This window comes from Stegodyphus dumicola, chromosome 6, assembly GCF_044657685.1.
Source record: "Stegodyphus dumicola isolate Sdum_Otavi_A_Nest chromosome 6, ASM4465768v1".
In the NCBI taxonomy this organism is placed as follows: domain Eukaryota; kingdom Metazoa; phylum Arthropoda; class Arachnida; order Araneae; family Eresidae; genus Stegodyphus; species Stegodyphus dumicola.
In genome coordinates, this window is record NC_140773.1 from 209,488,659 (window position 1) to 209,597,327 (window position 108,669).

Sequence of the window (108,669 nt, forward strand, 5' to 3'; positions counted from 1 at the left end):
AAACTTCCTTCCAGAACTGTTTCCAACAATGGCAGCACCGAATGCATTGTGTGTATGCTGAAGGTGATAATGTCACGGAGAATGGTGATAATGTCCGTGATGCTGAGATAATGTCCGTGATGTCCAATGCTGAAGGTGATAATGTCCGAGACATTATCACTTATTTTGAAGGTGATAATGTGACGAATTCTGTAAGTACAATGATTTATTGGACCAGTCTCGTTTTTTGTGTGTCACACGTTGTATTTGGTTCTGTTGAATTGTCGGTGACTTTTCAAAGCCAGAAGCTTCAAAATGAAATGTTCCGCAAATACAATTATACAAGAATAGATAAAAACAAATTACAAATGAATAGACACAAATATTGACAGCATTTACAACAATTTATATATAATTAAAGATACAAACACAATTTGAGTGCACAGTAAAAGCTTTATTAGGATAAAAGTATAAAAAGAGACAATCTGAATGTAAAAGGTATTAAAAGCGCTATTAAACTCATGATAAATGTAGAAATCAACTTATTCACTTAGCTATTCTTTGGTCCAAGTAGCTATATGAAGAATCAGAACTGTCCTCAGAGTCAAAACACACGTTAGTTCCAACACTCCGATGCAAAGGCTTTAGTTGTCCTTGTAGAATTGGATCTGTGTAGGCTTTCTTAAATGTCTGACATCTCCCATAATTTCCAGCTTTTTCAATGTACCTATGATCCTCTGCTTTCAATGGAGTCTTCCGGTTTACTCGATTTATCGCGTAGTTTCCATTTTTCTCCAGTTTATCATCCTCTCCTCTTAGTGGAATTTTTCGCTCATCTTTTAATAATTTACGTCTATCACCAATAAATTCTTTCTGTGCTGAAGAAAAATCTGAATGCAGGCGTTTGTTACTTGCATGAAAATCTTTTTCATAAAGTAATCTTTTAGGATCTATTAAAAATAGAATAGTCAGTAAATAATATTTTTAGTTTGAGTTAGAAGAGAAAGACTAGAATAGTCTAAGTGTTTTGTCTAAATCTCCTCCAGATACAAACTTATCTAATCTACGTCAGATCTTTACTTTCTCTTAATTTTAAGTAAGTAAAGAGTTAAGAGAAAAATTATTTTAAAGATTAAGTACAAAAAATATTTAAAAATAAAAATGAAAATAAACGCCCAAAAGAATCAGGTTGGTTTTAGGAATAAACTTACCTGCGTAAGTTTATAACACGCAAAGCGTTCCTTTCAAATCTGTTAAAAATTCGTGTAATTAATGCGTAGCTATCCCAATGAGCATGAGCTTATTTATGCGAGATGTTAAAAAATTTCTGCTAAAAATTTAAAAGCAGCTAGAGGTAAACGAAATAAGCAAACTTTACAGTAGAATCTGTGGGCGGAAACAGTACGTTGAAATTGAACACAGGGCTGTTGAGAGGTAGGTAAAAGTGTTTTGCTGGCGTAAATCTCAATTTCCCAGTTCGCATTTTGAGCGGCATGAACGAATGCGAACCTTGCACGAATTTAGAGTCTTTTGATATGCTTTCCATCTATGGGACGCAGACCAAACGAATCAGCGTGTGAGACTGTGTATCGGAAATTCTAAATATATGCTGATTTTAAATATTGCATGATATTGCTCTTGAATTAAATTTTATGTGGTTTAAGTGCGAAGAACATGATATTTAATAAATAAAGGTAACACACAAAACGTTAAAAAACGCCCTTTTGGGCGTAGTATAAAACCTGAAAGTTTCGAGATTTTTTTTTCCGATGGTGGTCACAAATTCTCCACAGACGTTGGCCACTACTAATGTCAGAAGCGGTAGTCACGTTATTACGGAAGCACCAAGTAGATGGGCCACCTTTGCATTCAATGAGGAGACGTACAAATACAATCATGCATTCTCCGGGATTCGAACCCGTGCCTATTATTATCGCAGTCGGCTTCCCTAACCACTGTACCTTCTGGACGGCTGATTAAAGGGGAAAGTTCGGAAGACGATTCTCGAGTGCCTGCTTTGAGCAGTTACTCCAATTTCGTGTCTAGCCGAATTGATAAATCGCATATCGGCGAGTTTTGCTTTCGTGTAGATATGCACATCATTGGAAATTCAAAAGCGGAAAGAAAATGTACGCCAGTATTTTATATACGAGGGTAAGTTGAAAAATAAGTTTCCTTTGTCGACTGTGGTCAGAGTTGTGTATGAAAGTCAAAAAAATAGAATGAGACATTAAAGATATGACATACTTTTATTTTTCCACATAGGTACCAAGTACATTGAGACATTTTTCACATCGCTTGATAAGCTTCAAAAAGGCCCTCCAGGAAAAAATCAGGGCTTTGCATATGGAAGAAGCGTTGAACGGCTTGTTTCACTTCAGTATTGCTTCCAAAGCGCCTTTCCCCGAGATTTTTCTTCAAAGCCGGAAACAGATGGAAGTCGCTTGGTGCGAGATCAGGACTGTATGGCGGATGGTGTAGGCGCTCCCAACCAAGAGTTGCAATATGGTTTTGCGTTGCCGTCGCCGACTGTGGTCTGGCATTGTCATCCAACAGCAGAAAGCCAGATGTGAGAAGGCCAGGCCGCTTTTTCCGAATCGCCTCTTTCAATTTCGACAGGGTGTCACAGTAACGCGTAGCATTGATGGTTCCAACCTCCAAAAAGTCCAGCAACAAAACTCCTTGGGTGTCCCAGAAAACTGTGAGGAGCACTTTACCTGCAGAGGGAGTTGTCTTGAACTTCTTTCGGACAGGTGATGACGGATGTTTCCACTCCATAGATGCGGCCTTCGATTCTGGCGTGAAATGGTGGACTCACGTTTCATGCCCCGTCACAATCCGAAACAGAAAGTCATTGCCATCTTCATGGTAACGCACGAGATGTTCCAGGCTGATCCCCATGCGTTGTTCCTTGTGTGTCGAGGTCAATTGTCGGGGCACCCATCGTGCTGACACTTTTCTGTATCGAAGAATGTCGTGGATGATGTTTTAAACTCGCTCATGTGAGATTCCAAGTTCTTCCGCTACTTCATCGATGGTGATACGCCGGTTCGCTCTAATCATGTCATCCACCTTCCTGACATTTGCATCTGTAGTGGCTGTGCGCGTCCGTCCAGCTCTAGGTATGTCCTCCACTTGCTGACGTCCATCACTGAATGTGAGACACCATCTCCGCACTATTTGCTTCGACATCACACCTGGCCCATAGACTTCCACGAGACGGTTATGAATTTCTGTTCCTGATACTTCACGTGCCCATTCATAGCGGATAACCGCTCTCACTTTCTCCTTTGACCACGAATTCAAAACTCACCTTCTCTCCATACCTACCGGGGCTCAAATGAGAGGCTGGTCTCCGCTTTGCGCAGGCACTGCAACAGCGCCATCTGCTTGATTTGCAGCGACTTCTACCCAATGGTTTATCGGTGACTTGCGCGTTTTCCTGCTGTGTCGCCTTTCGCCCATAGCCGTTCAACGCTTTTCCATATGCAAAGCGTGAATTTTTCTTGGAGGACTTTTTGAAGCTTGTCAAGCGATATGACAAATGTCTCAACGTACTCGTACAAGAATAATAAAATAAAGGTATGTCATATCTTTAATGTCTCATTCTATTTTTTGACTTTCATACACAACTTTGACCACAGTCGACAGGGGAAACTTATTTTTCAACTTACCTACGTATCACTTCAACACCACTTTCGCTCACCCATTTCCATTGGAAAATATATTTATATAAATTCCATTTACCTGCTTTTTAATTTTAGCAAGACTTTTTGAATCACCCTGCATTTGAAACACACATACTGAAATTTTGATGCTGAATATACTTTTTTAGAAAGGGCTATAATACGTTATGTTCGGAAGCAAAATAGCAGGTCTTCGTTATTTTTTTATTATAACTATTATTTATTATAACTAACCCGAGTTATAGTGGAATATACTTTAAATTCATGATTATTAGTGTAATTAGGTACACACGGATAACAGATAAAGATGAACAGTGAGAAAAACAACTTCGTACCCTTTAAAAATTGAATTCAATAGAAATTTTAAAGAAATGATACGTAATGTATTATAAGGTTTAATAAAAATAATAACTAAACGAATATAGATTTTCAGTTTTCTTTTAGGGAAAGTATGTTACATGGCTCTTCTCTGTAAGTTATTTCTTACACGGCAGAATCGTTTTCCTTTCTGATGTCAGTATACGTTTTCTTCTCAGATATAAATTAGCATTAATTTCTATTCTAAGCCTTAGAAATGCAGTTCGAGTTTTCAAAAACTGTGAGCTTGTTTAAAACGTCCAGGTTTTTCACCTTTTTCAGGTCTCAAAAGATTTTATTGAGACAATGCATAATGTATGAATTATTAAGTGTTCAGTGTACGTTTATTTTATCTATAATGTATTAAAATACTCCCCCTAAAAAAAAAGAGGTTTACTAACTTTAAAAATAGGCAAAATTCAATCTTTTATTTAGTTTCATAAAAAAACTTTTACGTGCTTGGAGAGAATACGACACTAGACCCTCTTCTTTTAGAGGAAAAAAATACTGCACCATTTTTATGAATTATATCATATAAAAATAGGAAATTATTAAGAGAAGCGGCGAAGGCAACAACTATAGCTCTCTTTATTATTATTGGTGATACCAAGTGCAGAATGATTAAGACCTTTGAATGCTGTGAGTTCTGCCCCGGTTTTATCCCACGGGAAAGGGATTGATTTTCGTGGTTTTTTTCCATGTGTAACGTAAATACATACCAATTTTCCTTAGAAAGCCCTCCATAAAAGCACTCTTACACTAAGTAGATAGCCCTTGTGTGCTTTACTATATTCAAGTAATACGACCTTCACTATTGTTACGAAATGTACAGGCGCGGTGAGATGGCTTTCCCGCAAAACAGTTTTAGGGCTACCATAAAACGCCAAGGGAAGGCAGAGTTGCCACATTTGGCAAAAAATTGCCCATTTGGCGACAAAATTGGCGATATACCATGGACGGATGGAGAACCTTCTGGAATGAATTCTTACCGGTTTAGCCCAGAATGTTCTCGAACACAAGCCGAAAGCTATATAAACGCTGCTGGTCTGCAGTCAGTCAGTGTGCTTCATCGAGAGGGCGCGTGAGTGTGCCTCTAGTCAGTATCGAGTTGGTGTCTCGTCTAGCGAGCCAATCCCTGCGGAGTCGATCGAGTTGACAGCCGGGCAGCGAGTGCCGAGTGGGTCGTCGAATTCACCGAAGGAGTCTCTTAGTGCATCGCGATTAGTGTATCGTCGAGATAGCGTGTTGAGCTCCGGGAACGACTGAACCGAAGAGGTGGGAGCCGTGCTCTGTGTGTCGTCGAGTGCATCGCGAGTTGTAGCGTGGAGAGTCTCGAGAGTACGTGGAGTGCCGAGAATGACCAAGCAGAGTCGGGAGCTGTACTCTGGTGCTTTGCAGTGAAGCGTTCACCGTGATAGCCTGATAACCTGAAGGCTGTGTCGCTGATCGTGTCAGCTTGTTTATAGTAGTTCATCGACGACTGTAAAACGTGTTTTGTAGCTGTCCTGACAATACTGGCTAATAAAGCTTGATGATACTTCATCAAGTAGTGTCGTCATTATTCACTCCAAATCCATACGAACCCCGTACGAACGGGAAGGAAGAAACTAACGTAACACTATTATTCCTTCATCTGTTGAATAAAAAGCCTCAGCATTTAAGATTTTTAAATGTTTCCAGGTGAAAAACCTTGCAAATAAAACGGTGAAGTAACATAAATAAACTTTAATTGGAGGTAGAAGACTTCGAAGAAATACAGAATATTAACGCAGCTTTTTAGATAAATTTAGCAAAAATAAAGTTTCACAAACATTAGCTTCCTTAAAGTAGGGAACGATATTATTTTATTCGATCGTAGTAATCGTGTATAGACAAAATTTTGCTATATTTTATCTGTTTGACAACAGATTACATAAAGATATTAATATTAGGCAGTATAACTGCAATTAAATATTAGGATGTTAATATTTAAAGGTAATATGATACGTTTAATATATTGCACAGACAGTTTTATGAATAAAATTAATGATTTATTTTCTATGATATTTAGTTTTATCTATTTTACTATAAATATTTCTTAACCTAATAGCGTATTTCTTCGAAAAGAATAAGGAAATAAACGTCACTAATAACTTAGTGCGCCTTATTGCTGATTTTTCCAGTTTTTATTTCAAAATAATTATTTTTTTCTAAAATACTTGTAAGTCAAAATCAACTATCAAATATATATTTGCTAGATGTATTTCAACACTTTATTTTGTTTACTTATAATCAAAGCCTTTTTACCCCTTATTAGTGATATTGAAATTAAGAGAAGTTTTAGAATTAACTGCATCCTAGAAGCTAAATCTTGTAATAATAATTCAGACTTGAAAGAGTTTTCGGTAGTTCTGTTTCACAAACTTTTCCAAAAAGTAACGACATGATAAAAACCCTTAACAAAAAAGTAATTTTTATCTTTTGCGCAAAATAATAAAAAGGAAAAAGTTTTAGTTTTCAGTTGTAGTGAAATTGCAGAAGATGAATCCATACCTGAATAAATTGCTTCTTTTTTAGTAGCTTCCCTATCGATTTTGTGGGCTATAGGTTTCTTCGAAACAAATTCAGCAATTTCTAGAAGATACATTTAATGATTTAAAAATGCATAAATTTCTTATGCATATATTAGTATAAGAAAATATTTAATGCATTATATGATTACGGCAATCAGAATCAGAAATGCAACTAATACTAGACAGTCAATTTATATCTATTAACCAAAAAATAAATAGTGTGACATTTTCTTGTCATAAAAGGGAATCAATTCATTAAAGGACTTTTCAATTTAACGACTCTATATTAAGAATTATTTGAAAAAAAAATGTATACAAGACATCTCAAGGGGGAGGGAGAAGAAAAATGCGAATGCGGTCAACTTTTTAAAAATTAAAAAAAAAAAAAAATTAAAGCAAGACGTTTTATATAACGCAAAGAAAAAATAGGGAATAAATTAAAACATTTATTCAAGTTACTGAATGGTGTTAGATAGGAATTCCATTCCCAGCTGTCCTCGGTTAAGAGAGGTAAGCAAGTCAATGCATCTCTTTAAAGCACGTAAAAGAATAATAGCTTTCATTGCTAGAGTTTTATTACAGATTTCTTGTCGTTTGTATTGCTCAAAGATTTCAGTGACATAGTTTCAATTTAATTACCATATTTTTAAGAAGATTTAGTAAAATAATTTTATCTTATTCTTATAGCTTGCATAGCACGTACAACACAGTTAATTGTTCGACTGAAGCTCAAATATCAACAGAAATAGCCCTAATTTTGTTGAAGTAAAGCAATATACGATGAATGAAAAATACAGATGGGCAGTAATTTCAGTTACCTTGATCATTTATTAAGATATTATTAGATATCACATTAAAGTTTAGGCAGAAAAAGTAAAATTAAAAGTATATATCAGGAAAAAAAAGTACACTTTTTCAGATCAAAATCATTGAATCCCTAAGAAACTTTACACTCGAAACTATTAGAATCTATCTAAGAAAACTCAACGCCATTGAGCCTTTTTTTTTTGTGTGTGAGGGGGGGAGGACTCCGCTTAAGTATTTGAACACTCTAGATATACAAGAGGTTCTGCAGAAGAGGGAGGGAAAGAGAAGGAAAAGTGGTCCATTATCGTATTACTCTAAAAATAAACTGAGAGAGATTACTCCCAAATTCCAAGGAGGAAAGAGAGAGATGAACCTATGGCCGAAGAGAAATCGCAATACTAAGACGTTAAATTCAGTATTCGTAGGAGTTCTTTTATAATGTATCGGTGAAAACGCTGCATAGTTTAGAATTCTGAGAGTACTCTTTCGTGGAGAGTACCAGAAGTTAAAATTCTAAAGCCCAAATCGGACCTATTACCAACGTTTTAAAACAATATACCCATGATGAAAAAAGCTATGAAGTCCAGTAAACTCTAACACACAGAAGCTCGACAATGACTCTGAAACATTCGTATCAAGCGTATAAACATTTATTAATATGGTGCAGGTCTTATTTTGGACTCCAGAATTATAATATAATATAATTCTCGAGGGTATTTCTAGCTGTTCTTCTCGTAAAACAAAAGGCTAGTTCACATCGTGATGCCCAAAAGAGGAAAACTATTTTCACACATTATGTTCTGGAATAACTCTAGAGTGGAGGCCATAGAAGACGTTATGCTCATTTTCATATTCTTCAAATAGTTCTGTAGCCAATATTGCAGTGCGAACTTATTCATTTCCACCTTAATATACAAAACTTCCTTTGGGATGTAGTATTTGATCTAGGCAGATACAGTCTGCTAGAATACGTCCATAGGCTCTGACTGTGATATGAACATGAAGAAGAATCAAACATCCATGGTATCACGCAACAGTCACCCATCCATTTTCCTGCTCCACTCTGAGCATGAAACATAACGCCAGAGAAGAAGTTCTCCATCCGAAAATTCTGTCAGATGTGGAAGCCAGTAAAGGTAAATCCATCACTTACCAGTGCTAAGTTTGCTTTGCGTGCCATCCTAGTTTTTCGTTCTGGCATTTAGCATCGGCGTTGCTGATCAAAGACTTCTTATGCCTACGCGACCATGAGAATTAACCTTGTGAAGCTCCCGAAAGACAGATATTTGTAGGAATAGATGATTTTAGATGAATACTGAGTTCTGCAGTAATTTGATTCTTTGTAGTTATATATATATCTAATGCAAAATAAATTAAAATAAGACGTTTAAAAATACATTCCATGTTCAATTCGAAAAATATATATATATATATATGTATCCAGAAAACAAGAAACCAGAAGCACAGTGGCAAACTGAATGAAAAGCCCCAAAAATACCAAAACCAAAAATAAAAAAGAAAAAAAAATTAACTCATTCTCTGCATCTTCATCATGGGGTGATGAAACGAAGGAATTAAATACATCAACCTGGTTCTGAACCAACAAAGACACAAATTAAATACTTAATCTAATCTCAGAAAATTAATCAATACAATTTATGTCTTTATCAAGTGAAAAAATATCCGCTACTCTTACGTAAGATGACATGATGCGGATTAATTTGGAAAAACGCAGTCCAGAAATATTGATATAAACAAATTGTACTTTCAAAACTGAAAGGGAAAGTAAACAAATTAAAGTTAGTAATTACGCGGCTATTGCTAATTTAAGTTACAATTTTGAGTTAGATATTTTACATCTTACAAACACACATACACACAACATCATATGTCTGTATTTATATCTATCTTTCTATCTACTTGGATACAGTATTTGCTATTATAAAATTTTTTCGGGTGACTTTCTTTTCTCGTCAATTACTCCGATTGAATGAAGAGCAGATAGATTAGATAGCTTAGATATGTAGATACGCATATCTTTGCTTAGATACGTAGATATTGCTTCGTCGATATGTCATAAAGACTGCTATTGTAACAAATGCAACAACCATCAATTTGTTTTGGTTTGAACTTCAATACAACTCCCATTTATGTCCTACAGTTTCCAAAGTTTGGAATCATCACCTTTGACACCACTGAAAATTCAAACGTCTCTTTCTGCTGTTGCAGATAAAATTCAAAATCATTTAGTGTTCCGTATTTTAAGCATAAACTGGCTTGAAATATGGAGTACAATATTCGTCAAGTTTTTGCATTTCATTGTCCAGATCAGATACATGAGATCTTGCGTCTCAAACTAAATTACACGCATAACAAAGCTTCGTTAAAAAAATTCGTATTGTTTATCTATATATATAAAGAATAATGTCTGTTTATGTGTTTGTTTGTTCGCGATATACTCAGTAGCTACTACAGCTATCGTAGCCAAATTTTAGGTCTACGTCCACTTTTTGTTTTCAAAAAAATTAAACGAACGCGAATTAAACGAACTTCTAATTAAAAATTCAGCGATCGAAAAGCTTTGCACTTCCACTTTGCAAAAGCGTAAGATATATATGTTTCACATTTAATCTGAATACTCGGCGATATGTAAAAAAAAAAAAAAAAAAAAAAAAAAATTAATTACGTCCAAAGGGGCGTTTTTTAACATTTTGTGTGTTACCTTTCTTTATTAAATATCATGTTCCTCGCACTTAAACCATAAGATCCAGTGCAACAGCAATATCGCAAAATAGTTTTAAAACGAGCATATCTTTAGAATTTCCGATACAGAGACTCACGCGCTGAAAGAGATAAAAATTTTTTTTCTGCACAACGTTGCCATTGCTCGCTTTGAAATCCTTGAGTTTGTTAATCAAAAATTCGTCAAAGTTTTAAAAAATAGGAAATCGATCATAAAACAAATTTCAAATTTCAAATTTGGTCTTCCACATGCTCATATTCGTTGGAGGATTACGTTATTCAAAATTCGATGACTCTATGTACCGTTATTTTATGACAATGTGAGAAATATACATACATTTACGCAGATTTTCATTATTTAATTTCTTCAAATATAATGCAGGACTCTAACATTTTATGGCAACAATTTGAAAAGTGAACCGACATTTATCCGTCCGACGCAAAATGCCAAAACGAAAGTAATAGTCCTTCGGGACTCAAGTTCCTTTGGACTAAAAAAAAAATGTTGCCACTCGGAAAAACGCAATTATATTAATTTGTCTCGAATTTAATAGAAATCTCGGCTATTAGAGAGAAATGTGCTACACTGTCCAAATTAAAATATTTTAAAGTATGTAACCGTTCAGCCAAGCGTAAAATATTAAAATTTTCACTCAATAACACGCATACGTCAACATGCGTGTTATTGCATCACACGCATTTTCTTTGCTTGTGAAAGTGAATTTGTGAGTCATCACAAAGCGTTACTTTTGCTTTGAAAACAATTATACCAGTAGAGCGAAAATCGGTTGCTCGATTTGCAGCTTAAGCACGATAAAAAAGAGGGCATCACAAGCTTCAGAAACAAACTGGCAACGGGAAACAAGACTGGAAAACGTTCGAGTACGTACTGCTCAAGCCCACTCGTATAAAACAAACGGGAAGCAGCAAAACTGGAAAATATTCGAGTACGAACTGTTCAATTTAGACGAACATTGCATTCTGATTTAAATCTTAGTGCTTTCGATTACGATGCTAATTATGATTACAGTCTTCACCCAAGTGTGGTGGTTGGAAAGATGGATAAATTATAATGCATTGCAGAGTACTCAGATTTAAGTATGAAGCACTAGGAATGTTGCTATGTGGGTACAAAAGTGAAATTGTCTGCACCAGATGGAAAAAAAAAAAAAAATATTGTGTATCCAAAAGCATTTCAATAAACATAATTAAAACACAAACACTTTCTTTCCTTTAAGTAGCACTATAAGGCATGCTAAGTAACAGCTAGTATAAGTATATAATAAAGCATGTTATTCAAATTAGAAAAGGAAAAAGTATTAAAAGGGAATTATATGACATACCTTTATGTTTGAAGTTTTTGTTAAATTCTTCAAGCATATCACTGTCTTCTGCAGGTTTCTTCCCTGTTTGTTTCATAACTGCTGTAAGACACATGTCCTTGCTTTTCAGAAATTCAGAAATATATAAAATAGTAATTTACTTAAAATATTAACTAAATATATAAAAATATTTACTTGAAAAATTCATTTCAGCCCATGGTTTCTTGGCTCCAGGATCCAAAATTTTCTTATTGCAATCTGCAGCAGAGATTTAAAAAATGCATTTCTGAACTTTGAAAAAAAAAATCTCTACGACTAATCTAACTAAATAAATAATTAAAATTAATTTTTCTATTATTTTATGCATCAAGTTATACAACTTCAATGATATACAACGAACTTTTTTAGCATGGTATATAACTAAGGGGAAATACTCTACTTAACGGTGAAAAGCAGGAAAAATGCTTCGAAGACTAACACTGGAAATGGTTTCTATATAAGTTACAGTACAACTCCAATTATCCAAAGCCGACTATCTGAATCGCTGATTATCCGGATCGCTTTCAGAATTTAAGAAAAAATTAAGACGGAAACCTAGTGCTGGGCAATCAACGAATTCAGACATTAAAAGGAGCAAACCTACACTTTTAAACTTCGTGTTACTGCGTGAAAACGAAGATGGAAATTCTTCAAGAAAATAAATGAAGGCAGCAATAAACAAAACTTTAGGAGATGACGTTTTCAAGTGGTTTTTGCAGCAACGTTCTATGAGAAACGCAATTTTGGGACCGATTCTTTGTGAAAAAGCTAAGATCTTGGCTCAGAAGCTTGGTTGTTCATCCTTTGAAACAAATAACCGACTGGCTAAGAAATTTTTAAGTGCAGGCACAGTGTCCGCCAAACAGCTTACTTTGACCAAGATGTTCAGCAAGTAATGACTTTTAGCACTTGTAAGTACTGTACACCTTTTCATTTTAATTAATTAAAACCTCTTTTTTCTTTAAAAATAGTTTTTTTCTCTCATTTTCAACATACAGTACATATAGTAATTAATTAAAATGTACGTATACCTTTTCTTTGGAAAAAATCCAATTATATTATCCGAATGGGTTTCGTTCCCATTTGATTCGGATAATTGGAGTTCTACTGTATCAGAATTCCAAAAATGTAATTTACTACAGAGATCGAATAGGAAAGGGACTTAGACACATAATTGAGTGAAACCAGCCTTACGGAAAGTTTGTATAAGCGTTTTAAGTACGATTAGCCGCACAGCCAATAGGGAACTTGTTACTAAAAGGATTAAAAATTGTTATAAACCAGCTTTTATAATAGAATTGCAATTGTTTCTCGATTACTTGGGGAAGAAACACTCTGTTATATAAGATTTTGACAGAGGTGACTAAATTTTTTTACGGTGAATGTAAATTCAGCGCTGGAAACGAAACGTGTTTTATATAATTTTTCACTACCTACTTTATGAAGTCACGTATTCCAACATAAACAGGGCCCTAAATTCAGGGGTGAAAACGAAATGTGTTTCTTTTACCGTTTGACATTAATTACTTTATTAAGTCACGTTTTGGAACATAAACACATTATGACAGGATTTTTTTAAAACTGTATACGATACCGTAAATCTGATACAAGTTTTGAATTAAGAATTCCAAATTCCTTTAAATCAAGATGCAAAAAATTACAAACTTAGTTTTTCAACTCTATAAAATAGCACAAGAGTTGCTGGTCGTGAATTTTTCCCAGTTTTATCCTTCTTACAATTTTCCTTTCCTTCACGTTATTTTACCCAAGTATTCATTAGTACAGAATTCAGAAGTTCATCTCAAGGAAATTTTAAACAAGAACATATTTTTATTCGAAAGCTTATAATGGATGAATACGGACAATATGAATAAATAAAATGAATGAAGATGCTGATTTTCAATAAACTCTCAATGCAGATGGATTTTTTTAATCCCCTTTTACAGTTAAGCATTTAAAAACTTTCTACAAATTTAAATAATTAACTAATATTTTTGTTATCTAGCAGAAAGAATTTTTGTATTTAATGAGAGTATGTACAAACCAGACGGAGTACTCCCCTCTAATAAATCCCTTCGTTAAACTTGCCCCTCTGCACTGCATAGGTTAAATGCAAGCACTTGGATATTTATCATATAATACAGAGAAGAATACACATGCAAGATTTACTTCAGTTCGAATCATCTTCAGTAAAGCTGTTAAAAAATTTCTGGTAGCCACATATATAAGATTCTATGATTTACACCATAATGTTGCGAATTGCCCAGCTGCGCGAGAGGTGAGATAGCTTGCCCGCAAGGCAGGGTTAGGGTTGCTAGAAAGTGAGATGAGGAGACAGGGTTGCCAGATCTGGCACGAAATCGACCATTTGGCGACGATTGGCGACAAAATTGGCGATATGTCATAGACGGAGCGAGAACATTCGGGAACACATTTTTAGCGGTTTTCTCGACAATATTCTCGAAGGTAGATTAAAGCTATATCTACCCTGCGTGTACGGGGAAAGTAGTTTCTTGAGTTCAGAGATTAGCTTGAGAGCGATTGACCGAGATGGGAGTGCTTTGCCGTGAAGCTGTCTTCCCCGTTATAGCCTGAAGGCTGTGCTGATTGTTTCAGCGTATTTATAGTATAGTAGTTTTTCCACGACTGTAAACATGTCTTTCGAACTGTCCTGTGTAATAGAGCTTATTGGCAAATAAATTGTGTTTTGATTCTTCATGAAGTGTTATCATCAGTTAATCTAAATCCACGAACCCTTAAAATGCAACAATACAATAATTTTAGAGTCCCCCCTTTTTTACAAAAACAATTTTTGAACTTACGTTCTGTGGAAGTTTGATGTTCATGGGCTACTGTCTGTTGCTTCGCAGCCTTTTTCTTTTTGAAGTTACCTCTTCCTGTAAGTATTTAAAATTTTATGAATAACAATAATAATATAGATGAGTGCATACAAAAAAAAAAGTTTTCATTCACAATAAGTTGTAAAGTATTATTAAAACTCTATTAAAATAAATCTGAAGTGTGGCTCCATAATTTTACAAGCAATAAAATTGATGGATGTGTGTAAAAAAAATATGCATGATAAAAGTCTCTGTTTATCATCTAAGACTTATTTATTTCTCTGCCATGTAGTGTAGAAAAAAAAGGTAAAAAATCTGGCGTGGGCATCACATGACTTCCCTGTACGGCGTATTAAATTATACACATTTTTTCTTGCATTTCATATAAATTGATTTCCTCGAATTTCTTTTCTCATTCAATTTATTCAATTCTCACTTCGCGGCAAGGCAAAAATACATAAAAACTCAAAATATCTTTATTAAAAATTGCAAAATAGAGAAAAACATAAAGCACTAAATGCAGTTAAAACAGTTCGAAAAACAATTATTACAATAAAAAATTGAGTTTTACACAAAAAAAGCAATTCAGCCAGCGGGCAAGACGACAGATTTTTCGATGCACAAAATTAAAAGCTTACTTTTGGTTCCATTCGGCAGACAGACGCTGAAGTTGCTGCCCAAACTGACTTAATTCATTGTTTTACTAAGAGTTTCAAATGCAAACAAATGACGTCTTCGTTACGCTACGTAACACTTAAAACAACTTTTAAATTGTTATAATTCTACAACTATAGCATGAGATTAACTAAGGCATGAAAACCATAACCGGAACTTAAGAAAAGCATAATTCAATCACTTTTAAAGCAAAAAATGCACAAATTACCAACATATAAGAATACAGAACCTGAGTCACCGAGCCGAGTAACAGAGCGGGTAGTATATATCTATATACGTTTGGTACAACTGACTGCAACCGAAAAGGGAGGTGCACAACTACACATAATAGTAGTCCCATATACAAAATTTCAACGGTTTGAAATATTCGTTTTTGTGTTATGCGAGATGCATGCATACGTCCTTATGTACATACAGATATCAAGGAAAAAAATCTCTTTTGAATCTATTTTAAATACTTTTACAAACCGTTTTGCAAAAAAAAGTGTCTTTTATTCTATCCGTGCGTACATATGTCATACAAAAATATCGCTGAAATGGATTCTACAGGGGTCGAAATGGATATTTCCGTTGAAACATAGTACCAGAAATTTTTCGCGATTACAATACTTCCTTTACTTCGTATAAGGAAGTAAAAAACAGAAGTCATGTGGCCGTATTATCAGTATTACTGTTTTAACAGAAAGAAACTTAGTTTTGTTAATACGGTTATCAATAATAATTGCTTATGTAAATTATTGCTTATGTAAACATTGCTTATGTAAATTGCTTATGTATTCTATTAAGACAACATCTAGAATGATTCGCAATGAAACATAGTTGGATGAAATATATTTTCCAGGAAAAAAATGTAGCATAAGAGGTGACTGAATTTTATTTAAAATGTTACCAAATTTGTTTCGTTTAATCCTCTACAGCAAGATGATTTTTTAGAATTAAAATAACAACTATTTCAGAATAATTAGCTACATGGAAATCCTGCATTGTAACACTGGAAAATTTATGCAAAATAAATGTGTTCTGATTATTTTCGTACAGAGGAGCACATCAATTAACCAGTATTTTAATAAAAAAATGCACTCTTCTAGCAATTTATTAGGTACTAAATTTTAATTAAAGGCATTACTTCGATTATTCTTGAAAAGAGATTTGCATGACCGCTTAAACAATCGCATAGTTACCTGAAAGAAAAGGCAGCAACTGAAAACAGATATTGATAACACACAAATCAATCTTTTAAAATATCTAGAAATTTATTCTGCAACGTCCTTTTTATTGAAACTGTATACTGTCAAACTTGGTTAATTCTAGTTTTTAGATGATTCGAACCTGACAAAGTCGTCTTGTTTATTCTGTTTGAAAGTCTTTGAAATTACCCGTTCAATTCACCTCTCTTTCTGAACTTCAGATTTTTAGACGACTCGAATATGGAGGAATTTTTATGTCTTGAAATCTTTCAGCGTCATTTACAGCAGAATGTTTCATTTTCTGGTATGCTTGTCTCACGATCAGTTCTTTAACCGAGGAGACGGGAATAAAAGAAGCAGCATTCATTGTTGAATAGCGAATATTCGAAGTTCGTAAAATTTCTTAAGTTGTAAGGATCTTAAGTTTTACTAACGTTTATTTTATTTTAAATCTTTACTATCACTTCTTATTTTCTACTTCCGGCCAGAATTATAAGCGTGAAGGTTTTTATGCAAAGTTGGTCTGGCGAACGCAAAAGTATTTAAGCGTGGCCTTTTTGCCAAGCGAAAGAGAGGAAGCAGTAAGTCAACGCAGGCCGCTTACCTTAGAAGTTACGCAGTTGCTGTTCGCCTTCCAGGCCAGAGGTTTTAATCCTCTTGATAAATTAAACGTATTGTAGTGTTCACAGTCTCTGTGCTACATACGCTTCCTGTTATTATAAGGCCAATCTTCCACGTGTATTATTCTAAAGTTAAATTAGAGTTTAGTTTTATTTTTATACTTTTTTACGTTAGACCCCGAGTGGAGGGTCAGTGTATTCCGAAGTACGGAAGTTATTATATATAGAGAAAAATAAAGGGTTTTGTATACCCTTCGTCTGTATCCTGTCTACTTACCACAATTAGTGAACATAGCTTTAGTAAGCTCTCTGTTCCGAGTCAGGTCCTTGTATGTTCCCGAAGAAGGTTAGAAGGAACATAGAACCTGATAGTGGCGCCCAACGAAGAAGAATAACCACGGCCGAGTTTCAAGAAGAACCTGTGCTGCCTGCAGAAACGGCTCAGAATCAAGAAATGCCAGCTGCCGCCCTGGAAGGATTCGGTTACATCATCCAGACCATGCGCGCTTCGATGAAACCAGAAGCAACGTTTAACGGAAACTCACCGGTAACCAGTTTTTTGGAAAAATTGGATGACCATTTCATGCTCTACCCCGTGCACGAGTTTCAAAAAGTTACCTTAGCTACCAGCGCTTTGAGGGGCCAAGCGCTTAACTGGTTCAAATGTATAGGCAGAAGTCTCTTGGGTCAAGCAGGAAGTCCCACCTATACTTACGAAAATTTCAAGACTGCTCTACTAAAAGCCTTCGCTGTTGTAAGGGATCGTGCGAAATTAGAAACAGAACTTTTCAGTATATATCAACAAAGAATCGAAAACCTCTCGAGCTTTATTTTAAGAAAAATTCACGTTTTCAAGCTCTTGTATGGAAACCGTCCGGATCCTGAAATAATTCAAGTGATTTTGCCGAGGTTACTGCCCCAAGTGCAAGACTTTATTGAATTAAGAAATCCGACTACACTGGAAAAGTTATTTGAGCTAGCAATCCAGTTTGAAAGTAGAAGAACGGCGGACGTCGAAAGAAGACGCCAATATCAACAGCGAAACCAATTTGGTACGCCAAGACTACAGCAAACTCAAGCATACGGCTACGGAGAAAAAGCGAATCAGTGGGCAAGGAAACCCGAGCATTCAAAAACAGCCGGCGAACGTCGACAGTTCAATAGCAACCCAGGAAAAAAGTCTCAAGGCCAGGGGAAAAAGAAGGAAAGCACGGAAAGGAAAAATAATTTAAACTAAAACGGATTTCTGCTGACGAGAGGGTGCGGAAATCCGAAGGCCACGAAAACCCCTCTTCCTACAAGTTAAATACAGTAATGGTGAAAAATTTGACTCTTCCGAAGATTGAAGTCTTGGTGAATAATATCCCGGCCACCGCACTCCTGGATACCGGCGCGCAGTGTTCCTGTGTGGCAGAGGAGTTTTTTAGAAAGTATTTTCGCAAATACCGCATATATAATGCGGATAATACAACAGTGTTAGCGGCGCAAGGAGAAAAAATGTAAGTGCGTAGGTAAAGTATCTTTGTATATCCGTATCAAGGACGAACAAGTAAAGGTTATGTTTTTTATAGTAAAGAATCTGCAAGCACATTTAATCTTAGGAATAGACTTTCTTTCAGACGCACAAGCTACACTGGATTTTAATGAAGCGTCCCTTAAGCTGACAATGAAACCAGTGCGTGTAGAAAAGGTTGAACCGCCAAGGTTAAATCTTGACCACCTGCCTAATGACGAGCAAGATAGAATCCGACAAGTGGTAAGTGAATTTGCTTCGTTATTTAGTGATATTCCAGGATTTACTCAGATTACTAACCATAGTATTGACACCGGAGATGCATTGCCAGTTCGTCAAAAACCATACCGGTATGATAAGAATAAGGAAAAAATTATAGAATGGCATATTACCGATATGCTACGTAAAAAGATCATAACGCCCATCTCAAGTAGTTATGCTAGCCCGGTGGTTTTATGTAAGAAAAATAATGATTATCCTTTGGAGCATCCAAAAAGGTGGAGATTCGCTATTGATTACCGTAAATTAAATTCCATAACGAAATATCCGGTATATCCGTTACCTATCATAGAAGAAATTTTAAGGAACATAAAATCAACCAAATTTATGACGACTTTAGACTTAACGACTGGTTATTTTTAAATAGGGGTGAGGCCTGAGGACGTGCCTAAGACTGCTTTTATAACCAAGTCTGGCACTTATGCATTTTTGCGTATGCCGTTTGGCCTTTCAGGCGCCCCAGCAACATTTCAGCGATGCATGGACATTGTGTTAAGACCTGTTCTTGGAAAGTCCACATTTATCTATTTAGACGATATCATTATTACTAGTGATAATCTCGACCAACATATACAGGATTTAAGACAGGTGTTTTCTTTATTAAATGAGGCCGGTCTAAAAGTTGATGTCGAAAAGTGCAAATTTGCAGCCCCTGAATTAAAATATTTAGGTTACAAAATATCTCAAAAAGGGATCGAGACAGATGAATCAAAAATAATCGCTGTACAAAAGTATCCGACTCCAAACACGGCAAAGAAGCTCTCTTCTTTTCTAGGACTTTGTTCATATTATAGGTCCTTTATAAAAGATTTTGCGGCTATCGCTGAGCCATTGTTAAAATTAAAAAGGAAAAAGGCAAGATTCTCGTGGACGTCCGAAGCCAATAGTGCTTTCGAAAAATTAAAACAAGCATTAACGCAAGCCCCTGTGTTGAAATTTCCTGAAAAGGATGAAAATTTAGAAATTTCAGCGGATGCTTCGGATTATGCGGTAGGAGCGGTACTTTCGCAAAATCAGCAGCCCGTGGCATTTTTTAGCCGAACTTTAAATCAAACACAAAGAAACTATTCCGCGACCGAAAGAGAGGCACTTGCAGTTCTGTTAGCAGTGCAAAAGTTCCGAGTCTATTTTGGAAAGGCGCCGATAACAGTATATTCTGATCATGCGGCGGTAACTAGATTGTACTCGGAAAAATTTATCCCCAAGGTTAATAAGATGGGCACTCAAGCTGCAAGAATATAATCTGGTAATCAAGCATACCCCCGGAAAGGAAAATATCGTAGCAGATGCCCTATCACGAATTAAATTAGACGAACAGGGTAATACCGTAAAAGTTGCAATGCTTACAGCGTGTACAATAAATTCCCGAGAAACTGTAATAACAGAACTGGGTAAGGATCCTGAGTTTGGAAGCATTTATGAGTATTTGAAGGATCCTGAAAATTTTAGCCACCAAGATATTGTCGCGATAAGAAATAGGGCGGCCCATTACGAACTAATAGATGGTCTATTATTTTATACAAAAACTACGAATTCCAACAACGAATTTCGACCTGTTATCTCAGCTAGTCTTAGATTAAATATCCTGCAGGAGCTCCATGACAGCCCTTTAGCTTCTCATGCTGGTATTCGAAAAACTATCCAACGCGTACGCGAGGCAGTCTACTTTCCTGAACTGCAAAAGTTAACAAGGGCGTATGTCCAGTCCTGCCCAACATGTCAAGCAGTTAATTATATTAATTTCCGCCCGGCCGGGTTTCTAAATAGTATTAAATCCGAATTTCCAAATGAAATAATTGGCATCGATTTATTGGGCCCTTTCCCAAAAAGTCAGTTAAATAAAAGTCGCTATCTCCTTGTTATGGTTGATCATTTTAGTAAGTGGACCGAAATTGTTCCCTTAAAACGAGCCTCCGCGAAATTAGTTACTGATTCTATTTTAAATAAATATATTTTAAAATACGGGGCGCCCCTAAAAGTTATATCGGATAATGGTCCTCAATTTGTAAGTAATGTATTTGAAGACATGTGCCAAAAACTGGGCATACGTCATTTAAAAATGGTCCCGTATCGGCCGCAATCAAATATAGCGGAACGGGTCAATAGAAATATAGTGAAAATTATCCGCAGTTATGTTAAAAATTTTCTTAAAAGCTGGGATAACTATGTCAATGAATTTGCTTTCGCCCTTAGGACCGCAAAACATGAGACAACGGGCAAAACTCCTGCTGAGTTATTTTTAGGTAGAAAGATTATAACGCCGTTAGATAAATTATTTTATGTGCAACAAAGAGCCCCAGAATTTAAAATGGGTGATATAGAAAAACTAATAAAAGAAGCAAAAAAGAATACGGAAGTAGCACAAAGAAAACAGAAGTTATATTATGATTTGAAACGACGGGGAGTAACTTATAAAGTAGGAGATGAAGTTTTAAAAATTAAGCATTCACTTTCTTCAGCACCAGAAGATAAAACTGCCAAATTTTTTCCACGATTTGAAGGACCATATGTTATAGAAAAAATAACTCATGCTGTTGTAGTGTTAAAAGCCAGAAATAATGAAACCTGTTCCGCAAACATTGATCAAATTAAGCCCTACTTCGATCGTAATAAAATGCAAATCTTTTCAGATCTTTTGCAGGATCCGGCACGGCAGACACCGCAGGTACAAGTTCCAGAGGTGGGAAAACGACAAGTACAAGGGCAAGCCAATGAGAGACAGAAACAAGTGAAAAGAAAATTGCCCCGCGGAAAAATTGAATGTAACAAGAAAAAGAAGCCGTTCCACCGTCCAGAAAACAGAGTTCACGAACACCCCCAGAATGAAGAAGGGAGAAGGACGACGTATGTGAAGAGGACCAGGAGAAATGACGGCAACTATAACCCGGCTTTAAAACGGAAGATCTACTCATCCGACAGAACTCTCCGCAGCAAAAGTCGCCGAACTGCGGAAGGGCCATCAGCGGCGGAGGAAAAAGTTCAAGGAAAGTTTGAACGGCCAGCAACGAGGTCCAAGCAAGAACACGGAAGAAATTTCCCGGTTCCGCCAAGACCAGCTACCATCAAACGGCAAAGACCACAAGCAGAGGAGAAAAGGAAAGTATTCAAGGGTGGCCGTACTGGTGAAAAAAGGAAGCTTCCAGAGGAAAGCACTGAAGGGCGAGCCCGTACAAGAAGGAGGATAAACCAAGCTACTATCTGCAGTACCTTTAAAGACTGGGCCCAGAAAAGGATGTCCGAATATTACAAAGATAAGTAAAATTTTATGTTACTTTGCAAACTTAAGTTAATCTTTCATTCTTACTGCAAGTGGCAGATTTCAAGAAGTTTTACCTCATGCGAGGTCTACCTTTATCGCCAAAAGGGCGAGAAATGAGTTGTGACCGATTTTCTTATTATGTTTTTCACTTACTCGCGCGTAAAACTAAAGTTGATGTATAATAGCGTTGTGTAAAAACTTAAATATTGTAAAAAAAGTTATTGTATAAATTTTATTTAAAACATTCTAGCAAGAGAGAAGTTTTAGTCTGAAAGACTTTCTGAAATGTATTATTTCAATGTAGAAAGAATTGGCACTTGCTTTGAAAAGAATAGAAGTTAACAATGTACTAATAATGTATGTTTTCAAATCTGTAAAATTAACGGCATGTTGATATGTTCTGTTATTTTAAATGTTAAGAAATACCGTGATATGGTAAAAGTGAAAGTAATGTTAAAAATTTGTTATTCGTGTGACTGTAAAGATTAAATCATGGCGAATATGTGGTAAAGGTTGAATGATGTAGTTAGGCTCTCTGACGCTACACTTTAGAGTTAGCCACTTTTAGAATAGTACCTCAGGGTTTAGAGTTGAAATTAGGGTGTGTTAAGAGGTCTCGTTATGTTGAATTTTAACACGTTAGTGTTTTGATTGTAGGAGGAAGTGTGGCACACGTAGACAGAAACACATTCGTGTTTGGTGTTCTTTTACAACACATGTCAGAGAGCACGGGGAGAGATAATTAAAATAGTCATGAATGAAATAAGAATGTTAAGAGCAGTACAATTCTATATGTTACTTGCCATGTCATTGTGTAACATTTCATTAAACTAGTTTTCCTTCCAGATCTCTGGAAGGAACCAGAATTGAATAAAAGCTCCTGGTTAGATGCAGTACAGATGAAAAAAAGATTGTTGTATATCCTGGGAGCTGCTATTGTAACAATTTCTTTCTTTTAAATTTTCTAGTTTCTAACGAAGTTATGTTTGTAAAAGGTTGGCCTCGCGTTAGATTCTAGAGCTAAAAGTTTTCAACAAGGTCGTTTTAGACCTCAGTTTCAAACTAATTAACTCTGGCGGGAAGTATGTAAGGATCTTAAGTTTTACTAACGTTTATTTTATTTTAAATCTTTACTATCACTTTTTATTTTCTACTTCCGGCCAGAATTATAAGCGTGAAGGTTTTTATGCAAAGTTGGTCTGGCGAACGCCAAGTATTTAAGCGTGGCCTTTTTGCCAAGCGAAAGAAGAGGTTTTAATCCTCTTGATAAATTAAACGTATTGTAGTGTTCACAGTCTCTGTGCTACATACGCTTCCTGTTATTATAAGGCCAATCTTCCACGTGTATTATTCTAAAGTTAAATTAGAGTTTAGTTTTATTTTTATACTTTTTTACGTTAGACCCCGAGTGGAGGGTCAGTGTATTCCGAAGTACGGAAGTTATTATATATAGAGAAAAATAAAGGGTTTTGTATACCCTTCGTCTGTATCCTGTCTACTTACCACAATTAGTGAACATAGCTTTAGTAAGCTCTCTGTTCCGAGTCAGGTCCTTGTATGTTCCCGAAGAAGGTTAGAAGGAACATAGAACCTGATAAAGTGACGTGTTAGATCACGAATCACCGTCAAGTCCTTGGTAAGATGCTAAACGGAATCATCTGTAGCCTTCTAACTCTTTGCTTTCAATTAGAAATATTTAGCTAAATGTTTTTTTATTTTCTTGGCAGGAACAGGTTTCCTAAAATGATTCCCCTTAACTTGCACGAAAATTCGACTTTCACAATATCAGTTTCATTTTGTTTCGAAACAAATTGTCATGACAGCAAGACATGATATAGGCTTTTCTATATCATTTCAAAAAAATAAGAATAAAAGCTTGCCGGGCGCAATCACTGCGGCTCTTTTATAGCGCCCCTGTCGTCGGCCGTCCCTAGTAGTTCAGGTCGGAATAAAGAATGCAATCAACTTATAGTGACCACAGTTCTCAGATGCGTGGTCTGAACATTATTTAATATAAAACCTCTGAAACAAAACTGAAGGTGGAATTAAAAGGTGAAACTCGGCGGAATTAAAACTGAAGCTTCCGAAAAAAAAAAGAATGGAGAAGGACTTTTAATTGACGGAGGTAAGACTTACGAGGAGCGAAAACGTATGCGCGCTCTCTACCAGCCAAGTGTTAGTGCAGCCCCGTTTGCGCTAAGCCTCGCTGAAACAGTCCCGACAATATCAGTGGAGTATACCAAAAAGGACACTGATGTTAAGAGGATAGACTTGCCATAAATATCCGATATGTCGTCGGATTTGTAGCTTATTTTACGCTTTTGCCCTAAATTCAGCTATTTATACCAGGCTGATTTGTCCATTTGTTATCCTACCCATGTTCGCTAAATTCAAAGCATATTGATTTGCTAGATTCGATTACACTGCTCACGAAACCTAATCCAGTACCCATGAAACTGGATGTATTATGCTCTCAATTTCAACTTCCGAAAACTTATTTGACATAAATCAACATTTACGTAACTTGCAGACAGGAAGATTCTATACAAGTATCACAAGTACTATATCTATACATACTTCTTAAACAGTGTTTAAGAAGGTGTTGGTACTTATCTATGTGACAAACATGTTTCGTTAACTTCATTGATGACTCGACTGAAATTATGATTTAATGTAAATATTAAAAGCATGGTTTTGTACAAAAAACATGATTTGAGCATGAATGTGACATTTTTTATTTGTTTAATTGTCAGTTAGCTCTGCGTTTAATTTCTGTCTTATGTTCCTTGTCCTCACGACCCTAGCTCAGAGTAGAAGTGTTAGCAATTTCCACATTCTACCGCTAGATAAGGTCATGATATTAAAATATATTCGAAGCATTTGTAATAAAAATAAAATAAAAAATAAAATTTGAAAAAAAAAAAAAAAAAAAAAAAAAAAACGAGAGATAAGGAATGCAACCACTTCGACAGACGATATTAATTACTCATGCACTTTTTAAAAGAGCAGTAGAATAAAATATTTCGATGATGTTGGTTGTGAATTTCTGTCCTGTTAAATAATAACGCAAAATCAAAAAGATACTCAGAGTGGATGTAAGAGAAAAATTCTGAAGCCAACAGAAGTTTATGCAAATTGTAAGCCAAGTAAGTGGCATAGTTTAAAACTAGAGATGTTGCCTTAACCATGAACTTAATGAAACTTGTTTCTGATTTTGCTATCTTGCTGTGGAAGCCGTTGGATAGAGTAATGACAGAGCTACCGAAGTCTTGACGGAGCTCGGTACGCGTTAGGAAGCTACCTAGTTTTTCATTCCCACCCACGTGGCTAGAATTATGAATTATTACAAAAACTAAGAAGCACCGGAGCCGAGATACGGAGGGTTCCAATTTAAGTTCTAATTGTAAGGGGGGAGTTCTTTTATCATCACAAAAATTAAATATACTTAAAGCATAGCTGATAAAAATTCCAGGGCGAAACAGAATGAGGGTATGAGTGGGTGGAGGGTTCCAATTTAAGTTCTAATTGTAAGGGGGGAGTTCTTTTATCATAACAAAAATTAAATATACTTAAAGCATAGATGATAAAAATTCCAGGGCGAAACAGAATGAGGGTATGAGTGGGTGGAAACAAAAAATGAGGGGAATCATGGTGAGACAGGAACGTTCTCTTTGACCGCTGCTCTCTGCTGATATAATTATATGGCTATACATAGCCATCAAGCAGATGTGTGTCAGGGGTAAAATGAGTCCTGAATCTGACTCCTGGATGAATATAAAGTTGCTGGTTACGCTTTTCACCCCCCCCGTATTTGGCCACATTAGTAGATGCTGTGAGAAGACGATGTATAGGACGTGCTTGAGCAGTTTATCTCAGTATTTCACTCTTATTGTACTCGCTGTCACTTAACGCACATTTAAGAACACAAATATTCCTTCCTGCGAGGATAACTAATAGCAAGCATCGATAACAATACACTAGATACAATGGCACGGCGAGAAATTGACGCGTTCCTAAACAAACTCCCCTAAATTTATTTAAATTATTAAATTTTCTTAAAGGGAAAGGTTTCCGCATGTGAGTGAGGGGACTTTACTTGAACGTCTCATGTTCTCATGAGTTCGTAAATCTAGGGAAATAGAGTATTGCAAGGTCTACTTATTGTTCAACTAAAACGTTAGGAATTATAAATTTTTTCCCTTTAAATTCCTGTTCAGTTTTACAACAAGAAGTACCGAAGCTCATCTTATTAAGGGCTCCTGGGCGCTCCGGCTAAAATTGTATCGATCTTAAAAATTGTGAAGCACCGGCACAATTTAAGCACTGGTCAAAGCTAATCTACACAACAGAAGTTTTATGGTTTCGTTACTTTTAATACATTGACTGCCATATGAGTTCTACTTAACTCTATGGCAGCCAATATGTTAATCTTCCCTTTAACCTGGAAGTAACCTCATAACCATTTTGTTCCACTAACTTGCAGTTGCAGATTTGGGTGAAGAGATTCTATTCATTCTTGAGAGGGGGAGTAATAAACAGTTTGTCAAATGCTTTGGCTCTTAGCAGTACGAACTGGATGATATTGTATGTTCATAAATAAAGTGTGTTAATGAATAAATGTATTCCGAAATGGGGTTGATTAATTTCAACTTTTAAAGAGGCATTCACGTGGAAACTAGGCGTCATAGTCGGAGAGAGCTTATTTGCATTTTTTTTAGTTACCAATATCTGTGTCATATTGTAAGTGCTCAGCTTTGAAGAGGAAAATCGAACTAATCTCGAACTTATTTTTAGTGAGATAACTGAAGCTATTATTGCCAATGTTTCGTTTCCATACATATATATATTTTCTTTTTTATACACACGGTTTTTTCCTTTTCATGCATGCGTATCTCAAAATGTGATAACTAAAGTAAGGGTTAACAAAATTAAATTAATTTTGAATAAAATTAGATAAATCGAAAGCTTTTACATCATCTTCTAAATTCGAATTAACCAAGTTTACTAGAATTACTGAATTACTAGAATTTCAATCTATGTTAAAATAATTCAACAATGTGGTCAAACTTCATATTAGTAGTAATAATTAGTAGTATTAGTAGTATTAAAATTTAGGAAAATTGAATAGCCGAAATAGCCGAGTATTTATATCACTTAAATAGAAGTAAAATAGTTTTGGAATAGAAAGTAATGTTTCAAGAAATTTAAAAATGATAATGCGATTATTAGAATATTTGTAAATAAATAATTTTTGTTACTATTAAGCTATATCCCGGAGAGTATTCCTATATTACACAAATTTTGAAAGTTTTGCACAATAACTTCAAACTGATTTTAATAAGAATAATCTGAGAAAGAAAGAAAAGTTAGAGATCTTTACAATACTGTAAAAAGCTTTCAATTAGACAGAAGAGTAAATGACTAAAAATATATGTCTTAAATAAATGAACCAGGAAAGAACGTTTTGAGGAGAGACTGCAGTTTAATATTAAAAAATTACTTAATATAACCGCATTTTTTTTCAAAAAAAATGCTAGTGTAATTTTCTTATGCAGTTGACTTAAGGATCAACTTGCGAGGATAAAAGCTAACGCTAAATCATTAAACGCAAACCGGATTATCAGATAATTTATGTTTCTTCAAGTGCAAGATACAGCTAACATTCTGGTAGTGAGTGCCATTTAGGAAGATCTTAAATACATCGCATCGAAATATACTGCTAATGTATTTTCTGCTGTCCCAATAGCCCTTATCTGTTATAAAAGTAATATTGCAATAGTAGTAAACAGCAGACATGGCTTACAAGTGGAAATTTTTAAAACTGCTAATTATTTAATATACTTTAACAAATGGAATAACCGAATGTTAAAAAGTGTGGCGTAGAACAATTTCTGTTTTCAGGAGGAGAAAATATTTCAGAAATAAAAGTATTTTTAATTATAACGCCAACCACATTGAAAGGATCAAAGAGCTGCAGTTTGGTATGCCTGATCTATACAGTGCATTGCACTGCGCTAGGGAAAAGGGGCTTCTAGACCAAGACTCAGGATGCCCTTACACGTTTATAATGTCCTAATACTTAGAGGTGATCCAAGGATGCATAACCCCCGGTCAACCCAGGGGGACAAAATTGCTCACTATCTGGGAATAAGTAACACAAGTCGATGATAATCGACGTCACCAACAAAGAGAACATAGAATATCGTAGTCTGTCCCTCAGTATTGACCAGGCGGAGTCAAACTCCAAAGGACAAACTTCGATATTAAATCATGTAACGCTCCCACAATCAAGGGGCAAACAAGACAGTACTAGTATGGTCCCTGCCGAGCCTGAATCTATCACCGAATAAACAATGGTTCTAGTCACTGTGAAGACTGATTATCTACTCCAGAAGTCGAGTCTGATTTAGGTACAGGGACCCCAGGGGATCCCAGACAGATCATCGGCAGTTGCTCCCCAGTCGACCCGCAGGGAAAAATAAGGCCTGCCCAAGGAGTTTGCTCACAGAAAGATTAACAGTTAAACTAGTTGGTCAGTTTGTAAGTAAAACTAGAATCCACGAAAAGTCAATCATGGATTCGAATCCTAGCTCCAATAATTCGATTCAAACATGTCGACAAATTTTAACAATATCTAACAAGCATATGATCTTTAGTAGATATAAATATCTATCTTTTAACCATACTATATATATAAAACCGTTAAATAGGTGTTTCAGAAGGATTAACGAGTAAATATCTTTTGGATGGGAGCAGGTAGTTAATCCTAATTTAATTAATCAAATAAGACAGTTTTTTTTTTTAAACGCGATAACATTTTTCATATGTCCTTTCAGAAAAGCGCACAAAACTTACTTTTTACAATGATTTGGAATAAAATTAACAGAGAGAAAAATGTTTTTCATATCTGAATTAGTCAAACGAAAAAAAAAATTCAAATATTGATACTCGTGTACTAATGTTGCATGGCAAGTAAGTTTGTATCGGAGAGCTATTTTTTAAAAGATCCCCTTTTTAAGACAGAAGAGCGAAAAATACTATATAAATAGGGATTTAAAATTCGTATTTACAGAAATGCTAAAATCCAAAAATTTGTGCTGAATGCAATTCATATTTTGTACGGCCCTTTTAAATTGCTGCGTCTCTTTTTCCTTTTTTGTTAGATAAAAGTAGTTTAAATCATAATTTTGAAAAGATTTTGTTTCACATGAAATGCTTCATAGGATAAGAAAGGAAATGGGAATATCTTTTTAAGTGTAAAGAATTTAATTTTATCTCTTTCTTTCTAAAGCTTGGAAACTTACCTTATTTGATCTATTCTTTAAACTGGGACGTCCAAAAAACATTTAATTATGCAGTTCTTTTGAAACGTTTTCTATATAATAGGTCTAGCATTAAAAACAGAATATTGGTTCTGTAAAAAGAACATTAAAAATAGAATATATTATATCTGCACATTCCAAATTACGACATATCTTCGCCACCTCTAATAGTCTCCAAAATTATGTATATTTCATCTCATTTAAAATACCCTATACTTACTTCCCATCCAGACTAACCTCCAAAAAGAAGCAAATAGTTAAAGCTATTTCATTTTCTACTTTTTCAGAAAGATTTTTGTGCTCCATAAATAGAACCACCTTCATTCAAGTTAAATTAATCATAGAAGTCATATAAAATAATCCCTTCCCTCTTCGGCTCAGTTCATTTTTGGTATAATTATACTGATATTGATGATTGAAAGATGAACTCCATTTTCTTTCTGACTTATTCTTTATTTGAAATAGTTATTTTTAAATCTGAGTATTGTATTATTTAACTAGCAAACAATATCTTTAAGTTATGCCGGAAGAACTTTCATATTTATCATTTCATTGTAATTAGAAACATTCACAAACAAGAGCTGTGATGAGAAATAAATTGCGATTTGCAATGATAAAAAGTTATTGCTTACGTAACATATGAGAATCGGCATGGCATATAAAACACTGAACATTATTAATGTTATCCAGTTTATCAGAGACAGGAGAACCTGGAGGTGAAATTTCTCACTTGATGTTTCTGGTATTTTGTGTGTTATGCCGGTTGCTTCAAAATCAAAGAGAGTTTCTCTCAGGCAGTAAAACTGGAGTAATCTGAAAATGTAGAGTCCAGAATCCGTTGGGCAGGCTAATAAAAAAGAAAAATTTGTTGAAAAAACAAATCAGCAGGTTTACATTTTTAACCAAGGTCAGCAGAAAGACAAGGTTAGGCATTTGTCACCACTGGAGTCAGTGACATCACTTCACTTACAGATGTGGGAGAAACAAGGCACGGTTACATTTAGTTACCGAAAGCAGTAGTTACTTTGCAGCAGATTATATGAGCCAGTTACGTCACAAGTTCGAAGATTTCTGGCCAGGAAGAGCAAACCTTGTTGTACAGCAACTTTAGATTTTTATTTTGCATTTCTTAAAAGATTCAAAGTTTTGGGAATTTTTAAGGATTTAAGTATATTTTGTAACTGAAGTCTCCTGAATATTATTCTGCAGAAGAATAACTACTTTGCAATATATTTAATGATTTTCTAACATCAGAAGAATGCTGCTTTTCCCTGATTATGGAGTTATTCTTATACTAACAACTGTTGTATTCTGCAGAAGAATAACTACTTTGCAATATATTTAATGATTTTCTAACATCAGAAGAATGCTGCTTTTCCCTGATTATGGAGTTATTCTTATACTAACAACTGTTGTATTCTGCAGAAGAATAACTACTTTGCAATATATTTAATGATTTTCTAACATCAGAAGAATGCTGCTTTTCCCTGATTATGGAGTTATTCTTATACTAACAACTGTTGTCGAACTAATTTTCAAACAAAAATCTCTCATTTTAGCTCTTGAACGATCAGGACTAAAATTTAAGAAGAGTCTATGAAAATTCAGCTTCAGTTTTTCCCCCATTTTCTGGAAAAAGTAGTAATTTCATTTGGAACTCGCAGAAGCTCTAATGTGACAAGCTTCAACATTTCTTTATAATAAAACTGAATTGCGATATGAAAGTTTTTACTATTAAAGTAACAAACAAATGCTATATGAATCAGTAAGACTAATTTAATTATATTTTTAATAAATGGAGAGTTTTACATTAGTGGATACTGTAGAAAGACGATGTATGGACGTGCTTGAGCAGTTTATCTCAGTCTTTCACTCTTATCATACTCGCTGTCACTTAACGCGCATTTAAGAACACAAATTTTCCTTCCTGCGGGAATAAATAACTGTAACTATCGATAACAATACACTAGATACGACGGCATGGCAAGAAATTTCTAAACAAACTCCCCCAAATTTATTGCCCTTCTTAAAAGAAAAGGTTCCCGCATGTGAGTAAAGGGACTTTACTTCAACGTCTCATGTTCTCATGAGCTCGTATTTCTAGGGAAATAGAGTACTGCAAGATCTGCTTATTGTTAAACTAAAACGTTAGGAATTCTAAGTTTTTTTTCTTGAATTTGTGGCTCAGTTTTATAAAATGAAGTACCAGAGCTCATCTTATTTAGGGCTCCGGTGCGCTCCGGCTAGAATTGTAATTTATCTTAAAAACTGAGAAGTACCGGAGCCGGGCTCCGGAGCAATTTAAGCACTGCATAAAGTCTTCGCAAATTCAACGAAAATGAAAGAAACGGTAAGAATAAATATTGCTTTTACAAACAAATTAGTCTGAAAAAGAGGTGCCGTCATCTAGTATAAAACTGATTTAACGAACGAAATTTCGGTAGATCGCCATTTGGGACAATACCAAAAAATCTTCATATAAAACTGCTGCTTTTCTGAATTAGAAACAAGTGCCTATATATCCATTAAAAATTAAGTATCTATTCCTCATACAATTTCCCTCATTTACTTAAATACCCAGTTTTGTCGATGCTAATCTGAAACTCATATCATGAATAGATATCTGCTGAGTTCAGTTATAAGATGGCCAGTTTCTGTTTGCAAAGAAGACTGAACACATTTATCAAACAATCATCTACTCAGTCATATTTAAAGAAAATGGAGATGAAATACTTTTTAACCTTTTTTACAAAATATTTCAATTAGTTTACTTTTAAAAAATTGAATTAATGATACCTAAAGGAAACTTTAATATAAGTAATAATACATTTATATCAAAACTAGAATTTTAAAATGGTTAAGGATTCTATAGAACACTAAAGATTATTGAACATATTTTTTTTTTAAATCTGCTTAACTCTATTAGCAAATCAGCCTATAATAGACAAATTAAAAGATTACTTGCCACTACATGCATCTTCAAATGGATTATAATATGAAGGGCTACAAATACTCTTCAACTGGTAAGACAAGGTACCTCCAATGGCTATAAATGGAATGGAATGTGTTAATAATACACTGAATAAATTTCAACTTACTTCATCACTAAAGAAGTTATTGTATTCAGTTTGAAAGCAAAAGACAGAATTTCTCGTACGCAGCTCTTACTAACGGTTATTTATTTTCCTTTAAAATTAATTAACATATGAAAGTATACAATCGTAATTTATATTTAGTGCTTATTTATCTTACACTCAAGGGGGGGGGATGACCCTAGATATTTCATGATTCTCAACATTCGTTGCTGTTCTAATTCAAATTTTATTTCAAACTTTTAAACAATTTAGTATCGAGTAAACATCAGTCCTTTAAAAATTAATTTTAGATACGGTTTTTGCAAAAAAAAAAAAAAAAAAAAAAAAAAAAAGAAAAGAAAAGTCAACTAAAAATGATAAGATAAAATACTTGGTACTACTGAAATGAGATACTATTAAATGAAAAGGCATAGTTACATTACTTACAGATAAAATGCTGAGTCTTAAAAGCCATAAATAATTAACTACATAAAAGATTAAGCCTTCATCCTTCATACATATTGCTGCGTGCGTGCGGGTTTATAATAGATTGAATACACACAACTCCTATGATAGGTTAATAAAATTTATGTTATCAAAAAAAAACTCTTCAGAGATCTGGAACTTTCCCCAAAATAGTCATACAACTCTTCATAATGTCATAAACTACAATAAGTAGTTACACTTCAAACTACTATGAACGTTAAAACTAACTCCAAAGCGCAGCTGAGCCGGAGATAGTACTCGGAGCTAGCATTAAGCTAACAACAACAATTGACAACAAGAGATACTTTGATATCATGTTCTCAGTTCTTGTTACTGTTAAATGCTCTCACTATCCTTACATAGTTTTCACCCAGCCGCCTGGACATTTCTAGTACTTTTCGTTTCTCGAAATTACTGGAAGGCAACATGAAGGTCGAATCACAGTTACAGCTAATATAGCGATTAATTACATTTATTAAAATTTATTAAATTACAATACCTACTACTATGATACAGGGACCGGACCAAAATATCACCAAATCGTCCCCAAATGCAGGCGAGTTTTGGCAATTTCTCGCCAAATTTGAAGAATACCCATTTACTCAATGTTAAGTTGACTTGCCCCTGTATTCTTATTTTTCCGGTATAGCTTGCCTTTCTCGACTTTTCCTGTTACATTGCACAGAAAAATACAATTTCACATGTAATTTCACTAAAATCATCTACATATACTAATACGTAGTTAATACTAATACGTAATTAATACTAATACGTAGTTAGGTTACTATAGAATAAAGCACTTTGGTTTGCAGTTCTTAGTAATATATGCAATTAGTGCTGAATCTGTAATTTCTTCTACTGGAATGAGCTCGCCAGCAGCTCAGCCCACTTAGAGCATTTTATTCTCGAAACTTTCCTAATTCAAATAATAAGATAATGTATTTCCTATACTAGTCGCTATGCGGCCAGCCTTCGTCTGGCTTTTAAATGTACCAGAAAAATGATGCCAAAAGGAAACACCATCAAATTTACAAATTGCACAGAATTTTACTCTGCAGAACAACTTTATATATATATATATATATATATAAACCAGAAATTTCAATAAAAATTTATTATATATAAAAAAATTAACAATGAAATATTCGTTATATTCGTAAATATTCGTTAACATAAATATTAATTATCCTAATAAATAAATTAACCTACTTCCCGTTGTAAGACTTTCACTGTGTAAATCTCAGTTACTGTAGAAAGTGACGAAACTTAAGAACTAGATAGCGAATAATCGCTTAAGTTCGGGTGACAAGAAACAACAAGATGGAAGGGTTACTAACCCATTATTATTCCAATAAGATTTAACAAAACTTGGAAAAACGTCTTGGAGTGTACAATCAAAGCCGACACTTAGGCTTGAACTTAAGAGACTAAGAATTAAACTAAAGAAATAATAGCCGAAGCGATCAAGATTCTAACGCAGTTGGCCTCTTAAACAACAGAAGACTGCGAAGCTTATCAAGGGCCAGAGTACGGCCGAGCGTAATAACAGCTTTGAGAGAGAGAGTTTCCAAAAGGCAGACGCACGTAAATCAGAAACTCTGATTCTCTCTCCCTAAGACCAAAGAACTTCGCGGTTAAATACCGCTCTTCCTCATTATGTATTCAGACGTGATTCTAAAACTACGTTCTGGCCGGAAGTAGTAAGTTGAAGTTAAAAATTTGACAGGAAAGGAACTTTAACTTAAAATTTAACTGTTTATAAAATTAACATAATCCTTACACCGTTACAAAATCTTAAGAATTTAAGTGCTATAAAAGAAGTTAAGAACTTTATTTCTTAAAAAAAATCATGCAAAACTCTTTATATAACTAAAATTATATATAATTAAAACATAATATAAAAAAATTACAATGAAATAAGCAATAAATATCATATTTTCAAGAGAAAACAGACAGCAATCCGGTATCCAAAGCAATGAATGAAAAACTGTTGCCAAAACCACATTTATAAAAGAATGAAACTATTCAAAATGAAGCGATTTCATCAAAAAAGGTAAAATAATAATAATAAAAAAAAATCTGATTCAAATTTTGAAAAAATCACTTCTAGGTGCACTGGCTCCTGTCTAGATGCACTTATGTACCAAATTTCGTAGCCCTCGGTCTGTTAGCTTACGCGCAGCATGAACGAAAGACACACCACACACAGACTCTTTCTTTTATAAATTAAGTTACTAAGTTTTATAAATTAATGTAGAGATTAAAATAGTGATATCTTTAAAAGAGGCCCTTCCGCATCAGAAAGATTTTTTTAGTTATTTTACGATGTAAAAGAGTTCATATATTCTTGTGAATACTTTATTTTGGTTGGGTGGAGAGAGAGTTTCTATTCTAATTCAATTTGTTTGTTAGATATTAAATTCTCAGAAAAAGTTAAAACAACTTTCTTTTTCTTGGCTACATATAAAAGTCTGAACGACGCATTTCAGAATATGCTATCACTGTTAATTTACATTCCAATACTTTATAAATAAAACGTAAATTAGGAAATTTTTCTTAAAAATTTTAAGTGTTTTTCAGATTTATGAAATATTAATACAAAGATAAATAAAAAAAATATTGTTAAATTTCAAATTTTGAAGAAATATCTTTCGAAAATAGAAAATAATATCTTACTCAGTTCTGCCAGAAAAGGTATCAAAATGCTGAGAATAATCAACAAAGAGAAAAGAAAAGCAAACTTGAAGACTATTTCTGAAAAATAAAATTGTGTTAAGAAGCATGTTATTTGTTCAAGAGCTAATACATTGCATTACTAATATTAACTCGGAGGAAATGTTAAATGAAAATTAATTCAAAATGGCATTACTATAATTGTGCAATACAATCCATAAACCTAAATTCTGTCTGAAGCTGTATTTAATAATGTAATTATAATGTTCTTTAAAAATAAATGTTGGCCATTGTTGAAAAAAGCATGTTCTCTTAGAATAAAAATCTCAGAATCTCTCAGAAACTGCAAATTGTTAATTAAAAAAAAAATTCTTGCACTAAGCTTAATTACAAAAGAGCTTCTAAATCCAAATTTAATAAATGGAATAGTGTTTGCTTTCAAAGATTACTATAGTTAGAAATTAATAAAGGTAAGTTTTAAGTGTCTTCGTTAATCGTTTTAAAGATTATTTGCAGTAACAATAAATAATAAATCAGAACGCTTCAGTGAGAAAAAAGAAATTAAGGAGAGAATTATTTCGATAGAAATATTGCAGGTTAATTTCTTATACTCAATAACCTAAAATTTAACACGGAATATAAAAAGTAGAAAATCAGAAAAAATGATTCTTAAACATTAACGGATTTTCCCCTTTGTATATAATTTTAATACTTCGAATAATTTTCAAACATATTTTTATACGAAGCTTTTGCAAAATTTTCCTCCTCGTCGCCATTATTATTTTTTTTCGTGAGACTGGGTAGCTAAATTTGATTTTTTAAATTAATAAATGAATTTTTTTATAAATAATAAATCATTTCAGTTTTAAGATTGTAAATATAAAGTCTAGGAATACTATATAGAAATATAAACTGTGGTCTAAATTTGAGTTCTTTTCATTCTCAACGCAATAGAAATTTTCGGCTTATAAATTGGATTACTCGTGTTTATGTTTATTATTAGTCCAAAGGGTCCCCGAAGGACTATTGTTTTCGTTTTAGGATTTTGCGTTGAATCACTATAAATGTCCGTTTCACTTTTCAAACTGTTGCCACCAAATGTTAGAGTCTTGCATTATATTTGAAGAAATTAAATAATGAAAAATTTGCATAAATGTATGTATATTTCTCGCATTGTGATAAAACAGCTGTACATAGAGCCATCGAATTTTGAATGACGTAATCCTCCTACGAATATGGGCATGTGGAAGCCCAAATTTGAAATTTGGAATTTGTTTTATGATCGATTTCATATTTTGTAAAACTTTAAGAAATTCTTGATTAACAAACTTAAGGATTTCAAAGCGAGCAATGGCAGCTTTCTACGGGAGAGGGGGGGGAAGAACCTTTTTATCTCCAGCGCGTCAAACTGTGTATCGGAAATTCTAAAGATAGGCTCATTTTAAAATTATTTTGGGACATTGCTATTGAACTGAATTTTATGGTTTAAGTGCAAAGAACATGATATTTAATAAATAAAGGTAACACGCATTAAAAGAACGCCTCTTTGAGCGTAATTTAAAATCTGAAACCTTTCAGTTTTTTTTTTTTTTTTTTTCTTTTACAGTTTTTCTCCTTATTATATAGTTGCTATAATCCACGGGGCTCGAAATTGAAAAGGAACTGGTAGAGCTCTAGTCTGGTCACACGAGATTGGATGGACCCGATATAGCAAATCTACAAGCCGTGTGAGACGATACAGAAGGATCTATGTATAAAATATCGATTTTTGTTTCATTCATCTGATTAAAATAAATTATTTTTCAAGCATATTATATTACACTATTCTCAAATCTTCATGCCTACAATGTCTACTCCGCTGGTTAATTGATAAATTTGATAAGCTATCACTGTAAGTTAAAAATAAGAGTTAATATTGTAACTTTATTATATTAATTATAATATTATAGTATGCCTGCAGATTAAAGGATGCCATTCAGTCCATTAGTTCTAGTCAGGCTCATCTATTATATAACATTTCTCAATGTCCAAGAGCTGCTGGTTTCCTTGAGGTCTTGGCATAATATAGTTCTTCTGCAGTGGATCTCTGGCCATTGTAATTCACATGATAACGGTCAGGCAGATTTTTTTTCCCCAAAAGGGTGCCACTTTGTTACACTGTAGAAACCGAGAAGCCTTTTTCGTCACCTCTAAGCTATTTGTAAGACAATTTATGCAGTCGACCTACTACGATGAACTCCTGTGCAAAACTGAAACCAAATATGGAAAAATTGTCTTTTAGATGCATGATAAAGTATTTTCTCCCTCCTTTCCGCACGCCTTCTTAGTGTAAATGGAAGCATACTAGACGCGCATTCGAGAAGTCCAGGTTTCGAGTATCGGGAAAGGAACTGCACATTTTTTCTGTCTCCTGCTTGAAAAAAACCCAGTGACTTTACAGTATAAATCAAGACTGGAAGCAGTAGCTGCTTTTTGAATACTTACCAGACATGATTGCCTAGCTGCTCCTCTATGTCGTCTCGGTGTTCTCCCTGATGTTGTCTGCTCCTTGCATGACAAAAACGAGCCTATGGACCAACATCAACTGCGTGTCTGCGGAGCTCTCCATGGAGATATTGATGCTTCTAGACATTGAGAAGGTAGAAGACTCTTGAGGCGATAACCTCCGGTGTATTGTTATGTAGAGAAATTATCTGATAGCGTTATAAAAAAATTAGGTGAATGATTTTATGATTTATGGAAATTTAAATTTTTTTTTTGATTCTGAATTATTTAATTTAAGGCTTTAATTTTGGGGAAAAACAGATGCTTGTGGAAATATTATTTAGTTTAAAAGAGTATTATTTATTTTCCTCTATTTGTAAATCTTGTACAAACTTTTATTCATTGTGAAAGAAGCAGGGAAAGGGAGGCAATTTTCGCCAAGTCATGATCGCGCGCTTTAGAATGTTCGAGAAAGAATTTTCATTGTTAGTTGACCTTAAGAGAGGAAAGTACGTGACGGAAAGGTCAAAGGTTGCTACTTGTCTTTCAATGTAAGTCATTCAGGTTTTGGCGATTGAGGGTCCGGTTGTTGGCTAAGTGAAGAAGGGCGCGCATGCGCGATCACCCTTATTTCCGCATTCTGGAGTTGAAAACGAAGATTTTGCCATAATTAAGGGGGCGATAAGTGAAGCCATAGTGGGAGCCCGTTTGGTGAAGGACAAGAAGGAAATTTGAGTTGGACACACTCACTTTTGGCTGACTCTCGGACTGACTCGCTGATTTTTGGGCTTGCTGGACAAAATGTAAGTGACTCCGAGAGGTGTTTTCCGGCGGGGAGCGGCAAATATGCTCCCCGGCCGCGTTTTGGTTAAGAGGCGAGACTCTCTTACACACTTACTCTGGACACTCTTACTTTTGGACTCGCGCACTTACTGGTTGGCTGGACTTGTGGATGTTACTCTGGAACTTACTTGGGACGTTACCCGTGAAGCTTGCTCTTGGGATGAGTAAGAACAGGCGAGCCGTAATTTCCTAGCAACAACGTTTCTGACCGGCGAAATTTGAACGAGTTACCTGCGTGTTGACATAGGACTTTCAGGACCAAGCGGATAGCCGTCCTGGGCAGCAGTGCTCCTGTTTCTGTTCTACAGTAGTGAAGTGGGTCTACATTTTTAGAACCAGTGTCAAGATGAGCCCGTCCGACATCAACGCGGGATAAGATAAGAGTCCTCCGCTTCAAGATGTCCCTTCAAGATAAGTTTTATATTTTTTTTGTTTTGTTTGAACTTTAAATCCTCTCACGGCAGAATTTAACACTGGTGCCGTGACCTCTGCTTAGTGGGGGATCGGATCGAGAATTGAATTTGGATTTTGAATTTACCTATTTTGTATAATTTACTTGGTGAAAATGTGCTTTAGCCCACTGCTTGGCGACTTTCAGTAGCGGCGATTTTTTGAAAATCTCCAGTAAACGTTGTATAAACAAAGTTGCGAAGGCGGAGCTATGTGACGTTCATAAATGGGTGGGACTAAAATTGTGACGTCACAATGTATTCTCTACAGGTGTAGAAATAAGTATACTAAATTTTTTGTATTTCAAACTATTAAATACAGTAAGTGAATTGTAACAGTTATTAAAACTGTAAACAACGTCGCAGTCTCTCATACAGGGTGAATATTTTTAAACTTTAGTATTTATACAAATAAAATCAGATTTTTTTTAATTTTAATTTCATATTGCGGAACATTTTAACTTTATCATCTTTACAAAATTACCTTATTGCTACGTAACGACACCATCTCTTACATACTAGTAAGTAAACAATCTTCATTATTTTCTAAAAATTTTTAAGCTTTATATTAATAAAAAAAGGGAAAATATTTATTATTGAATATCAACATCATACACAGCTTTCATTTCCATGTTTCTTAAATTCCTAAACCACGTTCTATACTTTCGTATTAGAATTCTACACATTAATAAATTTAAAAAATCTAATTTCTCACAATGAAAGAAAATAAGAAAATATTAAAAATAAGCAATTTTAAAAAGAAAAAATATTTTCACTTATCCTTTTCAGAAAAATAAAAAGTCTTTTTGACAATGACGGCACGTTTCCGTTGCATTTCCAATAAAGTAATAAATTTACATGTACATTCACTCACCTCTCTCAGCATCACAGATAAATCCATAGCGATTGTTTATTTAACGAAGTATATACAGAAATATGGCAAAAACACACAGATAAAACCACTCGATTGATAACTACAACATAAAAACATTCAAACGGCAAATGAATTAACTGCTCAAATTACGAAGTAAAAATTCCAAAATAAATCGTCTGCTTGGAAATTCTTTTTAACTGGAAGTATAGTTTTGAAAGTATAAATTATAGTCTGCTGATTGACAATTTGTCTTCGGACATTTGTGCTTTCTCCGAAGAAATTTATTCGTATCTAGTTATTAAAAAGCTCTGTGAAAGCCATGGCTTTTCAATATCTAAAGCTACGATAGGTAATATTGTCAACGATAGGAAATTAAAAAAAAAGACAACAAATATAATGAAATTAAAAAACAAAATAAAATCTGAAATTTAAGATTTTACATTACGCCCCAAAGGTGCATTTTTTAACACTTTGCGTGTTACCTTTATTAATTAAATATTATGTTCTTCGCACTTAAACCGTAAAATTCAGTTCAACAGCAATATCACAAAATAATTTTAAAATAAGCATATCTTTAGATTTTCCGATACACAGTCTCGCGCGCTGGAGATAAAAATGTTTTTATCTGTAGAGCATTGTCATTGCTTGCTTTGAAATTCCTCAGTATAATAATCAAAAATTCGTTAAAGTTTTACAAAATATGAAAACGATAATAAAACAAATTCCAAATTTGGGCTTCCAGATGCCCATATTCGCAGGAGGATGACGTTATTCTAAAGTTGATGTTTCTAGGTACCGTTGTTTTATAAAATGAGGGAAACATACATACATTTATGAAGATTTGCCCATGTGCACATCGATCTATTTTCACTTAAAAAAAATCCCAGAATTGCACAAACTCGGCATCGCGCACAACCTCGGCATTGCGCACCACATTGGCTTTGCCCATGTGCACATCGATCTATTTTCACTTGAAAAAAACATCCCAGAATTGCACAAATTCGGCATCGCGCACCACATTGAATTTGCCCATGTGCACATCGATCTATTTTCACTTTAAAAAAACATCTCAGAATTGCACAAACTCGGCATCGCGCACAACCTCGGCATTGCGCACCACATTGGCTTTGCCTATGTGCACATCGATCTATTTTCACTTTAAAAAAACATCTCAGAATTGCACAAACTCGGCATCGCGCACAACCTCCGCATTGCGCACCACATTGGCTTTGTCCATGTGCACATCGATCTATTTTCACTTAAAAAAAACATCCCAGAATTGCACAAACTCGGCATCGCGCACAACCTCGGCATTGCGCACCACATTGGCTTTGCCCATGTGCACATCGATCTATTTTCACTTAAAAAATCCCAGAATTGCACAAACTCGGCATTGCGCACCACAATGGCTTTGCCCATGTGCACATCGATCTATTTTCACTTTAAAAAAGAAATCCCAGAATTGCACAAACTCGGCATCGCGCACTGCATTGGCTTTGCCCATGTACATATCGATCTATTTTCATTAAAAAAAAAATCAGAGAATTGCCCAACGTTAGCTTTTCCAATCTTCTAGGATTGAGCCAAAAAGAAATACAAAATATTAAAATAAGCAACTTTAAAGCGAACAATACAAGAAAAATTTTTTCACTTACCCTTTTCAAGAAAAATGTAAAGTCTTTTTGAGGGGTTTTATATATGAATTTATTTCAGGAGGAAACCTTTTTGGATCCCCCCTCATCTTTAAATAAATTTACAAACGTTTATACGACGTTTCCGTAATATATGCAGAAAAAAGGCTAAAACCCACAGGGGGGAAAACACTCGATTAAAAAAAGAAACCACATAAGAACATTCAAACCGCAACAGAATTAACAAGTAAAAAAAAATAAATAAATAAATAAAATAAAAATAATGAAAGCTTTTAGATTTTACATTAGGCCCAAAGAGCGTTTTTTTTTTTTTTTTTTTTTTAAACGTTTTGTGAATCGCAAAATAATTTTAAAATGAACATATCTTTAGAATTTCTGATATACAGTTTCGCGCTCTGCACGTAATTTTTTTTTTTTTTTTTTTTTTCCCCGTACTGTTTTGCAGTTGCTCGCTTTGAAATCTTTGAGTTTGCTAATAAAACTTTCGTTCAAGTTTTACAAAGTATCAATCAGATAATAAAAAAAATTCCAAGTTTGGGCTTCCAGATGCCCATATTAGGTTGGAAACGTATGTTATTCAAAATTTGATGGCTCTAGGTACCGTTGCTTTATCACAATGCGAGAATCATTTATGCAGATTTTTCAATATTTAATTTCTTTAAATATAACACAGGGCGATAACATTTAGTGGCAACAGAATAACAACATAGCTTCAAAACATCGGGTTAGCCATGTTGGCGCGTTTATTGCCCATTGAAAAACAATCGCCAAGCAGTGGGCTAAACCGCATTTTAACCATTTACTTTTTAAGGAGGGAGTTAAATTTTATGTGCCAGGATTAATTAGAGTTTTTGATTTGTGTTTGCTTATTTGTTAATACGAGAGTGATAAAGTTTGAAAATGTGTGTGAATTTCAGGAATTTTGGACTTTAACGTTAGGCACACAGAATTGAACTTTAAAGTTAGGAAAAATATATATTTTTAATGTAGGAGAATAGATACTGTATATTTTTACAGTTGAAAATCCTTGAGTGTTTTCTGGATGTATATTTTTGATTTCTGATTTCTGATACAAAATGGAAAATGAATTATTTCACGATAATCCTTGTGTGCTATTTGTGTATCCTTGTAACAAGTTTCGAGTGCTTGTCGGTAAAAACTGGACTCATTTTTTGAGCACTTCTAAGAGAAAGAGATTAAAGACTCTAATTATTTTACTGAATGAGACAAGCCATAGCTATGCGTAGCTAGAAATTTTTTTTTTTTTTGTGTGTTTTTGCTAATTATTTAACCTAGAATCTTGTGAAATGTGTAATTGTGAGGGGTAACGTTAGAGAAATTTTGATTTTTTGACTTAATTGAATAATATTTTGTGAAATGTATGTAATGTTTTCATGATTCTCTAGCGTAGTATATTATTGCTTTTTGATTTACAATGTTTTATTATGATTCCAGTATATTGTGTAATGTGTTAGAAAATTTAATTTAGTATTGAGCAATGAATTTTATAAGTTCTGAAGGCATAATGATACAAATGAATGAGTTAAAAAAAAATTGAAGGTTATTTTTCAATTGCAAAATTCTGTTTTAAAGTAAACATGGGTTAGATTTGAATTTTTGCCTGAGATCAGCAATAATGATGTTAGCATATTTAATTTTTTTTTTGGATTGAATTCTTCAGCTTGAGTGAAGTTCTAATTAGTTTAATGAGTCAGAGTAATTGGGATTAGTTATCTTCTGAGTTTTAAGTTTGTGAAGAGTTGTCATGTGAGAATTGTTTAAACAGTAGAAATTGAGTTAGTCTTGTGAATTGTAGAAAGTGAATTTTAATGAGAATTTTGTGACAACGGGAATTTGCTTTGTGAAAATGTTTGAAATAAGTTTGAGAAGATTAGTTACTTATGCTCTGTACTCATGTGTGGGAATTTTCTGTTGATTACAAGTAGTTTGTCTTGAATTTACTAGTGGATCGTAATAGATTTGATTTGAGTTATTGAATTTTCTTTCTTGGTTGGACTTGTTGCTGAATTTGGGGTTAATTCTTGTTTTGGCTTAAGTTTTGTATTTGAATTGGTAGTATCAAGATAGTTGTATCAGGTTTTTGTTTTGTTTCAGGTGGTTTCTGCCAAGGTCCGTAAAATGTAAGTTCTCTGATGTTTAGTTTTTGTGAAAGAATTGAGATTTCTGTAGTTATAGGAAAATGGTAGAATTTGAGTTGTAGAATTGATTTGTGAGATATTTAGAGATTTTTGAGTTATGAGTAATTTTTTTTTTTTTTTAGTTTAGCACTTTTGAGAACTTTGCATTTGTTGCTTGCAGTTAGGTCTTGCGTGAAGTTGTAATGTCCTGAAAGCTCGTTTTCTTGTAAATACTTGCACTTCATGGTGGCACTTGACCTCTTACACCGGGGGCAAACAGGAACTTGTTATCTGAGAAATCTATTGTTGTATCTCTTTCATTGTGTTGGTTCAGGATTGTAACGTTTCGGTCAGCGCACTTTTCTTTCCGAGATAAGAGATCTTATGTTCTCTTTCAACGTGTCTGGGGGTTTGCTTGATACGTAAAGTTTGGGTCTGTCATTCATAATACAGCGCTTTTCTCAGCTTACATGGACGCGGTAAAGAGTTACTTTGTTTCTTTTGTTTGGGTGGAGGTGTTGTTGAAAGCTGCTACTTAGGTTACTATACAACGTTTTGGAAGTCTGATGCAGAATAGATCTCAGTTTTTGCCTAAAATTGGGGGGTTTCTTTTGAACACTTTTTTTTTTTTTGATTTGTGATATTTTATTTAGTGTTCTAGTAACGTGCTTCAGTCCAGCTTTGATTGATTTCTTTGACTAGGTTGAATTTTTTTTCTCGTGGGCTTAAGGGATTTTTAGAATTACTGAAATTTTTGTTGTCTTAATAAGGGGACTTAAATATGGTGTTGTTACTCACTAGTGTTTATCTTGAAGTTTGAATTTTTTTTTAGTGACACTTCACTCTTGCTGGTTGATTTTTTTTTTTTGGCTTGATTTGAATTACAGTGAAATATTTTTTGACTTGATATGGTTTAACATAATGACTATTTGTGTATTTGTTTAGGTATTGCAGTTTAAATTTTTTTTTAAGTATCGCTGATCTCATTGCTCATTTGAATTATGTACGAAATTTTTACAGTTTAATTGTATTTTCATTTTATGTCTATATGTGTATCTTGGTAGTATCTGTTTGTAATTATTGGCCAAACGTCATTTTGTATATGCATTAGGTTGTATTATTACTATTATTTTTGTGTGTCTTGGATAAAATTCTAATTGGTATTTGCACAGCGTATTCTGGATGCTATTTTCGGAATTGATTTTGGTTGGATTGAATTTTTGGACAATCACGTTTTCTTTCTTTCTGATTTTTTTGTGTGGGGTATTTTCGGCTGGTTCCGAGGTTCCTTGTGTTGTAACGTTCTTTTCTTTTCTAATGCTTGGCCCTGATCAGGCCGCTTCTGTTCTTAGACGTGACTGTTTGGGATTCAATCTTAGAAGTTATTCAATTTCGTAGTACTTAGGGGTCTTTATTCCTTATTTGAATACGTTCATGTGACATATTTTATTTGGAATTGTTTGAATTATTAGTGTGTTTATTTTCTCAGGAATGTATTTTATGTATCTGCGGCGCGTTAATTATCTTATTGATTGATCTTAGACACATTTTGTTTGTGATTAGCGCCTTATTTTTATTTTTATTTTTGTATGTGTTCTGAGTATTTCTAGGTTTAATTAAGTGATTTAATTGATGTTTTGATTAATTATTTTGATGATCTTCCTTGAGTATTTTAATTAGTAATTGCTTTGATTAATCTTGTTGTTTTACTTGCACATTTTGGACTTGAAATTTAATGTGTCAGTAACGTCACTGTTACCAAGGAGTCGTGTGAAATATTGTTACATTATGTTATCCTTTAGCCTTATTGCACAGTATGAGTCATGGTATTTCAAGAAGTGTCTGTCTGCTAAATTTTGGTAAACCAAAATTTAATTCCTTAGGGGAAAGGAATGTTATGTAGAGAAATTATCTGATAGCGTTATAAAAAAATTAGGTGAATGATTTTATGATTTATGGAAATTTAAATTTTTTTTTGATTCTGAATTATTTAATTTAAGGCTTTAATTTTGGGGAAAAACAGATGCTTCTGGAAATATTATTTAGTTTAAAAGAGTATTATTTATTTTCCTCTATTTGTAAATCTTGTACAAACTTTTATTCATTGTGAAAGAAGCAGGGAAAGGGAGGCAATTTTCGCCAAGTCATGATTTCGCGCGCTTTAGAATGTTCGAGAAAGAATTTTCATTGTTAGTTGACCTTAAGAGAGGAAAGTACGTGACGGAAAGGTCAAAGGTTGCTACTTGTCTTTCAATGTAAGTCATTCAGGTTTTGGCGATTGAGGGTCCGGTTGTTGGCTAAGTGAAGAAGGGCGCGCATGCGCGATCACCCTTATTTCCGCATTCTGAAGTTGAAAACGAAGATTTTGCCATAATTAAGGGGGCGATAAGTGAAGCCATAGTGGGAGCCCGTTTGGTGAAGGACAAGAAGGAAATTTGAGTTGGACACACTCACTTTTGGCTGACTCTCGGACTGACTCGCTGATTTTTGGGCTTGCTGGACAAAATGTAAGTGACTCCGAGAGGTGTTTTCCGGCGGGGAGCGGCAAATATACTCCCCGGCCGCGTTTTGGTTAAGAGGCGAGACTCTCTTACACACTTACTCTGGACACTCTTACTTTTGGACTCGCGCACTTACTGGTTGGCTGGACTTGTGGATGTTACTCTGGAACTTACTTGGGACGTTACCCGTGAAGCTTGCTCTTGGGATGAGTAAGAACAGGCGAGCCGTAATTTCCTAGCAACAACGTTTCTGACCGGCGAAATTTGAACGAGTTACCTGCGTGTTGACATAGGACTTTCAGGACCAAGCGGATAGCCGTCCTGGGCAGCAGTGCTCCTGTTTCTGTTCTACAGTAGTGAAGTGGGTCTACATTTTTAGAACCAGTGTCAAGATGAGCCCGGCCGACATCAACGCGGGATAAGATAAGAGTCCTCCGCTTCAAGATGTCCCTTCAAGATAAGTTTTATTTTTTTTTTGGTGTGTTGGAACTTTAGGCAAGTTTTTTCAAAAACGTCCTTAGCAGTAAAAACAACGTCGAATCTAAAATTTAACTCTCAGGCCATAATTTGTTTCCCTTTCCTTTCTTTTAAATCACCAGACAAACCTTAAGTTTTTTATGAATTTAAATGAACAGACTCTCAGATGAGGTTAAGACTTTTCTTATTGTGTTGTAATTGAATAAACTGATATTTAATCTGGAACCTCTTACAGTATGTTTTCTTTATATATTTAATATGAACTTTTCCCTTATATCTTGTATATATTTTTTTTTTTTTTTTGTGTTTATTCGATCCTCTCACGGCGCGGTCCCGGAATGCATTTTTTTCACAACGCAAAAATGCTGTACACGTTTTAGTATACGATTACTGCCTTTTACGGCAAGTAGTTTCATATTTAACATTTAACAATATAGGAATTTAAGATATAACATTGGTGCCGTGAAGTAAGATTCATAACATTATTTCCCGGCGTGAACTTAAGCTATTTAACAGTACCTCTTGAACATTTTAATGTTATTTCTACTGCTTGTATACCTTTTCTTTATTTTTATTTTTTTAAATTTGTTTCTGCTACTTGTTCTTTTAATTGCTGATGTGTCCCGCCATTGGAACTTAGGAAAAAAAAATATTGTAACTTTTATTTAAATCTATCATATATCTTTTAGCTTCACCCGCAAGTTGATACAAACTGCGAAAACGCCCAAATGCCACTTTCTATCCCAAAATTTATTCAGGTTGAACTGTAAGACAAAAACTAAAATATTTAACCATTTCCCTAATCACGTAACAGCAGAGTCGGTTATCATATGATGCAAAAGAAACTAATTTTTCCCTGTGAAGGACTCTAAATTTGTCAACATTATTAATTGCATGATGATTTTAAGAGTAATATTCTCTTTTCACAAAAAAGTTTTATTTTGGTGTTTTGTTTTATTCTTTGATCTGAGGAAATACGAGATCAACTGTCTTCTGCGTAGAATTTGAATATTTCGCAAACAACTTTCACATTTCAGTGTGAAATCTATTTATGAAATATTTATGATTCTCGCTAAAACAGGATTCTTAACGATCTAGAGTATATTGTTTCACAGTTATGGAATTATGAAATCTTTTTTTACAATTAATAACGCTATAAGGTATTTCTCCAGCCTTTTTAGCATGCCTTCGTGGCCAAATGGTCAGCACGCTCGGCGCGTATTCGAGAAAGGTCTGAGGTTTGAGTCCCGGTGAGGGCATTGCTTATTTCTTCAATGTCATGCTTGAAAAAAAAAAAAAAAAAAAAAAAAAAAAAAAACTAATGTCGAAATAAAAGGTTGGTGGATGATGATTCTCCATCACTAGGATTTAGCGACAGGGTCCCCTAGTCCCCAGTCGACCTTTAAAAAGAGGGAGCATATAAGGCCTTCCTCCAGCTTTCTTAGCATACCTTCGTGGTGTAATGGTCAGCACACTCGGCGCGTATTCGAGAGGTCTCAGGTTTGAGTCCCGGCGAGGGTACTGCTCACTTTTCATGCCTTCTGCTTTGAAATAACCTAATGTCTCTAAAACGCAATATGGAGAGTTTTATTATTAATACATTAAAAGTGTATAAGAAACTATAGGTAATGCTAAAAAACCATATGATTTTAAAAAAATCATAAAAAATTATTCTTTCCAGCATATATATAGTAGCTTCATCAAAATAATGTAAACGCGATGTCTGCAATGATTTAATCACATAACTTCCCTTAAACAATAAGCATTTCAATCTTTGACAACAAAAATTTATCAAGGCAAAGATGTGACTATATAAGAGCAAAAGGGAAGAATTTCGAATATAGAAGCTGCTATTAATTTCTCTGGTAGTGCCCATCAAAATGATGCTGGAAGGTGCAGAAAATTAGAAAAATGCTGAAAATCGAATTTAATATAATAAAATGAAGTTAGCTTCATTTTATTATATTAAATTCGTTTTATTATATAAAATGAAGCTAACTTCATTTTATTCCTATGTTCCTATGTTCCTCTTCAAGTTTGCTCCTCCAAACTAGCCCTTGATGAAGAACTAAATTATTTAAAAGCAATAGCTATTGACAGGGGCTTTTCGCCCAACATTATTAATCAAGCAGTTAAAAAATTCTCATCTCAACACATTAAAAGGTACACTCTTGTTTTAGGAGATTGTAAAAATTCTATTGTCATTCCCTTCTTTCCATCAATTAGCTATAAAGTTGCACATATTTTGCAGAAATTTAACTTTCGGGTTGTTTATTCTCCTATCAATAAAATTCCGAGTTCCATACTCAAGGACCCCATTCCGGATATGAATTCTTGGGGTAATTATAGGATTACTTGCCAGTGTGGTTTAATTTACATTGGCCAAACTAAGAGAGCCTTAAAATTTCGCGTCAAGGAACATGAGGCATATGTTAGAAAAAAGGAAACACAGAAGTCTTCTGTTGCTCAACATTGTTCGTCCGAAAATCACACTTTCAATTTTTCTGCTGCCAAAATTATTCAAAAAACATCTTCCATTGGAGAACTGGATTTTCTAGAGGCATTTCACATTCAAAAAAATCTTTCTGTTCTAGTTAACGATCCTAATTCCAATCCATCTTTGCCTTTAGCCTTTAAAGAAATTATGTTTTAGTTCTGGTTTCACCAACAGATGGCGAGACTTGCTCATTCTTGTATAGGCGTTCTTATCTTATCGAATCATTATTTCCTATCTTATTCATTTGGGGTTTTGCAGCTGAGGATGGTGGTTCGGTAAAACCATCGAAACTAGTCCTGTGAAAATTTTGAAAATATAACGCTGATTTTTGTTGTTTGACATCCGAATTAGTATTTATTCGGCGTGTTATTGTGTCTTAATTAATCGAATTTCTATCAAGAAATCTGGATTATTATTTTCATTAAATGTTTCATTTTGATGTTATATGTTATCGAGAAACAGAAACTGCTTAAAAGTTCTTAGTTTATAAAAAATATAAACTATGAATGCGTCCGCACTGTGTTATTTTTTATTACTTTAGAAAACATGTAACAAGAGACTGTTTAAGCATTTCCATAGTGTTTAGCAAAATCAAATTACCCTGCCGCATTTCTGGTAAGCGACTAAAGAAGCATCACAATTTGTTATAAAAATATAAGTTACTAATTCTATTAAACATTTGGCAATATATGTTAAATTTTACAATGTATTGTTAAGGTATAAATGTGCAGAGAAAAATTACACTTTCTAAACATGAGCTTACCCATATTGGGAAAAAGTGCTTCCACCGCAAATTGTTTTCTTGCAGTCCTCTCCTATAAAATTTACATAAAATTCATAGTTAGTAACGAACCTTAATAAAATAATCTACAGTTTTTGTAGAAATACAATTTACTTTGTTTAAATGAGATGTCAACATTTCGATGTTATTACATTCATTATTTTCTCTGAAACGAATCAGAGCCATTACCAAAATTTAGCATGGTTAGAATCTTGAAATTTATCATTTCACTCGTTCTCTGTTTCTGATGTACCAAGTCGTGGTTAAAACCCCAAACAGCCGTTAAGCTCAGTAGCCGGTAGGGGGGGAGATAGAGAGAAAAAAGCATTTTTTTTTCTTTCTTTTCTTTTTTTTGGTTGTCTGTATATGTAACGTAAGTACGAGCTAGATTCCAGAAGACAATTTCTCCTTGAAGATTTTTTTCTTTTAGGGAGATGGCCTTCGAGTATTTTTTTAGACTTATTTAATCAATACCTTTTGTAATGTTTTAGTTCCCTTAATTAATTTACTTAATTAATTAATTAGTTAATTTTATTTTGAAGCAGCCTTTCCTGTCGCTCTTGCTTTCAACCTACGCTTTCTCGACAAACCGATATTTCAGTTTTGCGCATTGTACAAAGTAGTGTTGAAAGTTACTATTTAAACTGGTGTCTGAGTTACTTCAGACAAAGCGTGTGCTGTCTTTTGGCCACGTTGTTTCTCTTATATTTAAAGCTTCCTATTAACGACCGGCTTGTCTCGTCGGTGCTAGAACTAACAACCAGCTCGCATTAATTACCTCTCTGCAGCTTCAGATGATTACTTAGTTTTTAACTTTATATTTCTAATTTGAATTTCAGCCGAAAATATTGGCTTAGTGTTGTAAGTATCAGGAGAGCCGACTATAAATATTTTCTTGATTTGGATAAAGGGACCCTTCGCATGTCATGTCACTGGTGCAGTTGAACTTAGCGAATAAACACTTCACAGTTTTAAGTAAAGATCAAGCCAGCAAAAGTAACTTTAATTTAGCTAGAATCTTGCAATAGTCTTATAAAATCTCTTACAGATATAACCATTATAATAGTAGAATTATATAACTGACTTTATGACTGTCTGTAGCTTTAAAGACCGACTTTACGGTCATGGGGTTGTAGGGTTTATATTTATTTTAACTAACATTTATTTTAAGCTATCTTTCCTGTCAAGCCTTTACTTTCCCCTGGAATTGTCAATGTCAGAGTATGTAAATCATAGTAGAACGCGCAGAGTATTCAAATTTTAGCAGAAGTAATTTGAGTTAAAAAGAAGGGAAACGAGATTTGTAAGTGTGCTTCTTGAATCACGAGCGTGAAGGTTGCTTGGTAGAAAGTTTAAGAACCGCGCGTTTCGGCCTGTGTATCTATTTCGACAGTTCGTTGAATCTTTCAAATTCTTAATCAGAAAGTTTGCTGAATCTCAGCTGTATCTTAGAACGCGGTTAAGATAGTTACAATTATAGAGCCTCGTAGATAGTGACTTCGTTAGTTATGCATCATGTCATTTATTTTTAGTTGTACTTTTCTATTTTTGTTTAACCGCCGGGTCGGCGTAGTTCGTGAGCGTCGAGTGAACGCATCTGTGATTTCTAAAGTGAAATAAAAAGGGACTTAAACCCTTCTTACGAGTTTGTATTATTTGCAGTTTATAGCAGTCACTACTACTGTTGCTGGCTAGTTGGGGCCACGCAACATCATCGGTTTTAAAACAAAATTTATTAATGCTATCACGTATTTAACACAAAATATATACATATATTTTCTAGCTTGCGTTTTCGATGTGAATGTTTGTTAAACACGATAAGTGCAAAAATGAATAATGTACAGCATGTAAGACTATAAAAAATATTCCTATTCATAGTTTTTGAACTAATTTTCACTGAGACTCATAAAAACAGCAGGCTTTCTGCCAGGCGATTTTTATAGTGATGGTGGTCACTTTTGAAAAAGGCCACAGAAGACCAAATCATCCCGAATTGTGGAAGGTGTGTGTGTGTGTGTGTGTGTGTGATTATGGCAAAGCCTCGAGGGCTATCTGCCTAAGGGAAGGGATGCCTTCGTGGAGGACTTTCTAAGGGAAACTGGCTCGTATACACGTTACACATGGGAAAAACCACGAAAACGCCCATGCAGCCAGCCCGTTCGCGGGATTCGAACCTCGGACCAGTGTTCAGCGACTTTACCGCTCGGCCGCTGGTGGGCCAATTGTGGAAGGTAACTTTTCAAAGGGTTCAATGAAAAAATTTGCTAGTTGGTACTACATTCTATGTTTTACGATGAAGAGGCTCCTTTAATATAACATTTAGCATTAAATTTAAAGCATATTTTGATATAAAAATCCATATAATGCACAGATATCTTACACAACTTTTAGTTTGCTCTCAGATGAAACAGTGCGGAAAATACAGTCACATGTGATTCAGAAAATTTGTTGCAAGCATTTCGCTCAAATGGAATGCATAGAATGCATTTTATCAAACATCGTGTTTGCCAAGAACAGTTTTTCAGAAATACCTCCTTAACATTTATTAAAAAATTAATGTTTAGTTTCTGGTTAACTGCACCTTCAACTTCAGCATTAAGTTAGATGATGTCAAAAATTTATAGCTAAATGTCATTTAAGCATTTTGTAGTAAGGATACTTATGACTAGTCTTTTACTTGTTTAGCTATTTGAAACCATAAATCAAATGGTATATTTAGTGAATATACTTAATTCACCAAGGATTGTGATTGATTTGTGCAATTGATATTTGAAATTGTATTTCTGCTTGAAATATTAAATATTATTATTATAACACTTGGATTGGATAATTTGATTTAGGCAGAGCATGCGAGAGTACTATTTGCATAGAGCAGTGGTCGGAAAACTCATTTGTCAACAGAGCCAATTATTAACAGCTGACCGACTGAAATCTCTTGTAAGAGCCACATTTTTTAAACTTAAATTATATAGATAGGTTTATTGTTATTCACTTGATTAGGGTAATGTTACAATGGCTTTTACTAACGGGTTCTCAATCTGGTCAACGAACGTTGGCTGAAGCCGACCCTCGTCCAACTCTCCCAATCTACACTTGTCTTGTATACTCGATTCGTGTATCTTTTTTCGTTCATCCTCTCTATATGACCAAACAGTCTTAACATACCTTTCTCTATTCTCAACACTACACCTTTTTTCACTTTAAAACACTTCCTAAAATTAACTTAATACTTCAATTTTTAAATCATAGTTAAACTATATAGGTATTTATAATAAAGCTTGAAATTACACATAATAAAAATACTATCTGTTGATAAAATACAACTGTAAGGCGTCCAGAAACTTAAATCATGATGATGACGAACAGACACGAAAGTGAACAATGGCCTTGCATCTCCTAAGAAAGTTTGTGTAACTCATATTTATATGCTGTTGTTTTTAATTTTAAGCATGATTCCGGATTCTCATCACTAAGACTATTTGTCAATTTTATCTTGATAAGGTTCACGCTTGAAAATGATTGTTCGCATGAATATCTAGATCCGAGTAGGGAAAGAATAGAAAACGCTAGTTTTTTCAGCTGATTATACGAGTCAAAATTGCTATTCCATGTGCTAAAAATTCAACATATATTCCTTTTGCAGGTCTGTCAAAGCAAACCACTTGTTCTGTGAACTAAGTTCACATTTGTTTTTCTCAAGCGTTTCTATATCAGTGCTACGACGTTCAAATTTCGAGCTCCATAATTCTTTGTCTTTTTAATCCAGCAATTGGGTTTCAAAGTTGCCAATGTCCTTATTAAAGGGAGAAAAATTTAATTCAATTAAAATAGTATTAAGAGGTTTTTTAACAAGAGCTAACGTCGCTTTGTTGTTTCTGAATACCTGAAACCTTCTGAGAAAACAAAGTTTTTCTTTCAAAATCTTAAGCAAAAGAGATAAGTTATTTTCAAATTAAATAACTTCTTCTAACATCGAAAAAATTGTGTTTCTTTTTCCCTGTAGTTTTTGATTAAGCTGATTTAGATGAGACGTAACGTCTACCAAGAAATAAAATTTTTGGATCCATTGATCGTTCGTTAGTTCTGGGTAATAAACATTCTTTTCAAGGGGATATGCTTTAATTTATGTTAATAAGGAAGTGAAATGTTTTCTGTTAATAACGAACGTGCTTTGTTATGCAGCAGAAGATCTGCGTACTCTGCAGCAGAAGATACTGAATGGAGTACATAAGTTTCAAGATTCTCTTGCTTTTACGTGCGCGCCCGCATGTGCTATTTTATAGAAGAGCCTTACTCAAGGAGCCAAAGCACCACATTTGGTTCGCGAACCAGGGTTTGCCGACCACTGGCCTAGAGGATAGATGCCTTTGTGGAAGATATCTTAAGGAAAATTTTATCCACGTTATTCATGTAAGCATGTAGATTGTATCCATATTTCACATATGGAAAACCACAAAATCTCACATGCAGCTAGGCAATTTACCACGATTTGAACTCGAACAGATTTTTTACCGCTTAGATGCTAATACTCTTCGTAGGGGATGAGAATAATCAGGAAGTACCAATAAATGTTTTTCTTACTTTGGAAGTATAAGATCCTTCATTTTTACTCCATAATACTGAATATGTAGAGACGCAAAACATCAGGAATGTGAAAGCTGGGAACCAGCGTACTAGATAATAACAGGCAGTTTCCAGGAATTTCCTAATTATCACGTAACAGAATGAATGGAATGGGGATAGTCTAATGAGTTGCTTCAACACTTCGTGATCATCTCCCAAACCTCTGATATGAGCACAGGTTTCCAAAACTGGGCTATAGACGCAAACACGCATATTTCTGGATGCCGAAAGCCAAATTGAATAAGTTCCTCCGATGATTCCTTTGCTCCACTCAATGAAACTGGCATCCATGTACCTCAGTATCCCCCAAGAAGGATCTTTTATTTGGAATAAAAAAATAAGGTGAATCATAGTAAAGAAAGAAAATTTAACATACACTCAAACTCTCTGAGGTCACAGTGTTTTTGCATCTCTGCTGGTGAGAACAGCAGTTATGAGCTAAATTTATCTAATTTTTCGTTTTACTTCTCTTAATCTATTAAGATTGCATTTATATTCTTAAAAAATACAAAAAGTAAGTATTTTAAATAAGAATGTAGCACACACACTGGCCAATGAATTAGAAACCTTTGAGATTTTCATTTGAATGCGTGCTAGGTATGAAAGATGCAAATGTTTTTTATGAAGTGGGTTACAGTGGTTAGAATGCAATAGCACAAGTAAGGTGTCAGAGTGGCTTTCACGATGAATGAAGTAAAATGGGAAAAACGACAGATCTTTCACCATTTGAAAAGGGCTTATTGTTGGTGCCCGTTTATCAGGGGCCTAGATTTCGAAGACAGGAAATCTAACTGCGTTCTCAAAAGCAGCCATATCAAAGGTTTTCAAAAGTTGGAATCAGAATCCACAGTTCTTCTCCAGAAGACGTAATTGCGGTTCGAACACAGTTTTCCAAGAGAGCAATCGGCGTCGTCTCCGATGAACTATACGGCACAAAAGGGACTTTACTGTGTTTCAACTGACACAGATCGTCAACCAAGGCTCTTCCCAACAGATTTTAGCTCGAACCATTTTTAGATAATTGCAGAGGATAGGAATCCATAGTCGGGTGTCTGTGAGAAAACCACTCATTTCAGCCCGACCTGTGAGAATTCGTTTGCAGGGGGGTCGGAAATGAAGACAGTGTACATCTGAGGATTGGAAACAGGTAATGTGGTCGGATGAATCACACTACACCTTATTTTCACTGATGGAAGACGTTGTATTGGCGAGAACCTCATGAAGCCATGAATCCATCTTGCCTTACTCGCACTGTGCAAGTCTAGTGGGAGCATCATGATATGGGGCATGTTCTACTGACTTGGAAGTGGTTCCCTGGTGTTCCTTGAGGGTAAACAAATAGCCATGACTGACAGATCAAGTGCATCCTTCAGTGCTGGATTTTCCCTCTGACGGCGACGGATAATGCCACTATACATCGTGCCAGACGTGTTCAAAATTTGTTCCCTGAACATCAGTCTGATCTCCAACACCTTCCTTGGCTACCGCATGGCCCGGATCTTAACCCCGTAGAAAATGTGTGGGATATAGTGGAATGACGCATCCGACAGCACTCTGCTCTTCCATCTAATTTACAAGATCTGAAAAGTTGCATATCAATGCGTAGCCGTAAATGTACTCCAGAAGGATGTAGACTCGATGCCCAAGCGAATCAGAGCAGTTATCCGTGCAAAAGGTGGTCCAATAAAAATATTGATCTTGCGTTTCTAATTTATTTACTAGTGTGTGTATATCCCAAGGACAACAAATCTCCTTACCGGACAAAAGCGATCGTATCGCTCAGAGAGTCTCGGTATATAAATAAAATTTTTTGAAATTTATATTTCAGTCTAATTGAATAACACATGGTATGAAATAAATTTCCAAATTGAATTTAAACTTACTCGATGGCATTTCTGTACCCCAAAAGCTGCGGACGGATATGCTGCAAATTTGAAGCAGAAGCCATACTACGGCAGGAAATAATAGCATCTGAAAATAAAAATTATTAAAATTTTACATATTACCTTTTTAGGCACTTTTCAGTTGTGCACTTCCCGCACTTTTTTGGGCGTTTGTGAAAGAGACACCAAACCAAATTTGAATAAATATTTGAATAAGTATTTAAAAAACTGAAACTTTTTCCTATTGAACCTGACATGCTTTTTGACACCTGTGAAAGAGAAGCCAAATGTACGCCGAGATAATTATATTACCATCTAATAACTCTATGTGTATGTGTGTAAACAAGAATAATTAAACACACATGGCTATGATTACAATAGTACTGCCAAAATGCGTAAGAGGTGCATAACCGAAAAAGTACAACACTTATTCAAATCTAATATTTGATAGCATTATTTTCTGATAAAGACAGATTATCTTTCTTTTCGCAATTAGCGTTAAATTTAACGTATACAGTTAATATAAAAATAGGTGAAATGGGCAAATATCTTTCATAACTTTTAGATAGCATTAGTAAATTTTTATCTCTCCAAAGAAGTAGCGGTAAAAATACAATTAGCAGTAGAAAAAGGGAACTTAGAAAAATAAATTGAAATACAAATAAATCAAAATTAAAAACACCCTTCGAACTCAAATTATTATAATTGTATGATTTCAAGGAAGAAGTAATCCAAATATACTGAAAACATTATTAATAAACACCAAATTGTTAGCATTTTATCATTACGTTTTTAAAATAAAAATAAAATAAATAAAAAAGGAAAGAAATATTAGATACCTTATTGTTACTGCCCATGCAAAATCAAAAAATTTTCATCTGTATCTCTGGTAAACGCATATATAATTAGAAACATATCATACATTACGATACACTTGGAGCAATGAAGGAAAAAAATAATTAGATTTCTAGAAAGTAGTGGTTTCAGGTGAATAAAAAATAAAGGGGGAAAATATTATAGCATATTTGCACTATTTTTAATAGTATGGAGAAAGAGTTTACGTATATTGAAGTTCAAGAATTGTCTAATAAAACCCACTTTTTCACGTGTTTTTTCCCCTCGCGAAGTTAAGAAAGGCATTACATTATACGATTTTAATGGATGTTATCTTTACATGTGCTTTTTTCTTTCCTCGTGAAAATTTGTTTCCCGTTGTACAGGGTTTTTAACTAAATTAAAGAAAGAATTCCATTTGAAATGCCTCTGTTATGGGAAGCGGTAGTTTGTTAACGAAGCGTTCACATAGCTTTTTACATCTACAAAGTAAAATGAGAAAACACATAACATTTTGTTGTTTAAGTTAATCATATTTTCACTAGAGTGGAAAAGGAAGTACTTTTATTTTATTTTTGGATGCTGACGAAAATTTTTAAATGCTTTAAATTCATGCTTAAGCATTTGCTTCATTGTAACGGTGCAGTCGAAACTCTCTCACCTATAGCATTACAATACGATATTAGTACTTTGCTCAGAGGCAGAACACTGTAAAGAATGGGCGCACACTGTGCAGCCGTACAGGACGGCAGAATTAGGAAAGGGCAAAAATGTTTAGAATTTTATGAATCACCGAGTAGCAAAATTTAGGGATCACAAATATTTTATAATTTATTGAAGCGCTGGACAGCAGTATTTAGGAGTAACAAAAGTTTTAGAATTTAGAGAGGCACCCAGTAGCAGAAATTAAGATCCGCAATGGTAGCACCGGTTTGCAAAATGCCTAACTCTGGCCCTGATCCTGTTACTCATGAAGAATGCTTTTAGTCTTGATCCTAAAGACTGACTGGTGTTATTTTTGTTTTCGAGTCCATATTTCATGGAAGAATGGTTTCCAGAGTCTCAACGAAGTTAGACTTCTACTTTCCACCTCAATTTTAGGGAACAGCATCTCGAGAGGGTGGTCCAAGGGTATCCCACCACAAGGTATCCCACACAACCTTCCATTAAACCATATGAAAGGACTTTCGGCTCGCCATACATTTAGAGTGCTCCCATACTGTAAAGACTATACATTTAAAAATATCCAAGCCTTTTCAGAAAATCGGAATCGGGCTTTGCGGTACAGCAGTCAGAATTAACTACTATTCCGTCTGATGGTAATTAACTTACAAAATTAACCGATTTATTTACATTTACAAATATTTTAGGTCTTATGTAAGTAAGTTATGAAAATACGAATCGGTAAAATGGACTACCAAAACGTAGATTTTCAGTGATATTCTCTTAGACAGCTCATCAGACACATAGCTAGAGTTTTCAACTTCCGGGGACAGATGAAGATTTTCCGCCCCCTTCTGTTTGCCATGATAAGAAAATATTTCATTCAAAAAAATCGTAAGATCAGTTTGGCGTCCCCTGAATGCTGCACCCGGAGACAGATGCCCCCTTTCTACCCTCTAACAACGCCACTGATTAGACCAAAATGTAATAAGCGCCTACGCTTTCGCTTAGCAGGTGTAAATGTAAAGGAGGGCCAAATTTAACCTGTAGTAGCCACTTTCTATTGAATCGTAACTTCTGCAAACTGAATGCTATCATTTCATCAGTCTGATATATTTACTCCGCATACATCTGCCTGTTCCTGTGGCGGTGAGTCATGCTAAGCAATGCTAAGCGTCCGTTGCTGACAATACATACGGCAACACTAAAGTAAATTTTTGTAGAAGCGCAAAGAACGCCCTGTCGAGGAGCAGTACTCATATTTTAAATCTTGGAATAAAGATAAATTTGTGTGCATTACGTCTTGGAATTCTTGATGAATGCAATGAGAATACTTTAATGTGCTATGGAAGATCAGCACCATACGCCACTGCTGTGTTCTAACTGAAACTATCTTTCTTGGGACCAGTGAGCGGACGAAAAAATTTATCTCTGTAGGATATTGTTTATCATTCCCATTTATACCATTGTATTCTTTATTTCTTCCAACATACGTCGGAGTATATTTTCACTTTATGTAGAGTATTTACAAGTATTTTAGATTTCTCTTTGCTTTAAGTGGAAGCTAATAACCTTAGGATGGTGGTCATGAATTTCAGAAAGGATCAAGGATGTGACAAGATGATGCATTCATTGGACTTCTAACATTAAAAATTCATCAGGAAAGCACATCTTTTAATTTTACTCTGTTCTTATTATGCATTCATTTAAAGTTTCAATTATTTTAAAATTAAGACACAATAACACGCCGAATAAATACTGATTCAGAAGTCAAACAACAAAAATCAGCGTTAATTCACAAAATTTTCACAGGACTAGTTTCGATGGTTTTACCGAACCATCATCTTCAGCTGCAAAACCGCAAATGAACAAGATAGGAAATAATGTTTAGATAAGATAAGAAAGCCTGGACAAGAATAAGCAAGTGGCGCCATCTGTTGGCGAAACCAGAACTAAAACATAATTTCTCTAAAAGCCGAAGGCAAATTTGGATTGGAATTAGGATCGTTAACTAGAACAGAAAGATTTTTATGAATGTGAAATGCCTCTAGAAAATCCAGTTCTCCAATGGAAGATGTTTTTTGAATAATATTGGCAGCAGAAAAATTGAAAGTGTGATTTTCGGACCAACAATGTTGCGCAACAGAAGACTTCTGTGTTTCCTTTTTTCTAACATATGCCTCATATTCTTTGACGCGAAATTTTAAGGCTCTCTTAGTTTCGCCAATGTGAATTAAACCGCACTGGCAAGGAATCCTATAAATACCCCAGGAATTCATATCCGGAATGGGGTCCTTCAGTATGGAACTTGGAGTTTTATTGATGGGAGAATAAACAACCCGAAAGTTAAATTTCTGCAAAATATGTGCAACTTTATAGCTAATTGATGGAAAGAAGGGAATGACAACAGAATTTTTATAATCTCCTAAAACAAGAGTGTCCCTTTTAGTGTGTTGAGATGAGAATTTTTTAACTGCTTGATTAATAATGTTGGGTGGAAAGCCCCTGTCAATAGCTATTGCTTTTAAATAACTTAGTTCTTCATCAAGGGCTAGTTTGGAGGAGCAAACTTGAAGAGCACGGAAAACATAGGAATAAAATGAAGCTAACTTTTGTTTAGTCGGATGACATGATTTAAAGTGTGGTGGAAGGCAAACCGATGAAGGTTTACGGTAAACTGTAGTACTGAAGTTGGATGTGTTACGTGTGACCAGAATGTCGAGAAACGGAAGAGAATTGCAAGTCTCAAGTTCAAAAGTGAACTGAATAGCAGGATCAATAGAATTCATTGTTGAAAGAACTCTATTTAAATCATCTTTATTACCTTCAAACAGGGTAAAAGTATCGTCTACGTAGCGGAACCATGCCGGGAAGTTTAAAGTTTCAAACAATTTTGATTCATAATAAGCATGTAGATATCAGCCAGGATGGGACTGAGGGGGCTTCCCATGGCTAATCCCTCAGTTTGCTTGTAATATTTATTTTGGAAAACAAAATGTGTTTGTATCAAACAGAGTTGAGTGAGAGAAATTAGCTCATCAATTTCGATGCAAGAGAAATGAAATTCGCGAAGTCTGGTTTCTAGACATCTTAATGCACCCTCCACTGGGACATTGGTGAATAATGATTTTACATCAAAAGAAACCATGAGTAAATTACGAGGAGAAATGTTTTTAACCTTTTTTACAAACTCTATTGAATTGTTTATGGTGTAAATGTTATTGTCTAATAGAGTGGAAAATCTAGAAACTAAATATTTAGCTAATGGATACGAGGCAGTACCTAAATTTGATACAATAGGGCGGAAAGGAATACCACTTTTATGAATTTTGGGAAGAGCATATAATCTGGCACAATTCGCAACAGATGGGATAAGCGAATGTTTTAAGTTGCTTGAAATGATTTGCGAAGATTTGATCGCAGTTTTTATTTTGGACAAGTCCGAAGGTGAAGGATCTTTAGGGATCGGATTATATGGTCCTTCGTTTAAGAGTTTAGTGACACCATCGATGTAAGTGTTCTTATCCATGACGACTATCTGGCCACCTTTGTCGGCCTTTGAAATTACAATATCCGGGTTAGAATGAATCTCGCGCATTGTAGCTCTTTCTCTCGCAGTTAGATTTGGTTTCAAAAGTTTATTATTGAATTTCACATTATGAGCGATAAGATGCCTAATCATTTCTTTCTGTGAATCTGAAACTTTACTGAACTTGAAAGCTTTTTCGATAGGAGCCAAAATCTTTGGATTCGAGGGTTTACAGGTTTGTGAGAAGTTAAAATTATATTTTAGAATTCTCTCTTGTTCTTCTGAAAGACTAACATTAGAAATATTAACTACTGGCTTGATGTTTACAATGGGAAGATTTTTTGAACTACTTGAACTGGAAGAATGTAAAAGAAGTTTTTCGAATTTAACTGCAAGGGTTTTTTTTATGACGGTTAACTGCATTCTCCGTTCTATTGTTCAAGGGCAGTGAATTTTGGATATGTTTTAGCGAGTTCCAGATGAAGCTTATAGAGTTCATGTTCAATTTTGGACAATTGTTGACGTGTATCCCTTATCACGGACCGAAGTAAGGCAAGTTTGCAATTTAACAGAATTCTTGAAACGCGACTCGAAGGTTTTTGATTAGATTTGATTTGAATAAAATTGGGGATCAATTTTTTACATTTACATTTAAGTAAAAAGTCAAGATGATTCAGGAATTTTTTCCGTTTCAGGCGTAATTTAGTGAAACGATTAACGGATGAAGGCATGATAAACAATGCAGAAAATCAAACTAAATTAACTGAGCAATAATAAAGTACACACAAAATAGCAGAAAAATCCCTCACTGAAATGAATAGAAAACAAAATGTTTGTAAGCAAAATGCATGAAATCAGACAAGCAAAGCACAATATCCAAATGTACAAAACATAAACATAACTTGAAAATTGCAAAAATGTACTCACCGAAACTCCTACAATCACAAAATGGCGGCCACACCACGTGCAAAAAAGAAAGCAAAATGTAAGCCTGTTTGGGGCTTCTATAATTAAGACACAATAACACGCCGAATAAATACTGATTCAGAAGTCAAACAACAAAAATCAGCGTTAATTCACAAAATTTTCACAGGACTAGTTTCGATGGTTTTACCGAACCATCATCTTCAGCTGCAAAACCGCAAATGAACAAGATAGGAAATAATGTTTAGATAAGATAAGAAAGCCTGGACAAGAATAAGCAAGTGGCGCCATCTGTTGGCGAAACCAGAACTAAAACATAATTTCTCTAAAAGCCGAAGGCAAATTTGGATTGGAATTAGGATCGTTAACTAGAACAGAAAGATTTTTATGAATGTGAAATGCCTCTAGAAAATCCAGTTCTCCAATGGAAGATGTTTTTTGAATAATATTGGCAGCAGAAAAATTGAAAGTGTGATTTTCGGACCAACAATGTTGCGCAACAGAAGACTTCTGTGTTTCCTTTTTTCTAACATATGCCTCATGTTCTTTGACGCGAAATTTTAAGGCTCTCTTAGTTTGGCCAATGTAAATTAAACCGCACTGGCAAGGAATCCTATGAATACCAAACCGATTTCATATCCGGAATGGGGTCCTTGAGTATAGAAGTTGGAATTTTATTGATGGGAGAGTAAACAACCCGAAAGTTAAATTTCTGCAAAATATGTGCAACTTTATAGCTAATTGATGGAAAGAAGGGAATGACAACAGAATTTTTATAATCTCCTAAAATAAGAGTGTGGCTTTTAGTGTGTTGAGATGAGAATTTTTTAACTGCTTGATTAATAATGTTGGGTGAAAAGCCCCTGTCAATAGCTATTGCTTTTAAATAATTTAGTTCTTCATCAAGGGCTAGTTTGGAGGAGCAAACTTGAAGAGCACGGAAAACATAGGAATAAAATGAAGCTAACTTTTGTTTAGTCGGATGACATGATTTAAAGTGTGGTGGAAGGCAAACCGATGAAGGTTTACGGTAAACCGTAGTACTGAAGTTGGATGTGTTACGTGTGACCAGAATGTCGAGAAACGGAAGAGAATTGCAAGTCTCAAGTTCAAAAGTGAACTGAATAGCAGGATCAATAGAATTCATTGTTGAAAGAACTTTATTTAAATCATCTTTATTACCTTCAAACAGAGTAAAAGTATCGTCTACGTAGCGGAACCATGCCGGGAAGTTTAAAGTTTCAAACAATTTTGATTCATAATAATGCATGTAGATATGAGCCAGGATGGGACTGAGGGGGCTTCCCATGGCTAATCCCTCAGTTTGCTTGTAATATTTATTTTGGAAAACAAAATGTGTTTGTTTCAAACAGAGTTGAGTGAGAGAAATTAGCTCATCAATTTCGATGCAAGAGAAATGAAATTCGCGAAGTCTGGTTTCTAGACATCTTAATGCACCCTCCACTGGGACATTGGTGAATAATGATTTTACATCAAAAGAAACCATGAGTAAATTACGAGGAGAAATGTTTTTAACCTTTTTTACAAACTCTATTGAATTTTTTATGGTGTAAATGTTATTGTCTAATAGAGTGGAAAATCTAGAAACTAAATATTTAGCTAATGGATACGAGGCAGTACCTAAATTTGATACAATAGGGCGGAAAGGAATACCACTTTTATGAATTTTGGGAAGAGCATATAATCTGGCACAATTCGCAACAGATGGGATAAGCGAATGTTTAAGTTGCTTAAAATGATTTGCGAAGATTTGATCGCAGTTTTTATTTTGGATAAGTCCGAAGGTGAAGGATCTTTAGGGATCGGATTATATGGTCCTTCGTTTAAGAGTTTAGTGACACCATCGATGTAAGTGTTCTTATCCATGACGACTATCTGGCCACCTTTGTCGGCCTTTGAAATTACAATATCCGGGTTAGAATGAATCTCGCGCATTGTAGCTCTTTCTCTCGCAGTTAGATTTGGTTTCAAAGGTTTATTATTGAATTTCACATTATGAGCGATAAGATGCCTAATCATTTCTTTCTGTGAATCTGAAACTTTACTGAACTTGAAAGCTTTTTCGATAGGAGCCAAAATCTTTGGAATCGAGGGTTTACAGGTTTGTGAGAAGTTAAAATTATATTTTAGAATTCTCTCTTGTTCTTCTGAAAGACTAACATTAGAAATATTAACTATTGGCTTGATGTTTACAATGGGAAGATTTTTTGAACTACTTGAACTGGAAGACTGTAAAAGAAGTTTTTCGAATTTAACTGCAAGGGTGTTTTTATGACGGTTAACTGCATTCTCCGTTCTAGACCAAGACTTTTGTTCAAGGGCAGTGAATTTTGGATATGTTTTAGCGAGTTCCAGATGAAGCTTATAGAGTTCATGTTCAATTTTGGACAATTGTTGACGTGTATCCCTTATCACGGACCGAAGTAAGGCAAGTTTGCAATTTAACAGAATTCTTGAAACGCGACTCGAAGGTTTTTGATTAGATTTGATTTGAATAAAATTGGGGATGAATTGTTAAATTGCAAACTTGCCTTACTTCGGTCCGTGATAAGGGATACACGTCAACAATTGTCCAAAATTGAACATGAACTCTATAAGCTTCATCTGGAACTCGCTAAAACATATCCAAAATTCACTGCCCTTGAACAAAAGTCTTGGTCTAGAACGGAGAATGCAGTTAACCGTCATAAAAACACCCTTGCAGTTAAATTCGAAAAACTTCTTTTACAGTCTTCCAGTTCAAGTAGTTCAAAAAATCTTCCCATTGTAAACATCAAGCCAATAGTTAATATTTCTAATGTTAGTCTTTCAGAAGAACAAGAGAGAATTCTAAAATATAATTTTAACTTCTCACAAACCTGTAAACCCTCGATTCCAAAGATTTTGGCTCCTATCGAAAAAGCTTTCAAGTTCAGTAAAGTTTCAGATTCACAGAAAGAAATGATTAGGCATCTTATCGCTCATAATGTGAAATTCAATAATAAACCTTTGAAACCAAATCTAACTGCGAGAGAAAGAGCTACAATGCGCGAGATTCATTCTAACCCGGATATTGTCATTTCAAAGGCCGACAAAGGTGGCCAGATAGTCGTCATGGATAAGAACACTTATATCGATGGTGTCACTAAACTCTTAAACGAAGGACCATATAATCCGATCCCTAAAGATCCTTCACCTTCGGACTTATCCAAAATAAAAACTGCGATCAAATCTTCGCAAATCATTTCAAGCAACTTAAAACATTCGCTTATCCCATCTGTTGCGAATTGTGCCAGATTATATGCTCTTCCCAAAATTCATAAAAGTGGTATTCCTTTCCGCCCTATTGTATCAAATTTAGGTACTGCCTCGTATCCATTAGCTAAATATTTAGTTTCTAGATTTTCCACTCTATTAGACAATAACATTTACACCATAAAAAATTCAATAGAGTTTGTAAAAAAGGTTAAAAACATTTCTCCTCGTAATTTACTCATGGTTTCTTTTGATGTAAAATCATTATTCACCAATGTCCCAGTGGAGGGTGCATTAAGATGTCTAGAAACCAGACTTCGCGAATTTCATTTCTCTTGCATCGAAATTGATGAGCTAATTTCTCTCACTCAACTCTGTTTGAAACAAACACATTTTGTTTTCCAAAATAAATATTACAAGCAAACTGAGGGATTAGCCATGGGAAGCCCCCTCAGTCCCATCCTGGCTCATATCTACATGCATTATTATGAATCAAAATTGTTTGAAACTTTAAACTTCCCGGCATGGTTCCGCTACGTAGACGATACTTTTACTCTGTTTGAAGGTAATAAAGATGATTTAAATAAAGTTCTTTCAACAATGAATTCTATTGATCCTGCTATTCAGTTCACTTTTGAACTTGAGACTTGCAATTCTCTTCCGTTTCTCGACATTCTGGTCACACGTAACACATCCAACTTCAGTACTACGGTTTACCGTAAACCTTCATCGGTTTGCCTTCCACCACACTTTAAATCATGTCATCCGACTAAACAAAAGTTAGCTTCATTTTATTCCTATGTTTTCCGTGCTCTTCAAGTTTGCTCCTCCAAACTAGCCCTTGATGAAGAACTAAATTATTTAAAAGCAATAGCTATTGACAGGGGCTTTTCACCCAACATTATTAATCAAGCAGTTAAAAAATTCTCATCTCAACACACTAAAAGCCACACTCTTATTTTAGGAGATTATAAAAATTCTGTTGTCATTCCCTTCTTTCCATCAATTAGCTATAAAGTTGCACATATTTTGCAGAAATTTAACTTTCGGGTTGTTTACTCTCCCATCAATAAAATTCCAACTTCTACACTCAAGGACCCCATTCCGGATATGAATTCCTGGAGTATTTATAGGATTCCTTGCCAGTGCGGTTTAATTTACATTGGCCAAACTAAGAGAGCCTTAAAATTTCGCGTCAAAGAACATGAGGCATATGTTAGAAAAAAGGAAACACAGAAGTCTTCTGTTGCTCAACATTGTTGGTCCGAAAATCACACTTTCAATTTTTCTGCTGCCAAAATTATTCAAAAAACATCTTCCATTGGAGAACTGGATTTTCTAGAGGCATTTCACATTCATAAAAATCTTTCTGTTCTAGTTAACGATCCTAATTCCAATCCAAATTTGCCTTCGGCTTTTAGAGAAATTATGTTTTAGTTCTGGTTTCGCCAACAGATGGCGCCACTTGCTTATTCTTGTCCAGGCTTTCTTATCTTATCTAAACATTATTTCCTATCTTGTTCATTTGCGGTTTTGCAGCTGAAGATGATGGTTCGGTAAAACCATCGAAACTAGTCCTGTGAAAATTTTGTGAATTAACGCTGATTTTTGTTGTTTGACTTCTGAATCAGTATTTATTCGGCGTGTTATTGTCTCTTAATTATAGAAGCCCCAAACAGGCTTACATTTTGCTTTCTTTTTTGCACGTGGTGTGGCCGCCATTTTGTGATTGTAGGAGTTTCGGTGAGTACATTTTTGCAATTTTCAAGTTATGTTTATGTTTTGTACATTTGGATATTGTGCTTTGCTTGTCTGATTTCATGCATTTTGCTTACAAACATTTTGTTTTCTATTCATTTCAGTGAGGGATTTTTCTGCTATTTTGTGTGTACTTTATTATTGCTCAGTTAATTTAGTTTGATTTTCTGCATTGTTTATCATGCCTTCATCCGTTAATCGTTTCACTAAATTACGCCTGAAACGGAAAAAATTCCTGAATCATCTTGACTTTTTACTTAAATGTAAATGTAAAAAATTGATCCCCAATTTTATTCAAATCAAATCTAATCAAAAACCTTCGAGTCGCGTTTCAAGAATTCTGTTAAATTGCAAACTTGCCTTACTTCGGTCCGTGATAAGGGATACACGTCAACAATTGTCCAAAATTGAACATGAACTCTATAAGCTTCATCTGGAACTCGCTAAAACATATCCAAAATTCACTGCCCCTGAACAAAAGTCTTGGTCTAGAACGGAGAATGCAGTTAACCGTCATAAAAACACCCTTACAGTTAAATTCGAAAAACTTCTTTTACAGTCTTCCAGTTTAAGTAGTTCAAAAAATCTTCCCATTGTAAACATCAAGCCAATAGTTAATATTTTTAATGTTAGTCTTTCAGAAGAACAAGAGAGAATTCTAAAATATAATTTTAACTTCTCACAAACCTGTAAACCCTCGATTCCAAAGATTTTGGCTCCTATCGAAAAAGCTTTCAAGTTCAGTAAAGTTTCAGATTCACAGAAAGAAATGATTAGGCATCTTATCGCTCATAATGTGAAATTGAATAATAAACCTTTGAAACCAAATCTAACTGCGAGAGAAAGAGCTACAATGCGCGAGATTCATTCTAACCCGGATATTGTAATTTCAAAGGCCGACAAAGGTGGCCAGATAGTCGTCATGGATAAGAACACTTACATCGATGGTGTCACTAAACTCTTAAACGAAGGACCATATAATCCGATCCCTAAAGATCCTTCACCTTCGGACTTATCCAAAATAAAAACTGCGATCAAATCTTCGCAAATCATTTCAAGCAACTTAAAACATTCGCTTATCCCATCTGTTGCGAATTGTGCCAGATTATATGCTCTTCCCAAAATTCATAAAAGTGGTATTCCTTTCCGCCCTATTGTATCAAATTTAGGTACTGCCTCGTATCCATTAGCTAAATATTTAGTTTCTAGATTTTCCACTCTATTAGACAATAACATTTACACCATAAAAAATTCAATAGAGTTTGTAAAAAAGGTTAAAAACATTTCTCCTCGTAATTTACTCATGGTTTCTTTTGATGTAAAATCATTATTCACCAATGTCCCAGTGGAGGGTGCATTAAGATGTCTAGAAACCAGACTTCGCGAATTTCATTTCTCTTGCATCGAAATTGATGAGCTAATTTCTCTCACTCAACTCTGTTTGAAACAAACACATTTTGTTTTCCAAAATAAATATTACAAGCAAACTGAGGGATTAGCTATGGGAAGCCCCCTCAGTCCCATCCTGGCTGATATCTACATGCATTATTATGAATCAAAATTGTTTGAAACTTTAAACTTCCCGGCATGGTTCCGCTACGTAGACGATACTTTTACCCTGTTTGAAGGTAATAAAGATGATTTAAATAGAGTTCTTTCAACAATGAATTCTATTGATCCTGCTATTCAGTTCACTTTTGAACTTGAGACTTGCAATTCTCTTCCGTTTCTCGACATTCTGGTCACACGTAACACATCCAACTTCAGTACTACAGTTTACCGTAAACCTTCATCGGTTTGCCTTCCACCACACTTTAAATCATGTCATCCGACTAAACAAAAGTTAGCTTCATTTTATTCCTATGTTTTCCGTGCTCTTCAAGTTTGCTCCTCCAAACTAGCCCTTGATGAAGAACTAAATTATTTAAAAGCAATAGCTTTTTCACCCAACATTATTAATCAAGCAGTTAAAAAATTCTCATCTCAACACACTAAAAGCCACACTCTTATTTTAGGAGATTATAAAAATTCTGTTGTCATTCCCTTCTTTCCATCAATTAGCTATAAAGTTGCACATATTTTGCAGAAATTTAACTTTCGGGTTGTTTACTCTCCCATCAATAAAATTCCAACTTCTACACTCAAGGACCCCATTCCGGATATGAATTCCTGGAGTATTTATAGGATTCCTTGCCAGTGCGGTTTAATTTACATTGGCCAAACTAAGAGAGCCTTAAAATTTCGCGTCAAAGAACATGAGGCATATGTTAGAAAAAAGGAAACACAGAAGTCTTCTGTTGCTCAACATTGTTGGTCCGAAAATCACACTTTCAATTTTTCTGCTGCCAAAATTATTCAAAAAACATCTTCCATTGGAGAACTGGATTTTCTAGAGGCATTTCACATTCATAAAAATCTTTCTGTTCTAGTTAACGATCCTAATTCCAATCCAAATTTGCCTTCGGCTTTTAGAGAAATTATGTTTTAGTTCTGGTTTCGCCAACAGATGGCGCCACTTGCTTATTCTTGTCCAGGCTTTCTTATCTTATCTAAACATTATTTCCTATCTTGTTCATTTGCGGTTTTGCAGCTGAAGATGATGGTTCGGTAAAACCATCGAAACTAGTCCTGTGAAAATTTTGTGAATTAACGCTGATTTTTGTTGTTTGACTTCTGAATCAGTATTTATTCGGCGTGTTATTGTGTCTTAATTATAGAAGCCCCAAACAGGCTTACATTTTGCTTTCTTTTTTGCACGTGGTGTGGCCGCCATTTTGTGATTGTAGGAGTTTCGGTGAGTACATTTTTGCAATTTTCAAGTTATGTTTATGTTTTGTACATTTGGATATTGTGCTTTGCTTGTCTGATTTCATGCATTTTGCTTACAAACATTTTGTTTTCTATTCATTTCAGTGAGGGATTTTTCTGCTATTTTGTGTGTACTTTATTATTGCTCAGTTAATTTAGTTTGATTTTCTGCATTGTTTATCATGCCTTCATCCGTTAATCGTTTCACTAAATTACGCCTGAAACGGAAAAAATTCCTGAATCATCTTGACTTTTTACTTAAATGTAAATGTAAAAAATTGATCCCCAATTTTATTCAAATCAAATCTAATCAAAAACCTTCGAGTCGCGTTTCAAGAATTCTGTTAAATTGCAAACTTGCCTTACTTCGGTCCGTGATAAGGGATACACGTCAACAATTGTCCAAAATTGAACATGAACTCTATAAGCTTCATCTGGAACTCGCTAAAACATATCCAAAATTCACTGCCCCTGAACAAAAGTCTTGGTCTAGAACGGAGAATGCAGTTAACCGTCATAAAAACACCCTTACAGTTAAATTCGAAAAACTTCTTTTACAGTCTTCCAGTTTAAGTAGTTCAAAAAATCTTCCCATTGTAAACATCAAGCCAATAGTTAATATTTTTAATGTTAGTCTTTCAGAAGAACAAGAGAGAATTCTAAAATATAATTTTAACTTCTCACAAACCTGTAAACCCTCGATTCCAAAGATTTTGGCTCCTATCGAAAAAGCTTTCAAGTTCAGTAAAGTTTCAGATTCACAGAAAGAAATGATTAGGCATCTTATCGCTCATAATGTGAAATTGAATAATAAACCTTTGAAACCAAATCTAACTGCGAGAGAAAGAGCTACAATGCGCGAGATTCATTCTAACCCGGATATTGTAATTTCAAAGGCCGACAAAGGTGGCCAGATAGTCGTCATGGATAAGAACACTTACATCGATGGTGTCACTAAACTCTTAAACGAAGGACCATATAATCCGATCCCTAAAGATCCTTCACCTTCGGACTTATCCAAAATAAAAACTGCGATCAAATCTTCGCAAATCATTTCAAGCAACTTAAAACATTCGCTTATCCCATCTGTTGCGAATTGTGCCAGATTATATGCTCTTCCCAAAATTCATAAAAGTGGTATTCCTTTCCGCCCTATTGTATCAAATTTAGGTACTGCCTCGTATCCATTAGCTAAATATTTAGTTTCTAGATTTTCCACTCTATTAGACAATAACATTTACACCATAAAAAATTCAATAGAGTTTGTAAAAAAGGTTAAAAACATTTCTCCTCGTAATTTACTCATGGTTTCTTTTGATGTAAAATCATTATTCACCAATGTCCCAGTGGAGGGTGCATTAAGATGTCTAGAAACCAGACTTCGCGAATTTCATTTCTCTTGCATCGAAATTGATGAGCTAATTTCTCTCACTCAACTCTGTTTGATACAAACACATTTTGTTTTCCAAAATAAATATTACAAGCAAACTGAGGGATTAGCCATGGGAAGCCCCCTCAGTCCCATCCTGGCTGATATCTACATGCTTATTATGAATCAAAATTGTTTGAAACTTTAAACTTCCCGGCATGGTTCCGCTACGTAGACGATACTTTTACCCTGTTTGAAGGTAATAAAGATGATTTAAATAGAGTTCTTTCAACAATGAATTCTATTGATCCTGCTATTCAGTTCACTTTTGAACTTGAGACTTGCAATTCTCTTCCGTTTCTCGACATTCTGGTCACACGTAACACATCCAACTTCAGTACTACAGTTTACCGTAAACCTTCATCGGTTTGCCTTCCACCACACTTTAAATCATGTCATCCGACTAAACAAAAGTTAGCTTCATTTTATTCCTATGTTTTCCGTGCTCTTCAAGTTTGCTCCTCCAAACTAGCCCTTGATGAAGAACTAAATTATTTAAAAGCAATAGCTTTTTCACCCAACATTATTAATCAAGCAGTTAAAAAATTCTCATCTCAACACACTAAAAGCCACACTCTTATTTTAGGAGATTATAAAAATTCTGTTGTCATTCCCTTCTTTCCATCAATTAGCTATAAAGTTGCACATATTTTGCAGAAATTTAACTTTCGGGTTGTTTACTCTCCCATCAATAAAATTCCAACTTCTACACTCAAGGACCCCATTCCGGATATGAATTCCTGGAGTATTTATAGGATTCCTTACCAGTGCGGTTTAATTTACATTGGCGAAACTAAGAGAGCCTTAAAATTTCGCGTCAAAGAACATGAGGCATATGTTAGAAAAAAGGAAACACAGAAGTCTTCTGTTGCTCAACATTGTTGGCCCGAAAATCACACTTTCAATTTTTCTGCTGCCAAAATTATTCAAAAAACATCTTCCATTGGAGAACTGGATTTTCTAGAGGCATTTCACATTCATAAAAATCTTTCTGTTCTAGTTAACGATCCTAATTCCAATCCAAATTTGCCTTCGGCTTTTAGAGAAATTATGTTTTAGTTCTGGTTTCGCCAACAGATGGCGCCACTTGCTTATTCTTGTCCAGGCTTTCTTATCTTATCTAAACATTATTTCCTATCTTGTTCATTTGCGGTTTTGCAGCTGAAGATGATGGTTCGGTAAAACCATCGAAACTAGTCCTGTGAAAATTTTGTGAATTAACGCTGATTTTTGTTGTTTGACTTCTGAATCAGTATTTATTCGGCGTGTTATTGTCTCTTAATTATAGAAGCCCCAAACAGGCTTACATTTTGCTTTCTTTTTTGCACGTGGTGTGGCCGCCATTTTGTGATTGTAGGAGTATCGGTGAGTACATTTTTGCAATTTTCAAGTTATGTTTATGTTTTGTACATTTGGATATTGTGCTTTGCTTGTCTGATTTCATGCATTTTGCTTAAAAACATTTTGTTTTCTATTCATTTCAGTGAGGGATTTTTCTGCTATTTTGTGTGTACTTTATTATTGCTCAGTTAATTTAGTTTGATTTTCTGCATTGTTTATCATGCCTTCATCCGTTAATCGTTTCACTAAATTACGCCTGAAACGGAAAAAATTCCTGAATCATCTTGACTTTTTACTTAAATGTAAATGTAAAAAAATTGATCCCCAATTTTATTCAAATCAAATCTAATCAAAAACCTTCGAGTCGCGTTTCAAGAATTCTGTTAAATTGCAAACTTGCCTTACTTCGGTCCGTGATAAGGGATACACGTCAACAATTGTCCAAAATTGAACATGAACTCTATAAGCTTCATCTGGAACTCGCTAAAACATATCCAAAATTCACTGCCCTTGAACAAAAGTCTTGGTCTAGAACGGAGAATGCAGTTAACCGTCATAAAAACACCCTTACAGTTAAATTCGAAAAACTTCTTTTACAGTCTTCCAGTTTAAGTAGTTCAAAAAATCTTCCCATTGTAAACATCAAGCCAATAGTTAATATTTCTAATGTTAGTCTTTCAGAAGAACAAGAGAGAATTCTAAAATATAATTTTAACTTCTCACAAACCTGTAAACCCTCGATTCCAAAGATTTTGGCTCCTATCGAAAAAGCTTTCAAGTTCAGTAAAGTTTCAGATTCACAGAAAGAAATGATTAGGCATCTTATCGCTCATAATGTGAAATTGAATAATAAACCTTTGAAACCAAATCTAACTGCGAGAGAAAGAGCTACAATGCGCGAGATTCATTCTAACCCGGATATTGTAATTTCAAACGCCGACAAAGGTGGCCAGATAGTCGTCATGGATAAGAACACTTACATCGATGTACATTACACTAAACTCTTAAACGAAGGACCATATAATCCGATCCCTAAAGATCCTTCACCTTCGGACTTATCCAAAATAAAAACTGCGATCAAATCTTCGCAAATCATTTCAAGCAACTTAAAACATTCGCTTATCCCATCTGTTGCGAATTGTGCCAGATTATATGCTCTTCCCAAAATTCATAAAAGTGGTATTCCTTTCCGCCCTATTGTATCAAATTTAGATACTGCCTCGTATCCATTAGCTAAATATTTAGTTTCTAGATTTTCCACTCTATTAGACAATAACATTTACACCATAAAAAATTCAATAGAGTTTGTAAAAAAGGTTAAAAACATTTCTCCTCGTAATTTACTCATGGTTTCTTTTGATGTAAAATCATTATTCACCAATGTCCCAGTGGAGGGTGCATTAAGATGTCTAGAAACCAGACTTCGCGAATTTCATTTCTCTTGCATCGAAATTGATGAGCTAATTTCTCTCACTCAACTCTGTTTGAAACAAACACATTTTGTTTTCCAAAATAAATATTACAAGCAAACTGAGGGATTAGCCATGGGAAGCCCCCTCAGTCCCATCCTGGCTCATATCTACATGCATTATTATGAATCAAAATTGTTTGAAACTTTAAACTTCCCGGCATGGTTCCGCTACGTAGACGATACTTTTACTCTGTTTGAAGGTAATAAAGATGATTTAAATAAAGTTCTTTCAACAATGAATTCTATTGATCCTGCTATTCAGTTCACTTTTGAACTTGAGACTTGCAATTCTCTTCCGTTTCTCGACATTCTGGTCACACGTAACACATCCAACTTCAGTACTACGGTTTACCGTAAACCTTCATCGGTTTGCCTTCCACCACACTTTAAATCATGTCATCCGACTAAACAAAAGTTAGCTTCATTTTATTCCTATGTTTTCCGTGCTCTTCAAGTTTGCTCCTCCAAACTAGCCCTTGATGAAGAACTAAATTATTTAAAAGCAATAGCTATTGACAGGGGCTTTTCACCCAACATTATTAATCAAGCAGTTAAAAAATTCTCATCTCAACACACTAAAAGCCACACTCTTATTTTAGGAGATTATAAAAATTCTGTTGTCATTCCCTTCTTTCCATCAATTAGCTATAAAGTTGCACATATTTTGCAGAAATTTAACTTTCGGGTTGTTTACTCTCCCATCAATAAAATTCCAACTTCTACACTCAAGGACCCCATTCCGGATATGAATTCCTGGAGTATTTATAGGATTCCTTGCCAGTGCGGTTTAATTTACATTGGCCAAACTAAGAGAGCCTTAAAATTTCGCGTCAAAGAACATGAGGCATATGTTAGAAAAAAGGAAACACAGAAGTCTTCTGTTGCTCAACATTGTTGGTCCGAAAATCACACTTTCAATTTTTCTGCTGCCAAAATTATTCAAAAAACATCTTCCATTGGAGAACTGGATTTTCTAGAGGCATTTCACATTCATAAAAATCTTTCTGTTCTAGTTAACGATCCTAATTCCAATCCAAATTTGCCTTCGGCTTTTAGAGAAATTATGTTTTAGTTCTGGTTTCGCCAACAGATGGCGCCACTTGCTTATTCTTGTCCAGGCTTTCTTATCTTATCTAAACATTATTTCCTATCTTGTTCATTTGCGGTTTTGCAGCTGAAGATGATGGTTCGGTAAAACCATCGAAACTAGTCCTGTGAAAATTTTGTGAATTAACGCTGATTTTTGTTGTTTGACTTCTGAATCAGTATTTATTCGGCGTGTTATTGTCTCTTAATTATAGAAGCCCCAAACAGGCTTACATTTTGCTTTCTTTTTTGCACGTGGTGTGGCCGCCATTTTGTGATTGTAGGAGTTTCGGTGAGTACATTTTTGCAATTTTCAAGTTATGTTTATTTTTTGTACATTTGGATATTGTGCTTTGCTTGTCTGATTTCATGCATTTTGCTTACAAACATTTTGTTTTCTATTCATTTCAGTGAGGGATTTTTCTGCTATTTTGTGTGTACTTTATTATTGCTCAGTTAATTTAGTTTGATTTTCTGCATTGTTTATCATGCCTTCATCCGTTAATCGTTTCACTAAATTACGCCTGAAACGGAAAAAATTCCTGAATCATCTTGACTTTTTACTTAAATGTAAATGTAAAAAATTGATCCCCAATTTTATTCAAATCAAATCTAATCAAAAACCTTCGAGTCGCGTTTCAAGAATTCTGTTAAATTGCAAACTTGCCTTACTTCGGTCCGTGATAAGGGATACACGTCAACAATTGTCCAAAATTGAACATGAACTCTATAAGCTTCATCTGGAACTCGCTAAAACATATCCAAAATTCACTGCCCCTGAACAAAAGTCTTGGTCTAGAACGGAGAATGCAGTTAACCGTCATAAAAACACCCTTACAGTTAAATTCGAAAAACTTCTTTTACAGTCTTCCAGTTTAAGTAGTTCAAAAAATCTTCCCATTGTAAACATCAAGCCAATAGTTAATATTTTTAATGTTAGTCTTTCAGAAGAACAAGAGAGAATTCTAAAATATAATTTTAACTTCTCACAAACCTGTAAACCCTCGATTCCAAAGATTTTGGCTCCTATCGAAAAAGCTTTCAAGTTCAGTAAAGTTTCAGATTCACAGAAAGAAATGATTAGGCATCTTATCGCTCATAATGTGAAATTGAATAATAAACCTTTGAAACCAAATCTAACTGCGAGAGAAAGAGCTACAATGCGCGAGATTCATTCTAACCCGGATATTGTAATTTCAAAGGCCGACAAAGGTGGCCAGATAGTCGTCATGGATAAGAACACTTACATCGATGGTGTCACTAAACTCTTAAACGAAGGACCATATAATCCGATCCCTAAAGATCCTTCACCTTCGGACTTATCCAAAATAAAAACTGCGATCAAATCTTCGCAAATCATTTCAAGCAACTTAAAACATTCGCTTATCCCATCTGTTGCGAATTGTGCCAGATTATATGCTCTTCCCAAAATTCATAAAAGTGGTATTCCTTTCCGCCCTATTGTATCAAATTTAGGTACTGCCTCGTATCCATTAGCTAAATATTTAGTTTCTAGATTTTCCACTCTATTAGACAATAACATTTACACCATAAAAAATTCAATAGAGTTTGTAAAAAAGGTTAAAAACATTTCTCCTCGTAATTTACTCATGGTTTCTTTTGATGTAAAATCATTATTCACCAATGTCCCAGTGGAGGGTGCATTAAGATGTCTAGAAACCAGACTTCGCGAATTTCATTTCTCTTGCATCGAAATTGATGAGCTAATTTCTCTCACTCAACTCTGTTTGATACAAACACATTTTGTTTTCCAAAATAAATATTACAAGCAAACTGAGGGATTAGCCATGGGAAGCCCCCTCAGTCCCATCCTGGCTGATATCTACATGCTTATTATGAATCAAAATTGTTTGAAACTTTAAACTTCCCGGCATGGTTCCGCTACGTAGACGATACTTTTACCCTGTTTGAAGGTAATAAAGATGATTTAAATAGAGTTCTTTCAACAATGAATTCTATTGATCCTGCTATTCAGTTCACTTTTGAACTTGAGACTTGCAATTCTCTTCCGTTTCTCGACATTCTGGTCACACGTAACACATCCAACTTCAGTACTACAGTTTACCGTAAACCTTCATCGGTTTGCCTTCCACCACACTTTAAATCATGTCATCCGACTAAACAAAAGTTAGCTTCATTTTATTCCTATGTTTTCCGTGCTCTTCAAGTTTGCTCCTCCAAACTAGCCCTTGATGAAGAACTAAATTATTTAAAAGCAATAGCTATTGACAGGGGCTTTTCACCCAACATTATTAATCAAGCAGTTAAAAAATTCTCATCTCAACACACTAAAAGCCACACTCTTATTTTAGGAGATTATAAAAATTCTGTTGTCATTCCCTTCTTTCCATCAATTAGCTATAAAGTTGCACATATTTTGCAGAAATTTAACTTTCGGGTTGTTTACTCTCCCATCAATAAAATTCCAACTTCTACACTCAAGGACCCCATTCCGGATATGAATTCCTGGAGTATTTATAGGATTCCTTACCAGTGCGGTTTAATTTACATTGGCGAAACTAAGAGAGCCTTAAAATTTCGCGTCAAAGAACATGAGGCATATGTTAGAAAAAAGGAAACACAGAAGTCTTCTGTTGCTCAACATTGTTGGCCCGAAAATCACACTTTCAATTTTTCTGCTGCCAAAATTATTCAAAAAACATCTTCCATTGGAGAACTGGATTTTCTAGAGGCATTTCACATTCATAAAAATCTTTCTGTTCTAGTTAACGATCCTAATTCCAATCCAAATTTGCCTTCGGCTTTTAGAGAAATTATGTTTTAGTTCTGGTTTCGCCAACAGATGGCGCCACTTGCTTATTCTTGTCCAGGCTTTCTTATCTTATCTAAACATTATTTCCTATCTTGTTCATTTGCGGTTTTGCAGCTGAAGATGATGGTTCGGTAAAACCATCGAAACTAGTCCTGTGAAAATTTTGTGAATTAACGCTGATTTTTGTTGTTTGACTTCTGAATCAGTATTTATTCGGCGTGTTATTGTCTCTTAATTATAGAAGCCCCAAACAGGCTTACATTTTGCTTTCTTTTTTGCACGTGGTGTGGCCGCCATTTTGTGATTGTAGGAGTATCGGTGAGTACATTTTTGCAATTTTCAAGTTATGTTTATGTTTTGTACATTTGGATATTGTGCTTTGCTTGTCTGATTTCATGCATTTTGCTTAAAAACATTTTGTTTTCTATTCATTTCAGTGAGGGATTTTTCTGCTATTTTGTGTGTACTTTATTATTGCTCAGTTAATTTAGTTTGATTTTCTGCATTGTTTATCATGCCTTCATCCGTTAATCGTTTCACTAAATTACGCCTGAAACGGAAAAAATTCCTGAATCATCTTGACTTTTTACTTAAATGTAAATTTAAAAAAATTGATCCCCAATTTTATTCAAATCAAATCTAATCAAAAACCTTCGAGTCGCGTTTCAAGAATTCTGTTAAATTGCAAACTTGCCTTACTTCGGTCCGTGATAAGGGATACACGTCAACAATTGTCCAAAATTGAACATGAACTCTATAAGCTTCATCTGGAACTCGCTAAAACATATCCAAAATTCACTGCCCTTGAACAAAAGTCTTGGTCTAGAACGGAGAATGCAGTTAACCGTCATAAAAACACCCTTACAGTTAAATTCGAAAAACTTCTTTTACAGTCTTCCAGTTTAAGTAGTTCAAAAAATCTTCCCATTGTAAACATCAAGCCAATAGTTAATATTTCTAATGTTAGTCTTTCAGAAGAACAAGAGAGAATTCTAAAATATAATTTTAACTTCTCACAAACCTGTAAACCCTCGATTCCAAAGATTTTGGCTCCTATCGAAAAAGCTTTCAAGTTCAGTAAAGTTTCAGATTCACAGAAAGAAATGATTAGGCATCTTATCGCTCATAATGTGAAATTGAATAATAAACCTTTGAAACCAAATCTAACTGCGAGAGAAAGAGCTACAATGCGCGAGATTCATTCTAACCCGGATATTGTAATTTCAAAGGCCGACAAAGGTGGCCAGATAGTCGTCATGGATAAGAACACTTACATCGATGGTGTCACTAAACTCTTAAACGAAGGACCATATAATCCGATCCCTAAAGATCCTTCACCTTCGGACTTATCCAAAATAAAAACTGCGATCAAATCTTCGCAAATCATTTCAAGCAACTTAAAACATTCGCTTATCCCATCTGTTGCGAATTGTGCCAGATTATATGCTCTTCCCAAAATTCATAAAAGTGGTATTCCTTTCCGCCCTATTGTATCAAATTTAGATACTGCCTCGTATCCATTAGCTAAATATTTAGTTTCTAGATTTTCCACTCTATTAGACAATAACATTTACACCATAAAAAATTCAATAGAGTTTGTAAAAAAGGTTAAAAACTTTTCTCCTCGTAATTTACTCATGGTTTCTTTTGATGTAAAATCATTATTCACCAATGTCCCAGTGGAGGGTGCATTAAGATGTCTAGAAACCAGACTTCGCGAATTTCATTTCTCTTGCATCGAAATTGATGAGCTAATTTCTCTCACTCAACTCTGTTTGAAACAAACACATTTTGTTTTCCAAAATAAATATTACAAGCAAACTGAGGGATTAGCCATGGGAAGCCCCCTCAGTCCCATCCTGGCTGATATCTACATGCTTATTATGAATCAAAATTGTTTGAAACTTTAAACTTCCCGGCATGGTTCCGCTACGTAGACGATACTTTTACCCTGTTTGAAGGTAATAAAGATGATTTAAATAGAGTTCTTTCAACAATGAATTCTATTGATCCTGCTATTCAGTTCACTTTTGAACTTGAGACTTGCAATTCTCTTCCGTTTCTCGACATTCTGGTCACACGTAACACATCCAACTTCAGTACTACAGTTTACCGTAAACCTTCATCGGTTTGCCTTCCACCACACTTTAAATCATGTCATCCGACTAAACAAAAGTTAGCTTCATTTTATTCCTATGTTTTCCGTGCTCTTCAAGTTTGCTCCTCCAAACTAGCCCTTGATGAAGAACTAAATTATTTAAAAGCAATAGCTATTGACAGGGGCTTTTCACCCAACATTATTAATCAAGCAGTTAAAAAATTCTCATCTCAACACACTAAAAGCCACACTCTTATTTTAGGAGATTATAAAAATTCTGTTGTCATTCCCTTCTTTCCATCAATTAGCTATAAAGTTGCACATATTTTGCAGAAATTTAACTTTCGGGTTGTTTACTCTCCCATCAATAAAATTCCAACTTCTACACTCAAGGACCCCATTCCGGATATGAATTCCTGGAGTATTTATAGGATTCCTTGCCAGTGCGGTTTAATTTACATTGGCCAAACTAAGAGAGCCTTAAAATTTCGCGTCAAAGAACATGAGGCATATGTTAGAAAAAAGGAAACACAGAAGTCTTCTGTTGCTCAACATTGTTGGTCCGAAAATCACACTTTCAATTTTTCTGCTGCCAAAATTATTCAAAAAACATCTTCCATTGGAGAACTGGATTTTCTAGAGGCATTTCACATTCATAAAAATCTTTCTGTTCTAGTTAACGATCCTAATTCCAATCCAAATTTGCCTTCGGCTTTTAGAGAAATTATGTTTTAGTTCTGGTTTCGCCAACAGATGGCGCCACTTGCTTATTCTTGTCCAGGCTTTCTTATCTTATCTAAACATTATTTCCTATCTTGTTCATTTGCTGGTTTGCAGCTGAAGATGATGGTTCGGTAAAACCATCGAAACTAGTCCTGTGAAAATTTTGTGAATTAACGCTGATTTTTGTTGTTTGACTTCTGAATCAGTATTTATTCGGCGTGTTATTGTCTCTTAATTATAGAAGCCCCAAACAGGCTTACATTTTGCTTTCTTTTTTGCACGTGGTGTGGCCGCCATTTTGTGATTGTAGGAGTTTCGGTGAGTACATTTTTGCAATTTTCAAGTTATGTTTATGTTTTGTACATTTGGATATTGTGCTTTGCTTGTCTGATTTCATGCATTTTGCTTACAAACATTTTGTTTTCTATTCATTTCAGTGAGGGATTTTTCTGCTATTTTGTGTGTACTTTATTATTGCTCAGTTAATTTAGTTTGATTTTCTGCATTGTTTATCATGCCTTCATCCGTTAATCGTTTCACTAAATTACGCCTGAAACGGAAAAAATTCCTGAATCATCTTGACTTTTTACTTAAATGTAAATGTAAAAAATTGATCCCCAATTTTATTCAAATCAAATCTAATCAAAAACCTTCGAGTCGCGTTTCAAGAATTCTGTTAAATTGCAAACTTGCCTTACTTCGGTCCGTGATAAGGGATACACGTCAACAATTGTCCAAAATTGAACATGAACTCTATAAGCTTCATCTGGAACTCGCTAAAACATATCCAAAATTCACTGCCCTTGAACAAAAGTCTTGGTCTAGAACGGAGAATGCAGTTAACCGTCATAAAAACACCCTTACAGTTAAATTCGAAAAACTTCTTTTACAGTCTTCCAGTTTAAGTAGTTCAAAAAATTTTCCCATTGTAAACATCAAGCCAATAGTTAATATTTCTAATGTTAGTCTTTCAGAAGAACAAGAGAGAATTCTAAAATATAATTTTAACTTCTCACAAACCTGTAAACCCTCGATTCCAAAGATTTTGGCTCCTATCGAAAAAGCTTTCAAGTTCAGTAAAGTTTCAGATTCACAGAAAGAAATGATTAGGCATCTTATCGCTCATAATGTGAAATTGAATAATAAACCTTTGAAACCAAATCTAACTGCGAGAGAAAGAGCTACAATGCGCGAGATTCATTCTAACCCGGATATTGTCATTTCAAAGGCCGACAAAGGTGGCCAGATAGTCGTCATGGATAAGAACACTTACATCGATGGTGTCACTAAACTCTTAAACGAAGGACCATATAATCCGATCCCTAAAGATCCTTCACCTTCGGACTTATCCAAAATAAAAACTGCGATCAAATCTTCGCAAATCATTTCAAGCAACTTAAAACATTCGCTTATCCCATCTGTTGCGAATTGTGCCAGATTATATGCTCTTCCCAAAATTCATAAAAGTGGTATTCCTTTCCGCCCTATTGTATCAAATTTAAGTACTGCCTCGTATCCATTAGCTAAATATTTAGTTTCTAGATTTTCCACTCTATTAGACAATAACATTTACACCATAAAAAATTCAATAGAGTTTGTAAAAAAGGTTAAAAACATTTCTCCTCGTAATTTACTCATGGTTTCTTTTGATGTAAAATCATTATTCACCAATGTCCCAGTGGAGGGTGCATTAAGATGTCTAGAAACCAGACTTCGCGAATTTCATTTCTCTTGCATCGAAATTGATGAGCTAATTTCTCTCACTCAACTCTGTTTGAAACAAACACATTTTGTTTTCCAAAATAAATATTACAAGCAAACTGAGGGATTAGCCATGGGAAGCCCCCTCAGTCCCATCCTGGCTGATATCTACATGCATTATTATAAATCAAAATTGTTTGAAACTTTAAACTTCCCGGCATGGTACCGCTACGTAGACGATACTTTTACCCTGTTTGAAGGTAATAAAGATGATTTAAATAGAGTTCTTTCAACAATGAATTCTATTGATCCTGCTATTCAGTTCACTTTTGAACTTGAGACTTGCAATTCTCTTCCGTTTCTCGACATTCTGGTCACACGTAACACATCCAACTTCAGTACTACAGTTTACCGTAAACCTTCATCGGTTTGCCTTCCACCACACTTTAAATCATGTCATCCGACTAAACAAAAGTTAGCTTCATTTTATTCCTATGTTTTCCGTGCTCTTCAAGTTTGCTCCTCCAAACTAGCCCTTGATGAAGAACTAAATTATTTAAAAGCAATAGCTATTGACAGGGGCTTTTCACCCAACATTATTAATCAAGCAGTTAAAAAATTCTCATCTCAACACACTAAAAGCCACACTCTTATTTTAGGAGATTATAAAAATTCTGTTGTCATTCCCTTCTTTCCATCAATTAGCTATAAAGTTGCACATATTTTGCAGAAATTTAACTTTCGGGTTGTTTACTCTCCCATCAATAAAATTCCAACTTCTACACTCAAGGACCCCATTCCGGATATGAATTCCTGGAGTATTTATAGGATTCCTTGCCAGTGCGGTTTAATTTACATTGGCCAAACTAAGAGAGCCTTAAAATTTCGCGTCAAAGAACATGAGGCATATGTTAAAAAAAGGAAACACAGAAGTCTTCTGTTGCTCAACATTGTTGGTCCGAAAATCACACTTTCAATTTTTCTGCTGCCAAAATTATTCAAAAAACATCTTCCATTGGAGAACTGGATTTTCTAGAGGCATTTCACATTCATAAAAATCTTTCTGTCCTAGTTAACGATCCTAATTCCAATCCAAATTTGCCTTCGGCTTTTAGAGAAATTATGTTTTAGTTCTGGTTTCGCCAACAGATGGCGCCACTTGCTTATTCTTGTCCAGGCTTTCTTATCTTATCTAAACATTATTTCCTATCTTGTTCATTTGCGGTTTTGCAGCTGAAGATGATGGTTCGGTAAAACCATCGAAACTAGTCCTGTGAAAATTTTGTGAATTAACGCTGATTTTTGTTGTTTGACTTCTGAATCAGTATTTATTCGGCGTGTTATTGTCTCTTAATTATAGAAGCCCCAAACAGGCTTACATTTTGCTTTCTTTTTTGCACGTGGTGTGGCCGCCATTTTGTGATTGTAGGAGTTTCGGTGAGTACATTTTTGCAATTTTCAAGTTATGTTTATGTTTTGTACATTTGGATATTGTGCTTTGCTTGTCTGATTTCATGCATTTTGCTTAAAAACATTTTGTTTTCTATTCATTTCAGTGAGGGATTTTTCTGCTATTTTGTGTGTACTTTATTATTGCTCAGTTAATTTAGTTTGATTTTCTGCATTGTTTATCATGCCTTCATCCGTTAATCGTTTCACTAAATTACGCCTGAAACGGAAAAAATTCCTGAATCATCTTGACTTTTTACTTAAATGTAAATGTAAAAAAATTGATCCCCAATTTTATTCAAATCAAATCTAATCAAAAACCTTCGAGTCGCGTTTCAAGAATTCTGTTAAATTGCAAACTTGCCTTACTTCGGTCCGTGATAAGGGATACACGTCAACAATTGTCCAAAATTGAACATGAACTCTATAAGCTTCATCTGGAACTCGCTAAAACATATCCAAAATTCACTGCCCTTGAACAAAAGTCTTGGTCTAGAACGGAGAATGCAGTTAACCGTCATAAAAACACCCTTACAGTTAAATTCGAAAAACTTCTTTTACAGTCTTCCAGTTTAAGTAGTTCAAAAAATCTTCCCATTGTAAACATCAAGCCAATAGTTAATATTTCTAATGTTAGTCTTTCAGAAGAACAAGAGAGAATTCTAAAATATAATTTTAACTTCTCACAAACCTGTAAACCCTCGATTCCAAAGATTTTGGCTCCTATCGAAAAAGCTTTCAAGTTCAGTAAAGTTTCAGATTCACAGAAAGAAATGATTAGGCATCTTATCGCTCATAATGTGAAATTGAATAATAAACCTTTGAAACCAAATCTAACTGCGAGAGAAAGAGCTACAATGCGCGAGATTCATTCTAACCCGGATATTGTAATTTCAAAGGCCGACAAAGGTGGCCAGATAGTCGTCATGGATAAGAACACTTACATCGATGGTGTCACTAAACTCTTAAACGAAGGACCATATAATCCGATCCCTAAAGATCCTTCACCTTCGGACTTATCCAAAATAAAAACTGCGATCAAATCTTCGCAAATCATTTCAAGCAACTTAAAACATTCGCTTATCCCATCTGTTGCGAATTGTGCCAGATTATATGCTCTTCCCAAAATTCATAAAAGTGGTATTCCTTTCCGCCCTATTGTATCAAATTTAGATACTGCCTCGTATCCATTAGCTAAATATTTAGTTTCTAGATTTTCCACTCTATTAGACAATAACATTTACACCATAAAAAATTCAATAGAGTTTGTAAAAAAGGTTAAAAACATTTCTCCTCGTAATTTACTCATGGTTTCTTTTGATGTAAAATCATTATTCACCAATGTCCCAGTGGAGGGTGCATTAAGATGTCTAGAAACCAGACTTCGCGAATTTCATTTCTCTTGCATCGAAATTGATGAGCTAATTTCTCTCACTCAACTCTGTTTGAAACAAACACATTTTGTTTTCCAAAATAAATATTACAAGCAAACTGAGGGATTAGCCATGGGAAGCCCCCTCAGTCCCATCCTGGCTGATATCTACATGCTTATTATGAATCAAAATTGTTTGAAACTTTAAACTTCCCGGCATGGTTCCGCTACGTAGACGATACTTTTACCCTGTTTGAAGGTAATAAAGATGATTTAAATAGAGTTCTTTCAACAATGAATTCTATTGATCCTGCTATTCAGTTCACTTTTGAACTTGAGACTTGCAATTCTCTTCCGTTTCTCGACATTCTGGTCACACGTAACACATCCAACTTCAGTACTACAGTTTACCGTAAACCTTCATCGGTTTGCCTTCCACCACACTTTAAATCATGTCATCCGACTAAACAAAAGTTAGCTTCATTTTATTCCTATGTTTTCCGTGCTCTTCAAGTTTGCTCCTCCAAACTAGCCCTTGATGAAGAACTAAATTATTTAAAAGCAATAGCTATTGACAGGGGCTTTTCACCCAACATTATTAATCAAGCAGTTAAAAAATTCTCATCTCAACACACTAAAAGCCACACTCTTATTTTAGGAGATTATAAAAATTCTGTTGTCATTCCCTTCTTTCCATCAATTAGCTATAAAGTTGCACATATTTTGCAGAAATTTAACTTTCGGGTTGTTTACTCTCCCATCAATAAAATTCCAACTTCTACACTCAAGGACCCCATTCCGGATATGAATTCCTGGAGTATTTATAGGATTCCTTGCCAGTGCGGTTTAATTTACATTGGCCAAACTAAGAGAGCCTTAAAATTTCGCGTCAAAGAACATGAGGCATATGTTAGAAAAAAGGAAACACAGAAGTCTTCTGTTGCTCAACATTGTTGGTCCGAAAATCACACTTTCAATTTTTCTGCTGCCAAAATTATTCAAAAAACATCTTCCATTGGAGAACTGGATTTTCTAGAGGCATTTCACATTCATAAAAATCTTTCTGTTCTAGTTAACGATCCTAATTCCAATCCAAATTTGCCTTCGGCTTTTAGAGAAATTATGTTTTAGTTCTGGTTTCGCCAACAGATGGCGCCACTTGCTTATTCGTGTCCAGGCTTTCTTATCTTATCTAAACATTATTTCCTATCTTGTTCATTTGCTGGTTTGCAGCTGAAGATGATGGTTCGGTAAAACCATCGAAACTAGTCCTGTGAAAATTTTGTGAATTAACGCTGATTTTTGTTGTTTGACTTCTGAATCAGTATTTATTCGGCGTGTTATTGTCTCTTAATTATAGAAGCCCCAAACAGGCTTACATTTTGCTTTCTTTTTTGCACGTGGTGTGGCCGCCATTTTGTGATTGTAGGAGTTTCGGTGAGTACATTTTTGCAATTTTCAAGTTATGTTTATGTTTTGTACATTTGGATATTGTGCTTTGCTTGTCTGATTTTATGCATTTTGCTTACAAACATTTTGTTTTCTATTCATTTCAGTGAGGGATTTTTCTGCTATTTTGTGTGTACTTTATTATTGCTCAGTTAATTTAGTTTGATTTTCTGCATTGTTTATCATGCCTTCATCCGTTAATCGTTTCACTAAATTACGCCTGAAACGGAAAAAATTCCTGAATCATCTTGACTTTTTACTTAAATGTAAATGTAAAAAATTGATCCCCAATTTTATTCAAATCAAATCTAATCAAAAACCTTCGAGTCGCGTTTCAAGAATTCTGTTAAATTGCAAACTTGCCTTACTTCGGTCCGTGATAAGGGATACACGTCAACAATTGTCCAAAATTGAACATGAACTCTATAAGCTTCATCTGGAACTCGCTAAAACATATCCAAAATTCACTGCCCTTGAACAAAAGTCTTGGTCTAGAACGGAGAATGCAGTTAACCGTCATAAAAACACCCTTACAGTTAAATTCGAAAAACTTCTTTTACAGTCTTCCAGTTTAAGTAGTTCAAAAAATCTTCCCATTGTAAACATCAAGCCAATAGTTAATATTTCTAATGTTAGTCTTTCAGAAGAACAAGAGAGAATTCTAAAATATAATTTTAACTTCTCACAAACCTGTAAACCCTCGATTCCAAAGATTTTGGCTCCTATCGAAAAAGCTTTCAAGTTCAGTAAAGTTTCAGATTCACAGAAAGAAATGATTAGGCATCTTATCGCTCATAATGTGAAATTGAATAATAAACCTTTGAAACCAAATCTAACTGCGAGAGAAAGAGCTACAATGCGCGAGATTCATTCTAACCCGGATATTGTAATTTCAAAGGCCGACAAAGGTGGCCAGATAGTCGTCATGGATAAGAACACTTACATCGATGGTGTCACTAAACTCTTAAACGAAGGACCATATAATCCGATCCCTAAAGATCCTTCACCTTCGGACTTATCCAAAATAAAAACTGCGATCAAATCTTCGCAAATCATTTCAAGCAACTTAAAACATTCGCTTATCCCATCTGTTGCGAATTGTGCCAGATTATATGCTCTTCCCAAAATTCATAAAAGTGGTATTCCTTTCCGCCCTATTGTATCAAATTTAAGTACTGCCTCGTATCCATTAGCTAAATATTTAGTTTCTAGATTTTCCACTCTATTAGACAATAACATTTACACCATAAAAAATTCAATAGAGTTTGTAAAAAAGGTTAAAAACATTTCTCCTCGTAATTTACTCATGGTTTCTTTTGATGTAAAATCATTATTCACCAATGTCCCAGTGGAGGGTGCATTAAGATGTCTAGAAACCAGACTTCGCGAATTTCATTTCTCTTGCATCGAAATTGATGAGCTAATTTCTCTCACTCAACTCTGTTTGAAACAAACACATTTTGTTTTCCAAAATAAATATTACAAGCAAACTGAGGGATTAGCCATCGGAAGCCCCCTCAGTCCCATCCTGGCTGATATCTACATGCATTATTATGAATCAAAATTGTTTGAAACTTTAAACTTCCCGGCATGGTTCCGCTACGTAGACGATACTTTTACCCTGTTTGAAGGTAATAAAGATGATTTAAATAGAGTTCTTTCAACAATGAATTCTATTGATCCTGCTATTCAGTTCACTTTTGAACTTGAGACTTGCAATTCTCTTCCGTTTCTCGACATTCTGGTCACACGTAACACATCCAACTTCAGTACTACAGTTTACCGTAAACCTTCATCGGTTTGCCTTCCACCACACTTTAAATCATGTCATCCGACTAAACAAAAGTTAGCTTCATTTTATTCCTATGTTTTCCGTGCTCTTCAAGTTTGCTCCTCCAAACTAGCCCTTGATGAAGAACTAAATTATTTAAAAGCAATAGCTATTGACAGGGGCTTTTCACCCAACATTATTAATCAAGCAGTTAAAAAATTCTCATCTCAACACACTAAAAGCCACACTCTTATTTTAGGAGATTATAAAAATTCTGTTGTCATTCCCTTCTTTCCATCAATTAGCTATAAAGTTGCACATATTTTGCAGAAATTTAACTTTCGGGTTGTTTACTCTCCCATCAATAAAATTCCAACTTCTACACTCAAGGACCCCATTTCGGATATGAATTCCTGGAGTATTTATAGGATTCCTTGCCAGTACGGTTTAATTTACATTGGCCAAACTAAGAGAGCCTTAAAATTTCGCGTCAAAGAACATGAGGCATATGTTAGAAAAAAGGAAACACAGAAGTCTTCTGTTGCTCAACATTGTTGGTCCGAAAATCACACTTTCAATTTTTCTGCTGCCAAAATTATTCAAAAAACATCTTCCATTGGAGAACTGGATTTTCTAGAGGCATTTCACATTCATAAAAATCTTTCTGTTCTATTTAACGATCCTAATTCCAATCCAAATTTGCCTTCGGCTTTTAGAGAAATTATGTTTTAGTTCTGGTTTCGCCAACAGATGGCGCCACTTGCTTATTCTTGTCCAGGCTTTCTTATCTTATCTAAACATTATTTCCTATCTTGTTCATTTGCGGTTTTGCAGCTGAAGATGATGGTTCGGTAAAACCATCGAAACTAGTCCTGTGAAAATTTTGTGAATTAACGCTGATTTTTGTTGTTTGACTTCTGAATCAGTATTTATTCGGCGTGTTATTGTCTCTTAATTATAGAAGCCCCAAACAGGCTTACATTTTGCTTTCTTTTTTGCACGTGGTGTGGCCGCCATTTTGTGATTGTAGGAGTTTCGGTGAGTACATTTTTGCAATTTTCAAGTTATGTTTATGTTTTGTACATTTGGATATTGTGCTTTGCTTGTCTGATTTCATGCATTTTGCTTACAAACATTTTGTTTTCTATTCATTTCAGTGAGGGATTTTTCTGCTATTTTGTGTACTTTATTATTGCTCAGTTAATTTAGTTTGATTTTCTGCATTGTTTATCATGCCTTCATCCGTTAATCGTTTCACTAAATTACGCCTGAAACGGAAAAAATTCCTGAATCATCTTGACTTTTTACTTAAATGTAAATGTAAAAAAATTGATCCCCAATTTTATTCAAATCAAATCTAATCAAAAACCTTCGAGTCGCGTTTCAAGAATTCTGTTAAATTGCAAACTTGCCTTACTTCGGTCCGTGATAAGGGATACACGTCAACAATTGTCCAAAATTGAACATGAACTCTATAAGCTTCATCTGGAACTCGCTAAAACATATCCAAAATTCACTGCCCTTGAACAAAAGTCTTGGTCTAGAACGGAGAATGCAGTTAACCGTCATAAAAACACCCTTACAGTTAAATTCGAAAAACTTCTTTTACTGTCTTCCAGTTTAAGTAGTTCAAAAAATCTTCCCATTGTAAACATCAAGCCAATAGTTAATATTTCTAATGTTAGTCTTTCAGAAGAACAAGAGAGAATTCTAAAATATAATTTTAACTTCTCACAAACCTGTAAACCCTCGATTCCAAAGATTTTGGCTCCTATCGAAAAAGCTTTCAAGTTCAGTAAAGTTTCAGATTCACAGAAAGAAATGATTAGGCATCTTATCGCTCATAATGTGAAATTGAATAATAAACCTTTGAAACCAAATCTAACTGCGAGAGAAAGAGCTACAATGTGCGAGATTCATTCTAACCCGGATATTGTAATTTCAAAGGCCGACAAAGGTGGCCAGATAGTCGTCATGGATAAGAACACTTACATCGATGGTGTCACTAAACTCTTAAACGAAGGACCATATAATCCGATCCCTAAAGATCCTTCACCTTCGGACTTATCCAAAATAAAAACTGCGATCAAATCTTCGCAAATCATTTCAAGCAACTTAAAACATTCGCTTATCCCATCTGTTGCGAATTGTGCCAGATTATATGCTCTTCCCAAAATTCATAAAAGTGGTATTCCTTTCCGCCCTATTGTATCAAATTTAGGTACTGCCTCGTATCCATTAGCTAAATATTTAGTTTCTAGATTTTCCACTCTATTAGACAATAACATTTACACCATAAAAAATTCAATAGAGTTTGTAAAAAAGGTTAAAAACATTTCTCCTCGTAATTTACTCATGATTTCTTTTGATGTAAAATCATTATTCACCAATGTCCCAGTGGAGGGTGCATTAAGATGTCTAGAAACCAGACTTCGCGAATTTCATTTCTCTTGCATCGAAATTGATGAGCTAATTTCTCTCACTCAACTCTGTTTGAAACAAACACATTTTGTTTTCCAAAATAAATATTACAAGCAAACTGAGGGATTAGCCATGGGAAGCCCCCTCAGTCCCATCCTGGCTGATATCTACATGCATTATTATGAATCAAAATTGTTTGAAACTTTAAACTTCCCGGCATGGTTCCGCTACGTAGACGATACTTTTACCCTGTTTGAAGGTAATAAAGATGATTTAAATAGAGTTCTTTCAACAATGAATTCTATTGATCCTGCTATTCAGTTCACTTTTGAACTTGAGACTTGCAATTCTCTTCCGTTTCTCGACATTCTGGTCACACGTAACACATCCAACTTCAGTACTACAGTTTACCGTAAACCTTCATCGGTTTGCCTTCCACCACACTTTAAATCATGTCATCCGACTAAACAAAAGTTAGCTTCATTTTATTCCTATGTTTTCCGTGCTCTTCAAGTTTGCTCCTCCAAACTAGCCCTTGATGAAGAACTAAATTATTTAAAAGCAATAGCTATTGACAGGGGCTTTTCACCCAACATTATTAATCAAGCAGTTAAAAAATTCTCATCTCAACACACTAAAAGCCACACTCTTATTTTAGGAGATTATAAAAATTCTGTTGTCATTCCCTTCTTTCCATCAATTAGCTATAAAGTTGCACATATTTTGCAGAAATTTAACTTTCGGGTTGTTTACTCTCCCATCAATAAAATTCCAACTTCTACACTCAAGGACCCCATTCCGGATATGAATTCCTGGAGTATTTATAGGATTCCTTACCAGTGCGGTTTAATTTACATTGGCCAAACTAAGAGAGCCTTAAAATTTCGCGTCAAAGAACATGAGGCATATGTTAGAAAAAAGGAAACACAGAAGTCTTCTGTTGCTCAACATTGTTGGTCCGAAAATCACACTTTCAATTTTTCTGCTGCCAAAATTATTCAAAAAACATCTTCCATTGGAGAACTGGATTTTCTAGAGGCATTTCACATTCATAAAAATCTTTCTGTTCTAGTTAACGATCCTAATTCCAATCCAAATTTGCCTTCGGCTTTTAGAGAAATTATGTTTTAGTTCTGGTTTCGCCAACAGATGGCGCCACTTGCTTATTCTTGTCCAGGCTTTCTTATCTTATCTAAACATTATTTCCTATCTTGTTCATTTGCGGTTTTGCAGCTGAAGATGATGGTTCGGTAAAACCATCGAAACTAGTCCTGTGAAAATTTTGTGAATTAACGCTGATTTTTGTTGTTTGACTTCTGAATCAGTATTTATTCGGCGTGTTATTGTCTCTTAATTATAGAAGCCCCAAACAGGCTTACATTTTGCTTTCTTTTTTGCACGTGGTGTGGCCGCCATTTTGTGATTGTAGGAGTTTCGGTGAGTACATTTTTGCAATTTTCAAGTTATGTTTATGTTTTGTACATTTGGATATTGTGCTTTGCTTGTCTGATTTCATGCATTTTGCTTACAAACATTTTGTTTTCTATTCATTTCAGTGAGGGATTTTTCTGCTATTTTGTGTGTACTTTATTATTGCTCAGTTAATTTAGTTTGATTTTCTGCATTGTTTATCATGCCTTCATCCGTTAATCGTTTCACTAAATTACGCCTGAAACGGAAAAAATTCCTGAATCATCTTGACTTTTTACTTAAATGTAAATGTAAAAAATTGATCCCCAATTTTATTCAAATCAAATCTAATCAAAAACCTTCGAGTCGCGTTTCAAGAATTCTGTTAAATTGCAAACTTGCCTTACTTCGGTCCGTGATAAGGGATACACGTCAACAATTGTCCAAAATTGAACATGAACTCTATAAGCTTCATCTGGAACTCGCTAAAACATATCCAAAATTCACTGCCCTTGAACAAAAGTCTTGGTCTAGAACGGAGAATGCAGTTAACCGTCATAAAAACACCCTTACAGTTAAATTCGAAAAACTTCTTTTACAGTCTTCCAGTTTAAGTAGTTCAAAAAATCTTCCCATTGTAAACATCAAGCCAATAGTTAATATTTCTAATGTTAGTCTTTCAGAAGAACAAGAGAGAATTCTAAAATATAATTTTAACTTCTCACAAACCTGTAAACCCTCGATTCCAAAGATTTTGGCTCCTATCGAAAAAGCTTTCAAGTTCAGTAAAGTTTCAGATTCACAGAAAGAAATGATTAGGCATCTTATCGCTCATAATGTGAAATTGAATAATAAACCTTTGAAACCAAATCTAACTGCGAGAGAAAGAGCTACAATGCGCGAGATTCATTCTAACCCGGATATTGTCATTTCAAAGGCCGACAAAGGTGGCCAGATAGTCGTCATGGATAAGAACACTTACATCGATGGTGTCACTAAACTCTTAAACGAAGGACCATATAATCCGATCCCTAAAGATCCTTCACCTTCGGACTTATCCAAAATAAAAACTGCGATCAAATCTTCGCAAATCATTTCAAGCAACTTAAAACATTCGCTTATCCCATCTGTTGCGAATTGTGCCAGATTATATGCTCTTCCCAAAATTCATAAAAGTGGTATTCCTTTCCGCCCTATTGTATCAAATTTAGGTACTGCCTCGTATCCATTAGCTAAATATTTAGTTTCTAGATTTTCCACTCTATTAGACAATAACATTTACACCATAAAAAATTCAATAGAGTTTGTAAAAAAGGTTAAAAACATTTCTCCTCGTAATTTACTCATGGTTTCTTTTGATGTAAAATCATTATTCACCAATGTCCCAGTGGAGGGTGCATTAAGATGTCTAGAAACCAGACTTCGCGAATTTCATTTCTCTTGCATCGAAATTGATGAGCTAATTTCTCTCACTCAACTCTGTTTGAAACAAACACATTTTGTTTTCCAAAATAAATATTACAAGCAAACTGAGGGATTAGCCATGGGAAGCCCCCTCAGTCCCATCCTGGCTGATATCTACATGCATTATTATGAATCAAAATTTTTTGAAACTTTAAACTTCCCGGCATGGTTCCGCTACGTAGACGATACTTTTACCCTGTTTGAAGGTAATAAAAATGATTTAAATAGAGTTCTTTCAACAATGAATTCTATTGATCCTGCTATTCAGTTCACTTTTGAACTTGAGACTTGCAATTCTCTTCCGTTTCTCGACATTCTGGTCACACGTAACACATCCAACTTCAGTACTACAGTTTACCGTAAACCTTCATCGGTTTGCCTTCCACCACACTTTAAATCATGTCATCCGACTAAACAAAAGTTAGCTTCATTTTATTCCTATGTTTTCCGTGCTCTTCAAGTTTGCTCCTCCAAACTAGCCCTTGATGAAGAACTAAATTATTTAAAAGCAATAGCTATTGACAGGGGCTTTTCACCCAACATTATTAATCAAGCAGTTAAAAAATTCTCATCTCAACACACTAAAAGCCACACTCTTATTTTAGGAGATTATAAAAATTCTGTTGTCATTCCCTTCTTTCCATCAATTAGCTATAAAGTTGCACATATTTTGCAGAAATTTAACTTTCCGGTTGTTTACTCTCCCATCAATAAAATTCCAACTTCTACACTCAAGGACCCCATTCCGGATATGAATTCCTGGAGTATTTATAGGATTCCTTGCCAGTGCGGTTTAATTTACATTGGCCAAACTAAGAGAGCCTTAAAATTTCGCGTCAAAGAACATGAGGCATATGTTAAAAAAAGGAAACACAGAAGTCTTCTGTTGCTCAACATTGTTGGTCCGAAAATCACACTTTCAATTTTTCTGCTGCCAAAATTATTCAAAAAACATCTTCCATTGGAGAACTGGATTTTCTAGAGGCATTTCACATTCATAAAAATCTTTCTGTCCTAGTTAACGATCCTAATTCCAATCCAAATTTGCCTTCGGCTTTTAGAGAAATTATGTTTTAGTTCTGGTTTCGCCAACAAATGGCGCCACTTGCTTATTCTTGTCCAGGCTTTCTTATCTTATCTAAACATTATTTCCTATCTTGTTCATTTGCGGTTTTGCAGCTGAAGATGATGGTTCGGTAAAACCATCGAAACTAGTCCTGTGAAAATTTTGTGAATTAACGCTGATTTTTGTTGTTTGACTTCTGAATCAGTATTTATTCGGCGTGTTATTGTCTCTTAATTATAGAAGCCCCAAACAGGCTTACATTTTGCTTTCTTTTTTGCACGTGGTGTGGCCGCCATTTTGTGATTGTAGGAGTTTCGGTGAGTACATTTTTGCAATTTTCAAGTTATGTTTATGTTTTGTACATTTGGATATTGTGCTTTGCTTGTCTGATTTCATGCATTTTGCTTACAAACATTTTGTTTTCTATTCATTTCAGTGAGGGATTTTTCTGCTATTTTGTGTGTACTTTATTATTGCTCAGTTAATTTAGTTTGATTTTCTGCATTGTTTATCATGCCTTCATCCGTTAATCGTTTCACTAAATTACGCCTGAAACGGAAAAAATTCCTGAATCATCTTGACTTTTTACTTAAATGTAAATGTAAAAAATTGATCCCCAATTTTATTCAAATCAAATCTAATCAAAAACCTTCGAGTCGCGTTTCAAGAATTCTGTTAAATTGCAAACTTGCCTTACTTCGGTCCGTGATAAGGGATACACGTCAACAATTGTCCAAAATTGAACATGAACTCTATAAGCTTCATCTGGAACTCGCTAAAACATATCCAAAATTCACTGCCCTTGAACAAAAGTCTTGGTCTAGAACGGAGAATGCAGTTAACCGTCATAAAAACACCCTTACAGTTAAATTCGAAAAACTTCTTTTACAGTCTTCCAGTTTAAGTAGTTCAAAAAATCTTCCCATTGTAAACATCAAGCCAATAGTTAATATTTCTAATGTTAGTCTTTCAGAAGAACAAGAGAGAATTCTAAAATATAATTTTAACTTCTCACAAACCTGTAAACCCTCGATTCCAAAGATTTTGGCTCCTATCGAAAAAGCTTTCAAGTTCAGTAAAGTTTCAGATTCACAGAAAGAAATGATTAGGCATCTTATCGCTCATAATGTGAAATTGAATAATAAACCTTTGAAACCAAATCTAACTGCGAGAGAAAGAGCTACAATGCGCGAGATTCATTCTAACCCGGATATTGTCATTTCAAAGGCCGACAAAGGTGGCCAGATAGTCGTCATGGATAAGAACACTTACATCGATGGTGTCACTAAACTCTTAAACGAAGGACCATATAATCCGATCCCTAAAGATCCTTCACCTTCGGACTTATCCAAAATAAAAACTGCGATCAAATCTTCGCAAATCATTTCAAGCAACTTAAAACATTCGCTTATCCCATCTGTTGCGAATTGTGCCAGATTATATGCTCTTCCCAAAATTCATAAAAGTGGTATTCCTTTCCGCCCTATTGTATCAAATTTAGGTACTGCCTCGTATCCATTAGCTAAATATTTAGTTTCTAGATTTTCCACTCTATTAGACAATAACATTTACACCATAAAAAATTCAATAGAGTTTGTAAAAAAGGTTAAAAACATTTCTCCTCGTAATTTACTCATGGTTTCTTTTGATGTAAAATCATTATTCACCAATGTCCCAGTGGAGGGTGCATTAAGATGTCTAGAAACCAGACTTCGCGAATTTCATTTCTCTTGCATCGAAATTGATGAGCTAATTTCTCTCACTCAACTCTGTTTGAAACAAACACATTTTGTTTTCCAAAATAAATATTACAAGCAAACTGAGGGATTAGCTATGGGAAGCCCCCTCAGTCCCATCCTGGCTGATATCTACATGCATTATTATGAATCAAAATTGTTTGAAACTTTAAACTTCCCGGCATGGTTCCGCTACGTAGACGATACTTTTACCCTGTTTGAAGGTAATAAAGATGATTTAAATAGAGTTCTTTCAACAATGAATTCTATTGATCCTGCTATTCAGTTCACTTTTGAACTTGAGACTTGCAATTCTCTTCCGTTTCTCGACATTCTGGTCACACGTAACACATCCAAATTCAGTACTACAGTTTACCGTAAACCTTCATCGGTTTGCCTTCCACCACACTTTAAATCATGTCATCCGACTAAACAAAAGTTAGCTTCATTTTATTCCTATGTTTTCCGTGCTCTTCAAGTTTGCTCCTCCAAACTAGCCCTTGATGAAGAACTAAATTATTTAAAAGCAATAGCTATTGACAGGGGCTTTTCACCCAACATTATTAATCAAGCAGTTAAAAAATTCTCATCTCAACACACTAAAAGCCACACTCTTATTTTAGGAGATTATAAAAATTCTGTTGTCATTCCCTTCTTTCCATCAATTAGCTATAAAGTTGCACATATTTTGCAGAAATTTAACTTTCGGGTTGTTTACTCTCCCATCAATAAAATTCCAACTTCTACACTCAAGGACCCCATTCCGGATATGAATTCCTGGAGTATTTATAGGATTCCTTGCCAGTGCGGTTTAATTTACATTGGCCAAACTAAGAGAGCCTTAAAATTTCGCGTCAAAGAACATGAGGCATATGTTAGAAAAAAGGAAACACAGAAGTCTTCTGTTGCTCAACATTGTTGGTCCGAAAATCACACTTTCAATTTTTCTGCTGCCAAAATTATTCAAAAAACATCTTCCATTGGAGAACTGGATTTTCTAGAGGCATTTCACATTCATAAAAATCTTTCTGTTCTATTTAACGATCCTAATTCCAATCCAAATTTGCCTTCGGCTTTTAGAGAAATTATGTTTTAGTTCTGGTTTCGCCAACAGATGGCGCCACTTGCTTATTCTTGTCCAGGCTTTCTTATCTTATCTAAACATTATTTCCTATCTTGTTCATTTGCGGTTTTGCAGCTGAAGATGATGGTTCGGTAAAACCATCGAAACTAGTCCTGTGAAAATTTTGTGAATTAACGCTGATTTTTGTTGTTTGACTTCTGAATCAGTATTTATTCGGCGTGTTATTGTCTCTTAATTATAGAAGCCCCAAACAGGCTTACATTTTGCTTTCTTTTTTGCACGTGGTGTGGCCGCCATTTTGTGATTGTAGGAGTTTCGGTGAGTACATTTTTGCAATTTTCAAGTTATGTTTATGTTTTGTACATTTGGATATTGTGCTTTGCTTGTCTGATTTCATGCATTTTGCTTACAAACATTTTGTTTTCTATTCATTTCAGTGAGGGATTTTTCTGCTATTTTGTGTGTACTTTATTATTGCTCAGTTAATTTAGTTTGATTTTCTGCATTGTTTATCATGCCTTCATCCGTTAATCGTTTCACTAAATTACGCCTGAAACGGAAAAAATTCCTGAATCATCTTGACTTTTTACTTAAATGTAAATGTAAAAAATTGATCCCCAATTTTATTCAAATCAAATCTAATCAAAAACCTTCGAGTCGCGTTTCAAGAATTCTGTTAAATTGCAAACTTGCCTTACTTCGGTCCGTGATAAGGGATACACGTCAACAATTGTCCAAAATTGAACATGAACTCTATAAGCTTCATCTGGAACTCGCTAAAACATATCCAAAATTCACTGCCCTTGAACAAAAGTCTTGGTCTAGAACGGAGAATGCAGTTAACCGTCATAAAAACACCCTTACAGTTAAATTCGAAAAACTTCTTTTACAGTCTTCCAGTTTAAGTAGTTCAAAAAATCTTCCCATTGTAAACATCAAGCCAATAGTTAATATTTCTAATGTTAGTCTTTCAGAAGAACAAGAGAGAATTCTAAAATATAATTTTAACTTCTCACAAACCTGTAAACCCTCGATTCCAAAGATTTTGGCTCCTATCGAAAAAGCTTTCAAGTTCAGTAAAGTTTCAGATTCACAGAAAGAAATGATTAGGCATCTTATCGCTCATAATGTGAAATTGAATAATAAACCTTTGAAACCAAATCTAACTGCGAGAGAAAGAGCTACAATGCGCGAGATTCATTCTAACCCGGATATTGTCATTTCAAAGGCCGACAAAGGTGGCCAGATAGTCGTCATGGATAAGAACACTTACATCGATGGTGTCACTAAACTCTTAAACGAAGGACCATATAATCCGATCCCTAAAGATCCTTCACCTTCGGACTTATCCAAAATAAAAACTGCGATCAAATCTTCGCAAATCATTTCAAGCAACTTAAAACATTCGCTTATCCCATCTGTTGCGAATTGTGCCAGATTATATGCTCTTCCCAAAATTCATAAAAGTGGTATTCCTTTCCGCCCTATTGTATCAAATTTAGGTACTGCCTCGTATCCATTAGCTAAATATTTAGTTTCTAGATTTTCCACTCTATTAGACAATAACATTTACACCATAAAAAATTCAATAGAGTTTGTAAAAAAGGTTAAAAACATTTCTCCTCGTAATTTACTCATGGTTTCTTTTGATGTAAAATCATTATTCACCAATGTCCCAGTGGAGGGTGCATTAAGATGTCTAGAAACCAGACTTCGCGAATTTCATTTCTCTTGCATCGAAATTGATGAGCTAATTTCTCTCACTCAACTCTGTTTGAAACAAACACATTTTGTTTTCCAAAATAAATATTACAAGCAAACTGAGGGATTAGCTATGGGAAGCCCCCTCAGTCCCATCCTGGCTGATATCTACATGCATTATTATGAATCAAAATTGTTTGAAACTTTAAACTTCCCGGCATGGTTCCGCTACGTAGACGATACTTTTACCCTGTTTGAAGGTAATAAAGATGATTTAAATAGAGTTCTTTCAACAATGAATTCTATTGATCCTGCTATTCAGTTCACTTTTGAACTTGAGACTTGCAATTCTCTTCCGTTTCTCGACATTCTGGTCACACGTAACACATCCAACTTCAGTACTACAGTTTACCGTAAACCTTCATCGGTTTGCCTTCCACCACACTTTAAATCATGTCATCCGACTAAACAAAAGTTAGCTTCATTTTATTCCTATGTTTTCCGTGCTCTTCAAGTTTGCTCCTCCAAACTAGCCCTTGATGAAGAACTAAATTATTTAAAAGCAATAGCTATTGACAGGGGCTTTTCACCCAACATTATTAATCAAGCAGTTAAAAAATTCTCATCTCAACACACTAAAAGCCACTCTCTTATTTTAGGAGATTATAAAAATTCTGTTGTCATTCCCTTCTTTCCATCAATTAGCTATAAAGTTGCACATATTTTGCAGAAATTTAACTTTCGGGTTGTTTACTCTCCCATCAATAAAATTCCAACTTCTACACTCAAGGACCCCATTCCGGATATGAATTCCTGGAGTATTTATAGGATTCCTTGCCAGTGCGGTTTAATTTACATTGGCCAAACTAAGAGAGCCTTAAAATTTCGCGTCAAAGAACATGAGGCATATGTTAGAAAAAAGGAAACACAGAAGTCTTCTGTTGCTCAACATTGTTGGTCCGAAAATCACACTTTCAATTTTTCTGCTGCCAAAATTATTCAAAAAACATCTTCCATTGGAGAACTGGATTTTCTAGAGGCATTTCACATTCATAAAAATCTTTCTGTTCTATTTAACGATCCTAATTCCAATCCAAATTTGCCTTCGGCTTTTAGAGAAATTATGTTTTAGTTCTGGTTTCGCCAACAGATGGCGCCACTTGCTTATTCTTGTCCAGGCTTTCTTATCTTATCTAAACATTATTTCCTATCTTGTTCATTTGCGGTTTTGCAGCTGAAGATGATGGTTCGGTAAAACCATCGAAACTAGTCCTGTGAAAATTTTGTGAATTAACGCTGATTTTTGTTGTTTGACTTCTGAATCAGTATTTATTCGGCGTGTTATTGTCTCTTAATTATAGAAGCCCCAAACAGGCTTACATTTTGCTTTCTTTTTTGCACGTGGTGTGGCCGCCATTTTGTGATTGTAGGAGTTTCGGTGAGTACATTTTTGCAATTTTCAAGTTATGTTTATGTTTTGTACATTTGGATATTGTGCTTTGCTTGTCTGATTTCATGCATTTTGCTTACAAACATTTTGTTTCTATTCATTTCAGTGAGGGATTTTTCTGCTATTTTGTGTGTACTTTATTATTGCTCAGTTAATTTAGTTTGATTTTCTGCATTGTTTATCATGCCTTCATCCGTTAATCGTTTCACTAAATTACGCCTGAAACGGAAAAAATTCCTGAATCATCTTGACTTTTTACTTAAATGTAAATGTAAAAAATTGATCCCCAATTTTATTCAAATCAAATCTAATCAAAAACCTTCGAGTCGCGTTTCAAGAATTCTGTTAAATTGCAAACTTGCCTTACTTCGGTCCGTGATAAGGGATACACGTCAACAATTGTCCAAAATTGAACATGAACTCTATAAGCTTCATCTGGAACTCGCTAAAACATATCCAAAATTCACTGCCCTTGAACAAAAGTCTTGGTCTAGAACGGAGAATGCAGTTAACCGTCATAAAAACACCCTTACAGTTAAATTCGAAAAACTTCTTTTACAGTCTTCCAGTTTAAGTAGTTCAAAAAATCTTCCCATTGTAAACATCAAGCCAATAGTTAATATTTCTAATGTTAGTCTTTCAGAAGAACAAGAGAGAATTCTAAAATATAATTTTAACTTCTCACAAACCTGTAAACCCTCGATTCCAAAGATTTTGGCTCCTATCGAAAAAGCTTTCAAGTTCAGTAAAGTTTCAGATTCACAGAAAGAAATGATTAGGCATCTTATCGCTCATAATGTGAAATTGAATAATAAACCTTTGAAACCAAATCTAACTGCGAGAGAAAGAGCTACAATGCGCGAGATTCATTCTAACCCGGATATTGTAATTTCAAAGGCCGACAAAGGTGGCCAGATAGTCGTCATGGATAAGAACACTTACATCGATGGTGTCACTAAACTCTTAAACGAAGGACCATATAATCCGATCCCTAAAGATCCTTCACCTTCGGACTTATCCAAAATAAAAACTGCGATCAAATCTTCGCAAATCATTTCAAGCAACTTAAAACATTCGCTTATCCCATCTGTTGCGAATTGTGCCAGATTATATGCTCTTCCCAAAATTCATAAAAGTGGTATTCCTTTCCGCCCTATTGTATCAAATTTAGGTACTGCCTCGTATCCATTAGCTAAATATTTAGTTTCTAGATTTTCCACTCTATTAGACAATAACATTTACACCATAAAAAATTCAATAGAGTTTGTAAAAAAGGTTAAAAACATTTCTCCTCGTAATTTACTCATGGTTTCTTTTGATGTAAAATCATTATTCACCAATGTCCCAGTGGAGGGTGCATTAAGATGTCTAGAAACCAGACTTCGCGAATTTCATTTCTCTTGCATCGAAATTGATGAGCTAATTTCTCTCACTCAACTCTGTTTGAAACAAACACATTTTGTTTTCCAAAATAAATATTACAAGCAAACTGAGGGATTAGCTATGGGAAGCCCCCTCAGTCCCATCCTGGCTGATATCTACATGCATTATTATGAATCAAAATTGTTTGAAACTTTAAACTTCCCGGCATGGTTCCGCTACGTAGACGATACTTTTACCCTGTTTGAAGGTAATAAAGATGATTTAAATAGAGTTCTTTCAACAATGAATTCTATTGATCCTGCTATTCAGTTCACTTTTGAACTTGAGACTTGCAATTCTCTTCCGTTTCTCGACATTCTGGTCACACGTAACACATCCAACTTCAGTACTACAGTTTACCGTAAACCTTCATCGGTTTGCCTTCCACCACACTTTAAATCATGTCATCCGACTAAACAAAAGTTAGCTTCATTTTATTCCTATGTTTTCCGTGCTCTTCAAGTTTGCTCCTCCAAACTAGCCCTTGATGAAGAACTAAATTATTTAAAAGCAATAGCTATTGACAGGGGCTTTTCACCCAACATTATTAATCAAGCAGTTAAAAAATTCTCATCTCAACACACTAAAAGCCACTCTCTTATTTTAGGAGATTATAAAAATTCTGTTGTCATTCCCTTCTTTCCATCAATTAGCTATAAAGTTGCACATATTTTGCAGAAATTTAACTTTCGGGTTGTTTACTCTCCCATCAATAAAATTCCAACTTCTACACTCAAGGACCCCATTCCGGATATGAATTCCTGGAGTATTTATAGGATTCCTTGCCAGTGCGGTTTAATTTACATTGGCCAAACTAAGAGAGCCTTAAAATTTCGCGTCAAAGAACATGAGGCATATGTTAGAAAAAAGGAAACACAGAAGTCTTCTGTTGCTCAACATTGTTGGTCCGAAAATCACACTTTCAATTTTTCTGCTGCCAAAATTATTCAAAAAACATCTTCCATTGGAGAACTGGATTTTCTAGAGGCATTTCACATTCATAAAAATCTTTCTGTTCTATTTAACGATCCTAATTCCAATCCAAATTTGCCTTCGGCTTTTAGAGAAATTATGTTTTAGTTCTGGTTTCGCCAACAGATGGCGCCACTTGCTTATTCTTGTCCAGGCTTTCTTATCTTATCTAAACATTATTTCCTATCTTGTTCATTTGCGGTTTTGCAGCTGAAGATGATGGTTCGGTAAAACCATCGAAACTAGTCCTGTGAAAATTTTGTGAATTAACGCTGATTTTTGTTGTTTGACTTCTGAATCAGTATTTATTCGGCGTGTTATTGTCTCTTAATTATAGAAGCCCCAAACAGGCTTACATTTTGCTTTCTTTTTTGCACGTGGTGTGGCCGCCATTTTGTGATTGTAGGAGTTTCGGTGAGTACATTTTTGCAATTTTCAAGTTATGTTTATGTTTTGTACATTTGGATATTGTGCTTTGCTTGTCTGATTTCATGCATTTTGCTTACAAACATTTTGTTTTCTATTCATTTCAGTGAGGGATTTTTCTGCTATTTTGTGTGTACTTTATTATTGCTCAGTTAATTTAGTTTGATTTTCTGCATTGTTTATCATGCCTTCATCCGTTAATCGTTTCACTAAATTACGCCTGAAACGGAAAAAATTCCTGAATCATCTTGACTTTTTACTTAAATGTAAATGTAAAAAATTGATCCCCAATTTTATTCAAATCAAATCTAATCAAAAACCTTCGAGTCGCGTTTCAAGAATTCTGTTAAATTGCAAACTTGCCTTACTTCGGTCCGTGATAAGGGATACACGTCAACAATTGTCCAAAATTGAACATGAACTCTATAAGCTTCATCTGGAACTCGCTAAAACATATCCAAAATTCACTGCCCTTGAACAAAAGTCTTGGTCTAGAACGGAGAATGCAGTTAACCGTCATAAAAACACCCTTACAGTTAAATTCGAAAAACTTCTTTTACAGTCTTCCAGTTTAAGTAGTTCAAAAAATCTTCCCATTGTAAACATCAAGCCAATAGTTAATATTTCTAATGTTAGTCTTTCAGAAGAACAAGAGAGAATTCTAAAATATAATTTTAACTTCTCACAAACCTGTAAACCCTCGATTCCAAAGATTTTGGCTCCTATCGAAAAAGCTTTCAAGTTCAGTAAAGTTTCAGATTCACAGAAAGAAATGATTAGGCATCTTATCGCTCATAATGTGAAATTGAATAATAAACCTTTGAAACCAAATCTAACTGCGAGAGAAAGAGCTACAATGCGCGAGATTCATTCTAACCCGGATATTGTCATTTCAAAGGCCGACAAAGGTGGCCAGATAGTCGTCATGGATAAGAACACTTACATCGATGGTGTCACTAAACTCTTAAACGAAGGACCATATAATCCGATCCCTAAAGATCCTTCACCTTCGGACTTATCCAAAATAAAAACTGCGATCAAATCTTCGCAAATCATTTCAAGCAACTTAAAACATTCGCTTATCCCATCTGTTGCGAATTGTGCCAGATTATATGCTCTTCCCAAAATTCATAAAAGTGGTATTCCTTTCCGCCCTATTGTATCAAATTTAGGTACTGCCTCGTATCCATTAGCTAAATATTTAGTTTCTAGATTTTCCACTCTATTAGACAATAACATTTACACCATAAAAAATTCAATAGAGTTTGTAAAAAAGGTTAAAAACATTTCTCCTCGTAATTTACTCATGGTTTCTTTTGATGTAAAATCATTATTCACCAATGTCCCAGTGGAGGGTGCATTAAGATGTCTAGAAACCAGACTTCGCGAATTTCATTTCTCTTGCATCGAAATTGATGAGCTAATTTCTCTCACTCAACTCTGTTTGAAACAAACACATTTTGTTTTCCAAAATAAATATTACAAGCAAACTGAGGGATTAGCTATGGGAAGCCCCCTCAGTCCCATCCTGGCTGATATCTACATGCATTATTATGAATCAAAATTGTTTGAAACTTTAAACTTCCCGGCATGGTTCCGCTACGTAGACGATACTTTTACCCTGTTTGAAGGTAATAAAGATGATTTAAATAGAGTTCTTTCAACAATGAATTCTATTGATCCTGCTATTCAGTTCACTTTTGAACTTGAGACTTGCAATTCTCTTCCGTTTCTCGACATTCTGGTCACACGTAACACATCCAACTTCAGTACTACAGTTTACCGTAAACCTTCATCGGTTTGCCTTCCACCACACTTTAAATCATGTCATCCGACTAAACAAAAGTTAGCTTCATTTTATTCCTATGTTTTCCGTGCTCTTCAAGTTTGCTCCTCCAAACTAGCCCTTGATGAAGAACTAAATTATTTAAAAGCAATAGCTATTGACAGGGGCTTTTCACCCAACATTATTAATCAAGCAGTTAAAAAATTCTCATCTCAACACACTAAAAGCCACACTCTTATTTTAGGAGATTATAAAAATTCTGTTGTCATTCCCTTCTTTCCATCAATTAGCTATAAAGTTGCACATATTTTGCAGAAATTTAACTTTCCGGTTGTTTACTCTCCCATCAATAAAATTCCAACTTCTACACTCAAGGACCCCATTCCGGATATGAATTCCTGGAGTATTTATAGGATTCCTTGCCAGTGCGGTTTAATTTACATTGGCCAAACTAAGAGAGCCTTAAAATTTCGCGTCAAAGAACATGAGGCATATGTTAGAAAAAAGGAAACACAGAAGTCTTCTGTTGCTCAACATTGTTGGTCCGAAAATCACACTTTCAATTTTTCTGCTGCCAAAATTATTCAAAAAACATCTTCCATTGGAGAACTGGATTTTCTAGAGGCATTTCACATTCATAAAAATCTTTCTGTTCTATTTAACGATCCTAATTCCAATCCAAATTTGCCTTCGGCTTTTAGAGAAATTATGTTTTAGTTCTGGTTTCGCCAACAGATGGCGCCACTTGCTTATTCTTGTCCAGGCTTTCTTATCTTATCTAAACATTATTTCCTATCTTGTTCATTTGCGGTTTTGCAGCTGAAGATGATGGTTCGGTAAAACCATCGAAACTAGTCCTGTGAAAATTTTGTGAATTAACGCTGATTTTTGTTGTTTGACTTCTGAATCAGTATTTATTCGGCGTGTTATTGTCTCTTAATTATAGAAGCCCCAAACAGGCTTACATTTTGCTTTCTTTTTTGCACGTGGTGTGGCCGCCATTTTGTGATTGTAGGAGTTTCGGTGAGTACATTTTTGCAATTTTCAAGTTATGTTTATGTTTTGTACATTTGGATATTGTGCTTTGCTTGTCTGATTTCATGCATTTTGCTTACAAACATTTTGTTTTCTATTCATTTCAGTGAGGGATTTTTCTGCTATTTTGTGTGTACTTTATTATTGCTCAGTTAATTTAGTTTGATTTTCTGCATTGTTTATCATGCCTTCATCCGTTAATCGTTTCACTAAATTACGCCTGAAACGGAAAAAATTCCTGAATCATCTTGACTTTTTACTTAAATGTAAATGTAAAAAATTGATCCCCAATTTTATTCAAATCAAATCTAATCAAAAACCTTCGAGTCGCGTTTCAAGAATTCTGTTAAATTGCAAACTTGCCTTACTTCGGTCCGTGATAAGGGATACACGTCAACAATTGTCCAAAATTGAACATGAACTCTATAAGCTTCATCTGGAACTCGCTAAAACATATCCAAAATTCACTGCCCTTGAACAAAAGTCTTGGTCTAGAACGGAGAATGCAGTTAACCGTCATAAAAACACCCTTACAGTTAAATTCGAAAAACTTCTTTTACAGTCTTCCAGTTTAAGTAGTTCAAAAAATCTTCCCATTGTAAACATCAAGCCAATAGTTAATATTTCTAATGTTAGTCTTTCAGAAGAACAAGAGAGAATTCTAAAATATAATTTTAACTTCTCACAAACCTGTAAACCCTCGATTCCAAAGATTTTGGCTCCTATCGAAAAAGCTTTCAAGTTCAGTAAAGTTTCAGATTCACAGAAAGAAATGATTAGGCATCTTATCGCTCATAATGTGAAATTGAATAATAAACCTTTGAAACCAAATCTAACTGCGAGAGAAAGAGCTACAATGCGCGAGATTCATTCTAACCCGGATATTGTCATTTCAAAGGCCGACAAAGGTGGCCAGATAGTCGTCATGGATAAGAACACTTACATCGATGGTGTCACTAAACTCTTAAACGAAGGACCATATAATCCGATCCCTAAAGATCCTTCACCTTCGGACTTATCCAAAATAAAAACTGCGATCAAATCTTCGCAAATCATTTCAAGCAACTTAAAACATTCGCTTATCCCATCTGTTGCGAATTGTGCCAGATTATATGCTCTTCCCAAAATTCATAAAAGTGGTATTCCTTTCCGCCCTATTGTATCAAATTTAGGTACTGCCTCGTATCCATTAGCTAAATATTTAGTTTCTAGATTTTCCACTCTATTAGACAATAACATTTACACCATAAAAAATTCAATAGAGTTTGTAAAAAAGGTTAAAAACATTTCTCCTCGTAATTTACTCATGGTTTCTTTTGATGTAAAATCATTATTCACCAATGTCCCAGTGGAGGGTGCATTAAGATGTCTAGAAACCAGACTTCGCGAATTTCATTTCTCTTGCATCGAAATTGATGAGCTAATTTCTCTCACTCAACTCTGTTTGAAACAAACACATTTTGTTTTCCAAAATAAATATTACAAGCAAACTGAGGGATTAGCTATGGGAAGCCCCCTCAGTCCCATCCTGGCTGATATCTACATGCATTATTATGAATCAAAATTGTTTGAAACTTTAAACTTCCCGGCATGGTTCCGCTACGTAGACGATACTTTTACCCTGTTT

The 108,669-nt window shown here is 34.8% G+C and overlaps 1 protein-coding gene across 3 annotated transcripts; it reads right to left on the bottom strand.

Moving 5' to 3' along the window:
• Positions 1-418: 418 nt before the first annotated feature.
• LOC118204947 (uncharacterized) lies at positions 419-57,684 on the bottom strand. 3 transcript variants are annotated; one of them, XM_035377237.2, is made up of 13 exons: positions 57,454-57,684; positions 56,615-56,702; positions 54,690-55,048; positions 50,091-50,142; positions 35,416-35,493; positions 32,145-32,225; positions 29,812-30,026; positions 16,126-16,180; positions 14,307-14,381; positions 11,641-11,703; positions 11,467-11,544; positions 6,555-6,635; positions 419-929 (listed from the first exon to the last, which is right to left on the bottom strand). In XM_035377237.2, the coding sequence occupies exons 1-13, from the start codon at positions 57,469-57,471 to the stop codon at positions 526-528; spliced, it is 1,647 nt and encodes a 548-aa protein (XP_035233128.1). In that variant the 5' UTR covers positions 57,472-57,684; the 3' UTR covers positions 419-525. The 3 variants fall into 3 exon arrangements, with proteins under 3 accessions (XP_035233128.1, XP_035233127.1, XP_035233130.1); XM_035377236.2 differs by having other exon boundaries at positions 11,467-11,547; XM_035377239.2 differs by lacking the exon at positions 6,555-6,635 and having other exon boundaries at positions 11,467-11,547.
• Between the last annotated feature and the right edge of the window lie 50,985 nt (positions 57,685-108,669).

Excerpts from the sequence above, each read along its gene's own strand:
- LOC118204947 (XM_035377236.2), bottom strand. Across the intron at positions 55,049-56,614 it reads GGGTACAGAAATGCCATCGA|ATCCTTCTTGGGGGATACTG; the intron begins GTAAGTTTAAAT and ends TCCAAATAAAAG. Across the intron at positions 16,181-29,811 it reads TGCCGATTCTCATATGTTAC|GTAACTATGCGATTGTTTAA; the intron begins GTAAGCAATAAC and ends CTTTTCTTTCAG.